The sequence below is a fragment of the Neolamprologus brichardi genome, chromosome 7, assembly GCF_056152115.1.
Source record: "Neolamprologus brichardi isolate AB-2024 chromosome 7, ASM5615211v1, whole genome shotgun sequence".
Taxonomy (NCBI): Eukaryota; Metazoa; Chordata; class Actinopteri; order Cichliformes; family Cichlidae; genus Neolamprologus; species Neolamprologus brichardi.
In genome coordinates, this window is record NC_142110.1 from 13,441,916 (window position 1) to 13,568,744 (window position 126,829).

Below are 126,829 nucleotides of genomic sequence, written 5' to 3' on the forward strand. Positions count from 1 at the left end.
CAAGCAGCGGTGCTGCCGTGGGCGCCTCACCCGTGCCAAAGCGCTCACGGGTGGAGGATAGTCCTCCCCCAGCTGCTATCAGGGCAGGTGATGTTCACACCTGTGCGTCCAAACGCAAATGAATCGCGCATGAGCGAAGCCGCTGCTCCCGCACTGACTGTAACGCAGTCAGTTCTTTTACTGTTATGCTGTTTTGTGGATCACAAGGTTTAAAACTACTTATAAACACACACACACAAAGTAACTCCACCAGAGCGCCAATTTCGGGTCACTTTTGCCGGTCCAGGCCCGGATAAAGGAGCAGGGTTGGAATTGTGACATTAAAAAAACAATAATTGCTAAAAGAAATTTAATTTGTAGTTCTAAATAAACTCTAAATGGATTTAGGACGTTTTTTACTCACTTTATGTCTCGTCCACGATGTTATTTCTCTCTCCAACAACGTAGGTTACAATTATATTAGCATGACAGATTATGCAAATTAGGTGATGACGTCATTTGGTGACTTCTAGCGACTTTTAGGACAGCCAATAGCGATTTTTCTTACTAAGGATTTGGCAACACTGAGAGCAAGGCGTTGTTAGCAAACGGTTAACTTCTGCCGTTTAGTTGCCGAGGTTCGTGTGTCGGCAAATTAAAAGGAAGTAGTCTTTGTATTTAACATGGGTCCAAGAAAAGACTGTCTTTATGTTGAGCTGTAGTTGATAACTGCCGAATTATTTTGTTTTGGCTCATAGACGGCGTTAATTGGAATACAAAGCTTGTTTTGTCGTGGCTAAACTTTGCTAGCTCCAAAGCTAGCCTGATTGAATGTGTTACGTCCACCGGAGAACCCTCTGGACTTGGAGGAAGGAAGGAAGGAAACTGATAAGTAGGATAACTGCGCACCTATGCTTCTGCAAAGCTAGAACGCTTTAGGACTCTTGAGTTAACACCGTGACGCATTTAGAAAAGGTGACTATCTGTAGACTTCGCGTGATATTTGACACTGTTTGGTTAATGAGATATGCTGTTAGTTGGCATAGCTAGCTGCTAGCGCCACGTCTCTGGGCTAGCTGTACAGCAGACGAGAGCTATCCTGTTAGCCACAAACTTCCAAAGAAGTTGTGTAAGTCAGATTTTTCTTTCTGGTTGAGTTGGTCAAGGAGCTGAACGGTGATTAAAGCATTTCACGGTCAGACTCTTTAACTCTGATCTGCTGTACCACCGGGACAACCGGAGAAACTTATGGCATCGGATGTGATTGAGAGTGAAGCGGTGCTGAAGGGTGTAAGTGATATGAATTTGCACAATAGCAGCCCAGATACTGTCACACCCAGGAGGACTCTTGAGGATTTGAGAAACAGACAGACTTCCAGCCCGTCATCATCCGGTGTATCGGGAGAAGGCGATGACGAGGAAACAGACGAATTGCAAAATAGCACAGCTTCTGCTGCAGAAAAGGGCGAAGAGGAGTTTCAAGACAGTCTAACCAAAACAAGCGGTACGCCACAAGAAAGGAAGACTCCAGACAATGTGCAGAAGCAACGAGGAAAAAGCTCTACCCCGGTGAGCGTTCCCCAGCCACGCTCACCAGCTGGAGACACTGGAAGGTGTGTATTTAGACATTTTTGTGTTTTCCTTACATAGAAGCAAACTATGAGAAAATTAGCACAGATATGGTTTAGTCTCTCCCAGAGTCAAACGATAGTTTTGTCGGTGGTTCTAAAGTGGACCTAGGTGTACATGTGACTGTTTGTTTATCTGACTTTGTATTGGTTATAGCGTAGTCTGACGGCCCTGTGTCAGTTGGGATAGGCTCCGGTGGCGTGCCAAAGAGCGTTGTATCATTGGCCTACAGTCTGTGAAATATATCTCAGACATGTCTCTCATGAATGAAGTCATTTTCAGCCAGAAAAGCATCCCTGTCATAGGGTAGAAGCTGAAATCAGTTTTTGGAAGAGTGACTTTTATATGTCCTTTTATTTATTCAGGTTGAAAGTCTCATTAACATTAAAAATTCATTGACATATTAAAAAAGAAACATCAGGAGTCACTTTTTAGCACAACATCAATCCTCTGCAGAAAGATTTGTCAAAGCTATGGATTTCAGAAATGACAAGCCACCTATCCTTAACTATCATTGTCAATAAATATTGCTTACTGGGAGCCAATCACTCTTGTGTCTTCATTCCATTTCTCTTATTAGATATTTGTCAGTAAAGTTTTTTTCATGCAGGAAAAAATAAACAACTTGACATGGCGTGGATACTTAAACTCTAACACATTGTACTTATAGGTGTGTTTTTTATTTATTATTTTGCATTTTTTGCAGTAATCTTGAAAGTTGCTTGTCCAGGAGTTAACTTCCGAAAATGTCATCATTTAACCTCAGAGTTCATCTACGTCTTTGGTAGCACTGGTACTTTGCTCTAAAAATAGTTGTTTTCAACATCTTGCCAGAAACTGTTGGAAACCAGCCATCCCAAAACTAATTCAGGACCATCAGATTTCTTTGCAGATCTTAAGTTCAGAAAAAGCTGTTTCAGTTTAGCCAAACTGGTCAAAGGTTTGCCTAACTTCTGAACTTGTTAAGATGTGAAATTGAAAGTCTTCTCTACAGACATTAGTGCACTCTGCTCTGCACCTCTGAGAGATTTTTAAACTAAGTATTGTGAATTTTAACTTGGAGGGAGCTATAAAGAATGGTAACAGACTTCAACCCTTCACATAACTAAAACAGAAAAACGCAGCAAAAATAAATGTAGATAGAATGATAATCTTACATTTGTTTCATTTATGTTGAAATTATGAATATGAAAAATGACTTCTTAACTGGTAACACATTTACTTTTGCCTTGAGCTTTATTTAAACAAATTAGCATTGCATCTTTAAAGTTTTTCCATAGTTGAACCATCCCCCACTGATATCCATATTAATTCAGTTCTCTATTGTGCTCAGTATAATAATTACACCTTTAAAATTTCTGTCATCTTTTCCTTTTGACTATTTAATGTAGCTAATTTCTTTCTATATGCTTCCATTTGCATTGATTGCAATGGTTCCCTCTCAGGAAACTACTAGCAGTTGGATTTCAGATGTAATGTGAGGATTAGCACCATGTACAAGTAGACAGCTAAACTGACATATTATGAAATGTTGAGTAGTGAATGCCCAGAATGTTTTTGTGCCTGGAAGTACAAATACTGCAGTCTATATGATTAATGCATCAAAGGGAGCTTGGTACAACTTGGATACAGATACCATTGGTCTGCACTGGTGAGCAGTCGGTTTGTAAACTAAGCCCTTAGCACAAGCTTATAAGCTTTTTAAAAAGCTACGGTTCTGATTAAGTTTCACTTGCAAGCTGAAACTGAGATTTTCAAACATCTATTTCATATGATTACTTTTGTCTCATGTTAAGACATTTTATTAATTGAAAACACAGGCAATGAGGATAAGCTTCCTTTTAGGTTGCTTTAATCATTAAAAGCCACAATATTGAATATACAGTCCAAAAACATGCTTTTATCTCCATAATCTTTTTTACCCCACACTTTACAGTTGCTCTACTTTGTTGGCAATGAAAATGTAGCCTGACAGATATAGGATTTTTAGGATCAATACCAATAGTTGGTTATTTTATGAGTTCAATATTTTAGATATTTTTTCCCTTTAATAAATATGAATCCAAAGAGTTCCACAGGGGTCAGTATTGGGACCAAAGCTGTTTATCCTCTATATCAATGATATATGTAAAACATCTGATATATTGCAGTTTATTTTATTTGCAGATGATACAAATATTTTTGTGCTGGAGAGAATTCACAGCAGCTTTTGGAAATTGTCACACAAGAAATGATTAAACTAAAAACATGGTTTGACAGAAACAAGTTATCACTAAATTTGAAAAAAACTACATTTATGTTATTTGGAAATTGTAAAAAAGATGCCGGAGCAAAATTGTTAATAAACAATGTTGAAGTAGAGCAAGTTTCTGAAACAAAATTTCTGGGTGTGATAATAGATAACAAAATCTGCTGGAAACCTCACATAAAGCATATACAAGCTAAACTGTCAAGAAGCATCTCTGTACTGAGTAAAGTTAAACATTTTTTGCCTTCCAAATCACTCCGGGTACTTTACTGTTCACTTATATTGCCATATTTAGAATACTGTGTGGAAATCTGGGGAAATACTTACAAAACTTCACTTCAACCACTATGTAAAACTCAGAAAAAAGCAATCAGGATTATTACTAAAGCAGGATTTAGAGACCACACTAACATCATGTTCTTGAAATTAAAAATACTGAAGTTTATGGATCTTATAAAATATAAAACTGCAAAAATTATGTACAAAGCCAGATACAATATGTTACCAGGAAATGTACAGAGAATGTTTTTTGACAGAGACGGGGACTATGCATTGAGGGGAAAATTAAATCTGAAGACTCTTAAAGCACGGACACAGGTTAAAACCTTTTGTGTTACTATTTATGGGGTAAAACTGTGGAACAGTTTTACTGTGGACCTACAGCAATGTTCAAGCATTAGTCAGTTTATAAAGATGTTTTGAAAACTGATTTTGGAAGAATATGAAACTGATAAAGTTGATCACCCATTGTATATATAACTATGCTAAATTGTATTTAAATTATATCTATCACTGTAGCTATGTTTATACATGTTCTCCTTGTTTATTGTGTGGGGTAAGTGATGATGGGAATTAGGTGAATAGTGGGATTCAATAGAATGTTAAGCATGGGGTAGGGATTAATAAGTATGTAATACTTCTTCCTACTCCATTTCAGACCTAATAATTGTCATTTCATGTAATTGAGACTCTGTTTGATTTATTTATTTATTTATTTTTATTTTTATTTATTTTTTTTATTTTATTTTCTTTGTTTTATCTGAGCACATACGTGTGTGTATGTACACAGAGTAAATGCAAGTATGTGTACTTGTGTATATATTGTTTTTTTTGTATATGTCTGAAATAAAGATACTACTACTACTACTACTACTACTACTACTGAATGCGACACTGCATAGTAGTGATATGTAAAGAAGATTTTAGTTTTGCAATTATAAGTAATATTGGTGGGTGAATCAATACTTGCAGGCTCTGGTGCCTTCATTGTAAGGGTCAAAGATATTTTTCACCTCCTTACAGTTCTTGGGGGTCAAAAATTACTCAAAAATGCCAACCCTTATTTTGGACCTACAGACCTGTAAATGTATATTGATTCTGTAAGTTGGCAGCATTTTGAGTATTAGAGGACTGTTTTATTTTTTGGGTTTGTTGGGTACCTTTTGCATTAGTATAGCTTAAGTAAAATTCCTTGTCAGTTTATTAATTTAAAATCGAATTGATTTGTTTCGAATAAATCCAGTTATTATGGCAGATGTTCTTCCTTCTTTATTCGTACAGTGTATGCTCATGTGCTTTTGTGTAGCCAAGTGTACCTATTATACACTGACTTTTTGAAGATTGTAATTGATGATGTATTAGCCCAAGGACAAAAATTGCCTTACTTTCAGCACATCAGGAGTGCGTCTGCATTTTCCCCTTAATTATTTTAAGACTAAACAAGTCATTGTTTTAAGATGCCCAATTACACGTTTGGATTTCACAGATAATTTCCGCTTGCCCTCCTCCTGATCTTGATACATTTTCAAGTGCAAGACAACAATCGAGCAGTTAGAGATTGTTAACCATAACAGATTGTTCAACCTTTTTCCCCTTTTCATTCCCAGCCTTGAACGTCAAGAGTCAGTTGCCACAACAGAAGCCCGCCTCAGAATGGAAGGAGTTGAACTTAAGGAAGAGTGGCAGGATGAGGACTTTCCACGGTACTGTCTCAATCACACTTATATCATGCTTCATAGCTTTGCATCACATGTTTGGGTTTTTCAAAGTCCCATTAACCATGACTCTGCTGAATGTATCATTATCTTTTGTATGAATCTTAGGCCTCTCCCAGAGGAAGAGGAGCTTGAAGATGAGCTTTTTGCAGAAGCTTCTGAGGCAGGAAACTCTGGTAATGAAAACACAATACTGTTCTTTGCATTGCTACAGTCAAAAACAGAACACTGAAGAACAAAGTTTTTGCATTTTAAAGTGCACATGGCCATATGGAGGTTAAAAGAGATACTGGTTGCTCTTCCATTCATGTGCATTCAGCTGAAACTGAGGCCTGAGCAGTCTGAGTTTTACAAATCAAAAGAGTAATTTCTGACGTGGTCTTTTTGGTACAAAATCCTCTCAGGTAGGGGTGGGCGGTATAAAAGGTATACGGTAGAAACAATATAAAATTGGCCAACGGTAGAGATTTTGACTTTACTGCGATAGCACATGTTGATGGTGTCATCAAGCTGCGCCTGTTTTGGTCGAAAGCATCGCAGCGGCTGCAAACAATATCATTTGCAAATTATGCCAGGCGACGGTAATAGCAAAGAGACTAAGCACTTTTGGAATATGGGGAAAGCCAAAAAACTGCGCTTCCTAGACTTCTGTACCATTGATTTATTTTTGCTGAATTCTCTCGCAGCTGCTCTATTCCCATGTTGTTGCAGTATATTAATGACTAACCTCGTATTGTGAATGGATTATCTCAGTTGTTCTCCTGACTGAAGTTTGGTCCGTTTACAGCATCCCGACATGTGACTGTATATTTCCCTAGTTAGCGGAAAAAGTTAGCGGCCATGCTTCAGCTTCACTGTGCTAATGTTATGCTAACGTAGCTGGGGCGTAGCTGTTTTGCTAGCGATCACGTAGCACATCATTATATACCAGCTAGCTCAACTTCAGTAACCCTACAAAGTCACTGCTGTTTAGTTTTCTGTCTTCATTTATGTTGGAAGTGATAGCAGAGCTGTACGTTTGAATTTTTTCAGAGATCTCTCAGTCAGTCAGTCATGCTATATCATGTTTAGGTGGAAACTAGCGAGCTAACTTCCTGCTAACTTCTAACTCTGTTAAATTTAATAAATTCTGTTTTCATGGATGCCTGGATGTTAAACGTAATTATTACACCTGGTAAAGCAGCAACGCTGATCATTTTATTAAAGGTGAAAGAATTTAGACAGTTTTTAACTCTCAGTAATGCCGCAGTGTTTGTTTGACTTTGGGACCTGAAGCAGACAGAATTTTGGACCCAGATTACTCCGAAAGGCTCCTCACTACGGCAGCCGTAATGCTCCGGCAATCCATCATAGCTTACCAAAGGCGTACTGAACATTTTTGACAGATTTCTGCGCGCCATGTACTACATAAAATCGGTTCAGGGTCAGTAACGACAACCAGAATTCATACATAAGGCACACTGTTGATTTTTGAGAAAATTAAAGGATTTTAAGTGTGCCCAATGGTGTGTAAAAATACCTTATACAGAAGAAAAGAATATATCGCGATATATATTGTTACCGCACATGCTTCAAATTATACCGTGATATTTCTTTGCCAAGCTGCAGTGGAATGATGTTCGCTGAAACCAAAATTTCCATTTTAAAAGACTGTAATGTTGAAAGTGTCACTTGATTTCTATAGCAGTCAAGCTTGACATTAGTGTTGGCTGAACTTCAAAGTATTTAAAAAGTATTTTTTCATAAACAAGCTCTGTGAAGTACCAAAGCACAGTATTAAACTGGCTCTGGAGCTAATTAAATACTTTAGTACTCATTACCCCTGGCATTGTCAGTTCTGCTTTCATTGCTATGGAAATTTGGAAAAGAGATTTCCTTTTTGTCATGAGTATATAAACATTATCATTCATGTCAATTTCAATTTTATTCATATAGCACATTTCATGACATGTAAACTCAATGTCATAAAAGATGAAAACAAAAAAAAAAACTTGACAAAGAAATACAAGGTAACACACACACTATGTGCTGAGCTACAGCCAGGTGGTAGAGCAGGCTAACCTACTAATCAGGTAGTTGGTGGTTCGATCCCCATCTGCATCTGCTGCTCTGTGTGCCAAATATCCAGGATGTTTGGAACCATTAAAATGTCTGCACCTGATGGCCTGAGAGGTCTAATTGGGTTATAGATACTGAGGAAGTCAGAGATCTACTGTTGAGCCAAACCATTGAGGGCTTTATGAACTAATAGAAGCATTTTAAAGTTAATTCTGTACTGAACTGGGGGCACTTCAAAATTTGGGTAATGTGTTCCAATTTACAAGTATGTGTGAAGGTTCTTGCTGCATTCTGAACAAGCTACTGATGATTTGGATAATCTGCCAAATAGAGCATTACAGTAGTTTCATTTCCCCAGTATGTCTACATGGACTAATTTCTCTGAGCCAGTTTCAAAAAATAATTTTTATAGCATATTTTAGTGCATATTTCGAACTATTATTGGATATTTTCCCTTCATAAATTCTTAAATTTGCTCTTCCATTTCTGTCTTTAAATACCAATTTAAAATAGATCTTTTTTGGTATTAGCAGTAGAAAGTTTTTATAATTTATTTCATAAGGAAAACTGGTAAGACTGCACATCAAAAATACTGTCAAAATTAAAAGCCCTGCATTCATTTTTAGTTGAAAATTATCTTTAAAGAGTTTATTATCAGCAAAAGGTTATTCCAAAGCTTTTAGTATTACAGCATATGATGCACACACACATTAAAATAAGTACCAACAAGAATACTGCCTATGCAATAGGTTAAAATGCCTCTTCCTACCAACCCGTGATTCCAATCCCTACTTGAATAAGAGACGCACCAGAGAAGAACTGCTCACCACATGTAATCACTGTGTTATCTCTGACCTGAAAAAGCTTGAACCTTTCAAAAAGCTGTTCTCACAGTAGACCGTATAATCATTATTGATTTGACATCCTACCCTAGGCTACGCAGTGAACAGTGGCAAGAAGACTAAGAAAAAACTTGCAGCTCCAGACATCAGTCTCACTCTTGACCGCAGTGAAGGTTCTCTTCTCTCTGACGAGCTGGATGAAAGCACAGAGCTAGACCTCAGTGACATGGACACGCCCTCGGACAACAGCAATGAATTTGAATGGGAAGGTAGGAATTTTATATAATTAAAAATAATTAAAAATATTGGTCTGGTACTTCTGGTAGTATCCTTTAACCCTCATTGTTTCACTTTGCTTATTTAAAGGCAGATGTTACAGATCATCTTTTAGATGAGGTCTAGTTGGGATGTTATTTTCACAACAAACAGAAGTTCTCCAGTCTTTTTTTTTTTTTTTTAATTTCTGGGTTCTTGCGTCCATGTGCTTTTTTTCTTCCTGTATTTTTTACAGGTTTGCTTAGGCAGCTGACTGCCTGCAGTGTGGTTAAAATATGCTTTGTTGTTTTTTGTTTCCACACTGCTGCCTTCCTCTTTTTCACTTGGAAGAATTGTTTCCATTCTCTGCCTGGAAACAGGCTGCAGGCCAGCAACAGGTTTCTCTGTTCCTTGTGGTAAGATCTTTTGGACAGCTGTCTTTTATTTTTCAAACAAATCAAGATGTTTTTTTTGTTTGTTTTTAATTTTTGTTCTTTTGGTTTGGTTTGTTTTGTTCCTCCCCACCATATTTCATACCCTTTCATTTTTACTTAATATATTTGATTCCTCTCCCCCTTTCTTTCAATTGTTCCTGCTTGAGTAAACAATAGCAGGTTATCACTTAATGGTGAAATTGTTGGCCATTTTGTCCTGTTTGATTATCAGTTATTCAGTGAGTCACAATTTAAAAGCATTCAAATTTCAGAGAATAACTACTGGAACAAGAAAACTTCATTGATCTCTGCACAAAAATTGATTTGCCACAGTTGCTTAACACAGTAATAAAAGAGTAAATGCCTTAAGCATAAAACTTAAATTAAACTTGTATTAAGTTATATTGTTCCAAAATCAGACAAGACATGAGACCAGACAATTAGAATTAAATTAAATTAAAAACATTTTGGTCCTCTTCACAGAAAACACACTCAAGTTTGTTCGTTTGATTTAATCTCACGGTTTCATAAGTTTTGATTTGCTTGTTGCATGCTTGATATCATGTGATCATGTGAGTACTTTCCTTGATGTCTGCATCATGACATTCTGCACATCATGCAGCTATGCTGTAAATCTTACAAACGATCCTCAGATATCCTTGGGCATTTGAGCAAATGCAGCACTCTACAGTAGCAGTGTGTTTTGCTTTTGCTTTCCCACAGGAAATTATGAATTTTCTCCCCAGAAAAAGTGAAGTGGGCATATGGAATTGAGGATGTGAATGTTGGTGTCGATTCAGAAAAAGAACATCCCTCAAGATACACAAGATTAAAGCAAGAAAATTAATGTGCATATGATTTGAAAGTTAAAATACGAATTATCGAGTGATCTCAAAATTGTATCACATTTGACCAAAAAGAATCTGATTTGAATCATGTGCTAAGTTTGCAGCATTCAAGTTGTTAGTTTAACTTGCCTCTTCTCCTTCAGATGATCTTCCTAAGCCAAAACCCACAGAACTACTACAGAAAGGCGTGGAGTCAGTTCACGAGTATTCGGCCTCAGAGGAGAGGGAAGACAGTCGACGCTGGAAGATGCTTCGTATTGGAGACCAGGAACACAGAGTGGACATGAAGGCCATTGAACCTTACAAGAGAGTCATCAGCCATGGAGGCCAGTAACATTGAAGTACCTCTAGTAGCAAGTCTTGAAACTTTACATACAATTTGGCAGCATCTCACTGTACTTATTAGAAGTATTATTTTTAAGGACCTCTCTAAATAAATTATGAGTGATTCCTAATCTTAATTTCATCTGCAGCCAGGACATGAAAACTACATTTACAGAGTCATCGGTGAAATCTGACAACAAAGACACTTAGGTATATCTGCCCCAGCTTGAGGCTTAAAAAGCTTTCATCACAGAGGTTACACTTTTACAAAATGTTGATTCACAAGATTATGGCTTCATTAACGGTTAAATCCAGTGATGACACAATCAAAGCCATAGTCTGGCTCCTCCCACCAGAGCAAAGAACAAATGGCATGCTAATTAATGTCAAAGACACAGTAAACCCCAAAAAATGCTATGATTGGCTCATATTTTATCCGATCGGTTCTTTGGTAGCAGCACTGGATGAATAAACTGTATTACACGTTTGACATGATTAAATCAGCTTGTGTGTATTCGCAGTATGAATTCCTTTTTCTTTTTTTTTTAAATATTAAAAATGACTTTGTGGCGTTTGAATCTCTCATTGCAGGTTACTATGGAGACGGTTTGAATGCCGTAATTGTGTTTGCTGTGTGCTTTATGCCGGAGAGCAATCAGCCAAATTACAGATACATCATGGAGAATTTATTCAAGTGAGTTTTTATTTGAAACTTAGTTCCTTCACACATTTTAGAGAGCTGTGTCTAATGCGATATTCTTGTTTCAGGTACGTCATTGGCACACTGGAGCTTTTGGTTGCTGAGAACTATATGATTGTGTATTTAAACGGGGCGACCTCTCGTAAGAAGATGCCAACTGTTGGCTGGCTTAGAAAGTGCTATCAGCAGATTGATAGGAGGTGAGCGAGTTGCACAACTTGGAAAACTGTTTTTTAAAAGACAGACAATATGAGAACATAGATATTTGGGTCACTTCAGACAAATAAGCATCAGATGGTAACGCCTGTCCTCACTCTTCTGTACAGGCTACGGAAGAACCTGAAATCCTTGATAATCGTACACCCCTCTTGGTTTATTCGCACCCTGCTGGCACTCACCAAACCTTTCATAAGGTAACTGTAATGTAAAAAGGTAATAACAAGTCAAAGACATTCATGGTGTAATCTCTTTATTCTGAATGTTTCTGATTTCTTTTACACAGCTCCAAATTTAGCCAGAAAATCAAGTACGTGTACAGCTTGTCAGACCTTGCTGACCTGGTTCCAATGGAGTATGTGTCCATACCAGATTGTATCAAACAGTAAGTATGGTGTTTGTAGCACTGATGTCTGTGTTGCATTATAGTGGTTTTCCTTGTGGCAAGGGTAGGCCGTAAGTTAGCTGTGTCCCACTGACCTAAATGTGCACACTGCGTCATTATACAGGGATACAGTCTGCCCAAAGCCCATAAGCATTACTATTATTATTATTATCATCATCATATATGCATGATCCCATGTTACATTGGCAAAAACGTTGCCACGTCACTACATATTGCTTCCAGTGTATACACAGCTTAGGTTATTGTTTTGTAAGTATTCTATAAGCTGCTGTTAAATATCGTAGTCTTCATTTCTTTGCTAATATGCATAATTATTGAGCTGCACTACAAATTACTCATACTGTCTTCTTCTTTGAGGCTCTGCACGTGACAAATCTTGTATCGTCACGGCATTTAAAAAGGCAGCACAAATAACTCATCTTGACTCAGTGAAACTCAGTAAAATGTTTTTCTCTTTTGGATGTGTGGTTGCTGTCGGCTGTGTGTTTCTTCTTCTGCCTAACCCGATTTCCCTGCCCCCTTCTTAAGGTTTGACGAGGAAAAAAATAGGAAAAGCCGTAAAAGGTATATGCACTTTCACCCAGGGTCAGCTTCCGCATCTTCTGCATTTCATAAAACTAACAGAGAAATGATGAGTTGGCTTTCAGAAATGCACCAAGACACCTAACTTTCTTTCATTTTCATAGTTGGATGATTTCCAGTTACTGCTTATCCCGAAATCAGCAGCTTTCCTCTTCAACGCCCCACATGTTCATCTGATTTGATTCAGGATTTACCTTCCTAATTAACAGATTGAGAGTCCATTTTTTGGTCTCCAAAAAATAGGTGACTTGGTGATTATTTAACCAGCTAAATAGATTTTCTGAGCCACTTTTGTGAAGATCATCCCCAAAAAACTATTGCATTTACATTTATTACCTCAAAGTAAATCAGCTACCTTAAAATTGTATTCAGCACTTTATAGTTTTGTTTGTTTGTTTTTAAGTCGCAGAGCGTGCTTGCTCACAGCTCATACTTGCTGTCACAAGTCATAACTCTACAAGCTACATGAAGATAAGGTTTCAAGGAAGCTGAATGTGTTGCTGCTTGTTTAGGTAAAAAAAGCCAGGGCATTAAGTTGCACTTACTTGCATTTATCTTGTGAAAAACAGGCTCGTATTTTGAGGAGGTTGGTGTTTGGCAAGTTTGTTCGTATGTACAAATGAATGGGGTCAAGTAAGGAAGTAGCTCGCCTTAGTCACTGTGGTTTTTGGTGGCACTTCAGCCGTGTCCTCACATGGTTTAGTAACTGGCTCTCACTGAACACACGGTTTGTTCATTCTCACAGCTCTTTGCATGACTCACTGCTTACCCGCTGCCCGCTGATTTTTGGTAATTGCCACCTCTTTCAGTTTTAATATTCTGCTTATTGTTGATTCAGTAATGACCACTCAGGAAGAAATGGTATTCAACGAGACAAAGGCTTTTCTGGCAATATTTAATGTATTTTTACTGCTAAAGTAGAAGCCAAAGTAGAAATTTTTCACTTTTCAATGGAAACAGGAAACTTTTAACGATACAGTTGGTACTGATCTTTTTACTGATCAGACATTTTAAGAAGTTGCATGTATACAAATGATATATACATGTGTATATACAATATATACAAATTGGGATTTGTATATATTTTAGCATTTTAATCTTTTGGTTTTATTGGGCAAACTGGTCTAGTGAGTCTGATCATTTTTATACATTCCAGTGTATAGAAATAATCCTGACACCAAAAAATCCCATTTTGATGGTGTTACAGATTTTGTACAGTTTTAATAACCACTAAACTTGTCTGCAGAATCGATCAGGACATGCACGGCAAAACGGAGAGCGCAGCTGCTACTGTCCCGGAGTGACCTGGCTCACGCTTCGAGACGTGGAAAGGAACGGTGAAGAATGTTGAGGACTGCAGCCATTTATGTTTGTTTTCTGGGTGATGGGACTGGAGGCTTCTTTGCATCAAGAAAGTGCCTTTTTGACATGATGCTGCCTGTTACACGTTGGAACTTTTTTTTGTTGTTGTTGTTTTTGTGCTGCATTTCTGTGTCAACCAGTTAGATCTGCAGCACTTTCTCCACATGCTGTCATAAACTTTTTAATCCTTTTTTATTTACTCCTGTATCTCATGTCAAACTAAGCGCATTGGTTTCCCAGTAGCTACTGGTGTATGTACACTATTTGAGGCACTCTTGTTACAAGTGGTTGATGCATGGTCTACTTTATTACATTTAAAATTATATATTTATATTCAAAAGGTGTTAAAGGAAATAAATTAATATATTTTTATGATGGATCTGATTTTAAACTGCGTATTAGGTCACTGACTCACTGAGTGGCATTGGATAGAACACGTTTAATGCCATCTTGTTCACTGTTCACTGCTGATGTTCTCTGTTAAAATCCTGCCTGGGGAAAGGAAATCTTTGTTTTTATTTTATCTTCTTTTTTTTTCGATCTTTTTTTATTTTTTTGGCCCCTCACTTGAATGTACTGTTTTTGCTTGTTGGGGGTGAACACTTGTGAAAGAAACTATCTGAACCAAGGATGTAGGTCTTTATTTTCTCATTTCCTTCAAAGTAAAGCCATGGATCCATTCTGATTGCTTTGTATCTTTTATTATTGTTGTTATTATTAGTTTTAAATCTTTTTTTCTAATGCAAAATTTTCGGGAATAACAAGATAGTTAACAGGAAATGAGAATTTACAAGAACAAAAACAAAAGGCAACGTGCACTCAGCTATTAATTGTCTATATGGGAAAACAAATGTAGCCTAATGCAGTAGTTCTGCAGTAAATGTGCTTTCAGTTAACTACCTAGTAATTGCAAGGACAAAATTAGAGAAACCTCTGTTTAAATGCAATTAAAAAAAAATGCAATACAAAAACAATACACTTTAAAAAAAAAAAAGATTTGAATTTCAAATGATCTGTCGTGAAAGTTTAATAGACATACTTTAAGCAATGTTTTTCACCTTTGCGTGTCTCTTCTGCCATACTTGAGCTCCACTAGATGGCACTGCAATTACAGGTTTCACTGACATGAAACTATTAACAGCTCGACAAGAAGGCTTGAAAGAAGTAACAAAAATGACAAGGAACAGTGACAGCCACGGGATTTTACATTTACATGACTGGCATTTTAGTATAAATTATTGCTGATCTGAAAAAATCTAATTCACCATAGTTGTTGAAAGAGCAAGACATTAGACCCCTTTGCTTTGTTACAACACCTCCCAACATTCTTATCATCTTTTTAATCACTAAAGGCAAAAATGAAACCCCCAAAAACATTTTATGTAAATCTAGCAAACAATAGCACAGTAACAACCACAGGCTTTTAGATGTTACATGACTCACTTTTAGATTAACTTTAGACTAACTCTTTGCTCAGTTGTTAATGCTGCTTGGCTTTATGCGACCACTCCAGCTCTCTGCCTTCCTGGTATCTCCTCAAATCACATTCTGCTTAAACCAATAACAAAAAAAACTTAATATAAATCTTTATAATTTATTTAAATCTCAAAAACGACACATCAATGCTATGATATTTACTTAAATAACTCGAATATCACAAATTACACTTTTAAATCATTGTAAGTATTACTCAATGGTCTCATTTTCCTGAGTGGACAGTGGGTCATGGCCTAAAGCTTTGAAACGCAGCACTGATTCCAGACACCTTATGGCAACATCATCAACCTCTGGATCAAACTTATTTGCAAACAGGTGGTGTTGTTTTAGGAGCCATAGAAGGTCACCCGCTCCATACACACAAACAGCTCTTCTGTAAACACCAGTGCATGGGTAATATGGGGCTCCCTTATTCATATCTCCTGCTAAATACGACCACTTCACTGCACGAGCCAAAGCTAGCATGTCTGACACGTCATACTTCCCATTTTGGGGCATTGACCCAGGCACAGAGGGCATCCTCTGCAGGGTGGCCCACAAGTGCTCATCAGGGCTGTATGTGTCCTTCTCCCACTCCAGAAAATTCTGAACCTCTCTGTCCTTCATCACATGTTCCACAAAAGCTCTTGTGACCACAAAGTAGGCATTTCCCGAGAACATGGGGATGCTGATTGGTGGGTCACTTTTCCTCACATTTGTGTTGATAACACTGTTTGTGATATTGTGGTGATACTGCCAACGACCTTTCTTGTAGCCAGAAGTCACCTCGGACTCCATGCTGTTCCTCCCATTAAGAAGCTTCAGTGCCCTCACCATCTCTCTGTTTGTTTTGATGGGGAAGTCTGTCCCACAGGTGTTAAGCAGGTACCTCCAGTTGATGTGAGTATTTAGCAGATCTTTCATGCAATTCAGATCTGCCTGTACTCTGAACCACGAGGCATATACCACTCTTTCTAATTTACTGGCTACAAACACATTAGGAAAGCATGAAACTATCGCAGCCACAGCTTTCTTGAATGTTGCAGAGGATTTCTGGTCCACGTGTACACAGTAAATGTTCTGAGGAGCATAAACAGCTCGTAGAAGTCGCTCAAACATCTCAATGTTGTCATGGATCACCATGGAGTATGCAATGGGGAAATCTTTCTCTTCCTCACTGAGAGGAGCAGTGATGAAACCTCTTTCTTCAATGTAAACTTGACAGTTCACTGTTGCATTAATGTAGAAGTCCTCAGAAAAAACATTCTTCTTTTTCCTGGATGACAGAAGCCTTTCTAATTCACCTTTCTTACCTTTTACATCACCAGTGATAATAGTCGAACAACCAGACAGATCAGCTGAGAACTGAGGAGGTATTTGCAGATCAGACGATGACTGTTCAAATGTCCAAAGAGCAAAAGAAAGGAACAAAACCATCAAGGTAAGAAAAAGAGCTCTTAACTTACGACCCTTTGTAAAATACATATCCTTGTTTGAAGGGGACTGCCACACAGGTGACTTTGTCTTGCAGGTTACAGTTTGACTAAATGGTGAGAGGCTGCACCGTGGGGAGGTGTGTCAAGCTAAGGCGGAGACAATAAAAACATTACCTGGGAGGTTATGCCTATTACCCCGATTCTTTTGTCCCCATGACAGAACAGAGAAAACCGACTCATAGTGTGTTAAAACATTTATATTTATTTTTATTCAATCGTCTTCCAGAAGAGAGAGTTGCAGGATCTCTAACATTAGAATCATAAACTGTCTCATATATTATTTTGGTACTTTACACGTCACACAGTAGCCTCATATGGCAAAGTTCCTTTTTTCTGTCTCTTATCTATTAATATGGCTGTGCACTAAAACTTCATGTGCAGCTTGCAATAACTTCCCCTTTCTAAGGTCTGTTGCCAGGGCAACCTGTCTGAACTTAGTTTCACTCTGTCTGTTGCTCATACTCTACCAAAAACATGCAGTTTCTTGTCAGCCTGTGACCTAGTCTCAAAGCTGGCTTTCTTTTCTACATAAAAAATCTAATGAGCAGATAGGCATTAAAAAATATCTCTCTATATATTACAGCATCAGTAGTGCTGATGTCACTGATACACCAGTGCAAATTCAAACAGATGATATTTTCAGGATGATAGTTTATAACATGCTGGTGTGTTTCAAGGTGTACTGATTGCATCAATTAGAAAAGATTTTATTTCTATTTACAATAAATCATGCAAGTTTCACTTACAAATTTAATATCAGGTTGAAAAAATATATACATTTACACAAACTTGTAACTTTTCAGACATTACTCACGTGGTCTAAGAAATTGTAATATACTGTACAGATACGGGCACCTCATAGAAGAAATATTCACCTTAAGTCGAAAGAAACCTACCAAAACAAATTAACTCTTCATTCTCTTTTGATCATTAACCATTTTAACTTTGAATACTTGTCCGTTTTGATACTGAAGATCCATGATACATACCTCAGTTAGGGTGAGCTATAGATGCATCTGAGGCAATAACATTTTGATCATAAAATTTAAAAAAAAACTCAAGAAAACAATGGCACAGTAACAACCACAGGCTTTTACACATTACATGACTGATATTTTAGTCGATGTTTCTCAGTAGCTCAGTTATTAATGCTGCATGGATTTTGGACCCTTGCTTCATGTAACTCCATTTCTCTGCCTTCCTGTTTCCTTGTCACCTCACTGTCCATTAAAGGCAATGAAAAAATTCTTAATATAAATCTTTATAATAATTTATTTAAATCTCCAAAACTACATATCAATGCCATGATATTTACTTAAATAACTCGAATATCACAAATTACACTTTTAAATAATTGTAAGTATTACTCAATGGTCACATTTTCCTGAGTGGACAGTGGGTCATGGCCTAAAGCTTTGAAACGCAGCACTGATTCCAGACACCTTATGGCAACATCATCAACCTCTGGATCAAACTTATTTACAAACAGGCGTTGTTGTTTCAGGAGTCATGGGAGGTCACCAGGGCTGGACTGGGACAAAAAAATCCGCCCGCGCATTTTGACTATTGACCGGCCCACCATGGTATTATAGGAAAAGCAATAAAGCCTTTATAATAAACTTAAACCTACACCATCCTCCCTATTCTGGTATTCTAAACAGTACTTAGCAAAAATATAAAACAACCTAATTTATAATTACATTTACCTCACTAATAGGGTTACCAACTCCCAGCAGAAAAAGAAAAGAAAAAAAGACCCACTTCCCCACCCTCTGCCTCATGATGCTTAATTGACAAAACCGATTTTAATTTAATGCACGTATAAAACAAATGCACAGAAATCTATTATTTTTCTCCAGTAATTAAATAGATTCAACATCTTTCTTCAACAGAATTGCAGACTGCACAGATGGTACTTTCCCAAAGGAAAGAATACTATAACTTATAGGGTATATACTCAGTGTTGGGAAGGTTACTTTTCAAATGTATTCCATTACAGAATACAGAATACATGTCTCAAAATATATTCTGTAACGTATTCCGTTACGTTACTCAATGAGAGTAACGTATTCTGAATACTTTGGATTACTTAATATATTATCATGCTGTTTACAACTACATGAATGTACTATTGCTGTGATTTATTACTGTTACTGAAGGTCCGCGGCTCCGAACCGTAGTAAAGGGACCTCTGGCTAATACAGCAGGTTCGTGTCGGGCTCGTAGCCGAAAACTAGCTTTACTTTGTTGTCTGGGTCAACTTTGCTAGCGAGAGACAGAGAGAGGCGTTGAAAGGCTGCTCCAACTGAACTTATTGTTTTTGAAGGAAAACACGAACACAGTGTACAGTCGAGTCTTAATAGCTTACTTACAACTGGGCTTGTCAGGCACTCTTCTTGGCTGCAGTGGTTATTATTATATTTACATGCTTCCAGCTCTCGTTTTTGCTGATGACAGCTCGTATTTTTCCTTTTTCTCCCTCCCTCGCTCACAGACACATAACGTGTATGGCAGTCCATTCTCCCTGCAGCACGGACTACACTGCCTATGATGCGACATTCTTTAGAGCTACACCGGTAGCATTCTGCCTATTAGCTTAGCACAACAACAACAAAAAGGCCTCTCTCACCCAGGAAACACGCAGAGAGAGAGCGTCACCCTGTAACCATGGCAACCGTAACGCTGCCGCCTGGAACAACAGAACGTAGCTGTCAAACAAAACCCAAACAGTCCTGACCCGCCACAATATGAAACAGGGAAGTACCGCCGTGTAATCCATTTATATCAACAAAGTAACTGTATTCTAAATACCACCTTTTTAAACGGTAACTGTAACGGAATACAGTTACTCATATTTTGTATTTTAAATACGTAACGGCGGTACATGTATTCCGTTACTCCCCAACACTGTATATAGGCTACTAGACTCAAGGGCGATTTTAGGATTAGAGCTTTGGGGGTGCTGAGCACCCAGAGAGCTGCCCAGCCAGGCAAGATCAACTTTACACGATGAGACTTCTTCCCTGTCTCTGTCAGTCCTGCATCCTTAAATGTCTCCAGTTGTCCTGAGTTCTCTCTGACTGTCTCTTTAGTGCATTTAAACCCCTGTTCCTCTCCGTCCTCGTTGTCTGTTATCTTCATCTCTGTTATCAGTCATCATAATTTTACCATCTCTGTGCAAGTCTGCAAATTTCTTTATTAAATCATAAGATTCTTAAATTCATCAAGTCTCTCTGTGCCTGGGTCCTCGTCACAAAAAATGACATTGTGGAGGTAAACACAGACGACACGAGAGCTCTCGATTGACACTGCTCGTTTATTACTTATCACCACACAACTCAACTCTTTTCCCTCCAAAACACAGCAACAACACTTCCTGAGAACTGGGTGTGAGTGGAGCCCTCCAGTGGTCCACCACACATGCCCCCCCCGAACACCCAGTAGGGTCATCCCCTAGTCCAGAACCCTCGCTTTAATTAAACGTCCAGAACGGCTGAAGCGGGGAGGTGGAGAGCTGGCGGAGGGGAAGCGAGCCTGAGGGCCAGGCTGGCATGGGCGGTCAGGAAAAACTGAAGACAGCTCGGGCCCCGCCAGGTGGGGGGCGCTCCCAGAGGAAGAAGCAGGATTGTCCGGTCCAGTGGAAGGCGGGCGGCCACGGCGGGGGGCCTGAGCCGGCACCACCTGATCATCCCGAAGCACATGTGCTGGTTTAAGTCTGTCAATAGAAACAGCCTCCTGTCGACCCCCAAAATCCAAAAGGAAATACTTCCGGCCCGGTTGAATAACCCTAAAGGGGCCGTCATACAGTGGACGCAGCGGAGGCCTATGAGCGTCATGCCTGACAAAAACAAACTGTGAGGAGTCCAACGACCTTGGAACAAAGGTGTCGGGCACACAATGGTGCACTGGGCCAGGAAGAGAAAACGAGTCTCTTGGGGGACGGAGAGACAGCACAGATGGAGCGAAGCACGGGGGTGGGCTCTCAGGCAAGAATTCCCCGGGGACCCGGAGGGGCTGACCGAGGACCAGTTCAGCCGGGGAAACCCCAAGGTCTTCTTTAACCGCGCAGCGCAACCCCAGTAAAACCCATGGAAGGCGGTCAACCCAGTTGCCATCTGTGAGAGAAGCACGGAACGCGGCCTTAAGCGACCGGTGGAAACGTTCGCACATCCCGTTGGCCTGCGGGTGGTACGCAGTGGTTCGGTGGACCTTGACCCCCAGGCCGTCAGCCATGGCAGACCAAAGCTCGGAAACGAACTGGGGGCCCCTGTCTGAGGTGATGTCGGCGGGGGGACCGAAACGCGAAACCCACGTTGACAAAAATGCCCTGGCCACTGCTGCTGCTGTAGTGGACACCAGAGGCACTGCCTCAGGCCAGCGGGTTGTGCGGTCCACTACAGTCAAAAGGTGCGTGAAACCTTGTGACTGCGGCAGAGGACCAACCAGATCCACATGCACATGATCAAAACGCCTCCCTGGAACGCGGAAGGATTCGAGGGGCGCCTGTGTGTGCCTATGGATCTTAGCACGTTGGCATGGGATGCACGCGGCTGCCCACTCTTTCACTGATTTACGAAGGCCCGGCCAAACGAACCTAGAGCTGACCAGCTTGACTGAGGCCCGGACGCCTGGATGAGAGAGGGCGTGTACGGAGTCGAAAACGCGACGACGCCACGAAAGGGGGACTACAGGGCGTGGACGGCTGGTGGAAACATCGCAAAGCAGGCTGGGCCCGCCGTTCCACACGGGTCTGTCCTCCAATACAAGGCCCGTTTGCGCAGACCGAAGGGCAAGGACGTCCGGGTCGGCCTGTTGGTCAGCGGCCATAGCCTCGAAGTCTATGCCAACATAAACGGGAGAGACCAGCACACGGGATAGACAGTCAGCCACGCAGTTGGACTTACCAGCCACGTGCTGAATGTCAGTTGTGAACTCGGAAATGGCTGCCAACTGGCGCTGCTGGCGCCCGCTCCACGGATCAGAGACCTTGGACATCGCGAATGTCAAAGGTTTATGATCGACGTATGCGGTGAAGCTCCGACCCTCGAGAAAAAACCGAAAATGCCGTGTCGCGAGGTGCAGGGCCAGCAGCTCCCTGTCAAAAACGCTATATTTGCGCTCACTGTCCCTAAGCGTGCGACTAAAAAAAGCGAGCGGTTGCCAGACACCGGAGACCCGCTGTTCTAACACCGCGCCCACTGCCACGTCCGACGCGTCGGAGGTCAACGCAATCTCCGCCGACGGAAACGGGTGGGCCAGAAGGGCGGCGTTTGCCAGCGCGGTCTTGGCCCCAGAAAATGCCTGGATGCGTTCAGGGAGCCAATCAATCGGGTCCTTAGCTGTTTTACCCTTCAAGGCAGCATAGAGAGGCTGCAGCAGGTGCGCAGCTCTGGGGAGAAAGCGGTTGTAGAAATTGACCATCCCCAAGAACTCCTGCAGCGCTTTAACGGACGCAGGACGCGGAAAAGCCGCAACGGCCCGGACCTTGTCTGGCAACGGAACCACACCGTCAGCGGAAATGCGGTGGCCCAAGAAATCCAGAACCGGCAAGCCGAACTGGCACTTGGAGGGGTTGACGATCAGGCCGTGTGCCGCCAAGCGCTGGAAAACCTGGTGCAGATGGGACGCGTGCTGACTCTCAGAGCAGCTGGCCACCAATATATCGTCAAGGTACACGAAGACGAAGGGCAGCCCGCGCAAAACAGAGTCCATCAACCGCTGAAAAGTCTGGGCGGCACCTTTCAGGCCGAACGGCATGCGCAAAAATTCAAACAGGCCGAAAGGGGTAATAACGGCAGTTTTGGGGACGTCTTCGGCGCGCACGGGAACCTGGTGATACCCCCGCACCAAGTCAATTTTAGAAAAAATCGAGGTGCCGGCGAGGTGGGCGGAAAAATCCTGGATGTGGGGAATGGGGTAGCGGTCGTTCTCCGTGACATTATTCAAACGGCGAAAATCCCCACACGGCCGCCACCGACCGTCTGACTTGGGCACCATGTGTAGCGGAGAAGCCCAGGCACTATTCGAGCGCTGCACTATGCCGAGGCGCTCCATTGCGGCAAACTCTTCCCGAGCGACGGAGAGTTTCGCGGGGTCGAGGCGACGCGCGCGTGCGAACACCGGCGGACCGACCGTCGGGATATAATGTTCAACCCCGTGCTTCGTTGCCGTGTTCGAAAAATTAGGAACAGTCAGTGAAGGGAACTCCAAGAGCAAACGCTGAAAAACATTCCCTGAAGTCACTAAATTAGCCCGATTCAGGGGCTCGATGGCGCGAGTGAAACAGGGCATTGAAGAAAAAGACAGTGCATCGATTAAGCGTCTGTTAGCGACATCGACCAGCAGTCCGTGGGCACAAAGAAAATCGGCGCCCAAAATAGGTACAGAGCTAGCGGCAACAACAAAGTTCCATTGGAAATCCCGACCATGAAAACAAACAGTCACGAACCTTTCCCCGAACGTTGCGATGGGAGAGCCATTAGCCGCAATAAGCTGCGGTCCGCAGCCCGCTGCTAAACTGTCGGCTCCGGACGGGGGAAGGAGGCTCTTCTGGGAGCCGGAGTCGACCAGGAAACGTCTCCCAGAGCGCGAGTCTTCTATGAAGAGCAGTCTTTCTTTGTCGCCAGCGGTCGCGGCCGCTACAGCGCGCTGGCGGGGTCCATGTCCCAGGGTCGGAAAAGCACAAGGCGGCAGGCAGCGGCGCGCTCTGGCGCCAAAACGCTGATGGTAGAAACAGAGGTCCCGTCCGTGGTGTCGCTGTGCCGCGATCTTTGCCGTCAGCGAAGGATCGGAGACGTCGGGGCAGGTCAGTGGGGAAGTGGAAGGCGCCGCCGGCGAAACTGGAACTAGGTCGTGATCGTGGAAAGTGTGGTTAGCCAGGAGAATACGATCTGCGTCCTCAGCCAGGGAGCGATAATCCTTCGTGCCCAGAAGCGGAGAGTTGGCGAGGCCGGCTCTCACGGCCGCCGGCAGCTGTCGGAGGAATATGTGGGCGAAGAGGAATCCCCCGTCGTCCGGTCCGAGAAAGGATAGCATGTGCTCCATCAGTTCGAGAGCCGTACCGCCACCCAGGCCTGAGAGGGAGAGGAGCTTCTCGGCTCGCTCTGCGTCGGAGAGGGCATAGCGCCGAAGAAGCAGCTCCTTAAGGGCGGCGTACTTCCCTCGGGTGGGTGGGTCCCGGAGGAGAGTCAACGCACGACGGGTGGCTAGCGGGTCGAGAGAAGCCACTACATGGTGATATTTCGTGTCGTCAGCCGAGATGCCACGAAGGGCGAACTGAGCCTCCACGTGCACGAACCACGACGGGGGATCGTGAAGCCAAAAGTCCGGCAGCTCGAGCGCCACAGCAAACGTAGCTGCAGCCGGAGGCAGAGGGCTGGCGGCTGCTGATGCATCCAGAGCAGAGTCGGTGCCACCATCGGACTGCAACATGTTCAAGTCAGGGGTCACCAATGTGGAGGTAAACACAGACGACACGAGAGCTCTCGATTGACACTGCTCGTTTATTACTTATCACCACACAACTCAACTCTTTTCCCTCCAAAACACAGCAACAACACTTCCTGAGAACTGGGTGTGAGTGGAGCCCTCCAGTGGTCCACCACAACATCACTGTTTTGTACATTTAAACACAATTTAATCCCCACATTCGTGAAAGAAATGCAAAACACTTTTTTGAAAATGTCTGTAACAAAACCATCAAATCTGATAAAGGTTATTTAAATGCTGCAAAAGAAGAATGGATTGGAATAAAAAAAAATACATATCCTAACCTTAATTACTGGGGGAGAATAATGAATGACGCTCATAGTGAGTAAAAACTAAACTGACTGCATTTTTTGGATACATAAAAAAAACACTCCCAAAACTACGGAAGCGTAGAGCTGCCACCCAGGCAAAAGAAAAATACAAGTGTATCACGTTATAACGTGAAAAGTTTATTGTTCTAACAAGATACTTTTCCTGTTTGTACAATATACTATCATGTTTGTACAATATACTTTTGACGTTTGAACAACATAATATCACGTTATTACAATATACATAATTATCACGTTCGTACAATATATTTATATTGTACGAACGTGATAATTATATTGTACGAACGTGATAATTATATTGTACGAACGTGATAATTATGTATATTGTACGAACGTGATAATTATATTGTACGAACGTGATAATTATGTATATTGTACGAACGTGATATTATGTTGTTCAAACGTGAAAAGTATATTGTACAAACATGATAGTATATTGTACAAACAGGAAAAGTATCTTGTTAGAACAATAAACTTTTCACGTTATAACGTGATACACTTGTATTTTTCTTTTGCCTGGGTGGCAGCTCTACGCTTCCGTACAAAACAGAATAAATTATTACAAATAAATTATTACAAAATATTAATAAAAACTATAAAAAGTGAGGCAACTTTGCCTGTGGTAGAATGTATAAAATGTATGAAAAAACCTTTACTGCAGATACTAATTTTACTAATTTAATAATTCTAATTTTGTGTTGAAAGATTTATGGTTTCATGCTTTCATAGTGGTACTTGGGAGAGCTTGACATTTTATCAGGTGGTACACACTGTAAAAAGTTTGAGAAACACTGATAAGTGTATGTGTGCTTTTGGAAAACATTTAAAGCTGCTGTACAGAATCTTTTGAAACAAGCTTAAAACATTTTTAGAATAGAAATAGAACACTCTGCTTCTCTTTACAGCTCCTCACTCCACCAGGGCTTTTAGGCACTTTCTGATTGTGCGCAAATGCGATGTACGTACTGCGGCAGTCATACAGACAACTGGACAGTCCAAAGGTTGGCCTACCTATTACTGGCTGAGGTTTAAGTAAGAGTTGTGGATTCTGCATAGCAGCTTTAATATAGGGAGAAAACAACTTCCAGATTGTGTGAGTAAAATCAGGTTTTTTCTCTTTGTCAGTTTAACAGTTTCTGTTGTGCCTTTCACTGTTCCCTGTCTGTCTTCTTACCCGGTTCTTCCTGACCTTGTACTTTCTCCTCATGTCCCCCTCTTTCCTCTCTCCCTCTTTGGACTGACAATCATACACAAATAGATTATATACAATTAAATGAAAAATTAAATGAATAGGAAAAAAATACTATTAAGATCACTAGCAAAAAGTCCTCTCTCAGTTTACTTTCAACCAAAAGGCAAATAAACAAACCACATGTATATCTAATAAACGATATAAATATTGAAACACTGATCCAACATTATTGCTGATTCACGGATCATTTGATTTTACACCTTTACCTGAATGTGGCTCCTTTTTTTGAAAAAACTTTCTTATATCCATTGTGAACCTGGCTGTCTCTCTGTACACACAAACACTGATTCAGTAAGGACATCTCCTGGTTTCATTTTCATGTTTCCCTCTCACCACATATACAAACCGATATCATGACCAGCAGCTTTTACAGCTGTGGCTCCACCGAACATCAGCTGATACTAGAAATTAATATTAAATAAATGCTAACAACAGCTGATCAAGCTTAAACGTCCTGCCGTTGTTTAGCGTGACCTCCGCTGGTCTCATCAGGTTTCCCCAATCTTATAAACAGTACATTGCATAATGACTGAAATTAGCACCACTGAAGGAACAATGGGCTGGGAGGCCAGTTCCTTGATTATTAATATGCGATGAGTTTATATGATTCGGGAAAACCTGCAGTCAGAGGGTCAGAGATTTCTGGTCCACATGTACACAGTAAATGTTCTGAGGAGCATAAACAGCTCGTAGAAGCCGCTCAAACATCTCAATCTTGTCATGGATAACCATGGAGTATGTAATTGGGAAATCTTTCTCTTCCTCACTGAGAGGAGCAGTGATGAAACCTCTTTCTTCAATGTAAACTTGACAGTTCACTGTTGCATTAATGTAGAAGTCCTCAGAAAAAACATTCTTCTTTTTCCTGGATGACAGAAGCCTTTCTAATTCACATTGCTTGCCTCCAGTGATAAGAGCCAAATTACCACGCAGATCAGCTGAGAACTGAGGAGGTATTTGCAGATCAGACAATGACTGTTCAGAGCCAAATTTCCAAAGAGCAAAAGAAAGGAACAAAACCATCAAGGTAAGAAAACATACATTCTTAACATACAACGCTTCTTAAAATACATATCCTTGTTTGAAGGGGACTGCCGCACAGGTGACTTTGTCTTCAGTGCAGGTTACACTTCGACTAAATGGTGAGAGGCTGGACTGTTTCATTACATAAGGAAATATGTAAAACTAAGGTATGGAAAACCGAAAAACATTCCTGGAGTATTTTACAGTTTGCAGAATTGTATTCAACTCTACTGATCCCACTGATAACATTACCAGGATGACAGGGTTTAAGGCAGTTGTTTCAAGGCATTCAAACGGTGTAAATTAGAAAAGATTTTCTCTTTCCAACAAACAAGTTTAACTTACAGTATATGACCAATTCACTGTTTCACAAGCACGACTTTAATATCAAGTTGAAAAAAACCCATATACATTTACACAAACGTGTACGGTCTGTACTGTTTCACGTGTCTAAGAATTTCCATTATACAGATACAGGCACTTCATAGAATAAATATTCACCTGAAGTCAAAAGAAACATACCAAAGAAAATTACTGCTGCATTCTCTTTTACACATTAACTATTTTAACTTTGACTACGTGTCCGTCTTGATACTGAGCATCCCGAAACATTCCTCAATTACTCTGAGCTCTAGATGCATCTAAGAATGACTAAAACGGATGTTTCATTACATAAGGAAGTATATAAAACTAAGGTGTGGAAAACCTAAAAAAAATCCGAGACTGTTTTGCCTGTCGCATAGTTGAGCATCAACACTACTAATGCCGCTGATAGAGTCGTGTTAAATGCAATCAGATAACATTACCAAGAAGAGCGAGTATAATACAGTTGTTTGTTTCAGGAGCTTCTACAGGTGTAACTTAGAAAAGACTTTCTACTTACAACAAACAACGCAAACTTCACTTATAATGAATGACACTTTTAAATCATTGTAAGTATTACACAATGGTCACATTTTCCTGAGTGGACAGTGGGTCATGGCCTAAAGCTTTGAAACGCAGCACTGATTCCAGACACCTTATGGCAACATCATCAACCTCTGGATCAAACTTATTTGCAAACAGGTGGTGTTGTTTTAGGAGCCATAGAAGGTCACCCGCTCCATACACACAAACAGCTCTTCTGTAAACACCAGTGCATGGGTAATATGGGGCTCCCTTATTCATATCTCCTGCTAAATACGACCACTTCACTGCCCGAGCCAAAGCTAGCATGTCTGACACGTCATACTTCCCATTTTGGGGCATTGACCCAGGCACAGAGGGCATCCTCTGCAGGGTGGCCCACAAGTGCTCATCAGGGCTGTATGTGTCCTTCTCCCACTCCAGAAACTTCTGAACCTCTCTGTCCTTCATCACATGTTCCACAAAAGCTCTTGTGACCACAAAGTAGGCATTTCCTGAGAACATGGGGATGCTGATTGGTGGGTCACTTTTCCTCACATTTGTGTTGATAACACTGTTTGTGATATTGTGGTGATACTGCCAACGACCTTTCTTGTAGCCAGAAGTCACCTCGGACTCCATGCTGTTCCTCCCATTAAGAAGCTTCAGTGCCCTCACCATCTCTCTGTTTGTTTTGATGGGGAAGTCTGTCCCACAGGTGTTAAGCAGGTACCTCCAGTTGATGTGAGTATTTAGCAGATCTTTCATGCAATTCAGATCTGCCTGTACTCTGAACCACGAGGCATATACCACTCTTTCTAATTTACTGGCTACAAACACATTGGGAAAGCATGAAACTATTGCAGCCACAGCTTTCTTGAATGTTGCAGAGGATTTCTGGTCCACGTGTACACAGTAAATGTTCTGAGGAGCATAAACAGCTCGCAGAAGCCGCTCAAACATCTCAATGTTGTCATGGATCACCATGGAGTATGCAATTGGGAAATCTTTCTCTTCCTCACTGAGAGGAGCAGTGATGAAACCTCTTTCTTCAATGTAAACTTGACAGTTCACTGTTGCATTAATGTAGAAGTCCTCAGAAAAAATATTCTTCTTTTTCCTGGATGACAGAAGCCTTTCTAATTCACCTTTCTTACCTTTCACATCACCAGTGATAATAGTCGAACAACCAGGCAGATCAGCTGAGAACTGAGGAGGTATTTGCAGATCAGACGATGACTGTTCAGAGCCAAATGTCCAAAGAGCAAAAGAAAGGAACAAAACCATCAAGGTAAGAAAAAGAGCTCTTAACATACAACGCTTCTTAAAATACATATCCTTGTTTGAAGGGGACTGCCGCACAGGTGACTTTGTCTTCAGCGCAGGTTACAGTTCGACTAAATGGTGAGAGGCTGGACTGTTTCATTACATAAGGAAATATGTAAAACTAAGGTATGGAAAACCGAAAAACATTCCTGGAGTATTTTACAGTTTGCAGAATTGTATTCAACTCTACTGAGGCCACTGACAGACCAGATAACACTGATAACATTACCAGGATGACAGGGTTTAAGGCAGTTGTTTCAAGGCATTCAAACGGTGTAAATTAGAAAAGATTTTCTCTTTCCAACAAACAAGTTTAACTTACAGTATATGACCAATTCACTGTTTCACAAGCACGACTTTAATATCAAGTTGAAAAAAACCCATATACATTTACACAAACGTGTATGGTCTGTACTGTTTCACGTGTCTAAGAATTTCCATTATACAGATACAGGCACTTCATAGAATAAATATTCACCTGAAGTCAAAAGAAACATACCAAAGAAAATTACTGCTGCATTCTCTTTTACACATTAACTATTTTAACTTTGACTACGTGTCCGTCTTGATACTGAGCATCCCGAAACATTCCACAATTACTCTGAGCTCTAGATGCATCTAAGTATGACTAAAACGGATGTTCTCATCCACATCCTGGTCTGCATCTGTGTCCTGCTCGTGGATGAAGCTGTAACGCCGATAAACGGATCCACCTTTGCTGGTGTACACCACATCTACCTCATCTCCGCTATCTGGCTCGGGCACGCCGTGGGGCATGTTAATGTTCGCACTACCACTCAGTCTCTCATAGCTTCGTTTCCAACAAAGCCTCTTCCTAGCATGGGCTTTAACCAAGATAAATACAGCCAGACCAAAACCAATTGCCAGCAGCAGAGCAATAGGCAAGGCAGCTGAGGTGTGCTTCAGAGTTCTGGAGGACAAACTCATATCGGTTTCCTGGATGTCTCCTGATTTAGGCTGGGGGGCCTCCACACACAGTGCTAGAAAAAACACAAAATTCCTTTAGTAAACTGTCACATCTAAACAGTTTTCTTTCGCTTATGAAAGACAGCATCTCTACCTGAGCGGCTGTCACAAACACAGCAATTGGTGTAATTGCCTCCAGTCTGACAGCATGGAGCACAACGGTTCTCCACAGCATGAAGAGCAGAGTCAGTGTGACAAGTCAGACAGTGGTCAGGTCCGGGGCCATAGCAATGCCTGCATGACTTGTTGCAAGGCTTGCATGTTTCCTACAATCGAACAGTTAGATACAGACATTAGATAAAAGGTTATGCCAGAGGTTATGTTATGCTCTGAAGAGAATGAAAGGCAAATAGCCCAGCCTGTTTCACCACTATCAGTTCTAACCTGACAATTACTCATTGTTAATCCTGTTTTACTACCTCCTGGTTTTGAGAGGATGTCTATGTACTTTCTTTTGTGTACTGTCACAAGCTAGTAGGCATACAGCAAACATCCGTGGTAGCTCGCTTATGAATATATGTGGCAGCCAAACTAAAATATTAATTTGGATCAGTGTTTTTTATTATTTCACTCATTTACGGTGATGTGATCAATTAGTGTCTGTAGGCAGATTCTATGCTATCAATTTAAGCGAGAACACCTGCCATTTGCCTTTAAATACAATGGTTATGATACATAGAGTAGTACAATGACAAGACGATCATTAAATCATAACTAGGGCTGTGCGATATGACCAAAATCTCATATCCCGATATAAGAATTCTATCATCCCGATAACGATATAAATCACAAAAATGTAACATTTTCTGTAAATTCTGTGAATCTCGGGCAGCTCGACTTGCGTGAAGTGTTTCCAGCTGCGCGTCATGTAGCTGGAGTTGAGTGTTTTAAACTGATGCATGAAACTATAAATTTTTAGACATAAATTGTAACGGCCGCCGTTTTCTTTGTGAGTATTTATTACACGGTGTGCGCTGTCACTATCCGTACCGGAAACCCGATCGGTACCCCGCATGCGCGAAAGGTGTCTACTTCCGGTCGAAGCGTTTTACGATAGTTACGGGTCAGAGTATCTGTTAAGATGTTAAGAATAATAAGTATATCTTAAAATGTTTGCAATAATGAAGCATTTCAGTACAATGTAGACAAAAACGAAAAATAAAAAGATAGTTACGGATCGGGACTCCCCGATCCTTACTGCGCATGTGCAAAGTCGGACCGTACAAATCGGGTCTACCCGATCCGTACCGCGCATGTGCAGGGGTTTTCTTCTTCTTCTGTTCGTTTAATGGCAGTTTACTCCCCAGTGTACGAGGATACTGCCACCTGCTGACCGAGCGAATGAACCCTATTGTAAACTGAATTGGCGTCATTACAAACGTGTGTTAAATTTGATTTAGTGATAGTCGAGTGTGTTTATGCTTGTCTGTGTGGAGAGGATTGACTGGAATAGTGATGATGATGTCTGCTATCACTGTCAATTGTCAGTAAACACTTAATCTGGCTGATGAATCTTCACGTGACACATTGCTAAGTCAATATTATTAAGTCTGTAATTAGGCGCCATTCTTCTTATTGTACGGCGCTGTTGTTCAATCAGGAAACGCTCTCTGTTGAGGAGAAAAGCATGAATTTGTTTGTATACGGATTATCCATTGTTTAAATGTCCCGGGCAGTCGAAAAGGAGGCAGAGCTGTTGAGAAATGCTAGGAGCTAACTGGGCGCTAACCGTATCATTCAAATATATTGAATGTCGCAATGTTGGCAAAGAGAGGAAGTGACGTAAGATTTGCGCATGCGGGGTACCGATCGGGTTTCCGGTACGGATCGGGTAGTGACATGCCTGTTCTAACGTTTGAGTCTAAGGTATATTTTTTTAGCACCTGGCGGCTCTTTTTTACTTCTCATCCGTAAATAATCTGCTCTTTCACGTGATTCGGTTTATTTTGAAAAGTCTCAACAGGATCTTGAGCTTTATTGTGAAAGGTTTATGTGGAACATAAACAAGCGGTCACGCGATGGTGTTACCATCGTTGTTACTAACCACAACGCATAAAACAGGCGCTTCTCTGTCTGTAGTCTGGTTATATTAAATATAAGAGAAATAGAGAACTTTAAGAAATTAATATAGCCACTACAGTGACCATCAAAAGGATGAAAAATATTGCCATAAAAAGTTTATTTTGCGACACCACGAAACAAACGATAGCATAAAATGAAACGATCGACGTTTTTATATCGTCATCCGATATATCGAACAGCCCTAATCATAACCCACCTCTTCAGAAAAGTACAGTCCCTCCTTACAGCGTGGATAGCACACTTTGTCCTGTAGCATGCTGCCCCAGTCACAAGTCAAGCAGCCCTGAGGAGAGGCATCTGCAAACACACATACAGGCACTGAGCAGATACCTAATGAGAAAGTGAATCCACGATATTGACAGTTTAGAAATATAAAGTACAGTCAGAAATTATTCAAGCCCCAGTTCAGGGTCAAAGGTGGTGGTGGTTGCAACCCAGTTCATCACACTGTGAGAACAAGCCAGAGTAACTGGAGAGACCCATGCAGACATCCACATATAGAAGGACTCTAGACTGGATTCAATTCCAGGACCCTGCGAGGTAACAGTCTTACCCAGCATACCACCATTTAGTATCCGAAAACCATTTAAAGAATTTTTATCCTTCATCAATCAACAGTCAGTCTACAAAAATAAAAAATAAAGTAACAATTGAGGGTTTTTTCCCCCCCATTTAATACTACTGAATGAAGCTGTGCTGCTAGATACTGTACCCAGATCACTGGAGTGCTGCTATAATGCATATTCTATTTGTCCCATGTCACCACAGGTTCTCTGGAGGTCACCAGGTTCCTAACCACCTTTAGTACCACAATCTTGCTCTCATGATTCCTCAGTTTGGGAATCGTTTGTCTACAGGAAGAGTGCTTGTTGCTCCAAATGTGCTCCCTGTAAGAATATGGATCTGTGCCTCCACACAGTCATGTCTACGAGCACTTGAGGGAGGGCTTTTGAGTTCATTTTGCTTCCCCTTTGATTTTGTTTTCATGTGCCAATCAAGGTACAGAAACATCTCAAAGATGATTAAGAGAAACGAGAGACTCCTGAGTTAAAATGAAAGCAAATGGTCTAAAAAGTTACATCAGTGTTACATTTCAGGAGGAATTTTCTTTTTCTGTTTGCTGAACTGAAATGAAATGAAATGATTAGAACAAAAAGCTGTATATATGTAACACAGTAAAATAAATAAAATGTAAAAAACATGAATACTGAATACTTAAAAATGGGTTTCTGTTGACTCACTAGTTTGACATTTCACCTCTACCTACCTATGCATGTCTGACAACTGATATGACATTTTTTGCAGATGTCGTTAGACTGATAGAAGCGGTGTGGGCAGCGCTCGACACACAGCTTGGTGCCTTTCAGCTCCAGCAGAGGAGGAGGACATGGCCTGCAAGACTCGGGCCCCGGTCCTGTACACAGCTCACAGGACTGGTGACATTTATGACACTGGGAGCCCTCCCTGTAATACCTGAAGAAATGCATTAAAAAAATGGGTTAAAACATTTCCTTCATGTTTGTCAAATATGTAACTGATAAAAAAAAAAAAAGCTTTAAGAAAAAGTTACTTTGCTGCTGAAGAAGGAGAAACCACGTTACACCCTTTCTTCCTAAGAAACTTTGGTTCACTTCCAAAACAAATACTGTATTATCTCTAGTTTGGGGTCACTGAAGCATAAAGGTCTGTTTGCAGAAATTGTTTGTCTACTTAAGGTAAACATTTCACAGATAGTAACAGAGCTTTCTACCCAGTGGGACAATGGGTGACACAGAGCTGAAGGAGCCGCAGATATCCTGGAGAACACGTAAGACAATCTCTTGGTGATGCACTAGTGCAAGAGGAACACACGTGGTCACAAGGCAAACAGAGTCCCAACATCTTTCCATCAGCTTCCTGCCTTGTGGTATACGTGCCATCAGGACACGTATTAACACATGTGCTGTCTGGAAAAAAGCATACAGCAACAGAGTTAGCACCTTAACTTGGTGGCGTACTCACTTCAGAGAAGCAACCAGTCTGTCCAGTAGTTGTACAACTGCATAAATCTGTTTAACCTGAAATTGTCAAATAGTCTTACAAACGCCATTATTATGAAGTCAGCTGTGAGAGCACTAAATGCAAAAGCAAAGTCTATAACTCGGGCCAAAAATTTCATTAGTGATTAAAATGAGAAAAGGCTTTTTCAAGCACCTGTAGAGCTAACAGTCTAAAGATAAATGATTCAGATTTGTTTTGTCTTTGCATGATAAATCAACTTTAAAACAATCAGTTTTGTGCTGATTTTCATTTATACCACAAATCACCTCTGTGTCTGCACATAAACCTGTGGAAAATGCTCACTGTAAAGGTATCTGGGGACAGCACAGGTCTGGCATTCATCGTTGCCTGGCCCCTCACACGAAAGACAGTGTCGGTGGCAACCCTTGCAGGTGAACTGGTCGTTGTGTAGGTAGGTCCCCGGTGGGCAGGCTGTATCACCCGTCACACCACACAGTAACGAGTTTGGATCCAACACGAGTCCTCTCTCGCACTGGGTGCACTCGTTGGCGTCCGGCCCGGTGCAGCTAAGGCAAGTCTGGTGGCACTCTAAATACAACCAAGCAAAGCAGATTGCAACACCTTCATGTCACATTACCACATTTACACAAGAGGGTACAATAATCATGTTTTAGAGGTGAATGGATTTCATTTTAAACAAATAGCTTATTTCATTATCACTCAGTTGTGAGTTTAGTAATGGCTTTTGGCCACTGCATTAACCTCCCTTTGTTACACATTTTCTGTTTTATTTTATTTTTAACACTTATTCAAGCTTTAACATTATTCAAGATAATTAGTATGGAAAAGAAAGTCTAATAGAAAGTGTGAGGAAAAAATTGGATGATCTCGCTTTCAAGGTTTTTTCCTTGTGTACTTGGTGTGGATGTCTAGTGCACGCTTTATAGACTGTTCTGTGTGAGTGCCATTCTAACCACTCCAAGGACCTCAAGCACAGAGAAAACATTTAACTTTCTGAGTCTAGCTAACCTAACTTTCATGTCTGTGGACATTAGCGTGTGTGGAGTCCACAGTGTTCAAACCTCAAGGTACATGTGCATTTTGTTTTTTTATTATACTTTTACAGAGCTTGCACCATAAATTTGTCTGATTCTCTGTGGTGAGCTTTACTATATTACGCTGAGCTGTCTAAGGGAGAGAAACTTTAGCAATCTCCACTGTGCTACGTGGTGTTGTCACCACTGGCCCAACTCTGGCATATTTGGCTCCTAGTGAGTTTATCCTCTTCCCCAAAATGAAAGACAAGTTGAAGGGTCACACTTCTAACGTTGCGGAGGAGATCCAGAACCGATTGCTGATATACAAATTCAAGTGGTGAGAATAGGACCTGTATAGTGAAACAAAATCATCTGAAAGGAATGTGGTGCTGCAAGCTGATTTATTTTACATTATAATCTAATTTATACAGTCGTATAGGTACGACTGTATAAACACTACAGTATAGTACAAATACTATAATACTGCAGGACTAGGAGTAAACTGCTTTTAAAAAGTCTGTGCCAGATTTTTTCCGAAACACTGCCTCCAGCACGTGAAATAAACACTAAAACTAATACAAACTAAACTAAAAGGCAACATTTTCAAACAGTAAAACCAAAACTGAAAATAGCAAACTCACTCTGGAAACTAAATTAAACTCTGAAATCAAAGAATCAAATAAAAATGAATGAGAAAATACAATAATAATAACTCTGGGCTTCTTTTACATCAATTCCCTAAAAACTATGACATGGAAAGGATCAGTTTGATCAATTACCCAGAGTATTATGGCATGATTATTGCAACACATCTACATGTTAATTTATCCAACTACTTATTCAAAGGGATATCCCAACTCTATATTACACAGACAGAAGTCCTGTGAGTCAAAGTACTTTCAGCAACACATTGTGAAAAAACATTAGAGAATATTACTTTTACTATCTTAAAAGTTCTGGTGGTGCCAGTTGTACCCCTCAGGCTCCTAGTAGATGCACCTATGGTATAAATGTGAAAATCCTATGTTGCTTTGTTCTAAAGTTATCACATTCACAAGATTTTCAGAAAACTTGACTTCTGACCTTGAGGTCGAGGTCACCGAGATTTGAAGTTTTCTGAAATTTTTAGTTAATAATTAATTAATTAAATAATAATAATAATAATTACATAATTAATAATTTTATCGGTTTGAAAGTCTTAGGTGGTTTCCTTCTCGAGTTATCACATTCATAAACTTGAGTGTTCATGCCAGCCACCCGCTCCGCAAGGTGACAACCACGCCCCATCAGCCTTTTACGGCTGAGGGATAAAAACAAATAACTTTGCAACACTGCAGAATTCCTGCTACTAGGAAGGTCAAATCCAAAACTCAAACAAAGGGAATATCATTGGATTTAAATGAAATGAAATTTGACAGTTGCATTTCATAGTTGCTACAGTTTTAATTTCTAAAATTTCAATTTCATCAAAATTGAAAAAATATTAAAACGATTTAATGATCAAAAATGTATTTTAATCATTTTGACATCTGAATTTATGGTCTTTAAACTGACGAAGTAGCATCGTGAAAACTAGCAAGAATTCTCGCTGTAGAACGGTGAAGCCGTAACAAGAAAACTCCACATATTTGGTGTTTAAAACCAAACCAAATCTGTGAATCCAGGTGCTCACCTTGACACTCCATAGCTGCAGCCTCATAGTAAGTACCAGCGGGGCAGTCCTTTGAGCATACACCTTTATAGAGCTTGGGGCTGTAGGTTGAGCAGGTCTCACAATCATCCGCTGAAGGCCCTGAACAGCTGCCACACGTAGGGTGGCACTGACCGCAGCGGCCCTCCTCCATGTCCTCATAATAGCCCACAGGACAACTAGCCTTACACTCACCGTTCAGCATCAAGTAGAGGAAACTGCACCCTGGAGGAGTGAAAAATTTGTAACACAAATCTCTCACCTGCATCGAACATTATATCTTTTAAATCTGCTGACTGTGCTAATAACTCACGGAAGCAGGTCCTGTCATCTGAGCAAACGTCACAGTGGGGAGGACATCGTCTGCAGGTACCATCATCTGCAGGATACATTCCCAGCGAACAGTTGAGTCTACACATGCCACTCTCCAGGTAGTAGCCGTCAGCACAGGACAGACACTGGGATTTGATCTCATCACATGTGAGACAGGAGCTATCACAGGCTTCACACGACCCCTCTGCTGTCTCAAAGAAACCTCTAAAGAAAAACAAAACAAAAATAACCCCAATACGGTTGGGAGAAAACAAAAGAGAAGCGAAGCACGAAGAAGATCGTGTCATCATTGCATAGCTCCGTGTTTGTTTCACCGCTTATCAAACTGCTTACTCTGGGCAATTGGACCAGCACCGGCCTTGGTGGAGAAAAAGTTTATCGGTGCCTTTGGAACAGCTGATGCAGTTATCACCGGTGTCCACACAGGCCTCACAGCTGGGAGAGCAGTCCTCACACAGCTGAGTGGCAGAGTTCGCATATGAGCCAGGTGGACACTGCTCTACACAGGAACTGTCCTGATCCAGGAAATATCCTGTGAAGCACAAATACGCACACATGCACACTCGCACAATTGGCATCGAGAATTAACATCGCGATTAAGATAGTTTACTCTGAAAAGCTAAAAGCAGTAAATATTACCTTTAAAACAAGAAGAACAATCCAGTGCCTGTGGGCCAAAACAGGTCTTACAGGAAACATTGCACGTGTGACATTCACCATATTTCCCTGGATGCAAAAAATATACATACAGCACACAGCTTGTTTTAACCATCCCCACCACAAGAGGGAACCATAACAAGGTTTAACTTTAGTGTCTCAGGCACAAATAGACTGTATAAGAAAGGGCTCTGGGCAGAAATAAACAGAAATGATTGATAATCAGGAGCTTTTGGACTATTGCATTCTGTACTCAAAAGCAAACATTTAGAAATGTATTGCTCTAAAACCATTCATGTTCAGCGTTGCCTAAGGATAAAACAGGTACTAGTGTTTTAAAAAGAAAATACACTAAATTGCAAATGCGCAATAACAGCTCTTGGCTCAATCAAAGTGACAGCACTGGTCAGTTCCACAGATATGTGAATGACACCTGGGTTAAAATCGAAACCCAAGAAGTAGAATGTTTTAAATGAAGCTGTTTCCTTACAATAGCAGTCAGTATATAGCTTGGAAAAATACTTGATGGCTGAATGCGAACTGCTCCTGGCGAAGCTGGCTTATCCACACACGTAAGCAAATAATAAAACCAATGATGTGGAAATTAAAACAATCGACTTATTAACCGTGTGCGGCTGATAACAAGAACAATGGAGTATCGTATCCAAGTGCTGGTGACACAGACACAAAAGAGAAGGGGCTAGAGAGGTAGATGCTTGAGGCAGATGACCCCAGAGGTCCTTCAGCAGGGTTCAAGCTTGTGGGCTCAGCAGCAAGTATCAACTTCCTAAAGTGTCCTTGAGCAAGACGATGAATCCCTCCACATTTCTGGGACAGTGTACTGACCTCCAGTGTCACCCAGAGGAGAAAAGCAATCATTTCCACCCGAGATTCAGAGAAATATCGCGTTACGAGTGTTATCTGTGATTCAGCTACGACCTGATATGTCATTCTGTCCTTTTGTTCGTAAATTTGTAAATCTGTAATTTACCTGGATTACAGTGGATCACATAAAACTTCTTTTTTAACCAGCCTAAGTCAGCTTTCATCGTGCTTCCTCTACTTACCATCAAAATACTGTCCCTGTGGGCAGTTAATGTGAGGACACTGTCCATGTACAGGAAAATTCCCACCAGGACAAAGGTCGCAGTCTGTTGCACGAGGTCCGTGGCATGTCTGGCACGAGCTGTGGCAAGACTGACAGCGCCACCCGCTGGAGTCGCTGAAGGTTTGCTGAGGACACTGTTTAATGCATTGTCTCTCTGACACAGAGGCACAGAAAGGGACTAATGTTATTACGACATTATTCCATTACAGCATTTCTTCTATACTGACAATCTTAAAAACATGGATACTATAGCAGACAAAAGCACTTCTCTACATGTTCTCTACTTTTTTTCTGTAGAAATAAGTCAAGAGAAACCCTAAGAAGTTACTTTGATTTGTAAAACACTATTTATTCTTTAAATGGTGCTGATAAACTTATTCTCATAAGTGAGCTGTTCACTGCTGTGTAAATCCTTCTCCTTTGCCTGCCCTTATAGGATCACTCTCTCCAAATTCCATCTGACTGCCCAGGCACAAAACAATGACCTAGATTTTTTTTTTTTTTTTTTTGAAACTGGACCTTGTAGCTAGAGAAGGTGGAGGCCGATTAGTGCAGCAGTCGGCTCGCCAACCTTTCTTTACTATAGTTTTGTTTCCAGGCTTTATTTACAGTCTCCAACCCTTTTCTCCCACGCCTACAGAACACAAAAACACAATCCCTTCTTCTTTGTTTGCATAAATCAGACATTTGCATATCTTATGTTACAGATTTGCTTAAATGAACATGCTTTGCAAGCCAAATTAAGACTCAGAGTGCTTTCATTTGTCTTTGATTAGTCTCAAAAACAAAGCGATTAAAGAATATATTGAATATACTCTTTTAGTATGGTATGGAACATCTGCATCATTTAGTATACTGATAGTAAGGAAAGCATAGATATGTGATTGTTATTTGCTTCTACCGTTTAGGAAGTAACCAGGCTGGCAGGCAAAGCAGTGCGTGTTATTCCTGCAGTCTTCACATGGTGCTGGGCAGGAGAGACAGACACGCCTGACTCTGTCCTCATAGGTGCTCTGAGGACAATGTCTGCGACACTGGTGCCTGAAACTGTAGAGAAAGGTTCATTGAAAATCTTCCATTGGTTTCTTTAACTCGTTTGCACGTGTTAGGAAATAATAATCTCTGGCAATTAGCAAAGTATTTTTCCTCAGTAGAACTTTTAATAGGTCAGTGACTGCATTACTTGAACTCCCTGCCACAGCTATTAAATGAAAGTAGACTCTGTTTTGCAAAGCAAACATGCTGAACAGAACTATTGTGATATCCAAAAAGCCGATGAAAAGCACCATGATCTGATGGCAGCAGAAACACAAGGTATACCGCACACAAGCGGTAATCCCAACATGCATTGTGTCAGTAAGCCGCACACCTGTAGATGAATTGTTGACTTCAGAGGACTCCTCTCCCAACTCATGCAGTTTAGACGAACAACAGTAGGGACAGGAAGCACAATGTAGGCTGGCTTTCTTCAAGCATATTGTGGTTCTACTTTCTTCTTAAGGCGAAAAGATAATTGGTGTTTTATTTGGAGCCCGTAGGTATGGGGTGATTTCTGTCATTAACCTATCCTATCAGTCCTTCGGGGCTTAACTGTCTTATTAAACATGAGACAGCTGCCCCAGAAACGAGCTTTTAAAAAAGTGAAGATTTGATTTGCAAAGATGTCACGCTAAAACATTAAAGAAAGAGGGACTTAAGCCAAGCAGCAAATAAGCTACTAACATATGTGATGCAGCATCTTGTGTAGCCTATTCCACCACCTTCCTACATAAGGGAACCTGACCAGTGACAGCCCAACCTGCCCTTCCTACTGCGTTGCCGTGGATCCGGTGCTAAGATGTGAGGGTTGTTTGAGGAGGAACAGCTGGAGGCGCCATGATGCATCCATCAAGTGGTTCACAATAGCAGCTGGTACAAACCAGGCCCCATTTCTTGCCAGGAAAAACTACTCTGCTTTAAAATCTGCAGGATGTTTAAGAATCCCCCTGTGCAAACACCAGGCTATCCATTCCAGAAGAGCACATTTGCATTTCCAACACAACTTCTGTTTAGGTCTTTTACTCCTGGACTTTGTTAGTAAGGAAGAAAATATACTGCAGGTAGTCTCAGAAAAGAGAAAGCCCTGGGAAATGAAGGATTTAAATTATAGTGAGAATGAATCACAGCAATTTTTGGTTTTGCTGCACTTCTTTGGTTCCTTGGGAAGGAAAGTAAATGCCAATAAATACCAAACATCCATCATGCTGTGATTTCTTTTAAAAGGCGGCGTTTAATGCAAGAGTAACACTGGCCTCACTGATTCATGGTTATGCCAAAGCTGTCGAACTTTAACATTTTTCACTACTACTACCAGCAAAATCTCAAAGGAGGAATTTCTTTTAGTGCTCGAAACTGTCACAATCTGTCGCAGTGTGGCTGTTTTTCCAATTTATAACACCTCCCTGCTGGATTATATTTATTTTATTTTTGTCTGCTACACATGTAGATATATAATAGCTATAACAACATAAAATGCTAAGATGAACAGTCATATTGAATCTCTAAAACCATACTTTTAAAGAAAACTACACACGCAGATGCAGAAAAACAGACTATCCCAATAAACCTGTGTAGCATCCACAAACGCAGGTGCTGGATTTTCTTGCAGCTCTTCCATCTCTACTTGTTTTTCTCTACTCCTTACACATAAGAACACTTTGTTAAGTCTCTTCTGAGCTCAAAACCAAGGCTCAGGTAACAGCGTATGATTCTGAATGGAAGGTAACCCGATTCACACGTTTCCAGGAGGCCTAAACTCGAGGGAGGAGTGCACAATCGGGGGTCTGTTCTGGCTCTATAACCTGTGTTACACACTGCGTCCAATTGATAAGCTGGCGTAGACAGGAATATAGATGCAATTTTCTGTAGAGGCAAGAAAGCTAAGCATATTCTGATAAGTAATTTGTGAAATGGTTGGCCATATAATGCCTCACAGTGCATGTAGATTTACAAGACCCGTTTTTTGTTGTGGTTGGTTTTTTTCCTGCAAAGCAATACCATTGAATGTAAAAAACAATTACAGGGTCATTGTGAGGTTAATTGCTTCTTGGCAGCATATTTAATCTCCATAAAAAAAGAAAAACTGTTTGAAAAATCATAAAGCATAGCATGCAAAAGCATAACTGTTCCATGCCGGATAAACAAATAACTAAGTTGAGTTTTCTCATTTTACTAGTTGCAACATTTCAGTCCTTTTGAACTCAAATTTATAAGATTAACTAATTTTAAAACTTTTAAAAATCAGAAAAGAAATTACAGAAAATAATGATTTCAATTTTTTGTTTTTTTTAACTAATAATTACTAATATTCAAACTAATAGAAAATACCTGTCAAATCCATAAACAATGAAAAGATAATTCCCAATTGACGCCGTTGTCTGTGGATGATTTCAGAGCAGAACAGGAGGAAGACACAGTTATCAAAATATAATAATAAGGTAAGAAAAAAAAACACTCACAGAAAGTAACCTTCAACACAGCTGCTACAGATCTCTGGGTCTTCTGGGAACAGAGGAGAAAAGGTGATTAATTAGCATTCATAGGGAAAAACAAACTGCATTGTGCTCTTTTATCAGCATTTTAATATACATCGCTAAACAGTAATGGTGTGTGGGCCTCATACAGAAAGCATGTTTACCTGTGTAACATGTTTTGCAGCCAATTTCACAGTCAATGCACTCTCCTGTATCAGGGTCCTGCACCTGCCCTGAAACACAGAGGTCCAGAATACTGAATGCCTCTCTGTTGGGCAAAGATATCGCCTCCACAAAAACTCTGTTTTGCACTTACCTATGCCGCACAGTGCTGTTTGGCAGACCCCATTGTGAAGTTTGTAATGTCCTCGACACTTTGCACATATGTTGCCATCTGTGCACAGTTCACAATTGGCTATGCAGGGCAGGCAGGCATAGTGACCCCTGTCAGGATAGAATCCCCGTGGGCAGTGTGTCCGACAGCGACCTTGGTGGAGGAAACGTTCCTGTCCGTCTTCATCTGAGGAGGAAGAAGAGGTCACGGAGGAGCTGTTAGCATACTCTATTTTCCCTTATCATAAAAATGCTGTTTGCCGTATTCTGAGAGTGAAAAACATTCAGATTCTCATAATAAATACAGAGGTAAGCTTTAATCTTTCCTTCATCCGACAGCCAGTCGGATGAAGGAAAGTTAAAAAGACACTGCAACTGTGTAAAAGTAAGTGCCTAATGAAAGATGAGGATTGCTGAGGGAATCTGTGGCAACTGCTGGGAGGTGCTGGATTCAGAGATTTCACATGCATATTTAATAAAAACAGAGAATAGCGGCAGGCGAATGGAAGGCATAAAGATCATTATAAACTGACTGCAGACTGACTGCAGACAGCAACAGTGCCAGATCACTTCTTGACTGATGCTCCAACTAATATAAACACTGGCAATTAGCGGCAGACCAGAGATCAGAGCTGTAAGCAGAGACAGCCTTGTGTTGGCCCTCATGATTAATGCTCTGCCACCTGCCACTAGCCTAGCAAGGCACCTGTGGCACCTGAGGCATCTCTGAGAGCAGCCGAGTTACAGCATTGTCTCATCTGCTCAGCGCCACACAGAAGACGTGTGAGACAGGGAGGAGAGCGGCTGCAAGCTGCTGCTTCTCTTATCCTTCCACTTCCCTCAATCACAGCATGATCAGAAAAATATGGCACATGACAACCAAGCATAGGTCCACCCAGCAACAATGTATAGTAAGAGAATCAGCAGTGTGTGTTCAAGGGAGGGAGAGTGTGAGGGAAGGAGGGACAGAGTTGCAGCTTTTGCAGGTTGAGCCTAGTCAACTGCAACAGCACTACTTCCAGCTCTTTCAGATATTTTCCCCCTGTTCTGATTAACAAAGGCCTCTTTCTGACACGATCACATTACACCGTGAAAACTCGGGTGAAAAACGATCATACATTCAACCCTTCCCTATTTCAGAGGTAGCCAGCAAGTCCTACAGCCAGCCTCTCTGATTGTTTAACAAGAGTAAATGGTAAACCAGAGCTGAATGCACCTCATCGAACAAAAGCCCTTTTTAAAGAGCTGGGTAATCATTAAATAGACTAGTAAAAAAAACAAAAAAACTGGATTTCTGAGTAGTCAACAGGTCTTTGTCATAATCTGGTATAGGTGTGGTAAAATAATAACAAATTATAATAAAATCCTTTAAAAAAACAATTATATGAACAATGGTATGCAAATTTAGTGTTCTCATGTCCTCATTTCATAGGTACTGTGTTGGATCTTTTTACCAATGATGATGAAAACTTAAGTTATTGTCACATAAGATACACGACTTTAAAAAAAATCCGTGGGTATATCAAATGCACAGTAAGCTAGTGTGTGGGGAAAATGTAATGGATATTTAATAAACATCGCCTTTTTCTTCATTTGAGAAAGCCATCAATAACAGCCCTATATTCACTGCGTTATACGTGCTAAGAAAATCCTACTCACAAACTCCACAGGTAGTGCATTCAAACAGCTCGTGTCCGTAGCACTCGGAGCAGGTGGGATGACACAGGACACACTGGTTCTTCAGCATAAACTGGCCACTCGGACAGGGCGACGAGGGCTTACATCCAGTAAATCCAACGCAGAAGACCAGGAGAATGACAAACGCGACGAAGGACCTCATGGCTGTGCCCGAGGACTTTCGGTTGAAAGTGAGAAAGACGGCAAACAGTGAGGACTGTCTCCAAAGACGCAGTGTCCGTGCGGCAGGTAAAGCTGGCGGATCGATATGGGGACTCGGTGTGAGGCACCAGCCCAGAGATAACTTGCTGGACCAGTTCAAGTGAAACACTGGACAATGAGAATGGACCGCGGTGAGCATTTAGTCAACGAGCCAAAGAAAATGAGAAAACACCCAGTCTCTGTGAGTCACGATAGATAGATAGATAAATAATTTCCTCAGCACTGGAATGTAGATCCCAAACCAAACGTCTACCTGTTAGGTACGTCTATTAAAATAACACCATAAAATACTGTTGGAGAATTTGTTTCTTGTAGAAACTCGAGATTTTGCCTGTGTATGACAGAACTTTAAAGAAAAATGAAAAAAAAAAAGATTAAAAAAAATTTCCTAACCTTTTGTCTAACCCATTAGCCCAGAGGTCTACTTCACCACCACCATCGTCACCTAATTTAACATCAGTAATAAACATTATGTAAACTGATCCCCCTTTTTCCATCTTATTTTTTGTTTTAAAGTAATTAAAACATAACATTTAGAAGCCTTGTGAAATGTATGGCAGATTTATATATCCACGGGTGTTCCTAATAAAGTGGTAAATGAGTGCAGCAGTCTTCAGTGTGTTTTTAATCTCAGGAGAATAGCTTTGCAGTCACTGGAGTTTCGTACAGGCTGTGATTACGCTGGCTTTTCATTTCTTTCCTTCTTTTTTTTTTCTTTATTGGTTCATGCACAGCGGCCTCTGGCGGCCAAATGACGGACGCGCATGCGAGGGCGTGTGCAAAAAAGGCTCGTCAGAGGCAGACGTCACGCGGCTACCGGAGGAGGCGTGGCTTGGTTCTGCTGCAGCGGAGAGAAACATGACATGGGGATGAGCGAGAGAGAGGGAGTGAGTGACACAGCCTGATAGGAATAAACGGCTCGTCAGAGGTCTGGACTCCAAACGCTATGATGGGGAGCCATGACTGAAGGCAGAACGGTAAGAGACACGGATGGTTTCATCTTCTTTTACATGTACGTCTATGCTATATTTCGCACACACGGCGCGACACGTAGATTCGTGGCTCATTTGGTAGTGAGCACAAAAGGCTGCCACTGCAGGCAGGTGCACCTGCCTTTATGGGAGTACGTGCCTCGATGCATTCAACTTCAGCTCCTGTGCGAATACCTTTAATTTTCTTTGGACGAAGACAAACGCACCGAGGCCACAGATTTCCTCGACGGTCTGGGATGCTGTAAACATGGACCTCAATGCTTAGTCACAGACCTTTGTGATGTAGCAATATAATATAGGCTTCATCCGAGGCAGCTGGGTATATATTTTGCAGCCTAGCCTTAAATAATTTTTTTTAACTAACATAAAATAAAATAAATATCCTATTAGGTTTATGAGACTGTGAAACCGTGAAGGTTATAATATGTATATTTTCTGAGTATTCCAGACATGGGATATTAATCATTCCAATGTTTTTTTTTTCTTTTTTCTTTTGGAGGGCCAGGTGGCTTTACATGGAGATGGTGGTAAAATGCATAACGGCTGGTTGTTTTATATTAAATCACAGCAATCTCACTTTCAGCTGAAGCCAAACAATAAGTGCAAACACCACTGCCTCTTTCATTCTGGTGCCTGTATGCTTCTCTTATTGTTGGCCTGGTTGACAAAACCTACCAGCTCTGCCTGCCTGTAAAGATAGTGAGGCCACTGATTCATTGCTGTGGTATTTTTAAAACACATTCACGTCCTCTGACAAAGACCTACATAATAACACCTCTTCTATCACTAATTATATTTGAGCTAGTTGCAACGCTGGTGTAATAAACACCACATAAATATGCAAGATTAGATTTCCGATCAAGTCAACTTTGCTGTCTTAACTTTGCCTCCTAGTCAGGTCTTTACTGCCGGGTTTTAAATTGTTTGCTTAGGTTTGTGAGTCGGGCAGCTGACGGCAGGCGGGTGTGATTTGGAGATAGCTTGAATAGTCGAGGGTAGAGCTACAAAGCTTGGGCCCGTGGCTGCAAGACCAGGCCAGGCCAGGCCAATGCCAGCTCCGTGGAGGGCTTCGGTGCAGCAGGGCACTGGGGAGAGGGCACTTGGCACCTGATCAGTTACCACAGTGAATTCTGTTCCTGTCAGTGGCATTTATCTACAGAAAAGCAGAGCAGAGATGACGGCTGTTGTTGAACTCAGTTGGGCTTTCATGTCACCGAGGCAGTGCCGCTTTATCAAACTGCTCTTCGGCTGATACAGAATGACACCTCCTTGCAAACATCGGTGCCAGTTCCACTACCTACTCGAAAACCTCAGCAGAGAAATTCCCTTCACAACGCATCACTGTGGAAAAAAACCCAACAACATTAGATGCTTAATAAATGCAACATTTCAGATATTCAGCATTTTACATTCATGCATATTTTGCATCAGAAACAAGTTCAAATTAAAGTGTTTCTACACTGGTATTAATGTACACAATCAAAAAATATAGATGGGAAGAAGAATCCATCTCCGTGCCTGATGCCCCAACGTTTAGTGCTTTAGAGGAGATGAAATGAGTCAAGTGCCCATGGTAATCATGGCCAATCACTGACTGCGTAGCTCTGAAGTGGGGCCTGTTCTTCAGACGTCTCTACAGGTGGGGAGGCAGTGTTAAGTGGTCTGTCTGCAGGCAGAGGGAGGTCAGCTAGAGGCCAAAGATGCAGGCAGAGGGGCTTCTTTCACACATCAGCATAGCAGGAAGTGGTTAGCTTTCCAGCCACTGCGCTCTGGTCCAGTGTGAGGCCTTTTTTCTTGAGGCCCTAATTCAGCACACTGTTGAATTTGCGTATGAATGAAAATATGACGTGTACCTCCAAATTACAGATCACCTGTCTCATAAAGCTCCAATAAATCCCTACACAAGTATTTCCTTTCATACTGCGGTAAAGGCTTCATTCACAGAAGTGTTGTAATAAGATTATTGTGGAAATCCTTTATTGTAGTTTCTATATTTGTCCACGTTTACTAGAAAGGGCTTGTGTTTTACAGTTTCGAGTTTTTGATGTCTGAATAACTTTAGAGCTACGTATAAGCTTGCAACCAAAATCCAAAGGGGAGCCACGCAACCTTAAGATCCCTTAAAAATTATGCCGTGACGAAGCGCTGACATTTTTGTGTCGTTTTTGTTTAAAGTGATAAGCTGAGACACATGCCAATCAAGCAAACACTCCCACAAAGATGGCCCTCTTTCACCTTTTATGTTGTCGAAATGAATCATTTGTCAGTCGATTAACAGGAACGGCATCCACAAGCCACGTTTAAATGAAAAGCATTTAAATTCAGAGAATTTCCTTTTAATGTCGAATAATGTTTAATACAGTCAGCTTTCCGTGAGTGACTTAAGGTATTTTCCCCATTGTCTTCACTTTTTAATCTGATGTTTAATTTAGAAAATAACCTCTGAAACTCACTCTATTTCCTTTTATTAGCCACTTAAGAAACAACTTCTTGAATCTACCAGGTTTCAACAGATGGTTCGATATGACGTTTGTTCAAACGCAACCTGTAAGAAAGAGGGCTCAGCTGAGACAGGGGGCAACAGGAACTGGATTTTAGGCTGTAGCAAGGAGATGTATGCGTGTGAACACGTTTGTGTCTGCTCCTCCTGCACCTAATTGCATTTGTGTTGCTTGGCTTGTCTGGTGCTGAGTCTGGGAGCAGGGTGCTGCTGGAGACGTCTGCCATTGAAACATTCCCCCCTCAAGGCCTAGTGGGCACAGCCATCCCCTGTCTTGCCTCGAATCAGCAGGGGAGCAGTTTCTAAATCAAACAGAACACTGTTGCACAGGATACCCTTGGTGACTCAATTTAGATTCATGCAGGCCCACAGCGTAGGTCATTTCCATTCATTCCGAGAAATAGGTCAGGCTTCTTTTTCTCCTGCAAATTCCAGCTGTATTTGGTAGAAACTCTGTGTTTCTCCATTTTGTCACATATTAAAAGGCAAACGCACTCACGGGTACGGGTAGAGAGAAGCAGCCGTGCTGTATTTGACTGTAGTCTTCACGTCATTCATTTTCTTAAGTAGAGAAAGAAAACGCTACGCTGTCTATCACTGTCACTGCCCTGTCTTTTCCTCTTTTCTTGTTAAGCCAAAGAATATATCATTGAATGTTTGATGAAACCCATTCGCGGACCAATCAGGAGCCAGTTCAAAAATGTCTGAGAGTAATCGACTGTGTCAGGAATAACTTTAGTTTTTGTTTACTTATGAACGTTTTCGCTGAACATGTTGATGTCCCCCTACATTTATAGTCACATAGCTGCAGATACTATACATTCATAATTTCACAAGAATCTGTGGTGGGAGGTGTGCTTTGATCATTTCCCTGCAGCTGGTTTCCTCCCACCAGCTTTTGGTGCATCTTTTTACATACTCTAGCTGCGTGGTCTTGGCTCCATGTGAGGTCACAGTACGTGTAGGCTGGGGTCACGGAGCATTTTTTTAAAAGATGGTTTAATTGTTTCTCGTACAAAGAAGGAGTAGTGCTTCAATTTGTGCAGTTTATTTGAATTCAATGATACTTTTGAAAATACCGTGCTCGCTTTAGCCAGTTTGACAACACTAACTGCTGTGTTGCGTAAGTTTTAGTGTCTTATGATTGTAATCCTCAAGGTTTCCTGGCAAATTGAACAGCTGGCTCTTGTAACCAGCCATTTGGATGTGGGGGACGTGGCTAGCCTAGCTGTAGGGAGTTGGTAAAAGGCCAAACAACCAAAATAGCAAGATTTAAGGTGAACTTATGATCTCCACTGGTGATTCCCTAATAACTGTGTTCTGAGAAGAGACAAACTTTTAACTGGAAACAGAATTTAAAGGATCTTCTGCGTATGCTTTGGTGGCAGATACAACAGGGCATTCAGAGGTCCTGCTCGCTCTGTGATAATAGGTTGGTATGGGTTCGATAACATGCAGAGAGTTAGGAACACATTAGGAAAATGTGGTGTACAGATTAATGGGAAATATAGGGAAAATCTGAGCCTTTGAACCCAAATAGTTAATCAATTAAAGGGATTTGGTGGCTCTCTTATGTTGTGGGGGCATTTTGCTTGCATGATTTGGGTCCCCTTTTTCTTTAAAGGGAAGAGTCACCGCACTTTTTTTCTATTCGCTTTCATCCTGTGACAAAACATTTCTATCCAGATCATAATTCTGATGGTCACCAAATAATAAGCGAATCTTTAGAAGAATGGTAGATTTCCACAAATGTTATGGATCAGATCAAACAAGGGGTATTTTGAAATTGTTTCCTTGGGCATCCCTCTTCATCTCGTTTGGCTAGTAAACCTAATTGTCTCTTAAACTGCACTCGAGTTTACTTGAGTGATATATATTCATTTAATACCAAGATTATGTTCTGTTACGATTAGTTATTTGAATACTTTTTCAGCATCTTTGCATATTAAAACTTAACTGTCCTGTTAGGGTTCCTTATATTGGACAGAGGCTGTTTAGGAAGGGCTTAGCAAAGGAGAGTATAAAGGTACAAATGCTCCCTAGGGGTTTGTATACCTGACATTTTTTATTTTGAATACTATATTAAGGATAAGGTTATGTGATACTGCCCTCTCCACCTACGTGAGTGTACATGCACAGCCATGCATGCACCCTCCCACACAATCAATCCAAAAGTGATGAAACTCTGTACAATGTTGGTATTGTGTGATGTAGATTTTGATATATAACAGGTGTCAGAATATCTTTTTATCTGTTTCCCTTCTTGTTCGAATGACCATGAAATTTCTTATTTGCCTATGTAGTGTATTGTTTTAATAATAGATTATATTGTTACAAAGACATCTGTCAAACAGGGATTTTTGTAGGTGATTGGGTAGGAGCATCTTCAAAACAGCAGCTCTCCCTATCCAAATGTGCACAAAAAAGGAGAGCCAGTGGTGACAGTGTCAAGGGTGTTAAAGGCTGACTGATCCTTTTAGGGGAGGAGAGGGCTGGGTTTGCACTCCAATTTCACAGAAGAGTTACTGTCTTGCAAATAGCTGAAGACTTAATACTAATGAAAGCTGTCAAAATATACAGAGAACTTCATAAGGGCCTTTGTAAGTGCAGGCTGCTATACGTGCCCATCTTGACCTGTCTGTTGCCAAAATAATCTACAATGGGCCTGAATATCCAAACTATGCCACTGAGCGATGGCAACCGGCGGCTCAGTCTGATGAGTTCTGTGTTGTTTTTTACAGTTACGTCCATAATTTGTCAGACAGAGACACAGTTTTTGCAGTTTTACCTCTGTACACCACCACAGTGGATTTTAAATCAAGTAATCAAGTGGTTTCTCAAAAGGGTTGCATTAACTGTTTAGGAATTAATTCAACATTAATTGTAAAGCATACTGTAATGTAATTTTAATCATAAAGACTGCTTTTAATACTTGAAAGTATTTTGCAGTTAATGACTCCCTGAAGTTTAGAACCCATGAAGAACAATTGCATTCCTCCCTTGATGAGCTCTGCCAGACCTTTCGATGCTGGGGAGCCCAGCTGTCTTGGGGCGAGAGGCAGGGTACATCCTGGACAGGTCGCAGTTTGAATCAATTTCAGATATTAAATCTCCTTTATTTATCATGCAAGAATGAAATTAACAGGCTTCATGTAGCCATGATGCTGCAGACTGTGTATAAAAATCACTTTAATTACTAAACATTTAACAAAATCCTCGTAAAACCTTTTAAATTGATGCCATCATTGGTACCATCACTTCAATCACATATTGGCTTTGCTCCTGTGGTGATGTACAGACGAAAAACTGCAAAGAACTGTCTTTGTCCAAGGAATTATGGACCAAACTACATCATGTGGATATCTGGGTGCAGTGTTACTGTTTACTCTGGGAGTAAATGGCAGAAGGATGCACATTAGGGGGAAAAAGCAAACTGGGAGAAGCAGTATGAAGCTTTAGGTAATGTTCTCCTGGGAAATCTTTCATCCTTGCATTCGTCACATATGGCAACAGTATTCCCTGATAGCAGTGGCCCAAAATAGTTTTTGTTGTGGACTTGGTTTCCAGGTTTCAGTGTAATCATCTGTGGGATGTGTTGGATCTGGTCTGTGAATTCAACATAGACTGCAACATGGATTTGCCTCTAACGTCTCAGTGCCCAGTACAACAGGACATCTTCAGAGGACACGTTCAGTCCATTCATCAAAGGGTAAAAGCAGCACAAGGGCGCCCTGCACTGTATTGTTCTCCCGATTTCTCATGGTACCAAGATGAAATCATGGAAATAATCAGGCTAGCAAGATATTTTGAAGTACTGCATATCCTCTTTCCATAACTGTGTGGTCGTTCTGAAATTCAAAGAGTGAATTGAAGGGACATCATTCGAACCTACTTTATAAATTTTTTGGTCATAGACAAGTAAAGTAACAGTGTAGTTGGATAATCTGCAGGAGATGAAAAGCTTATAAACCCATCGTACAAGAGATCCTCAAGAACTGAGAGTACTCAAAGACTTGCAGGCCTTTGAGCTTATGAGAATAGTGAAAGCAAGCACTAACAGAGGACACTCTCCCTCAGCAGAAACTCAAACAGGAAACACCAGCTGGCTTCACTTATCTCACGTGGCATCAGAAGATTCATCATATTCAGACAACAAGCATTTCTATATATCTAATCTGTGCATATCTTACCCTACGTGCTTGAAACACTCTCTGCAAGACTTTAGTATACCTGACGTAGGTTGCTAAGTACTATTTATATCCACGATATGCAAGTTTTTTGTTTGCCTTTGTTTGGCTTTTTTCTTCAAATCAACAAAAGTCAAGTTCCTGCTTTGGAAGTGCTTCAGTCTGTAGTCGCAGCTGTCTGCTTGTGGCATTCTTTCTAAAAGGAACCAGTTGGGAAAAGAGGTATTGGCCGCTGCAGCAGGAAGGCTGAAGGGACTGACATTTTAAGGGGTGATGATCTTGTTCTGTGCCCCTCAGCAACCAGCTCTTTGTTTGGGTGCACGCTGTACACACAGCTGAGCTGTGTTCAGCTCTGCCAGAACCAGAAATTTAATTTCACTCCACAGTCATGTGAAAAGGAAAGTCTTTATAAGACTCTGTATGACTTTATCAGTCTCTTAATTCTTGTGAAGGAATTTTGGTCCACTCGTCTTTACAACATTGCTTCAGTTCATTGAGGTTTGTGGATGTTCATTTATGCAGAGCTTTGTTGAGGTCCTGCCACAGCCTTTCAGTCAGGTTGAGGTTTGGACTTTTGGACATTGCAACATCTTTATTTTTTTCTTTTTCAGCCATTGTGTTATAGATTTGCTGCTGCAATTGTGATCATTGTCTTGTTGCACAAACTAGTTTTGGCCAATTTTTAGTTTTAGCAATCACGTGACCTCATATTTGACTCTAGAATACTCATCGTAGTCAAATCAATGACTGCTAGATTCCCAGGTCATATAGCAGCAAAATAAACCCAAAACATCACCTGTTGACCACTGTGGTTGACAGTTTATATGAGGTGTTAGCTCTGACGTGCTGATTTTCTGTTTCATTTGGTCTCTTCTGTCAAGCAGATGCTGTTCTTTCTTGTCTAATCTAAGCTGTGCTGGCGTGTTCCTTTTCTTTTCTTTTTTTCTAATTGTACTGCCTTGAACTTTAACATTTAAGATGCCATCTGAGGCCTGTAGAGTTTTAAGATCTACCTCTTGGGGTTTGTTTGCAGTTTCTCTGAGCATTACACAGTCTGACCTTGGGGTGTATTTGCTGGGAACATTGTTGCATTGTGTCAACGCACATCTAAATGCTCCACACTAATAAACTGCCAAAACTTATGCTTTTATAGAGGTGCTCACACTTGCTGATGATCATTTAATCAAGTGCATTTGATTAACAGCACCGGGCTGCTCCTTACCCCGTTGAAGTACACCCCCGAGGGTGTACTTAAATTTTTAACAGGACTCCAAAATGATGTATGAGGTGCGAACTCTTGTTTTTGTCTCTGTAAATAATCCAAAACAAGCATAAAGCAGAAAAGTTGTTTGTAAACTTTAATAAAGCCTGATAATAGGTTGGTTTTTTTGGGGTTTTTTACCTTTTAACTGGTGTTATACGATCAAGGTCCCTCAGGTACTGTAAACAGCACATTATCCATGTTGTGGAATGCATCATTAATCACAATTTACCTCAAATAATAATAATGTGATAATACATTTTAGCGCTAATTGACAAAATCTCTTCACTACATAAATTTGCTGTGGTGGCGGTATGCAGCGCAGTAATGAAATGCAAAGTGACATTATTGCTTCTGGCAGCATCTTTCTCACAGCAGCTAACAGTAATCTGTGCAGAGGTGTGCTTTTTTTGAAGTTTAAAGTATGAGAGAAGAACAAAAGGTAACGGTATGAGTGTACACTGTACGCCACTTCATTATAGACACTGTCAAGAGGTCAAGAAATTTTGCCTTGCATTATACAAAAGCAATTAGGGTTTGATGTAAAACAGAGTGCATCGTTCCACATTGTCAGCTTACCCTCTTCCTCCATATTCTTGTCCATGGAAGTGCTTCTCAGCAGTTGCTTTCTCTGAGTGTGGGGATGCTCTCAAATCCCTGCAAAGACGTGTCATCTGTTGGTTTTTCTGATGGCAGGGTAAGTCCCGCTACTGAATAAAGTATTATGGAGGGGCAAGCAGGGACACAGCACACTCCCAGATGCTGATTGGAGAGGGAGAGACAGACATGGCGGGTGCTCGCAAAAATCAAAATGATTTACCTTGATGAGCTGACACGTGGTCAAGACGTCTGCTGTCCAGTGCACTGATTGAAACACAGCATGCATTCCACAGTCCACCTATTATACTGTCTAGATGATGGGATATAGGCATTTAAACCAAACAGGGACCTTGAAAAATGAAACCAATGTAGAAGTGAGAAAAAAACTGCAGTTCTTTATAAAGCCACTTGAGGCAGTGTCCGTGTTCAGAGATTCAAATGGTTTTGGTCTCTATTGCTAATTTCTCCCTTCATAACATCTGCATCAAATATTAGTATTATTCTTTTTTAACCCACATGTTTGGATTTTGTTAAGGTTTTAAGTTGTGGCCACTTGAATTGACATGCTTTGACATTTGCTTTGACACGGGCCTGATGGTTTTTCAGGCATTGTTGGTTTTTGCAGTGTTTTCTTCTTCTTTTTTTTAAAAAAAAAAAAAAAATCGCATTAACTGTCTAAATAATACGGCCTGCTGCATGGAACAGCACATCGAAGAAGTCATCGGTCCAGTTTTGGTGAGTGGCTGCTTTAGCACGGATTAGCAGGCATCTGTGTTTGCGCATTGGAGTCATACAGTTTATTTATGCAGTTTTCTAACAAATTTGTCCTCATTCGTTGATAGATCTCATCAAAAATACAGTAACTTCTAGCTCCAGGAAATTACGATGACGATGGCCATAAAGCTCACCTGATGCCCATCTTTTATCTACAGTCTGTGATGTGAAGGAGCATGCACACACTCCTGAAGCACGTATGCAGTCACCACAATTGCAAGGTTGTTATTATAGCTGCAATTAAGGAGGGACAGAGATTGAGTCTGGCTAACTGATATAAAGTCTGAATAGCAAGTGGCACTTCCACCACTCTGCACTGAAATTCGCTAATTGAATTTTGTGCTCTCAAGCAAGGACAGTGAAAGTGCTTAGTGTTTAGCTTGGCAAGACATTATAATATCCCATTACATGCATTTCCCATGCTAGGAATGTGTGCATTGTAATTTTGAAGCATGCTAATGGACTGCGTTGATTATTTGGTACCGATGCAAGGTGGAAATGAACTGTTTTCCTGGAGCTGTGCTCATTTGTTTCTCCGACATATAATTACCCCGAGTTAAATGTTTTTCCATTACTGTATTTTGCCAGTCTGTGCATTTATGTATTGGCTTCATCAATAATAGCTGTTGCTGTTGTTGTTTGCTTTTGCTGTTTTCATCTTGTAGTATATTAAAATGTCTGAGCTGTGTCCATTGTTGCAAAAATAACGGGCTTGTTTTTGTGTTTCTCTCAGACCATAACTGAGAGGGTGGCTTGACATTTTGCTGTGCACAGGCATGTGAATAAGTACTGGGTTAGAATGAATGCCATCCTTTATTAGCTGTCTTCTGTGTTTTGGCAGCCCTTTGTGGAAGCACTTGCTCCGTTAGCTTTGAGATTGGTAAACACGCCGAGGGAACACTGAGTGAACATGCCACAGTGTTCCACACAAACAGGAAAACGTGTGCATATTTTGCATTCACACACACTCATGAACTCCAGAGAGGGGGATCATAGGGTGTTTATCTACCAGTGTTGAGCGCAGCAGTTTGGGCCTGTCGGTTCCTGAAACTGCTAACTGCAGCTCAGCTCACACGCTGGTGATGAAGCCACAGTTGGCTTAAGGAAGCCGTTTCTGCGAGCCAGAATATAAGATTTTATTCCCTGCTTGCCTTGAAGAATCCAAAATATTCCATCCACTAGCGGAGGGATTGTACACTTCGAAGGCTGATTTGATTCAATTTGTGTTTAAACAACGAGCCCACATCTTCCATCCAACCGTGATGCATGGGTCTCATGCCACTGTTTTATAAACCAGGCTCAGGTTTTAGGTTTCAGATGTTCTGCTGACACTGAACTAGTATACTGATGGGAAACTATATAGTGAACAGGTTGTTTATGAGCAGAATGCGCTGAGTCAGCCTCTGTGATTGCATCGTTATTTATTTATGAATGTCATTTTCTTTGCAACAGTAACAAATGTTTATCGACCAAAAATCTTTGTTTGAGCCAATCAGTCAGTTTTCTTTAACAAGAAGACACATCGCACAATGAGCAATCAGCAGAAAAGCAAAAATCAGATCAGAAGAAATTGTAAATCAAAGTTGATCATTTATATGTACATTTATAAAGAGAAAAGAAAAGGAAAAACAGTCTCCTCTCATGCTGGCGTTGGGTTGAAGACTGACACCAGATGTTCTGCCATTGGCAAGTTTAGCAGTAGATTGTCACCATGTCACACCAAGTCTTTATAAAAAGGTTTCATCCACCATCATCAGACTAAAAATGTTGAATTCTTTTTGTATTAGGTGGAAACCAATGTTAAGGCGATGAACTTTGTCATAGCTAGCTGAAGGCTGGTGATGTGTGACCTGGTGCCATAAATCAACTTCTAAGAGGAGAATGTATCAGATGTACTGCTACTGGCTTGTCAGTACTGGCCAACAGGGCTGACTACAGTGACCCTGAAACTGGTAGCTGATGGATCGGTGATAGGTCCCTGTCACACATGGCTAAAGGAAGTGAGTATTTCCCAACTGATTCTGGAGTGGTTGCTGGAAATAGCTATGAAACTGTTTGCTAAAGCACCAGTCACGCAAGCTCAGAGAACAGTCAGGGATCCCCCTGGTAACCACTGCTCATTGGGGAAAGCATGGATTCCAATTGCTAAGTGATTCCTAGAGGTTGCTTGGTTGCCCCAGTGACAGCCAGCAACCACTGGCCAACTGGATGGAGAATACACATTTTTCCTACCAACCAGAGCATGTCAGTAGGTTACTGATTGCTCTTTCGGCCTATGAGACTGAGGCCTTAGATAGCTAGCTAATGATAGCTTAGTTGCAAACACCATTGCTTTGACAGTGAAGAATTACTTGTCTTTACCTCAATATTGACACGTCCACATGAAAACTACATGTAAATGTGCTTTTGTAGTTGATGCATGAATATAAGTGCAGGATTGTAGGTAGTGCATAATTAAGATCTCATAAATCTAGCACCTTTACAGGTATCCCTATAGCAAAGCCGAGCCCCTCCTGCAGCCTCCTTTGAGTGCACCCTGGGTTGTTTTCTGTGTCTTTGCCCCCTCACTCTCTCTCTCACTTTCCTTTATGAGCTAGATTGTCTTACGGAAAAAAAGACAAAAGGACCAAAAAATATTCTAGCACTTTTATTTTGGGAAGTTACCACAGCAATATTATAGTGTTTAGCCCAAATTTTGCACTAGTGAGGAGCAACTATGCAGAAGCGCTGCAGAGGTGGGCCGACGGTCGACTAGGACAACGCCTGGCGTGCTCTCGATTCCTCTCTCTGTGAGGTTACAAACTCTTTTGTTTGCACTTTCGGCATCTGCTGTTTCGGGAAAGTTAGCAGATGCCAAATGTGCAAACAAAAGTACCAGTGACGTTAATTCTAATGACTTTAGACCTCAGGATCCTAAGATGGATAACGTTATTAGGGTAAAGCAACAGTGCACAGATAGTAACTCAGTCGGTAAAATAGAGAGTGTTAGGTGCTGACACAAACGTGACGGAGAAGAGGGAAAGAGCAGAGCTGGTGAGAAAGTAGGTGAAAAACATTGCTCAGACACTTTGCTCTCTTAACTTTGGCTGTTTATGGAAAACATGCCTTAATCCTACCTTCTTTCTAATGGTTTGGCCTTAACTCCCTTGATCCGTGTCTTCAGTAAATATTTTCCTGATGAGTTTAATGTCTAGTTTTAAGCTGTACCAACGTGATGGTCATTTTATTAATTAAGATCCCAAGAGTGAGAAGTGGATAAGGTACGGTGGGCTTCAGGACAGGTCTACGTTGTGACTGACAAGTTTCTACTCTGAGAAAATCTGCACTCTTACAGTGTGATCCATCTCTCATTCATCATGTCAAGCATAAAAACTACACATACGCACACACGAATATTTACATGCACACACATGAAGTCCAAATCATACAGAAGACAAGGCATAAGCTTGTGTGGTGCAGACTAGGGCTGCCACGATTAGTTGGGTCGGGTGTATCCTTCGTGGCCCAACCTATCCCAGAATTCATAGCGTGGCTCAGCCAATTCCAGTTTCCAACAATGGCGGCAGCTACTTAGTTTTAATATAACTCTTTCTGGGTCACAAAATAAACTTTTAAGATATTTTAAGGCGAGAATGTAGCTATGTAAACTTTAAATGTTGGCTCAATTTATCAAGACACCACATATTTGCAAAAGTGCTCTGACGTTTTCGGAGATGTCTGTTACCCACCAGCTCGGTAGCTAGTCGGGGGTTCACGGCTCACTAGAGCCGGTGAGAACACTGAACTCCCGGCACATTGTTTTCAAACCTCCCACCGTCTTTCGCTACTCAGGTTAAACATGACATATGAGTCACTTAGATAACTTAAAAATGTTATTGTTTGGCTTTTTTCAGTGTTTTATTTGTTCCTGAGTAAATCGGTTGGGCTGAGATTAAAGTTATAGTTTTTACACCGCTGAATAAACGTCAAGCAGAAAACTGATTAAACAGAAATGTGAAATGATCGAGAATTTACTCCAATGTCCTGTTATATATTAGGGAGCAAGGAGCAGACGGCTGAGTGTATTAAACTCCACCGAGACAATCTACAAATTTAATAACACGTTTAATAAACTATCATCTTGTCTTTATTTTCAGTTAGTTAGTAGTTAGCACATACCTTAAACACTTCAAGCTGTAAGCTAATGATAGTTATATAAGAGCAGATTCATGCTGGTGCAATAAACTGTACGTTTTACGTCCCATGGATGCATGATCTGATTAGTCGACTAATCGCAAAAATAATCGGTGCCTAGTCGACTATCAAAATAATCGTTTGTGGCAGCCCTACCGTAGACCCATGCACGCTCAGACACAACTATGTGACAAGTGTTGATCTGTGTGGAGGTGTGATGTGAAATTATGGCTTTGCAGTTTTAACTAACTTGTGAATCTCAAAAGGATGATATTGATATAATGCATCAATGGGGAAATTTGATCATTTTAATTAAAAAGATTGGAATCTTTTCCCCCTTTTTTGGTTTTCTAGTAGGTGGCAATGAACTGAGAAGGCAAAACTGGTTGTTTCTCATAGCTAGCTGAAGGCTGGTGATGTGTGACATGGCGCCGTGAATCACCTTCTCAGAGGAGAATGTTTCAGATCAGCCCAATCAGATCAAACCAAGCTAGATTTGGAGTATGGAGAGGTAATGAAAGACATGCCAGTCTTCCTGCTGAGCCAGAGTGCCATCAGATAATTTGGATACTGATGTTTATATGTTGTTTTAAAGAGCAAAATTTGTTAAAACATGCACCAAACCTGGACTTTGTGTGCGTGTGTGTGTTTTCTGTCTTCTTCTGAGAGATAAACATAAAATCTTAATATTTAATATTTGAAATTAATGGGAAATTGACAGCTTTGTGCTACAATTCTGCCGAGGGCACAGTATTTTCTGTTGTAATACAAAACTGTGTAGTTCTCTTCAATGTAGTTTCACCTGATGCTAAATTATTTCTTTGGATGTAATAATAAGCAGCTTATAAAAATTACTGACATTCATCTAGTGTCACTGGTAGGTACTGGATTGTGAAATCAGAGCGTTACAAAGGTTTCTTTCTTTTTACCACTTATATACACAATTTTTTCCAGTGACAATGCCATCAATGGACCAAAATAGAGTATTTCTTGCGTAATGTGTATTTTTTTGTTCCCTCCTCTGAATAGTATACCGTATGTGTGTTTGCTCTCCTCTGATTAGAAGCAGTGCTTGGTGGTTGTGGAAAGCATGCTGTAAGGAGGAGGCAATCAAAATCCAAAGTGGAAGCAGACAGGGCATTTTTATGGCCATGTAACCCATGAACATACTGAAAATTAATGAAATCTAACAGTTTGCAAAGCGTGTAACCAATTGGTTGTGTAATCTGACAGCTACATTAAATCACATTTGCAAAAGCTGGAAATCTAAATCAAAACAGGGGCAGGCTTTTGAAAATCCTGTTTGAGAGCATAACTGCACATGCATGCACTGCTGCTGACCTCATATAGGGTTTGCTGCCTGGCTATTTTCCAGTTATGGAGCAGATGCAGTGCAAAGAGTAGAGTGTGAGTGTTTGTACAGTATGTTCACCTCCCACCTACTGTGTATCAGCCTTGCACGTGGGCGATCAGCGCTCACTATGGAGACAATTATCTCAGCTATAACTCATCCTCTCGCTGTAAAATGGCTACATACACATGCACATCATGGAAAGAAAAGAGGCCGGTGGCACATTTTCACATAATGGCGTAATTTATGGAAAATGACATCTTTAATAGATGACAAATAATCTGTGTGGAACAAATTGCGTTGAATTGATTTTTCCTGTCCATTTAACTATTCGCAAAGAGTGAGCTGCACTTTTTCCTTAGGTGTTTTTTTTTTTTTTTTTTAGATTCACTCACAGTTACCTAACTTCACACATTTTAATCACCCAATACGCAGTGTTGAACATATCAACGGAAGTAGTGGGTGGGACCCCGAGTGTGAGTATTAGCTTAGTGTTGAGGTAAAAAAATAAGTTCAAAAATAATGCCGCATTTCTTAAAAGGTTCATTAAAATTCAGTGGCTATAAGGGCCGTTAAGTAAAGGATTCACGCAGGTAGCTTTATTTACTGGTGGTGTATAGTTCGATAAATCATCTTAAATGCCACCCAATAAAAAGCATCTTTGGTATTTCAGTTATAAACATTAGGAACGAATTACTCTCTGTAGGGTGGATCCGTCAACTCGCCTTTTATTTCAATTTAAGTTGTTGTCTATCAAAACTTGTAACTGAGCTAAACTCTATATCTAATTAATTTTGTTTTGTAAATGCAGTTAAAATGCACACTTTGACTCTATTCTGTTATTTGTGTATCTGTCTGCTACTCGAAAGTTAAGGGAGAGTGAACACAAACACTTAAGTTAAAATGAGATAGTGGCGGTTGCAAGACCGCACTTTTTTTTTTTTCACTTCTAGCCTGCAAGTAGAAGTGTTCAGACCACAACATCAAAGTTACAGAACATACAGCTTGCAGCAAGCGAGTTTCTCTCTGAGACAGATATATAGAGTACTGGCATAAAAGGGTACTTATTAGCAGGCGTCGAAAGTTCAGCATGTACTCAACATATATTGGAACTGATGAGCTTCTTTTGGAAACTATGAAAATTATTTTTTTTAACCTCTCAGTAGTTTTAGAAACGAAAGACGTATTCTGGACATGAATTAACAGCTATAATAATACTGTAAAATATTATTGCATATTATTAAAATAAAGCTTTCTAAGGTTACCAGGCTAACCCTAGTTCTCTGAAATTCAAGTGAGATTTTTTTTTTTATCTATGGGAAGCACCTTCTGTGATTGGTCATGCCATACGACGCTTCCCATAGTCAGATGTGAAAGAGAAGAACATCTACTTAGACAAAAATGATTTTTTTTCCTGTCAGTGTCACCAATCCACCAGTGAAAGAATTATAAACAAAGGAAAGCTGGAGCTGAGGCGGCAAAGCATTTCACCATTCATTCCTCGTAAGACTGATGGCCTGTTTGTGGGCTCCTAATACCTAAGTGTTTTTTAGCAACTCCAAATTTTAACACTTACATTTTGAACTATTAATCGTAAATGGCAGATGAACCCCTCTGGAGTGCACTAGATTGGAGAGGTGGTAATTCATTTGGTCAAAAGTGTGCACTTTTATTGAAAGTTAGTCAGGATCCAGCATGAACCTTTGAGAGTGACTGTTAACAAGTCTAATATACACTGTCTGTGAAGGTTCGCAGTCATCCAGGTTATTGGATTTATTTATTTCTTTATTGTTTAAAGAAAACATCTGGACTTCTTTAAGTTGCTTGATGATGCTTCACCTTCTTCAGTTCTAAGGTTAAATGGTAGAGTCCCAGATATAAGCCCTATGGGAGTGTCCCCCCCAAGAGAGAAATAGACCCGCTAACAATCCTCTAACTAATCACACGAGCCAAGGTGTGAAAACGGGTGTAGGTCACAATCACCCAAGGTTTCAGGTGTTCACCTGAAACATTGTGAAACCTAGCCCCACCCTATCATGTGATTTCCTGATGTCAAAAGGCCCAGGATGTGAGTGGGCGTTAAGGCATCTGGGAAGGGATCTCAAAACTTGATTATAGATGGCAGACAGTTGGTGTCATAAGCCACCGCCTCTGTTCAAAGAGGGTCGTTCACAGTGGACATAGATGGCTCCTTTGACTCCTCTTTTCAAACCATATACACTGAGCAAAATAAGTATTGAACACGCCACCAATTTTCTAAGCAAATGTATTTCTAAAGGTGCTACTGGCATGAAGTTCTCAACAGATGTTGGTAACAACCCATCAAATTCACACATGCAAAGAAATCAAACCTGGAGGGCAGCCATAGATGGCCAGTTAAGGTATGTGTAACAATGAGAAATGACAAAGGAAAAATGCATGAATAAAGGGTGATGCAAAAAGGTACAGGAAGTCATGATACCAGCTCAGATCTGTGGTTTGATGGTCTGATTTCTATGCTTGAGTGGAGTCGATGGGTTGTTATCAACATCTGGTGAGAATTTAATGTCAATAGCACATTTAGAAATATATTTACTTAGAAAATTTGTGACATATTCAATACCTGTCTTAAATGCTGTAATTCCATATAACCTGAGGTCAACGTGCCTTTTATTAAAAATTCAAGTTCAAACTAAAAGTGAGGATTGTCTCAGATTTCAAGGTAATGTAGAGTACTCCTGCCAAATTTTGAGTTTGTACAAATAAACAAGATACATGGAGTTTATAAACCTTTCTTCTGTTGATGTGAATAATGCATGACACTGAAGGATATTTTAGTAGCACTTAGCTTTCACACTAACTCCTCAGCACTTCACGGTGCTGTGCTGAAAGGGTGGAGAGAGGCGTTGGTTGGTGTGACCCATTGGAGGATAGCGTAATAGTCACTGCTGTATTTGAACTGGGACTTATTGCTTACTGTCCTCTCACTTCTTGTGTACATATGCTATATTGCCTAATCACACATCTGCAACCCAACACTAAACTGCTAATGTTGGGAGGGTAACATCAGCATGCCTGTGTACCAAGCTGCTTAACTAAACTCCACAGATACAACACACAGGGAAACATCTGTGGTGATTAGAGGTAATTCAGAGGAAAATACTAGAAATTCACTCTTGAAAGGTGAAGCACAAACTACTTGGACAGGCCATGTGTCAGATAATTCCATTAAAAATGCTCCCAAGGGCACCAACACCATCGACAGAGGTCCAGTTCACTGACTTTAATTAGTGCAAGTAAAGCCAGGACGCCTGTCAATCAAAGCAACCACGCCTCTTACTCCAGTATCCAGAAGTATGCGTTACATTGGGCATTTTAATTTGTTTGGTTTGTTTGTTTGGCAGTTGACTCACTTTTAGACTCAGCCTCAAGTTTTTGGCACTCATGTTGGCTTTATCTTTCAGCCCTGGAAGTTGCTGCTAGGCGTTCACACACAGCTCTCTTGGGTGTTGTCTATAAAAGTTCAGGGCACATGCAGTGCATATGAAAAAGAATCAGATGCCACTCAAGCATTGATTAAGTCGCTAGAGATTTGTTTAAGTGAATTAATTTGTAGCCGTTGTTCACCTGTTATTCCAGTCAAACCTTGTTAACTAATTAGTGTTGTGATAGGCGTTAGTAAGTGAGAGTGACAGAAAGTGGATCATTACTCTTAGCAAATGGGTCCCATTTGTAGCTAGACTTAAGGTTCATAAGTGGGCAGCGCATGGCACTTTTAAGGATGCTGGGTCAGCTGTCCGAAGCACAAGCATCACAAGTAAAGTAAATACAAAATTAAATCACATTTTAGTCACAGAGAGGTGGAAAAGCAACTTTATCACAAACCACATTTGTAAAATGAAAATAGCAAGACCCCAAATCAACAAAAGTATGGTCTAGTTGTGGTCTTGGAAAATGAGTAGTGGTCTCTAAACCACTTCACCACTCTTGCAAAATGATTTATGTATTCATTTATTTGCCTTCTCTGGCGTTGGCCACCTGCTTCAAATCCACTCCACCTTGACAAGAGAGAAGTAGCACTCCAGTCATCAGAGACGTGTACAGGTTTGCGTCTTTGTGGAGATGCATTCATTTTGCAGCATGGTAATGAACCTAAAAACCCCTTTGTGAGCAGTACTTGAAAACCAAGAAGTGCTGATTGTCACAGAGTTTGCTCCACAGACTTGCCAACTGAAGCTTTTTTTGGATGCTAATGTTCAGTGGTTTTTTTTGTGTGTTTCAGGATTCTCTTCTTTGCATCCCCAGTGTCTTCCTTTCCTCTGCTGCCTCTGAAGTCATGGATTAGCCCACCGTCTGGTCCTGGCAGTTCTGTGGGTCATCAGATGGCTTCTCAACAACCCTCAGCGAAAATACAGAATGTATGTTTCACCACCTAGAGAGAGAAAGTTGCATCACATCATCAATGTTGTCACATTCAGCTGGTAGATGACAATAATAACATTGGCTGGATATGGCTGTCATAGACACCCACTTTGTCAAAAACACATCAGTGAGCAGCACTTCTGCAGTGGGCATCTTGTTTCCTTGAGTGATGGGCATGGGTACTATAGTTGATTTCACTTCCAGCCTTCTCTGTGTGACGTCCATTCACATGTTTCACAGAGTAAAAACCTCACCATCAAAACTGTAAATAACAGAACAGTTATGCATGTTATATGTCACTACCTTGAGCCAGCTTTCTTTTGATAGGCTGCCTCTTGCATACAGAAGGTTTAAACAAGCAGGTGGGTGGGGCTTCTGTGTTCTTAGCAAGAACTGTGCCTGAGATCATTGTATAAGGAATATTATCTCTCTGACACTGTGGGATTACCTATCCAGTGCTGACCACAGTATTTGAAACTTTGGCCATGTTTAACATGATTATCCACCACTGTAATGCTAAATCTATGGAAGAAAATAAGAAACGGCGTGTAAGATCCACTTTAAAGTGGAAGTAGTGTTTTACTGTTTCATGGCAGTTGATCAAGCTGGAGATAACTTGACCGCTTTGATGTGTACAATGTCACAATAGGGCACATTTTATACACTTATGGTAAGACGTGTACACAGAACGCTTAACAGAAAAGTGTTGGAAGTGATGTGCTTTCTGCTTCTGCAAAAAGGCGAGGGTCTCCTCAGGTCAGAGTCAGACATATATGGTCATCACAAAGTGTACACAAAGCTCTGCATTAACTTTTGTGTAGCTTCGGTTTTTTGTTATGCGAGCACAGATCTCCACAGGTTTGGAGGTTTTCAGGGAAGTACCGTCCAAGTACTACCTCTACTACAAGTCCCATTTTTTACAGTTTATATAACGATATAAATCAAAGTAAAGTAAAGAGAAAAAAAAACCTGTTTAACAACAGCAGCGAAATGATTGTACTTGTATTTACCTTCCAAAACTGCTTACTCCTGAATTTACACTGATCTATATCTGGATATTACAGTTTGAAGGAAACGTTACTGGTCAGTTTTCCAAAGTAGTTCATCCATATTCTACAAAAATGACCCTGAGAGGTACAGAAGTTGCATTTGAGTTTCAGTCCTTTTGCTGCATTTGTCAACTTGCCTTCACATTTTGCAGAAGTGTGAAAAAGCCAACAGAGTTGGTGACTAACAGGAAGCTAGATAGACCTATAGTTATTATGGCCCACATGTTTTTACATCAAGTAGAAAAGCATACATTTGGGTGTTTGACTCATAATTACCTCCCACAGGGAAAATGACCTCAGTAGTGCTGCTCTTATGGGAAAAGATGAGACCCTGGCTTCTAAAGAATCCGCTCTCTCTCATTCCTTCTCCACCGTTCGTCAAAGATTTTTCCTTTGCAAAGCGTTATTGATACCCTGATAGGCAGCCTATTAATCCATATTGAGCCCTTAGAGTGTAATTACGCACACAATTGGTGCCTCTTAAGTCCTCAAAGAAGATAAATATCTCACAGACTGCGTTCAAGTGGGATTCATGGCTGAAATAAAAAGTTTGCCTGTTGGTTATAAAAAAGAAAATGTCCAATTTCAAGTACGTAAAAAGCCAAAATTCTAAACGTTGGCTCATAGCTTTATTATAAATGTTCACAGTCGAACACTGTAAATGTTGCATTTCCTGTTTCTCTCGGTACAATAATCTACATTCAACACAATGCACACTAAGTAGGTCAGCTAAACTAAAGCTTAAGTGCAGCTTTAACTCATTAATAATGCATATGACAAAGACTGAAGTTGTTGGGTCTTGAAGAATGATTTTTCCAAATCTAATGCCAACAATCAAAAAGCACTCAAGTTATATTCTTTTATGTCTCGTGCCTTTAATTTCCATGTGCTGATAATACTGACTGAGGGGACACTTTGAAATAAAACATTTTCTGTAGTGCTCAGCAAACGATGCCACGATATTCCGCTGTCCCTCGTTATGCTTTTTGATTATTTCACTGGTTTTCTTTAACCTCGGAAGTGGGAGTGTCTGCCGGCCCACAAAGCTTATCTGAACCCTGATGGAAAGTCCAGTCCATGTGGCGCACTTGGAGCTAGCGCTTCAGTCCTGCTTGCCTCTCTCATGCGTGGGCAGAGTATCTGGATGGCTCTCACTCCTCTTAAGGTCAAAGTTTCACATCTGAACTGTTCTCCAACCTCTGGTCAGTACACAGAGGCCTGCTGTCGGAGCTCCAGCCTGTAGGTGTTTGTTTCTTCACTGACAATGCTCTGAGCTCAGCTTCCCCGTCACCCACACAGAAGAAAGGGGAATGAAAGCTATGCGTGGACTCATTCATTCCATAGACCGAGGGAGTGAGTTTGCGTGCGCAGTTGTTATTTATGACCTAACAAGGCAATGTTTGTTGATGATTAGAGCTCGGGTGTTATTGCCATGATGTAAAAATCCCATCACACTAAATAACATCACACTGAATCACACAACTACACTAATAGTCAAAGGCATCCTTCCTCTGTCTACATCAATAATATCCGTATATTGATGTGTTCAGATACTGGATCATACCCAAAGACCACAGGTTGACACTCAGTGGCAGGAAGAAGCTCAGTGTTGTTATGTTCATGGGCAGTTGGCCAGATTCTTTGGGCACAAGCAGGTGAGTCCTGGTTGTGGTTTTCATATTGCATCTGTGATGCTGGTTATTATGTTGTGACTGTTAGAAGAGGCTGGGAGGAGTGCTGCGAGTTGAGTGCTCTTCACATTACTATGAACTATGCTCTATAAAGCATTGCACACCAGTACAAGCTGGCTTGGGCTGCTGGCTAGGATTAAAACGAGGCAGCGGGGCAGTCTCTTCTCAAAGGGGTTAGTGAGGAATCCGTTTTTAAAGGTGTGGCCGATGCTGTTGAACAGTGTGTTTAAAACCTGCTTGTGTTTTTCTTTGCCTTTTTTTTTCCATATTCCACCTCAGATGAGAACGTGAAGGCTGGCGTCCACCAAGGCCACCGCTGCACCTTGGGCAGCACACACACATGATCACATGACTCTGGACATGGACGCGGTCCTGTCAGACTTTGTTCGGTCCACCGGGGCAGAACCAGGTCTGGCAAGAGACCTGCTGGAAGGTAAGAGATGACTACGCGCTCTTTTCTTGCGAAATCGAAATATTTATATGTATTGTTTTGATCGGCTGCTCCCAGTTATGCCATGAGCAGAGAAGAGGAAATAAGCGGAACGGAAAATAAAGAAAACAGAAGACGGGCGGAGAGGAGAGGGGCCTGCGTCGGAGAGCAAGCTTGCTGATTTAGAGGCCAGTGTGACAGTTTTACGAGGGCGCTCCCCAGAGAAAGCTTTGTGCCCATTCATTGGAACTCATTGAGGAGCACAGTGTTACTGGCACTTGTATAGCTTGGGTGCAGCTCCAAAAAAAAAAGAAGGACAGCAAAGTGCACACGGCCTCAGAAAGCTGATTTATAGCTGGTTGAATCAGCTTCAGTAGATATATATGTTGCGCGTTTCTACTCTTCGTTCGTCCACAGGAAATTCTGTGATTTCATCTAATTTAGCATAAAGCGAAGCACGCTGAACCATAAGTGCAAACGCATTCTTGTCTGCTTTACAGGAATAAATGCGTGCACCACAGTAATCAGGCATCCATTAGGGTGATGAAATCCTCGTGGAGTGCTGGCAGCACGCGTGTGTCCTGGAATTTTTTTTTTTTTGTCTGGGTGTATATAGTACATCCAGTTTCATCTCTTCGGATGAAGAGTGAGAGTTTTGAGCGTCCGATTCTCTGCTACTGTCAGTGTTTTTTCCTGATTCTGGTTTGGCACTTAACCTCGGTGGACTACACGTGACACTCACAGACACCAAACAAGACAGTGCACTCAGACAAGGCAGACAAGAGCCTGGATGAGCTGTTTCAGTATTGTGCTTTGGTCTGATGTTGTCTTAGCTTTAGAGGCTTGAATCAAACAGCTGCTCTGTGACCCTGCGGTCTGAATCAAGTTGGTGTGAAGAGACAGAGAAACATGACAGAGCACATGTGGTGCTTCCCCCTAGAGGCCTGTTTAAGTACTGAATCTACACTGTTGAATTGGTTTGGGGCCTTTATTGTATTCAGATTGGGATGTACGTTCATACTGCATGAATTTATTTGGGTTTTTGTTTTGTTTTTTTTGCAGACGACAGGCATTATAATTGAAAGCGTTGAAACAGTGCTTTCCAAACCAAAGTTAATAGCAGGCTAATGTGGAAGCTTTTAAAGACTGAGTGGCTGTGCAGCTGGACCAAAAGTTGTATTCCTGTATTTGTGTAGCTCAAGATACCGAGATCTATAGAGCGAAATAAGCTTTGCATTGATTGATGTGAGAGACAGCGATTAGTGGTGTCGGTTCTCATATCCAGACGCTTCGCAATCATCGTGTCTGGAAGTCAGCAAGAGAGGACAACTTCCTGCAGGTCGTTTTTTACAAAGGGATTCCATTAATGGACTCTGACTCACGAACATGCTCCGATTACACGAAGACACACCCGTGGGTTTTGAAATGACTGGTTTGCAGAGAGTTCCTATGGCATTGTTAAAAAATATCACACTGTGGTATAATAAGACTGAGACTTGACTCGTGTCTTTAAAGCCTTGAGGGGATTTCTGTTAGAGAGACAGCACCCAGAGGAGACAACTGTGTCTCTGCATGTGTTGCCAGTATGCGTGTGGGTCTCTTTGTGGGTCCCTCCTTGCACATCAGGATATTGCTGTCATAATGTTAATGGATCTGCTTCCCTTCACTGTCTTTATAACCTCAATATCCAAGTCTGTATTTTACGTGAAGCAGCGTGTTTTCCTCGGGCAAAAGCACTGTGTGACTTTGCTCCATATGGATGTTGTATCGTTATAACTGAAGCTCATTCTTTAAAAATTTCAAGATATGGGAATTTGTTGGAATTTATCTGTGCTAAATGATTTATGTGGCTTATCTGCAGCATACTCAGCAGCTTTTTGCATTCTGTCCCAGGGTTTCCCTTTACTTCCCACAATAGGTAGCATAGGTAGCGTTTTTACCATGAGATAACCCTGTTTACTGTAAGCTGTAGTTAAGAGTGTCTTGTTGTGAATGTTGGCTCTTTTTTTTTCTTTGAGAAAAGCCTTTTTTAAAAAATAAAAAATGTGTGTGTGTGTGTGTCCTCCAGGTAAAAACTGGGACCTCAGTGCTGCTCTAAATGACTACGAGGAGCTCAGACAGGTCCACACTGCCAACCTGCCGCAGGTCTTTAACGAGGGCCGCTATTACAAACAGCCAGAGACGCGTGACACGCCCACCCATGTCAGCAAGATCGACAGACCGTGTGCACAGAAGCAGGAGGACAATGCACAAGGTAGCCAGGCCACCTTGTGACCATCGCCAAGATCCAAAGAAATCTTTTTCTTTCATCTTTCAGTTTGCTTTCCGCTTGTCCCTTCACTTTTCATTTGTCTGTCATTTTCAGAGAAGCGTCTCTCGCGTGGAATCTCCCATGCCAGCTCTGCTATCGTCTCCCTGGCACGGTTGCAGGTGGCTAGTGAGTGTACCAGCGAGCAGTTCCCTCTTGAGATGCCCATTTACACATTCCAGCTACCGGACCTCAGCGTCTACAGCGAAGACTTTAGGAGCTTCATAGAAAGAGATCTGATAGAGCAGTCAACCATGATGGCTTTGGAGCAGGCTGGTGAGTACTGTAGGATGTTATACATTCACTTAAAGTCCTTCTGCTCCTACTGATATGGGATACGTGCTTTTCCCCATATTCTCAGTTTAGTGAGAATAAAATGTTCGTCTAACAAAGCAGTAGCAGTGAGAAAATGCTCTGAAAGTCAGTGAAGCAGACAGAGGTAGAGGGCTAGACTGAAATTAAGACAGAGAGACTGAGCAAATCAGAGTAGCAGCATCATCTGGAAGGGAGATGACAACAGCTAATTCAAAGCATCCGGGACCCCAAAGGATTCATATCCCAGTCGACGCTTTGAACTACGGAGAGAAACTAGTTAGAGAAGTTTCCAATCTTCCTGCAGACTTTTCCACACCAGGACTGCAGAGACTGTAAAACCTCCTAAATTTGATTCTGTTCAAGGTCTGCGAACACTCAGCCAGAGAAATATTGGGTCAATTAACCGTTAACACATAAATAGGACAGAATCAGTCTCTTTATAGTTAAATATTTAGATAAACACAAGATTTATCTGACCTCTTGTGAAAAAGTGAAGGATTTACTGCTGCAAATTTACTCTAAACTTTAGAAATCGCAGACTGTGGGTACCAAAGCTTAGCCACTACTATAAAGTGCATATCTCTGCAATTAGGAAAAGGTACAGTAAAGTACAACCAGTTGTGAATTAGCCTTTCTTCATGGGTGGTTGATTCTCAGCCGTAATATTCCATGTGCAGGGCACATGTATTACTCTTTGATGTAACGTCATAAAAAGCGCTGATAAGTCTAGCTAGTCCAACTTTCTAGACAATTAACGAATATTTATTGTGAGAAATAAAATCAGGAGCTGCAAATCGAGAAAACATCTGCATTCTGAGCCCATCCACACTGAGGGGTAAATCATTCAGACGCTCTTCTGTGTTTAACGTTGTTAAATAAATGATGCAGTCAGATCACCCCGGCTCAGAGCAGTGCGGCTAGCTGCAGTAAAGCATTGTGTGGTGCTCAGGGCTGTGAAACAGTCGTCTCTCCCTCAGGGATGCAAGCACGGCTATGATGAAGTGGAAAGCTGTAGATACTGTAAAAGTTGGGCTGAGGAGGAACTTGTTTTAGGGAGACGTGCTGGTTTTGAAACAAATTGTGCTTGTTGGAAAAACTGTGTGTTTTCTTGCCTCTGTGATGTAATTAATAAGTGTATTTTCTGACATCCTCATGTTGCTCTCGCTGTTGTGCGCAGGTCGTCTGAACTGGTGGTCTACAATGTGCACCAGCTGCAAGAAGCTGCTCCCTCTGGCCACCACAGGGGATGGGAACTGCCTCCTGCATGCTGCCTCGTTGGGTGAGTTATTCACTATTCATAATTTACGCTTGAATCAAAAACCCGGTAATAATGGAGCGCTTCTCTAAGCATCAGCTGTGCGAGCTGGTGTCATGTCTATCTAAAAACCATGTCAGTGCTGCAGAGCAGCTGCTGAATATAAGAAATAGTCTGCGAAAGATGGAACTGGAGAAAGCCAAGGAAGCAAGGAAGGGAAGGAGGAAAGTGACCTATACACTGCAGGAGACTTTCAGCCGTAGGGCTTAAGAGACAACGCCATATTCAGGTATCTGCTGAAAGAGGTGGTTGACTCCTCAGTGTGAGGACTGCTAGCAGCACAGGGTTAGGCGCACTGGAGTTAATGCAATCTACTGTGTCTGTCAGACAACTGAGGCTGTTTGAGGAGTGATGAAGGACATTTTTAATAAAAAGCCATGGTCACCTCTGAATGATTTATCAACATAATCTTGTTTTGTATGTAATGGCCATATTGTTTCATCTCCTCCGTCCTACCATTCAACAACATGTCATGTGTGTGCATTTATCAGGGATGTGGGGCTTCCATGACAGAGACCTGATGCTGAGGAAGTCTCTGTACACCATGATGAAGAGCGGAGCGGAGAGAGACGCTCTGAAGAGGAGATGGAGGTGGCAGCAGACGCAACAGAACAAGGAGGTAGGGAGAGCGCATCCTCTTTCATTAATGACATATTATTAAATCCATATGAGCAAGCAAGCATTAGATGAGCCACAGTTTATAGTCTCTGATTTTGCACTTTTCGATTTTTTTGCTTTGATAAAAAATGATCTTTCCACGATCGCAAGCGTGCATTAGTAGCAGTGCCGCTAATACTGTCAAATCCTCTACATTTCCTCCATTTTCTTGATATTCATGTATTAAAGAGTTTTAAAAGAAAAACGGTGTCACCAAAGATAGCTCAGCCCTAAGAAGTAGTCCAGATGCTCATGTTTTAAAAACGCCCAAGGCGTCCTGGTGGCCCAGTGATCTAAGATGCATCTCATGTAACGCAGCGTCCTGGTTTGCGTCTGGGCACGGAGCATTGTTTCATGTCAGCCACCTGTCTCTAATTACCCGTATCTCCTGACTTTCTCTTTTACCAAACACTCATTAACAGTGGAAATATGACAAAATGTCCACAAATGCAAGCAGCAATGGCAAAAAATGGACTGTCTGGGTGAACAATGTGCATATTAATCAGAATTTCCTTTTCTTTGCTTTTTTTTTTCTGCAGTCGGGGCTGGTGTACACCGAAGAGGAGTGGGAGAAAGAGTGGAACGAACTGCTAAAGTTGGCCTCCAGCGAGCCTCGAACTCACCTCAGCAAAAACGGGAACACCAGTGGAGGGTACGGGCTTACAATCGAGCCCACAAGCACATTCAATTTCCCAGACACATTACCACTGACCAAAATTCAGCAAAAGTTGCTCCTGAATCACTGCATAAAATGAACGGAACGAAACGGAAAGGCAGTAGCGAGCAGTGCCGTTTTAATCCTACATTACAACCCTCCTCCTTTGTTTCCTAACCCTGTGTGGTGAAGCGCTGCACAAAGCCCACAGCTAAAACAAAAGTGACCTTCTCAGTAAAATCAATTTGTCAGGGAAACTCATTGTTTCCACTTGGACAGTTTCTCTTCAGAACCTTCCTCCCTTTAATAACATTGCTGAAGCTAACGCGTGAAACTGCGCCATCTACTGGCTGTCGTCAGTATTAATCATCTGAGCTGTGAACCTCCCCTGAGCTGTGGGTTACTTTTAGCTGCAGAAAGCTGCATAAATAAGCGTAACGCAGGGTTTATCTCAGGCTACAGAGGCAGATTTGAAACGTACTCTGGTTTCCTCCTCCTACGCAGAGAAACTTGTGGTTTTGTCTCTGTTTCCATATTCACTGAAATAAACATACATACCTTCTCATGTAGGTGCTCGCTATAGTGAAGTGAAAACCGCTCTGACGGACAGACAGGCTCATCACGGTGTCTGCTGAAATACATACAGTGCCATTTAAGGAGGCTGCGGTTATCTGTGCTCGTCATCACTAACTTTTGTTTCAGTTGTAAGTGAAATGTAAAAAAAACCCAACAACAACAAAAAAAACCCTCCTTGCAAACTGTTTCTTTGTGAGTGCAACATCTGAAAACAGCACAGTTTTTCTGTGTTATTTCTCATGTTGGTGCAATGCCGTCCAGTGCTGAAAAATTTCTGTTAAAGGAAATCATTTCCTCATTTAATCTGGTGTTTTTAAGCTCTCATTGAGGTTGACTGTGATACGGTAATCAGGTTAGAGATGTTTGATGGTCCTAGTGTGAGATGAGGCCCTAAATAGGATGAGTGGGATCGCATATTAAGAGGCTCTTTATTAGAGTGAATTTGGCAGCGTGGCTGTTTGTGCGGCTGACAACTTAATTGTTGTACATCCTCTGGTTCCCTGGTGGCTGCATGCCTGAGAGCTATGGCTCTCCCTTCCCTTTTATCGTTTTCCTCTCCTGCTCTCTTTTACTGAAACACATGTATGACAGGATGGGCATCGTTGTCCTGTCTGTTAAAGCGAGCCAAATGGGAAATGGATTCAAGCGGATCAGATTAGGCATATGATTGGCATGGACATTTGCTATTTTGGCTGGCCTCAATACAGAAGCAGGAAATTGCTACAGTGTTGCAGTGTGTAATGTAATGTTTTTGGGGTTTTTTCCCTTCAGGGTGGATAACTCAGAGGATCCGGTCTATGAGAGTCTGGAGGAGTTCCATGTGTTTGTGCTGGCCCACGTGCTACGCAGGCCAATTGTAGTGGTGGCTGATACAATGCTCAGAGACTCGGGAGGAGAAGGTAGACTTGAACGCATGTCGACTCGCTCCTCTGTGGTACAGCAGTTCAAGCGATAGAGTGAAACTAAATATGGTTCTCTATCTGAATTCCAGCGTTTGCTCCCATCCCGTTTGGAGGGCTCTATCTGCCCCTCGAGGTGCCCCCGAGCCGCTGTCACTGCTCCCCACTGGTCCTGGCCTACGATCAGGCGCACTTCTCCGCACTGGTGTCCATGGAGCAGAGAGACCAGCAGCGCGAGCAAGGTAAGAAGATGTCCAGCAAAAAACCAAAAACCGCTTCTATACCCTGACAGAAAGAGCCGACGGCATCCTCAGGTGGGAATCTTTAATGCAAAACCTTTTCTTGACCTCCTGTTCATGAAAATTCAAGGTTTTTGCTGACAACATCTGCAGTAGTTTGACAGCCATTGCTTTTAACTTGGTGGGTGGAGGACTGCGAGAGGGAAGGCGAGTGGTCTGCCTGTCCTGCTAGAGGTGAATAATGTATGAGACAGCAGTCTAATTACTCGTGATCCATTATTTAAACAGGCCAGTTGGCAGCAGGAACCAGAAAGTGGCCAACATGCAGGAAAGTGGACAGCACGCTTCTTCTTCTTATTAGGAGCTGACCGAATAATTCAAAGCTCACCTGCAGTCACTGTTGTGAGTTTAATTTGTCAGAGTAGGGGTGTGTGTTTATATGTGCGCCTCTTTCACAGGAATTTGTGACACGGTGCTGTGCAGAGCATATTGATTGTGTTATGTTGTGGTAAGGAAGTGTGGATTGTCCCTTGTGTTGAGCAAGGCTTGTTTTGTTCACTCAGATGCCAGCGTTCCCACTCTGGGTGCGTTACTCGCTCTTGAGGTCAGAGCATTTCTCACACGGACGTCTTTAATTGATAAACAGAGTGGATCTCCCTGACAACCAGTCTTAGTAGTCACGGCACTCTTCTGTATCTGACTCAGTGGGTGGAACTCACGTGTCATTTGCGGGGGCAGCTGGCTGACTCCGTCTCTGTCTCTTTTTCTCACTCGCAAGCGAACAAGCAGTTTCATTCTTCCTCTTTCCTCTTCTCTCTCTCTCTCTCTCTCTCTCTCTCTCTCTCTCTCTCTCTCTCTCTCTCTCTCTCTCTCTCTCTCTCTCTCGTGCTTTTTTGAATATTCAAGGTCCTAATCTGGGTCATCAAACACCAACCTAGTTATTAAGTCCGTCTATGACCACTGCAGGCTAGCAGACAGACATGATTACTAACCTGCCATTCTTGCCCTGCAGTCATTCCCTTTAATGCCCCAGCAGCACATCAAAGCCAGTCCACCCCACAGTCGAGAACTACTGAATACTTACACTAGTGTTTGGGGATTTAGCGGGCTGATGGATTCTCTTCTTGTCCACCAGATGGTGCATATACCCAAAAAACACACAGCAGCCTGATCACAACACCACTGCGTGGCTGTACTTTTTCCTTCTGGTACAGAGTGTACTGCGATAGGATCAGAAAGTGTTTCATCTGCAGTCTTTCTCCAGTATGCCATGTGATAACTCGTACTGCATGGCTCTTATACAATTCTGGACTGCTTTCATTATGAGTGTCAGCATCTGCAAATGTGTTATGCATATTTCCCTTTTATGCACACATTTTTATAACGCGCGTCTGCATTTTAATAGAATTTGTAAATTTCTCAATGCAGTACTGTGCGGCCGTGCTGGTTCATATCTCTGTACGGCTGCCAGACAGAGACAGGCGGTCAGTCTGACTGACAGACCTAATCTTCCACTGCCAACTAGGGCAGAGCCAGACCCAGCCAGCCCCGAAGACCTCATCACATCACCACATATGGGCAGGGTCCCGGGATGCTTGGGGCCCCAGCAAACCAACCCGCTCTTCTGACAGTAAGGCCACTGTGTGGACGTCTCAGGTGGATGCTTACTCTCAATTTCCCCCTTCCACAGCGAAGAGCATCCGAGGGTCTCTTGGCCTTGTGTGTGTTCAGGTGTCAGGGACTGGGTTAGAATAGTGGCTCTTTATTCCGCCCTCTGTGTGGAAGATTATAGTGGAGTCCTTCCTAGTAACCTGACTCTAAATCACCCTGACAGATCATGCTTCTGCTCCTTTTATAGCATGCCTGCATGACTTCTGGGGTTGCACTGATGGCGGATGAAAAAACAACACGTGAGGAGTGACTGAAGCCAGAGGTTATTGCAGTTTTGTTAAGGGTTTTTTTTCCCTTTTTTTTCCCCCCTCAGGAGTCAAGTGGTTTGCTTGGGTGAGAAAGTCAGGTGAACCTAGAGACCTGTGCACATTTCTATGGTTATCAGCTGTGTAATGATGACTAGCTCCTCAGTAGATGCCATTTGCTGTCTTTCATCATTTTGTTTGTGCTTCTGTGGCTAAAAAATCTATGAGAGGAACTGACCCTCTGGAAAACTCTGGAGCTATTTCAAGCTCTGCTCCTAAAACCAAAACACTTCCAGGTTTTCTTTGGCATCACATCATCACACTTCTAACACTCTCTTGAATGAAAAGTAAATAGACAACTTTTATGCAAAGACCACCTACAAAACAGTGTCATTTAACTACACAGCTTCTCTCCAGATTCACATCTATTAAAAAAGGACAGTATACAGTACTGTGAAAAAGTCTTGAGGCACCCCTCATTTCTTTATATTTGCGAAGAAAATGGGAAATACGTAGGTGCAGTGACGTATTGAAATATGTGCAAACATACACGGAAATACAGTATAGCTATAAAGGTGTGACCACCTTTATTCTTCAGCACAGCCTGAACTCTCTTAGGCAAGCTTTCTCGTAAAAAGTAGTCTTCAGGAATTGTTCATTCAAAGCTGGTCTTTGGATGTTTCCTGCTTTTTCTTCTGTTCTGTCTAGATGATCCTACACTGCTTCAATAATGTTGAAGCCGGGGCTCTGGTGAGGTCAGTCCATGACACATTCATTTCCACTGTGTGCTTCTCTATGCATATATGTTTTTACTGCACTGGCAGTAACACCACCAACACCACTGGCTCCAAACCATGACAGAACCTCCATCTGACCTCTGTGCAGATTTTTACATTTTAGATTCGTCACATTGTAAGACCTGTTGCCTGGATTTGTTTCCTGTCTCTTAAGGACTTGACTTTTCAGAAACCGTTCACTGGATTTTTTTTAAGCCTGTCACTTCTTCTTTTTGTCCTCCACTCATCCAGTTTCTGAGAGTTTTTTAAGGACACATTGCATACTATGCCAAAACACATCAAGTTTTCAACTAATAGCTCTTTTGTACTTTGTTGGTGCAAAATTGCTATTTTATGGTACTCATACTGCGTTATCTTTGGTGTTTGGTAAGAAATGGGAACAAATTACAGGCTGCTAGCAACAAAGTGCCTAAAAATACAATTTAAAATAAGTTCTTTGCTAAGTTGTCTGTTATGTGTAGACACAAAAACTGGTTCATCCCTTGTTTGATGCCTTTTTTTATGCTTGAGTGATTCACAGGTCAGCGTTAAGTGGCGTAACAAAGGAAAAAAACATTCCTCTGAAAATGGTCAGTTATAAGGATTTGATTAAAAAAAGAGTAAACAAACAGCTAGTGTCTAACAAAAAATGGAAAGACCTTCAGAAAGCCTGGACAACTATTGCTCAAGACCACTTTTAAAAAACACAAGAAGCTCTGGCTCCTTGAAAGCAAAATGTGAACATGGGTTTTTGACATTGTGCCTACAGTATAAAGTATAACAATATGGGAATGGCCATTAAAATTGTATTTATTCTAGTTTTCTGTGTTGCTTCAGATGTGATTCACTTCTATTATCCACCATGATTTTTTGGGGGGAAAAGGCTCAGACTTGTTTATATGCATGACTGCTGTTTACCCTGGGGAATTGAGCCCTTTAAATCTGCAGCTGTGCAGAGTGACCAGAGTCAGGAATTTCAAATTTGTGCATTTTCCAGACGGTACAAATTGTTCTTGAATCTCAAAACAGAGGGAAACATTGACTCCGTGTTGCTGCTGCCAATCAAACCTTGTAAAAGATGACTTTGTCTAAGTGAGGGGAAAAAGAGAAGTCGGAGAAGCCACATTGACATCTTATTCTGCTGTTTTGTTTGACTAACAAAAAAGAAGGACAAATATGTTTATGACCAATCAAGTGATTTTCATTTGACTTTTAACTTCCAGCAGCTGTTTCCTTACACGTCACGCCCAAGTTTTGTATGTTCGTATCTCCCCGAATCAAACTGCAAACTTAGCAAAGCGAGGCAAGCTATCAGCGATGCTGCTGAGTGCACAGCTTGCATACCATGCAGCGCTGTGATGTCATCCATCCGTAAAGTAGGAATTGGGTCATTCAAGGACAGCAAAACAAAGCTGCCAACAGGGAGAGTAAATACATTATAGCACACTTTAGTCCCCCAGAGCTCAACTGGCAATGTTGAATCTCTAAATCTGGACCAGGCCCAAATGGGAACAACAGCACACACAGCTCTTTGGAATGGCGAGAAAGACGGACAGCTGCATCGTGGGAGCCCGGACGGCACCTCGCAGACCTCCGCTGCCTGCTGTATGACCCGAGTGGGAACTGAGTGGGATCTGGTTCACTGTCCTCTGCCTGGCTGTGTGTGTGTGTTTGCGATTATGACTGAATTTTTCTGGGCAAGACATTCTAGGAAAAAACATCTATGAAGAAAACCACTTTTCCTCTCAGCTTACAGCGCTGCCATGCCAGTGCTCATTACCGCCTGACGGTGCGGCTGCAGGCATAGGTCATGCATTTATTTATGTATTTAAAATTTGTGTTTAATATGTTGTGATTTGCAAGCAGTCAAAGGCAGCGGTGACCTCTAAGGACAAATGTCTGTCATCAGTGCTCTTATTAATATATTTACCCAGCAGGCATTTATTTGTGACTAATGGTGCCAGATATATATGAGTGATCAGGTTAACGCTGGCGTGGGTGTGGCTGGACTAATTGTGTCTCAAGAGCTTCAAGCGTTACGAGGATGCATGTCCCACCAGTATTTTGACACCTGGCATGATTAATCGCGTGCATTTCATTATGCATATGAACTTAAAAAAAGACACGCAAGAGGGCACAGAGTGTGGATTTGACGTGCAGGGACGCAGGAGGGGCAGTTGCTGCTGGTATCTGTGTCTCCGTGAAGCCTGGAGAGCAGAGCAGCCTATTGGCAGTGGAAGAATTGATGAAGCAGGGAGGAGACTGCGTCTTCCATCTGGGTCTGACAGTGAAGGCTGGAATGTCCCCAGCCCGAACAGCCTGCCTCTCTCTGCTGTCATGTGGACAACAACCCCCACACTAGGTAGCCTGAGGAGAGCTGTCATGTGGGCCAGCGAGGTCTAGTTAGTCCTCCTTATGTACCGTTGTTTTAAAAGGCACCCACACACTCAGACCAAAACAAGTACTGTACATGCCTGCACTGTGTACACACTGTAAGCATATTTCCCACAAGAGGAGGCCGGGTAGGTGTCTGTTTTATGTTCTGTGTCCAGTGATTACTGTTGAAAACCTCTTCCTGCTTCTAAGTAGTTGATCATATCAGATAAGCATGAATGGAATTGTTTCAGCACTCCGGCTCTTATCCTCTGCTGCTGTGTCTGATTGCAGTCTATTACTGAACCAAATTTAGCTTATGCAGCTTCAGTCAAATGTAGAACGATCAAGCTCTGAAATTGTTTAGATTGTGTGCAGATAAAACCAGAATGCAATGATTTGAAAATCTCGAAAACTAGAAATAGAACGTAGAAAACAGGCCAAGTGTTTAAACTGAGAAACTGTACTGTTTTAAGACAAAATTTAGCTCATTTTGAATTTGATGGCAGCGACACACTTCCAAAAATCAGCCATGTTTACCACTGTTTAACATCCGGTCTGGCAACTGAGGGGACCAGCTGCTGGACTTCTGGGAGAGGAATGCTGTATGATACAGGATTCTCAATACTCCTGGGTCATCTTTGTCATATTTTTGTTTCATGATGCGTCAGATGTGTTTGCAGTTGGTGAATGGTCTGGACTGCTGGCTGGCCAGTTCAGCGCTGGGATTCATGCTGCTGTAACAGATGCAGTAGGCATTTTTAAAGGCCTTCGCTGAAATTGATGTCATCTGGATTGGAGCGTATGTTCTAAAAGCTGTAAATACCTTTCAGCACTGATGGTGCCTTAAATGTGCAAGCTGGCAGTTCCATAGACACTAATGCAACCTTATACAATCAAACCTGAGGGCTCGCTTTAGTCCAGAGGATCTTGCATGTGTTTGTCTTTAACCTCCATTTGTGGAGACAAAGATTTCTGGAAGTGTTCCTGAACCCATATAGTGATTTCCATGTCTGTTTTTAATGCAGTGGTAACTGAGAGTCCAAAGATCACAAGCATCCAGTGATGATTATTTTTAATATATTGTGTAGTGTAGATAATGAGATATTTGTAGTCTTTACAATTTCACATTGACGAACATTATTCTAAAATTATTCCACAATTTGTCGACACGTCTTTTTCCCCCAGATTGTGAAGCTCTGCTCATCTTTACTTCTGAGAAACTCTGGCTGTTTAAGATGCTCTTTTTATACTAAATCATGCTGCTGACCTGTTGCTAATTAACCTAATTATGTGCAAAAAGTTCCTCCAGCTGTTTCTTCTTAGTACCACTTGGCTCTCCACCCTTGCGTTGTCCCTGTTCCTGCTGTTTTGAGACGTGTTGCTGCCATCAAATTTAAAAAGTTCTTAAAATAGTGCATTTTCTCAGTTTAAACATTTGATATGTTTTCTTTGTTCTATTATGAATACAATATGGGTTTCTGAGATTCTTTTCCAGAGTGGTTGGTCCTATTTTAGTCGTTTTGGGCTGTTATTCATTTTGGTAATGTTAACACTACGCCACGTAAATGTAAGTGAAAGAATGGGAGAGCATTGAACAAAGCTAGTAAGAGCAGTCTGACCAGAGTTTGTTCAGTGTTGCAGACACGTAAGCACATCTGTATTTCAGCGTGTAAGCTGGGATTGCACGTTCAGTCATGATTTTGGAAGCAGTAATTGATAAAACAGTCTCACCATAATGTCTATTTGGTCACTGTTTTTAGAACTTTCAGTTGTATTATATGATAAAAACACTTTGGGGCTCCAGACCAGTTTCAACCCTAGTTATAATAAAGAAATTCTTTCCTTTCATTTTCTTCGTGGAAAAGATAAAAGTCTGTTTAGACTAGACTAAACACGCCAGTCTGCATTACATCATAAACAATCAAGTTTGACTGAGGCCCTTCTGTGTTTGAATGAGTCATGTTGAATGACAGTCACAGGTCATGGTCACTTCTCTGCCTGAAAAATAAATGACGGCGTGAATACACCTCCAGTATACTTTACCCCACACTGACAGGCATCTGGGATCATTAACGTGGTATTATTCTAGTGTGTCATTACGGTGCCGCTTGCTTTCGCTCTGACAGTGCGATGGCCTTGAGAGAAGTCGTAGCATGCTATTTTGTCTCCAGTGGTAAAGCTGGACCAAGCTAATGTTCTGATAATCTCATGTCTTCCAGCTGTTATCCCTCTGACCGACTCGGAGCACAAGCTGCTGGCACTCCATTTTGCCGTGGACCCCGGCAGGGATTGGGAGTGGGGGAGGGACGACAATGATAATGCCAAGCTAGCCAAGTAAGTCCTGTACAGTATATCACTCGGCGATCCTTATCGACAAGGCGCACGGCGTCACAAGGCGTGAGAGGGTAAAACCTGCAGGTCAGGTCAGGTCCTGCCTGTTCACCTGCAAGATGCTATGTGGAGGATTTAATTCAGATGCTTTAAAAGAATGAGAGCACTGGAAGAGCAAATTGTGAGGCTCCCGTAGGTAGAGCCTCACTGAAACAGCGAAAGCCTGAGCTGAAGAAAGAGTTTATGCAAGAAGTTTCTGTTTCACATTCCTGTCAGTCAGGGTGTCATTTTATCCTCCCAACAAGCTGTAGTGTGAACAAAGCAGAAAAGACTTTATATTGCCCTCAATACGTTGTGGGCGTTGTTTGCGCCGTGGTTCCACTTCTGCATTTGAACAATGAAACACGTTCGTGCAAGATGGCTCAAAGAGTTTGTCAGTATTTTCTACAAATGCTATAGCACACCCACATGTGCCACAAAATTTTGGTGAACATATGTCACAAATGTCACACACGTGTTGTAACCGCTGCTTGTTGTTAATTCATGTGTTTTTTTTCCCCTCCCTCTCCAGTCTCATCTTGTCTCTGGAGGCCAAACTAAACCTGCTGCACAACTACATGAATGTAACATGGATCCGAATTCCATCTGAAACAAGGGTAACCTTTTCTTCTTCTTCACACAAGTGTGTCTTGTTTGTCATGGTTAATTTAGTGCTATGCAGGGACTCTTCTATTCCAGATGTTCTGGAAGCCCCAGAGTCCAATCAGTCGGCTTTATTTACTCTCAGAAAGCAATAATCTTAGACATTTATGTGTTTACTGGCTATAAAAAAAATAGAAAACAGGCAGTTATACATGTTTGATTTTTTCTTCTTTTTTGTTTGGAATTCATTGGGAATACATGAAAAGGAAAGTTTACCTCAAAATTAAAAATGCATATTTGGTCTGTAGTGCTGTTTATCCTTCCACGATTTGCTTAATTTTTGGAAAATCATCCGTAGATAAGTCTTTCTTCTGTTTAATAGAATGGAAGTAGAAGGCGCTTGCTTCGTGGTGCAAATGGTCATGGTAAAATAGAAGTGAAAAAATTCAGCAGCAGTGTTTCTTATCAGAAAACATGACCCAGATACATCAGGTCTAGTCTGGTAGAAGAAAAGGTAGTTACTACATGAAGGTGCTCACTATGAGCTACAAGGTCGGTCAAGCGACGCTGATATTTTTTTGCATGTTTTGAGCACCACAAGGCGAGTGCAGTCTAGGTGTCGTTCTGTTAGGCAAAAACTGGTCAACCCCACAATAATTCAGATGGACTCACTGAAAATATGTAGGTAAAGTTTTGCGGCAAGCTTTCCCCTTAAATCTTCATGGTGCTAATCCACAGGTGAAATTTGAACAACTGTTCAGTCGTGTGTGTTTGCGTGTCTTTGTGCAGGCTCCCCTTGCTCAGCCAGAGTCTCCCACAGCCTCCGCAGGTGAGGATGTCCAGTCTCTGGCCGAGTCCATGGACTCTGACCGCGAGTCTGTCGGCAGCAACTCTAACGTCAACACTGGCAAGCCAAGCAAGGAGAAGGATAAAGATAAGCAGCGAAAAGACAAAGACAAGAGCCGGGCCGACTCTGTAGCCAACAAACTAGGTAGCTTCAGCAAAACCCTTGGAATCAAGCTGAAGAAGAACATGGGAGGTCTGGGTGGCCTTGTTCATGGCAAAATGAACAAATCTAACTCTGGCTCAGGTCGCAGTGGGGAGAACGGAGGGGAAAAGGCAAAGAAAAAGGAGTCTAAGTCAACCAAGGGAAGCAAGGAGGACTCGGGCCAGTCTGCAAGCTCCACTTCTTCTGAGAAGGCCACTAGTCCTTCCCCTACGGACAGAGACAGACCCTCCAGCTCCTCGCCCACTGAGAGACAGGACAGTGCAGGTAAAGGCTCAGGGGACAAGACCCTGGAAAACTGGAAATACAGCACTGATGTCAAGCTCAGCCTCAACATCCTACGGGCTGCCATGCAGGGGGAGCGTAAGTTCATTTTTGCAGGACTCCTGCTCACCAGCCATCGACACCAGTTCCACGAAGAGATGATCAGCTACTACTTGACAAACGCCCAGGAGCGCTTCAGCCAGGAGCAGGACCAGAAAAGGAAGGAGGCCGAAAAGAAGCCCGCTGTCACCAATGAGGTAGCTGTCAAGAAGCCTGAGCATGAGAGTGTCTTCCAGAGGGAGAGATCAGACAGCTCACCTCCGGAGAGCTGCTCTCCCATCCTGCCTCACCACACACACCCCTATAACAACTCCCAGCCCCCGCTGGGTCTCAAGATGCAGGGCAGGAACAGTCCCACTCCCGCGGCGCCTCTTGCCTCTGTCCCGGCCCCTCCTCTCACCCCACCTCCAGCCTTGCACCATGTCTCGCACCCGGCCCCAACCCCTGCGCCTTACTCCTCCCCCAGTATTGGTGCTAAGAGACCTGGGCCTGTTCCTGTGTCTGCCCACTACAGCCATACACCTCCCATCCAGAGGCACAGCGTGATCCACTTACAAGATGTCAACATGCAATCCTCCATCTTCCAAGATGACCCCTACAAGCCTGTGGTGGGCACTCTAAAGACATGCGCCACCTACCCCCAGCAGAACCGCACACTTTCATCCCAGAGTTACAGCCCTGCTCGCCTGTCAGGGGTCCGCACTGTTAACACCATAGATTCGCTGTCCTACAATATGCCTGGCGAACACAAGTCCCACACCTACACCAATGGATTCGATGCGGGAGACATTCAGGACTGCCTTGAGTTTGCCGATGAGGACAACTCATCTCACACCTGGCTCAACCAAGATAAAACCAAAGGGCGGAGCTCTGGAAGCCCTTTGTACTGCTTTCAGCAGCGCCGCTGCAAGAGGGAGAACTGCTCCTTCTACGGTAGGCCAGAGACAGACAACTACTGCTCCTACTGCTACAGAGAGGAGGTGAAACGCAGGGAGAGGGAGAGCAAAATGCAGAGGCCTGTATAGCCATCACCGCTACTTCAGCTTGTCAACAAGTCTGCAGGAGACCTGAGGGAACAACACCATCTGCACTCTGCATTTAGAATAACATGATGGCAAACATTATCCTGTTTTGTTGAAGAATGCTTGTGTATTCCCGTCGCCCTTCCCTTGTTAGTAAAGGTTATTACTTTATGATGGGGGAAGCAGAACTTGAAACAGTGAGCAGCTTTGGCCAGATATCGTAGTTTTGTTTGACTTCTGTCTCATTCAATTTAGTCTTTTACTTGTTTTAGAGTAAAAGTCATCTCTGTGATGTAACTTTCTGTATGTGGAAAGGAAATTTCTTTATTTTTCAAAGTGCAGAACATTTGCATCTCGTCAGGAAGGAACATTTTATCTATTTTAATCAGTTTGAATGCAATACCTCTGCTCGGTTCTTCAAAATCTCTGTGGAAAAAAAAATTTGTAGTTGTTTTGCAATCAATATAAATCTAATGAGGGAATAATATTAGAATTTCAAGCAATAAATTGGTGATTCTTTTGCTACACCCTCTCTCAATTTTGTCTATGCACCAATAATATAGTTACTGTAGGTTAACTGTGTCTTGTACATTGTAAAAGATCGTCAGTGTGCTTTTGTAAACCAATTTGAACTACAGGAATTGAAATGTGTAAGCATTCTAGATTGTAATGTCGGATTAGGATGAAATGTAAAACTCTCATATGTGAAGTGTACCTTTGTTCTAGCCAAGTTGCAAAGGTTTGCCGTTTCGGAATTGGACTCAAACTATTGTGTAAGACATTGTTTCACATTTTTGCCCGTAGTCAACCTCCTAAAAGTCCACAAGCACTGCCAAACTGGCTTCTTAAAAGAAAAAAAAGTACAGTTCAGATTTTCAAAATGTTTCTTTTTTTGTGCCAAACACTGAACAATGTGCATAGGATGATTTGCTTCTCAAATATGCAGTGCTTATGGTGTGTTTCTCTGAGTTGCTGTTGACTGCGCTACTTGGTAAATGTGTTAGATGAGAAGAACTGCGGGTAGTGAGAGCAGGTCGATGTGTGTTTGTCTGAAGTGTTTTTACATGTCCGTTGCCCCCGACACACACACACACACAACACAACACAATGTGCAATCATGCTACTAGCACTATGTGGTGACATGCAGTATAGATGTGTCACCGGTCCAGTGTGCGATTGTTCTTCTTCCATATCTAGAGGCCGTTAAAAAGAAGCACCTGCTGCTATGAGCACCACAAGCCTTTGTGATCATCAGTGCTTTAACCAATCAGAGGGGCTTTTCCAAAAAAAAAAAAACCCAACAAAAAAAGAAACCCCAGGCCTCCAAGTGCTTTCTGCTCATTTGACATGACTACTGTAAAGACGCAGTGTTTGTGTTGCTGTTTGTTCTGGTGATGCTTGGATAATGTACCATGCTGTCCTTAACTTAGTGTGTCCTGGCCAAGGATGTCCACTGCTCTCTCAGTTTGCTTCTGTCTCTCTCCTGTACACACTGCAGTGTTGCTCCTCTTTGTTTCTATGTGACGACTAGTTCATGGACTCTCCACCATGTTTAGGACTGTAAGATATGATTTTGTATTTCTTTAAGAGTTTTACACTACTTTAAATTATTGATTTGCACATTAGGTACGAATGTAAATATGAGAAAAAGAATAGTTTATTGTTACAAATGTTGTGTGTCTGTGTTATTTTTGTTTAGCATCCAAAAAGTGATCGGGAGAAATCTGGACGGATAAATTACATTTTGAGACCTAAGAATATTTTTATTCACTGCTGCGTTCAAGTTTGGAGTCATGTATGAGAATCTGCTCTACATGCAGTTAATGCTTGCTTTGTTTTTACCTTTTGGTCCTCTTTCTAGAGGCATAAAAGCAGGGGATGTTTGGTTTGGTTCCCTTTTATCATTTAAACTGTTCCAGATTTATCCTGCCATAATCACTGCTTAGAATTACCAAAACATCCCTAAACTGGTAGATGAACATATTAGTGCTACAATCCTAAGAAAACCTATGATTCACTTTTAGCAGCAATAATTTCTGTGTGATTTTATCAGTCTATCACATCACTGTGGAAGAATTCTTTTCCAAATCTTCATTTCAAGGTTTGCTTCGAGGTTTGCATTTGTCAGGTTGAGTTTTTTCTTCAGCCATCCTGTTGCAGATTTACTGCTGTGCTTTGGGATCTTGCAAGTATTATGCTGGGGCATGCAACATCCTGTTGCACAATCCAGTTCTAGCCGCACTTTGGCTGTCAGACAGAAGGCCTTACATTAAACTCTTGAATACTTTGGTACATAGAGGAGTTTGTGGTCAACTTAGTGACTGCCCGAGTCCTGTGACTGCAAAAACGAGTTCAAACCATCACCCATCCTCCACCGTGCTTGACAGATGATGTGAGGTTTTCGTGCCAATACGCTGTCTTTGCCAAACATCTCTGCTTTGGTCTCCTCTCTAAAGCGTAACTTTCCAGAAGGTATTTTTAAAGCTCTTTAGCAACTACTCAATACAAGTCATACTTGTTCAGTCTTTTTCTGATTATACTGTTTAACGTGCTAATGAAGGCCTGTAGAGTCAGAGGTGTTTTTTTGTTGTTTCTCTGAGCATTGCGCTCTCTGAATTTCTCGGGACATCCACTCCCAGGACGCCATGCAACTGTCTTGAATGTTTTCTACTTGTGAATACTCTTTCTCAGTGAAAAATGATGGACTTCAGCTAGTTTGCTCTTATAACCTTTCCCAGACCGATGGGCAGAAACGAATGCTTCTTTGAGATCGTTGTTCTTTCTTCCTCTCCATTGCGTTAACTCGCACCTAAATGCTCCCGACCAACAAACTGCCAAACCTTTAGCGCTTATAGAGGTGCTCACACTTACTGATGCTTAGTTAATCAAATACATTTGTTTAGCAGCACATGACTTCTACTTTTACCCTCTGAATTCCTATGGAAGCAGCAAGGATGCACTTAGTCTTTCAAAAGCCTTTTTTCACATAAGAATTGCACTTGACCGACTGAAGATACGATATATCAGTTTTCCAAATAAAGGTGAGTTAAACAGTTTCTCAATTACAGATTAACTGATGAGAGAGAGAGATATAGGACACAAAGTATCCTACACTGAACAGTTCAGTTCACTTTTGTCAGAGCTGACCAGTGATATTATATGTGGGTTTTATGTCTCAATATTAGATATAATTTAGATAATACTTTAAAGTAACTGCGCAGAATTTGTATCTGAAGGTTTCACCTTGGCAAGTGGGGAGACTTGATTTCTACAAGAACAAGAGTAAAATATTATTATTAAATATATTGTAGCTCAAGATGAGAACCAAAGGAATTTGATCAGGTTCATCTTTAATAAGCTACTCATAGTTTATAAATGTAGAACACTGACCTATTAAATAAGTATGCTAGTTGCCTTATCGGCACTAAAATTCAAATTTGTCAACATCCACTTCACCAATAAAGTCTTTACCTGACATGAGAATGTGCCCTTTAACTTTATGAACTTTATGATGACAAATAAACACTGGCAAAAACATTTTAAAAGAATTCTCATAACATTTGTCCTGAAATATCCTTACTGTTGGTTGATAATGTGGGTCAGACTCCTCGGTCTTTTCTGACATTTTCCACAATACAACTCGGCAGTCTCGCCTATTTTTAAACAAAGGCATCTTTTTTTCCATAAACAGGTCGTGAATCATGAGTCAGCGTTTTTTGAATGAGTCAATCCAAACACAACGAGGGGAAAATTCCCACCGAAATCAGGGTTATGGAGTTGGGATTCTTGAGTGAACTCTAAAATAGGTCAGCATTTGAGGCTCGGAGCTGTAATCCCCCCCCGGAGACACGCCTGCACTGGCAAGAGGATTGACACCCAGCAACTGAAGAGGATGGCACAAAACAGCGAAAAAATCTCCAAGCGCATTCTTGAGAAGTGCCCCCCCCCCCCCCCCCCGCCTTCAGTGATTAAATCCAATGAGGGCTTTCTGCACGTGAGCCATAAGTCATATATCAAGATTAGCAACATCAAACACCACACACACAAAATGACTCAAAGGATATTCAAAGAGATTTACTTGTCATCACAGCAATGTAGGGATGAAGTTAATTACAGCTCAATTTAATCTTTACATGCACGGAGCAGGAGGTGCTTGTGAGAATAGTGAAGTAAGAAAGATTTCATTCCAGTGCATTAAGAAGCTGTTACCAATTAACAAGAGCTCATTTCACACAGAGAGCCAGTGTTTGAGTTCAGTTTCTTCCACTGCTGTCCAACGCTTGTGTCAGAAAAACCTCAAAGCAACACGTATGACCTTAGAGCTGTACTCTTAGTCTTTAAAATTAAACCATAATGCAACCGCGAGACAGCAGAGAAACAAATGCCTGTCAGAGTGACTTGAAGTGCAAACAAATCAGTGCCTGCAGTTTCTCACAGACTTATGAAAGACACTAAAAATGTTAAATATAAAACCCTTGTTTTCCTATAATGAGGCAAAACCGGGCTTTTACAATGTGCACAGTCTGTACAGTAGCAGCAGGCTGGAGTTGGTGGTGAGGGTGGGCAGCAGTCCTCTAATGTGTGGGATGAACTGCACACTTCTGAGTGTATAGTCTCGTGACTGAGTCGATGATGAAGTGGGATGGATTTACCTCTCCAGCTTTTGCTCTGTGGTTTTTGACTGTGGCTGCTAATAATGTGAAATGAATATGAATATGAAAGGACTTTTTCAGGTCTTTAAGATGAATTACATCTCCACGTGATGCCCAGTGTTAGTCACACAATGACACACAGGGGCCTCTGTCATCACAGCAGTTATACCCCAAGCTCTTGAATTATGAGCAAGTACTGAATAAGACAGAGGGCATTGTCTTCTTTCTTGGATAAAATCTTCTCAGAATGTCCTTGGAGAGACCCCCCTGTTGGTTTTCAAAAGTGACAAAGAGCTCTATCAGGCATACAGCAGGATTTTGGCAGGCCTGCTTTTTCTCTCGAAACTGCACAGCCTCCATGTTGTCAGATTCACTCAGCTCATTTCTAACTGCGATTCATGCTAAAAAAAACACCCCGACGCATCGGTTTCTTTCCTCAGTATAATTAGAGCCCATTACAGACCTTAAAGGAACACAATAGTCCATAAATATTGATTTTTGTTGGGTAAGCAGTTGTCTCATTATGATGGTGAAATGAAAATGTGGGACAAATATGCATATCCATGGGCGTGCAATTTGAGTGTTTAAATCCTCTCTGCACACTTCTCTTCAAGTTTGGAAGCACCTCGCAGTATTTTCAGGTCTGTTTCAAAGAGGGGCTGCTGCCTTTGATGTCTCTGCTGCAGTGAGTTGTATGCCCCACACAGCACCACCCCCTCCCCAAAGCTAAGCCTTGTTCTCAGCCAGTGCCAGCCTCCAATATCTGAGCTCATCCCACCCGCTCTCCGCAAGAACTAGCGCCAGCCCTGCCATGCACTGCACTTGAGAGTGGGTGGCATCACATGGCCCTTCAGGCTGCCTTCTGGGGTTTGGCATGTAGGAAGACACACACACACACACACATGGCTACTATGTGATTAGGCCCGCTGCTGCTGTTGCTGCTGACTGCATCTCTTCCTCTTTTTTTTCTGTGGAGTAATTTTATAGATTCTCAAAGTCAGTGATGCCCACACACCTCAGTGGAGCATAGACCCTTTTCCAGCCTGCAGTGCCTCCCACGCCGTAGACTTTGAGTGTTTCTAAGCGCCAATCAGCGCTGGGTAGCACCACCAAAACCGCCCCCTCATCCTTGTGTTCCTTCTCTCTCACACACTGTCCTGCACTTTCACTGAGCAACCGCGGTGAAAATAACTCGCGGATGGCACAAAAGCAAAGTTTGCTCAGCAAGCAGGATTTCATCTGTAAACCTGATGCTCTACAGCAGATAATCCAAAGAAAAGGTGCGACTAAAATGATAAATCAGTCAAAGCGAAACCAACTCCTCCACCCCCACATCCTGTCTGCAAGGTAACAGCAGCAGATATGTGCTCCTGCTACTCATTTAGCTGTCTATACTTTGCCCTGCATCTGTAGCAAAATAACACACTAAGAAGTAGACAACGTTTCATCTTGAGAGCAAACACGTGATTGAGCGACACGGAATACGTGCCTTACCCAAGCCGTCACCTGAGATGTTCTTGTAACACAGAGATATGTGTGAATTAACTCAGTTACTAGTTGCCATTGCGTCTTCAACTCTTGCATTAGCAGGACTTTTGCAACAATGTGGAAAGATGCAGGATTTGTGTAGGAGCTCAGTTTTCCTTGACAGTAGTTCCCTGCCTTTATTCAATGCTTAAAACAATCCAAAGAAGAAAAAAAGGGAGAGAGTTTAATATAAACACATGATGTTGAACTATGCAGAAGGCCTTCATGTTGCCAGACAAACAGGCTTTGAAAAAAAAAGCAACATGCCGGCTGTGATGCCCCATCACTGCGCGGTGGTGCCAGGGGTGGCAGCTTGTCTGCTTGCGTAGCGTGGTGTGCTGGTAGCTCCAACCTGCTCGGAGACGGGAGGAGTACAGCATGAGCAGGGAGAACACCATGCTCCTCATCAAGAATTTTAATGCCTGCGTTCTTCCTCTTCCTTCCTGTCTCACTCAGCACGATTCAGTATGAGCAGGAAAGGCCACGCCTGTGATCTCTGCTGATGTTGTTTGGCAAACTTAGCTTAAGAGTGGGATAAAGAGATATTGGCAGGGTTTTTGCAGAACAGTAAAATGCAGAAGGTTGGAGGCAGTCTGCTTTCTCTGTGTCATGTGGTGTTTAAAATACACCAGGAAGATTGTCCATTCTTGTAAGTGCACTGTGTGAATGCGTGTGTGCAGGAAACTTCACACGGTTCACAATCTATTTGGTCTGAAACACAATAAGGAAGGAAGGAGTCCCCAGCTTTCGATGCCCCACCCACTGTTGATACCCCAGCAGTTACAGTAAATATTTGCATGGGTGAAATGAGGGAACAAGGTGTACTTCCTGTTATAAGAATAATACTGAAGCGCATGACAGGCTGGTGAGAAAAAAAAAGCTTTGTACAGTTCTGTGCCGTTAGCAGTACTTTACAATTTTAAATAAGGGATTTTGCCAATATGAAAATGAGGAATGTGTTTCTGGAAAAGAAAAAGACATTCTCCCTTCAGTAAATAAAACTGAGTTCAACTTATAAGCAGTGAAGCGCTCACTTCAGCTTGTGGCTAATCTTGGATAATAGTTGCTTATCTAGTTCTCTGATATATCTATACCTAGACTAGGAATGACAAGCATATAATTTAATGCATTATTAGCTGGAGGGGTGCATTATATTACCTTTACACAATGCTAGACTTCCTAGTATAGCATTGTGCAGGCCTGCAGGTCTAGTCCTGTCAGCCTGCAGGTGTGAAAAACAAAGAAAATACCGAGGTGCCAAAAACTGCACTTTCTGAAATGGCCACTTGAGTCTGGCACCAAAACCAAGTCAATCACCAAGTAAGAAGACCTGAGCTCATTTGAAGCCACTAAACCAAACCTTTTGATTGTGTCTGTGGTGTTAATGTAATTACCTGACTGATAAAAAAAAGTTAATTGCCCTAACAATGTTCCATCCATTTCTTCCCCCTATCCAATTCAGGGTTCTGAGGAGATTTAAAGCCTTTCCCTGCTGTCTAATGTTTGTTTTATGGGACTGCATTTGGGTAGGCATTTGCCTACACAGAGTCTACGCAAAGTGGTATGCAACCAACACAAATGCACTTGTGTGGAGTCCTCCAAGGTACCAACAGCCTGTTGAACAAGCTGGATGACGCTATGCGTAGGTTGAACGCTGGTTGGTTGAATGAAATGGAAAACGCACGAAGAAAAGCTCAAAGACATTTTAAAAAATGTGGCATGAAAAACAAATTTAAGCTCTTTTCATATTATCACTTTGCTCTTTTCTGTAGCTAACCACAACTAACAACAGCCCAAGCAGTAGTGGCCCACAAGCTAACTGTTTGTGACGCTGCACCCTGGAGTGCTGTGCGATACTGCAAATTTTGGTATCAATCCGATACCTAATAAATAATGGTCCAGAATTTTTTATATTTGTAAATTTTAAATTACGATTTTTTTTATCCCCCCCCCCCCCCAAAAAAAAGATGGACTACATACTGAACCAAGAAAAACAAAGAATTGAAACGATCACGCTAGTAGCTACTAGCTACTAGCTGTCATTTCGTTTTGCCAGCAACATGTTACTACTTAGCATTCCACACTCGTGTCTAAATATGGTTATACTTCTTTCTCCAAAACATCCAAGACACTAGTTGCTAAAAAGCTACCACCATAAGGTGGCTATGCCCATCTTTTATATACGATCAGTGTTTCCTGCCTTTATGCTAAGCTAACTGTTTGCAGGGAGTAGCTTCATAGAGACCTGACAGTGCTGTCGTCTTTTGGGGCACTAACAGTAGACTATTTCATGAAATTTTAAGCTATTCCTTTAATTAATATCTCTACTAGTAAAAATGTTACACAATCGCTTGTTTTAATATCCTACTATTATGGTCACCATGACTGCAGTTCAATAAAAAGTCACACAGTGAAAGTATGCCGAAACAAATTATGGCTGCTTATTTTATGAATTTATTTCCAAATGTAAACTTCACTATTTCATGCATACAAGTTATGACAACATACATTATTCAACAATCTGTTAATTTTCATATTTGCATAGGACATGGTCACAATATATTGTCTAACATGTAAAAAATAATGCCATAAAAAGGTACAGCAGAGCAGCTAAGACCAGCACATTAGATGTGTGTAGAATCCCAGTAAATGTACAACTGTAATACTCGAATGTAGTGATTTTGGTTTGCTGTGAGAGAAAAAAAAGTGACACCTGAAGGTTAGAATGAGGTCATTGAAGAATGTACTGGCCATAGCTGAGTCGAGAGTTATTTACAATATAGATTATACTGGTGCTTAGAGGGGAAGCAGCACCATGGATTCACTACAACAGGCAACTGATGGTGAGGGGCAGAGAGGGACACGCAGAGGTATCAAGAGAGCAACGTTACACTGAGGAGGTACACTGAGGACAAACAGGTACAGGAAACAGAACCAAAAGGCTGGTGAGAGGCTCCCTCTTTGTATTCAAGGTGAGGTCACTGACAGCACTGTGAGCTGTATAACCTAGAACAGATTAATCTTTTAAGGGCAGAAATATCAGCTTAGCTTAGACCACCAACAAATATGGTCTGCAATTTTTCATAACATACCACTCTTTTTTTTGTCACTCACAAATTCTGAATTATCTTTTACTTTTATGAATAAATTGGATTTGATTCATCAAGTTATTTTTACGCTGTAAAAAAACAAACAAAAACAAAATAAAGTCGCTTACTTGAGCGAAAGGAGGTCCATATCGAGCACAACATCCACTGATCGACAATTACAGCACGTAAAACTGAACCCAGAAGTACAAATGGTGTTGGATTCACAATTACTGCAACATTCATCTTTTCCTTCAAAGCCTTTGGTAACAACAATCAAGAACCACTTTATACTTTTATGGCTGCTTCTTGAAAAGAAAAGAAAAAAAAAAAAAGCCTAAGACAGACTTTATTCATCCTTAACTTTTAAACATTTCCAAGCACAAAGAGCCCAAAAAGAAGAAAGAAGGGGTTAGATTTGGGACAACAGGAAACGTACCTTGTGCACAACTCACAATGTGTAAAACCTCACAGTTGAGACAGACTTCTAGTCATAACCGAAGAAAAAAAAATGCATTGGGTTGATGCAAGCAGCACATTTATAGTAAATGCAATGCGTCAATCCTTTGGAATGGTTGGGCGTCTGTCTTCATTAAGACTGATTTTGTCAAAGAAAATACCTGCATTAAGCCATTATACACTGCTTGAGTACTGAACAGCAAGAAAAGGGGGGAAAAAATGTAAATAAGAACCAAACAAAAACAAAGCTAAACACTCAAAATGTTTACATAAAGCGGAAAAGAAATATTTAACTTAGAACACCTACATATCAAATACGCAGCGTTGCTTTATTAAATCCTGTACATTACATAACGACATGTCACACTTTATAAAACTGTACATGTTTGTTTAATGTCTGATAGTAGCTATTTTGTTTTTTTGTTTGTTTTTCTTTTTTACCCTTAACATTTGTATCCTCTTTATGAAGTTATCGTTATAGTTTTGGCACACAATTGCATCGCGTCATGCTCGAGATCAGTGACGAAGAGTTCTGTGAGATATACTGATGTCTTTAACATGAACTCCTTAAATAAAATTGTTAGTTGTTCACACACTAGGCAACACTTAATTCACTTTTTTTATATATGTTACAATCAAGAGGAAAATGTTAACTGGTAAACAGTTAGTATCTTGTTGCGGCTGCAAGTCCTTCTGCTCTCACGGGTGTTGAAATCTCGATTCTTACTGGGATAACAATCATAAAGCTGGATTAAGAAATGCTGAAATAAGGTTTCCTAGTAATTACAGATGACATTACCCCCATTACATGAGCAAAAGTTGAAAATGAGATTGAGAAAGGATGTTTGAAGATTTTTGTAACAGAAAAATCAGCTTTTAAATCTCTTGAAATATTACCTTTTTTTGCATCTACAAGGATGTATGTGCAGGACTTGGCATTATCGAATGATTATAGAAAATGTAGCCCAGTGTTTTGGTTATTTATTTTTTTGTTTGTTTCTTTATTTATTTATTTTTTTACAAAAAAAGTCTCTCCGTCTTTACTTTTTCATTCAAGTAGGAACAAATGAAACCAACAAATATTTGTGCTACTCGTCAAGAAAATGCAAGCTACATGATGGATGTTTTGAAAAGATATTAAAGTACAACAAAAGTATTTCAAGAGGTATGAGTTTTGATAAATATACAACCTTAAATATTTCATGAGACAAAAAAAAAAAAAAGCAAAACAAAAGTAAGACTACATTGCTAACTCACAATGCGGTGGTCTCTATTCTTATGGAAAGCTCTAAAAAAAATAATAAAGAAAAATAGCCACTCGAAATCTGAAACCAACTTACACAGAGGTCACTAAGTTTCTTTACTTATAATCACCCCAAACAAACCTAAAACTTTCATTTTCTTTCTTCCTTCTCCTTTTTTTGGACGACAGGCTAAATGCAATAACCTGCATCCTGACATCAACAAAGTATTAGTTGTTCCTGATTAAAGGGATGAACCCCATGAATGGAGCTAAAATTGAGATTTCCGCATCAACGGTGCTTTGAACTGCTCTGCGAAAACCGCCAAATTCAAAAGCTGAAATGACCTGAAGACAATGCAAAATCTCGGAAAAACGAAAAGGAAAAAAAAAACGAAAAGCACGGACTATACATCTTTCTACAGAGAGGTTAATAATTATTTGACAACAAACACAAGTACAGTAAAAAATGGACATGTACAAAACTGTGTTCAATGGCCTTTTCTTTTGAATTATTCAAGTACATTTGGTACAGTGAGAAGAAAAAGTTTTGAGAAACTGCCTGTGGACGCCTTTATGTCACCGGTGCTGTCTGGATGGATTGATATACTGGGATGATTACACTGTCACAGTCGCTTTAATTCATATGGTAGGAGCTCTGTTTGCCTTACACAGTCCACTGACACTAAGGGGTCAAAGGTGTTTAAAGGGACATTTCACTCCAGAGTGCTCGATAGCGGGACTGTAGGTTTATGACGACATAATAGGCAACTCGGCCTGTGCCGAGGCATTCCTGTGTTTCCAGTGTGGTCGGACACTGACCAGCAGTGAACACTAAGCACCCAGGACCACCAGAGGAGGCTGGCAGACTTTATCTGTGCGGTAACTGATGTTACAACAAAATCCACAAACTGTGTCATATCTGCTTGGCAGATGTCAACCCTGAGGAAAATGTGCAGATTATGGATTAAGAGCTGATTACTGAAACCTACTTGAGGGTGAGCAACTGAGAAAATATTTGCTTTTTGCAAGAGAAATTTACTCTGCAAACCAGGTCAAACCTAAAACTTAAAAGAAAATGGACACAAAAAAGCCGTTCAACAGCAATTTCAAGAATTAGTTTGTGAAAATCAGCATTTTTTTTCTCCTTCTTTTCTGTGTAAAATCCTATCGCTTCTTCTGTCACTCAGAGCTGCTGATCAGTGGCATTCAAAGTGTCATCTTGCAGTCTGGAAACCCATTGAAACATCTGGCAGAGAAATTATGCTGCACGTGGCGTCGCGAGAGAAAACTACTGCATTCGATCGAAATAATGGCTGTTTTCTTTCTCGAGAATGTGACAGAGCTGATTCATCACAACTTTAAAGAGCGATGGCTGCTGTGAGGAACGAGGGGGACAAGGTCTGCCATTCATGGACTTCCACCTGCCAGACTGCCTCAAAGGGAAAAAAAAAAGAAAAAAGAAAGAAAGATCCACGCTTTCAAGGCAAAGTTAACATGCATATAGTGTCAAGCACGGGACTGCGGGGCAAGACGATGAAGCTAGCGCATGCGATTCGTGATGACAGCGGCCTGGAAGGGTCTGACGGGACAGAGCTAAAAGGCTGACCATATTTCCAACTGTAGTGCTGAAGCATTAAAGGAAAATGTAGGCATAACACAGACTGGCGGCGCAGCAGCAGCAGTTTTGATAGCCGTGCCTGTTTCCGTGGAAGGTTTACTGTGCCTTTCGCCTGACCTATTGAGGCATGTCTGTCTAGAAACACAAGTCAGCTTTCTCACGGGACATCTGAGCTTCACAGGCAGGACGACGTGAGGCTGGTGAGCACTGGACTTTTGCTGATATGTTCGTTTTGGTTCAGATGTTTTGACACCAAGTTTTTAAAAAGCCCCCCCATCGTTGTGAGAAAGAAGTTTGAAAGCAGCTGTTTGAGACCTCCGATTTATGAATTTTGGAGCTGTTACGTCCTCCTTGGAATTGTGAAATCTGACTCCTCAGCAGCAGGGGTTTCTGTCTGTGCTCGGGATGGAGCTGGATGCATCCCACCCACACTGCTTGAACTGTTGTTCATAGACTTTTTAGTCTTATCCTATAGTTTGGATCAGCCCACTAATTACAGCCATTTTTGGCTGGCTGTTTCTACAGTTGGTGGGAGGAGGGGAGTTGGGGAAGGAGAAGGAAATGGGGGTTGTCTGCGACTGGGTGTCTCCTCTTTTGTGCTGTTCAGCTCATGATAAACCTCTCCTTTTTTTAAATTTTTTTTAAATTTTTTTATCAGGGCCTGCCCTCTCTTGCCTGTTTACAGCAGATAGCTGCTTTCTTCCTTCTGTACTCAATGTTGCAATGTCACAGCAGAGCCCAGCTCAGGCCTGCCTAACACGGTGGCCTACATTTGACCCACAAGTCGGGCAACCTTACGCAATTTAGCAGACTCGGAGCTTTTACCGGTTTTTGACAGGACAGGTAGAGCCAGATGAGTAAGGATTCCCTGGAGAATGGCATGCAAGCACCGCTCCTGCAGGCTGTGAATTGCTTCTTTTGGGTGCAGCTGTTTCCTCCAGGGAAGCCACAAAAGGCAGAGCCAGGAGGAGGGAAGTGAGCCGGCATCTGGCTCTACCTGCAATACTGCCAACCAGCAGCTCGAGGCCTCAGTGAAAGGTGGCTTACAGGACTGAATAAAAAGCTTTCATTCATTCTTGTCTTTGGTACTTTTTCCGATGTGCTTGAGAGACGGCTAAACCTTGTTTCAACTTAAGTCCCTTTGTGTCCGTTTTGAGTGAAATGTAGGCCGATGAGGCGGCTTTTTCTTTTTTCTTTTTCTCTCTCTTCCTTTTCAAGCATGAACAGCTGCTTTGAAACTTGACTGTCTCTGTGGTTGGAACGTTTCTCTAACTTCATAAATACAAAGAAAACTCTTAACCCAATCCTTCTACAGTGCAGATTCACACAGTTTACACTGCACACAACCATTTCATGCAGTACACATTTAACCCAGTGTAATGTCAATAGATATCAACATTGCAAAAAAAGAAACAGATTTGGGTTTTGTTTTCTGTGGCGGGGCCTTTCTGATTGTTCCATTATTACACAGCAATCACATTAAATATGAAACCCCTCCCCAAACAAATGTTTGTGTATGCGTTACACATGACAGCGGGGCTAGTTTTTCCAAATATGAGAGCCAAAAAAAGAAGAAAAAAAAGAAAACAAAGAGTGCAAATTGTGTTGAGTGTAAGGCTGCTATATATGAACTGTATGTTTCTCTTCACCGTGTTCATTCTTTCAAGCTAACAAGGCCATCCCTGAGCAGGGCGTAAAATTCAACCCCTGTTGAATTTCAGAATAAAGTGATGAGTATATTGTGCAGTCAATGTGAGTACTGTTAAGTACTGTGGTCTTACAGAAATCACAACTGTCTTCAATCCTGAGGTGTGTGTGTGTGTGTGTGTACCCCTTCTCCTAACCCTTTCAAAAAATCAAAAATAAATTGAATAAAATCAAAGCGAAAATAAACAAACAAACAAAACAAAAATGTTTCGAAGATCTGTCAGGGTGTCTGTTTTTTTTTCTTCGTCTAGACCTTGTTTAGCTGACCGCGACCGTACATTTAACAAGTAGCCGTGATCAGAAGCCAAAAAAACACACAGACTGAATGCAGATATTGCCATCTGGGAAAGGCATTATCTTCTTTTAGGATCACGCAAGTAATTGCACTACAATAAGCAGTTATGTACATTATGGTACACCACAGCAAGCGCAGAAATAGCAAAGGGGAGGGTGGGGAAGGGGGGTAGCTGACAACTGTGCAACAAAAGTGTTATGATGAAAACACGGGCCTCACAGTCTCGAGGCAGAAAAGTGCGACCGGGTTTCAGTTTAAGGCGAGTTGGCTGGGCTGAGGGTGGGGCTGGAGGCATCTGAGCGGCTGTAGTCGCTGAGGGAGCTGGGACGTGTGGCGCTGCCGCCGTGGGGTCTTTTCAGCATTCCTGGCTGGAAATCCGAGTGTCGCCGGGCGTGCTTCATCAGGTGGTCGCTGCGCATGAAGCGCTTTTCGCAAAGGGGGCAACCGAACTTCTTCTCCCCCGTGTGGGTGCGGTAGTGGCGGGCCAGCTCATCAGAGCGGGCGAACTTCTTAATGCAGTCGGGCCAGGTGCATGGGAAAGGCCGTTCTCCTGCAAAAACAGAGGCAGAGCGTCAGACGAACCATATCCACATTTGTGCTTTATTTCAAGACAATTTCAGTTGATCATTTTTCCAGTTTTCATGCAAGCACCAGCCACTAGGGCTTAGAAAATGAAACCAACGATACTTTAAAAACCACCAAATAATCACAAGACAGTCAAAAATACCCAACCTCAGAGATGAAATGATCATTTTTAATGCACCTTTTTGGATTTTATTAAGGCTTAAAGCTAGATCTGTAGCTGCTTTGACAGTAGTGTTGATACGGGCAGGAGTAGCACACAGCAGCCTGCTAGCTCTCATCTATGCTAATTTCAGACATGAACTGGACCGGTGTTCTGACAAACCATCCTACTTTGGCAAAACGTCCTACCGTAAGTAGTTTATGCACATTTCTGCTGTCACATAGTAATTCCAGCACAAAGTTAAGTAGGTATGACGGTTTGCCACTTAACTTTGCCCATCAGAGTATGCTTGTAGCTCATATTCATAAAGCCAGGACGGTTTGCCACTTCATTTTACCCGTTAAAGTATGCTTGTAGGTAACATTCACAAAGGTAGCATGGTTTGGCACTTAATTTTGCCCGTCAGAGTATGCTTCTAGCTCATATTCACAAAGGTAGGATGGTTCGCCACTGAATTTTAGCTGTTAAAGTATGCTTCTAGCTGAGATTAACAAAGGTAGGACGATTTGCTACTAAATTTTAGCTGTTAAAGTATACTTGTAGGTCACATTCACAAAGGTAGGATGGTTTGGTAGGTAGGATGGATTCCTAGAACACCGGCTGACCTTGATTGCAGTTTTAGTGCCTTTTGCAGGAATAGGCTGACGTATAATATGGCTTGCTTTTCTAAGAATTTTAGGTGAGTGAAATGACAGGATGTTTTTACGTGCTGCATTTATATACTCTATATATGCAGTATGTTGATCAAGCTTGCTAAGAAATTATCGCTCCAGGAAAATCAAGATGGCGATGGTCATAAACCTAGTGTTTGGGCCATAAATCGAGAAACCAGAAACCAGTGAGTGACTTCGAGGTGGTTGCATTCATCCTTTAGAACGAGTCCATGGTTTTATGCCCATACGCATCACCCTGCCAGCAGCCTAGTTGCTGTTTTACATGATTGCATGTTTTCAAACCCATTTGTGGTTTCCAGCGTCTTTAAAATTCAACACAAACTTTGCAACTCGGGCCAAAGCATAACTTGATGGGATCACTGCGTTATGATAGAGTTGCTATTTCGAGCACATTTCAAGTCTCCGCATGCTGATTTTACCACTGTAGTGAAATAAACAGGAGCCAGCGGTTGCTGTAAAGGTCGACACAAAAGAATCGAAATGAAAATACTTTTAAAAACTAATGGGCGAACAGTGGGTCGGGCTTTTACAGGATATGTGATTTGTGGTAAATGAGGCGAAACGTGCCAAAGCTGCTCCAGTGCTTACGTTGTTAGCCTTTTAAATACAGTTTAATGTTAATGCAACGGGGCTTTTCACATTTACCAGAGGCTTTGGTGAGTCTCACTCAAATCAAATGAAACTAACTGATGATGAAGTGTGCATATTTCGGCACTCTGGTGACACAAATGGTGCTCGCCACATAATAAACAGCTCACCACAGTGCTAGTACTGACTCATCCTGGGACAACAGTCATAAGGTTATTCCATAATATATTAAAAGCCACAGAGATAACTTCAAACTGTTAAGAAACAGACAAACAAAAAAAAAGAGGTTTGAGCGATAAGACCTGGATGTAAATCACCTACAAATTGGAAGAGTACTGGAGGAGCAGCCACAGTTTAATTATCTAAGCTCCAGATGCTAATCACGCTCACAATGGTTACCCAGCCCATTTTCTAGCATGCAACTATCTGTGACTCGGCACATGGGAAATTACAACCTTCCCCCTCCTCCAACAGCCAATAAAAGTGGGCTCTGACAGAAATATACTCAAGGCCATATGGTACAGTATACTGCAATATATCCTGCATTTTCCTACCATACTAATATGGAAACAGTATGCAGTGAACCTAAATGCGGCATCCTGCATCTACTGGTCAATACTATATTCCATTTAGCCCCATTTTACTGAGCTCCTGCCCAACAATAGTGAAATCCAGCAGTCTAATTTTACCAGCTTGGCTTCACAGAGCGAAAGGAAACCGCAGGATGTGTTCTTCTAATGGTTAGGCTCTTTCTAGTGAATAAGAATAATCAATCATAATGTGCACGCCCGTGGCAGGGATTTGCAGTATGAAAGGGAAAAGATGGAAGGAGATGCGTGGATGTTTATAGGTGGCACATCAGAACACGGCTGCCAAATGATTTCTTTGTTCTGTGGTTTCCCTCTGGGCCACAATGGAAAGAGTGCTGTTAAGCATCAAACACTCAAATGCTACCTGATGCCAGAGAGTCTCAACAACAAGAACTCGGTGCACAAGTCTCAGTCCCTTCCCCCCACCTCCCCATACACTGCATGGTTACAAAACACGCCGACAGACAGCGCAAGTCTAGACAGTCCGGTCTGTGTTCCTGCCTCTGACGCCTCACCTCAGCTCCAGACAAACTCAGTCAGCCCTGCCCACTATAGTTCCTGCAGGCTCACACAAGGCTCAGTATATTTAACCACTGTAACTGACATGTATACATTTGCATACGCGCACCAAAACACAGCCCTGTCCCCTTTTCATAGCAGCTATTTATAGTTTTTAGCAAAGCTAACAAAGACACACATCCGTTCACGCGTGATGCAGCGTTACAACGTATAAAGAACGACGTGACTGTGTTTGTTTGAGCTCCTGGAGAAAAAGTAAGCAGTGAGGCGCTCATCTGGTTGACGTGGCTCCTAATGGAGTGATTTCATTCACTGCTTTATTACTAAAAGAAGAGACCAGCGCTGCCACCTGGCACTGCAAAAATTAGTTATTGGCCTAAAAGCACAGCTAAGTTTTGCAGGCTGCTTAAAGCTAAATAAGCAGTGTAACGGATCTGGCAACATTAATATTTAACCAGACACAAGAGAGCCAGACTGAGATATCCAGTCTATCTGCCCTGATACAGTAATGCGTAGTGGAAGCATCAGGTATCCAGCAGCAACTCTCTGAGATGGGTCAAATTATTTGCAGCTCCGTGACTTCTTGGAAAGGGCAGAAAGAAAGACACGGTGCCCATTTTCACCTCTCGCTGAGCAGCTTTGAGTTTTAAAGCCAACAATATGAATATTAATATAAAAGAAAAAAACCTGCCAGCCTTGAAATATCAACTCCCATAAAGGAAAAGCATGCAACTTCCCAATCAAGTGTTGTTTCGTAACACCGGGATTGGGATTTCCATGAAGCTGGTAAACATATTCTGCTAACATTGAGATGGTTTAGGGAACAAAACGCTTTCATAATGAGTGGAAATAATGAAAGAGCCTATCAGCCTGTGTGGTATGAGGGTGTCGCTTTTCAGAATTTTTCAATAGACTGCAGCTATTACTCAGCATTTCTGTAGAAAGGAGAATGCGGTAAGCTACTCCGCTTACCCAGCTTTTCTTCCTATCTGCTTCCAGTGTTGTCACAGCACAGCACCATAGTGACTGTGACGCCAGGACCCACCCATTGGTTATCCCATCTCTGGCATCACGCCATGCCAAGGGTGTGGTTTGTCTTTCTCCGAATGTGTAGAGGGCGAGCAGAGCGGGGGGTGGGTGGGTAATGAGGGAAGCTTTTCCCTAACGAACACAGTGACCCAGTTACCCATAAAATGAGTTACATCATACATCATGCACGCAAACTGTACCTCTACTAAGCACAAGTGTCCCCCCTCCAAGCCAATGAGATTATGTCACAGGTACTCTTGTTGTATAACTGTTCTCTGCGAGTCCACTGGGTCAGTGAATAAACAGCTCATCTCTGCTCCTCTCCCTCCATCTTCCTCTCATTCATATCTGAGAAGTTGGGCTCCTTGGTTTCAAGAGAAATGTTTAAGAGAAATGGAATCTGACTTCCCGGTGTAAGGGATGCTGCCTGCAAAAGAAAAGATCAAATCTCTTCTTGACGCGCACTGCAGTGGAGAAACTGAGCTCAGTCGCCGACCGAGAGCAGATAACATTCCTGGTGTGTCCTCAGGCATGGTCCAAACTCACACGGCAAACTTCATTTGAACTTGCTATAAGAGAACTCGACTAAATACCTGTGCAGGGTGAGAGGAGGGGCAAAAATACATCAGAGATCACCTTGAAGTTAACTGTGCCTGCACAGCGAGAACCAGAGCAGGAAATATCTTTCTCAGGGAGCTTACAAGAAAAACAAGGTGCACCTTACACCTACACAGAGGCAAACAATTCACAAAGAGAAAGTATGGAGCCTTGCTGTAGATCACGGCTCATTACAGTTGGAGCCACCTCACTTCAAGGCTGGTTTTGGTGGCACAGCCAGCTTGGCAACATGAAATGGGACACCACTAACTCCAATGGTAGGGCGCAGCACAATCCTATAATTTGGATCCATGTTTACAACAGACTATGACCTGAAAACAACCAGAAGCCATCTTTGCTGCCAGCAGACAGCCATTGATGGGGATTCTGGGTAGTACTAAAATGACTGCTGGGGCCCTCATCAACATAAACCACTGGAGCAGACAGGGTTAACCCAAGTGTGCCCAGCCTCTCCCTCCACACACACCATCATGTGCCAAGGTGATATAAACACTAACATCTGTGACACAGAACAATAAATATACATTAAGCCTTCTGCAGTTCCTCCTTTCTTTTGTTCGCGAAGCGGTATATGGAGGCAACGCTTTAGCAAAAATAACAACAAAAGCTTACAAATTTCTGTGGTCTGCACACTTGAGATCAAACCAACTGTTTCTGTGAATGTTAGTCTATGAACAATTACAGCCGTACCCCGAGTGAGAGAACAGACAAATTACCAGAAAATCAAAACATGTTTTCTCAGACGACTCCATTCAGAGTTTGCTGCAGACGAGAATAAGTCACCAGGAGCAACAAAGGACCTCTGGGTGTGTCAGGTGCTTGTGACGAGAATCAGCTTAAGCTTTTCAGGAGAAGCTCAAAAACAAGAGTATTTAACGTATTATCATCTTTTGTCGTCATTGAGAGGGACCTTGCTCGCGGTTGAATAGCGTGCCTATCCTTGTGGGGCCTATAGCTGTCAGGCTGTGAACAATAGCAGCAGACTCTCTTCCAGCAGGAGAAGCACTCCTGTAATGCATTTCAATCAGACAGGCTGCAAGTACTAACCGTAACTCACTCCACTCGGTCCACACCGCGCCGGGCTACCGACGTTCACACGGAGACATGTAGCAGGGGTCGAGTGCAAGCATCTGATTCCTGCATACACTTTGCTATACATTACTTCATCCTCTTAACTGTTTAAGAGAAAAGCGGGGAGGGGTTGCCTGCATTCAGCAGCTCAACAGATTTGCCTCAATTAGCTGGAATGGGCACTCTCTTTCAGCCTTGAGTGCGTGCTAAAACAACCTGCCGCTTTGATATGTTGCAGGCAACCTACTTATCTTTAAAGAAAGAAAAAAACAACAACAACGGTTAAACTGACGACATGCAAACAGCTGCTGCCATTAAAGGGTGTTTATAGTTGGTTCACAGAAGCAGGTGGGAGCATAGACGCGGTACAGTGCCAGCTTATTCTGCTGATAGAGTCTCACACTATAGCTCATTTGACTTAACCACCATCAAACAAAGGGCTACAACCCTGCTAGATCCTGAGAGGCCCCACCACACTGAAATAAGAGGACAGACAGATAATACCAACTGTCCCAGTATGATGCCTGATGCTCTTATGGTGAGCGGGACAGAAGTATTTTCATGTCTTACAGTGACTGATGAGGCCATCCTTCTCAAAAGACTCCATGAAATACTCCTCGTTTTGCACCCAGGGACCACACCCCATGATGATATGGTCTGCCACAAGTCTGATTTATCATGCAGAGAAAGGAGACACACCTTATGTACTGTAGCGAGAAGCACAGCCAGAAACAAAACACTTCCTCTGACGTTAGCTCACAGCCATTCCTCTCTTATTCAAGCTGCGATTAATATAACGCAGCAGACGCAGCCAGAGTCTAACTCTCATACAGAACACTGCAAGTGTCAGGCTGACAGGAGCAGGTTCTGCCGCTGAGGTCGCAGCCCTTCAGACGTTAATCAGATTAGATGCAGATGCAGCTGAATAAATGACCTACATCAATGGAGGGCATTGACAGTGAATATCCTGGTAACTGACCCCACCCCCACCATGCCGCACTGTATATTCTGTCTTTGCATTACAGATCCCTCCCTCACATGCGAGATGCGGTGGAGGTGGGGAAAAAAATGAAGAATGCACAGTGTTCCACAGGTCTGTATCCCTCTCTTCCTGCCGCTGGTAATCAACACCACACCACAAAACGTGGCCGGGCTCGGCCTCGCAACACAGCAGGCTTCAGCACCTATTTTGCTTTTCAGGCTGGAAAAGGGCGGGAGGGGCTGCTGGGGGAAACAGACAGAGCAGCTTTTATAGAGCTACTCTAGAGCTAACTAAAGAATACACAAGCCCTGTGGGCCACTGAAAGCAGCACAGCTCAGGGTACTGCCTGACAGCGACCTTTCAGTATTATGATTGTCCTCTATGCATGCCTGGGTGCTTAATCACAGTGAAATCAGGTTTATATGTCAACACCAAGGAAGTATCCTACTATCAGCTTTACATGTGCATATACAGGATAGCATATGGACAGCACGTGCGCCAGCGCATGCCTTGGAAATGTCTTCCATGGAGCAGAAACACTGCACCAGCAGAATAACAGAGAAGATGGTGGCTCCACTTTGGTTTTATTTACACCCTAGTAGACAGGATTCCTTATTTCTACTCGACACATACCGTCCTACGTGTGACCTTTATAAGGCAACAACATGTTGTGCAGGAGAGATGCCATTCTGAAATCTTACGACAGAAAAAACAAACACTTGAATGTTTGCATCTGTAAATTCCTGTCAGCTTGACATTGCTAGCATGCTAATCATTAGAGAACAAGGTGTACACTATTACAGCAGTACTATATTGTCATGGTTTCGAATACTGGCATTGAACATTTGCTACTTACTATGAAAAATAAAGGAGTAAAGCTGACCAAACACTGGAGAAACGATACTTTCAACCTGTTTATGGTGCTAAATGAAAAGAGGACCCTTGAAACAAAGAGTAGCTAACATGTACAAATCTCCCAAATCGAATCTAATAGCAAACAGTTAAGTTGCGACAGTAAATTCAAAAACAAAGATTTAAACCTGCTGCTAACACGACAGGAAAAGCCACAGGTTTTTTTTTAGGTTTTACCATGAGGGAATCATAACATCAAGGCAATCCATCCCATAGCTTCAATTTGAACCTGAAGTAGCTTGTTACACCACATTCCTCGTACAACATTTGGATGGGGACAAATGGAAACTTGTCTCAAGACTGAAGCATGAGCTTCTTATTACATGTCAGAATTAGAGCTCAAATGGGAGCAATGGTGGAAATCCTGCCATGTGGCAGGTAGACAGACAGACCTGCCCCAGTAGAGCTTTTACCGATTTCTGTGCCAAGGTTAAGGCCCAAGCAAGAGCAGGAAAACCCCATCTCCACCCTGCTACCTCATCAATGCCACCAGCCACACAGGAACATTGTGCACTCTGTGCAAAAGTGCAGCCAAATATAAAACCACTGGCAGTGAAGTTGTATATATAATCAGAGAGTCCTGTTGCTTTTTCCATGCGGAACTTGGGATAATTTTACATTTAAAAAGCGTAATTAACCACAGTTATTTGACTGAAAATAGACAGCATGCATGAATAACTGGGTCTACCAGGTGCTCCCGCTAATTTTTAGGGCACGCTTTGCAGCCATCTCGCAGTATTAGAGATACTCCAGCAGAACACAAAAGAGGTTCAGACAAAACATCAACCCAAGTGTAAAATATGGCATTAGACTCTTTGTCTTTGAGGAATATTGACGCTGTTCCTCCCTGTGATTCCAATAGATTCTGAATAGGTCTTCTACACTGACAAGATGGCCTTTTGTACGACCCAGCTGTGGAGGACACGGAAAGTCTGAGCTGTTATTGCTGAAGAATAGTCAAGGCCCATCTCTCCTTTGATGGTAGTCTGGGTGAGATGACCACAACAGAGTAATGAGGCTTCAGAAAGAACATCATGTACTCTCTATGGAAGCAAGACACACTATTAGAGACACTATTTAGAAAATAGAGCATCACTCTTAAAAAAAGGTGCTAAAAAGCCAGAAAGAACATGAAAATAAGAGGAAAAGGAACGCAAGAAATAATTTGAATGAATTCAAATGTTACACCGTAAATAGTATATGTATATATGTACATCGGTGTTACATGACTTCATTTTCCATATTGCAGGGCTAATGCATGTTTCACAGAAAAGGCCCACCTCCTGCACCACGAGATCAGACAAAAAGCTGTCTGGTCACCTTTGACCCTTAAACTGCTGCGCATTCCTCACCATACAACTCAGTGCAGCATAATGAGCAATTTAAATTCAGTGTGTACCTAGATGTCTGCTGCATTAGACAGTGAGTCTCAAAAGAAACCTACAATGAACCCTTCATAATCTCCGCTGAGAGGATCAAGAACATCTTTGCTCTCCCTGAGTGGCAAATTTTTCTACTGCCAGCAGTAACCACATAATCTACTGACAAACCATTACACAAAGACAGTAAATGAAAGCCCAAACATCACACTGAGTAACACGGGCCTTGTTGTGGACAGTTTTCATTAATGAAACCAATCACAGTTATTTCAGGGATGCTCAGTATACTGTTTATGAGTGTAACTGGAGTGGCCGCGAAAGGCTCGTCTAAAGAGTCCTAAAAACTTACAGGTTGGAGGAAAAACAGGCTCCATAGCTAATGTAGCTTGTTTAAGACACAAAAACACATTACATTTACAGTACACTAAACTCTAATTAAATTTACTATAAACTGTATAAGTAAGCGCATGTAAATGACATTCATAAAATAACACATAAAACATGTAAATATATGATAAAAAATGATGGTGACTCATGGGGAAGATTTGTTTTGACCTATTTATGGAATTGTGCTGAAGACACTGCTTTACAACAACAACCTACAGGTTTCATCTTCTCTTAAGATGCTAACGAATAAGACTCATAAGATATGCAAAAGCTGGGATGATGAGGCTTTGGGCGTTACAGGAGTCAAGTAAGGACGTCTTGTCCCCGGTTCTTTGTTTGGTGTCTATTACAGTGTTTTCCTCCTCAATTAGATAGTGGTGTTTGGCAGGAACTGACTGGGCTGGGATCCATTCTCTCTTGACTCTGCTAGTAGGGGCTGAAGGGAAGCACGCTGCCAGATTTTGGCTCTGTGAAAGCACTGCAAGATTGGCTGAGGCATCCCGGCTGAACTCAAATGACCCACATTCTGGGCCTATCCAATCAGACGGGCAGAAACAGTCATTATTTTCACAATTTATGGGACATAAACCAATCGTGAAGCCAGACGCCGAAGTGTATCCAAACAGAAAGGCAGGCGAAAAAAGGAAATGCTTAATAGGCACAGAGACAAGGGCAGAGTTAATACGGAGCAATGAAACTGCACTAAGCTCACATGGTTTGGGCTCAGGAGAAGCACCGCTGAATGCTGAAGGCTGGCTCTTTGAGAGTCCTGCTGGAAGTTTGGCTGAGAAAAAAGGCAGCTTAACTGAGATGACTCACGCTCTCTAACTATCTGGTAAAATAAGCAGAAATCATCCCAATTATAAGAAATTATAGACTGCAAACCAATCACAAAGGGGATTGGGGAGTGAATCCCAAAAGAAAGGAAATGGCTAATAGGCAAAAGGACAAGGACAGGGCTGAGTGACAGCAATAGAACTGCATCAGTAGAGAGACCTTTCATTTCCTTTAGGATGCAACTGAAGAAAAAGCTAGAGCCCTTTTTTATGCATGCACCAAATCTGTGTCTCACTCTCTGAACTTCCCTTGACAAACACTGATTGCATACTGCTACTACGACAGTTGCCACCACCTGCAGCTGATAAATAAAAACTATTATTTTCAATAACAATTTTAGAAAACTTGATTGCAACATGACAACAGCAAATGATTTTATAAATCTTCACAACCTGTGCCTAATTTTAGCCTGATTTTCAGATGGACAGTTCTTCCCACACCCTGTAAATCTAGTGATGGGGGGGGGGTAATCTATTCCACATAGTTTCAATCCTCTGGTTTAATTTCTTTCTCTATTCATAACAATTCTTAAGATGAGTCAAGTTCACACAATAAATTTGTATGCGATTCCTGTGATAAAGGTTTTGTTTTGTTTCTGGTCTGTCAGCTCGATATGTGTGTAGAAGATGATGAACTGCAGTATACAGAGCAGGACGGGAAAAGCAAAGGCTCCTCAGTCGAGGCTCAGCTAGCTGAGTCTGTTGCTGGCCAGATCAGCTGGCAGTCTGTCTAGCGGGGGTGTGGCACATCACAACAAAGGGCTTTGGGCAGACAGGCTACTGCACAGCTCTTATCAACCCCCCAATTTGAGTCGATCTACATCCTTCACTATCTCAGTAGCCTATTCTGCGGAATGCAAAGCGCAGATGTGGAGGTATCCTTTGGGAAGGTCACAGGTAGCAAACTGCCGATCCGGAGCGCATTTGCAAGGGTTTCTCTCAGCGGTGTGACGGCGCACTTGCTGGACTGCAAACTTTCAGCATGCCCACATTTATTTATTGCACACTTGGCTTATTCTCTAATGGGGACATTAGGCTGTATTTTGTAGGGTTTCGACTCTCGTGTTGCCGTGGTACAACCCAAAGTTTATTTTAATTAAAGCGAACAGAAGAACGCCCGAAATCTGATCTGTGTAATTTTGTTCTGCATTTGCGCTGCAGTTTGAACACAGTGTTCCATGCGGTGGGGTTTGTTTGTGAGTATGTGTGTGCTCCCGCGCACGCGCGTGTGCGTGAGTAAGGTGGGGGGTTAAAGGAAAGCCGTCACAAAGCTCTGAGACATGAGTGGGAGTGGCACTGTTTTGTAACCCCCGCAACCGAAATTAAAAGGACATTTCATAAAGTTCGCACAACTGCATTATGAAACTATACAGGCCACTGCTAAACTGAATGTGCTCATAGTATCCGTTCAGGGTGGATCCGTGGGTGAATATTTATGAGTCACTGACTCGAAACACAGCAATCATCTCCTCTGTACACATAGCGCTATGAATGTACGAGAATCCACACTTTTGGTATCTCAGTGTTTTAAATCATCCCATCCGTTCTCAGATACATAAGGGAAACCCACGTTCACAGCAACAAACATCCAATGCACCCAATGAAACTGACCTGTGTGTGTCCTTAGGTGGGCTTTGAGGTGGGATGATTTGCCATAAACTTTTTCACAACCTGAATAGTGGCATTTGTGCTTTTTCTGAGGCGGCTCTTGCTCAGTTCGTCCCCGCGGCTTTTTGCCTCTTTGTTTGAGAGAAGGATCGGAGATGGTGGAAGGTGTGGCAGATTTTCCATCATCTCTAAGGTTCGGCATGCTCTCATCTTTTATTTTTGCCTGCTCGGCAACACTGTTGGGAGTCTGCTGGTTAAAATCCGCCAGAATCCGCGCCACCACAAAAAGAGAGGAGTTATCCTTCACCAAAGGCTCCTTAATTTCCTCCCCGTTCTTGGAGGAGGATGGGATTTCTGGTTTAATCTCCCTATTCCCTTTAGGAGCATGAACAATTGCACGACTGGACATTGAAACAAGGCACTCTGCTGCAAAGTGATCCATTTTGTCTTTGAAAGAGCCCCCTCTGCTTCTTAATGACATTCACAAAAATCAAATAAAAATGATCCCGTGAGAGGGGAAGAAAAAGTACTTGTTCCGTGGTTCCCTTTGTGTAGTGGTGGTGGTGGTGGTGGAGAGGAGGAGGTCGTTCTCATCAGAGAGAACTGACTTTATGATCTTACCCGGCTTTCCAATATCATCAACATCCTGTGCAAGAAACGCCTAGGACAGAAATGCAGACAACCTCCCCTTAGAGAGAGCGAGCGAGCGAGCGAGAAAACAACAGAAACCCAAAGTCTTTGTTTAGCGCAACGACGCTGGTAAGAACAAGAAGTCTAGAAACTTGGATGCGTTAACTCCCATCGCGGCTTCAAACAGTCTCCAGCATAGTGCGTGTCTCCCGAGCGCCTGTTCCTGCTCGGTGTATCCATGCTGGGGGCGTGTCGACCGGCGACGATCGGGCAGCATCGTCAGAGTAGCCGCTCATTCATTGGGCGCTGTCTGTCCCCAAATGCACCAAACTTGAAAGTTTCACCACAGGTTGCCTCCACGCATTTCACATGATGTATATCTCGCAGGCTGCAAAGTTAACAGATCTTAAAACATACAACAGAATCGTGCGGAGTGGCGCACAAAAGCTTCCACGCGCTTTGGAGTTTTGTCCACCGATGATATCGGCAAAGAGGTGTCTTTAGATCCGAGAGGCATTCTGCAGCAAATATAGCCTGGATATACAGCTAGAGTGATAATATACTCGGCTATAAGAGGAATACGTCCAACATGTGGTATGCGGCCCACAGACGTGGGCGTGTCCACAGCGCCACCAACACCACTGGTCTGGAGCAGCGTTACAGTGCCCAGCACCATTGGAAGAGAGCATAGAAGTACAGGTTTAATGGACTTTCACTTTATTTAAGGTGTTGTTGTTCTACTTTCTGCTTATGATCTACTATAGTTTAAAGGTTAAACTATAAATCCCTTTTTACACTTTGAAAAACAATTATACAAAACACAAAATGACTGTTTTAAACTCTTGCATGTCATCATTTTCTGTGTAATTAACCTGTAATAGGACACAGGGCTGCACATGAGTGTTTTTGGAACACCGAGTACCCTATCTTGTTTTTAGTTCCCTCCTGTACCCCCCACCCCCCATTAAAAAAGTTCCCCTGCTGCTCACAGAGCCCTTATATCCACAGAAGATGACACCCAGAAACCCTGAGTGTAAAAAAGAAGAAGAAGAGTTCCAGCTGCTGGAACAACCTACCTGCCAGGAATTCCTGAGATAAACTAGTATTAAAGGTCTTTTTTCCTGTTGCCTGGGTTCTCTGTGAAGTTTATTCACAAATAAAATCTATTCATGGCACTTGTTTTGGGATATTGTGTATATTTTTGGGGACATTGCTGTACAGATTGATTTGATTTGCAGTACATCAGGATCAGTCATCCTGTATGCAGAAGGACTGATACTTGTTGCAATATTTGTCAAAAATCTACTGAATACTGTTGGTTTGCAAGTAAATTTTTAAAATTTAATTTATTGTTTGTTTGTTTTTTTAACATTTCCCCTTCTCCAAACTGGACTTGAAATTAGTTGTTGAGCACCCAGAGTCCAAACCCCCAATATAATTCCCTCTCAGTGATGTAAGACGGAAAAGACCTACTTATTAGCTAATTCATTTTTAACTGATTTTCTGCAAAGGCACAAATACAAGCAGCTTTATTTGATGAGAACTAACTGTTGAAATACAGCATTTGAGCAATTTCCCCTTTATGCTCTGAATGCGCAATTTTTGTCATGAAGAAAACTGATGAGGTGACTATTTGAAAATGGGATTGCACCGATTTCCTCCGTTACACATTATCTGAACACAAAAACGAGGAAAACAATCAACTAAAAGCACAAAAGTCATGTGAACAAAGTCTGAAATAGAAGCAACAAGATTAAACAAGATTTTTTAATATTATTTAGTCCCCTTCTTATTACTATCTCTAGTGGGCCTCTGGCCAGCAGCACAGTGCATCAGCAGAGAGTTCAGCAAATAAATTACTGGTTTAACCAGCTGATGTTAGACAGAGAAAATAAGTTGTTTTCAAAACTGCTTTTTAAACTTTCATTCAAAGACAGAAGAGTGGCATAACAACACTAGCAGTAAGTTGTTTAAATCCTGCTCGACCCTGCTGATAACGTCTGTCCTATTCTCCTCTCAGTCTTGCAGGTTCGATAACAAAAGTTTCTTCAGACTTGACTTGTTGACTCAAAAATGACTTTCAGCAGTTGACAGTCTTTATGATTATAATCTATTTTATAGTGCAGTATTTTTTTTTTAATGAACAGCTTGTGTTTTTTGTTGTTGTTGTTGTTTTGTTTTTATTTTGGAAGATGGTGGTTTCTCTCAGCAAACTAGCAATTTACCTCAAAACCTTCCTCTGAGCAACTCTCAGTCTCTGCCAACTGTAATCCAGCCAGCTCCCACAGCCACTGTCTTCTTTGGTTTATTCTCCAGTAAGAGACAAGTGACACCATTATGGTGGAAAAAAAGGAGTCAAGATACAAAGTTTTTGTCAGTGTTGGACATTTTAATGGCGTTAGCTTTACAGCTGGATCAATCTGATCATTTTTCCAGACACCTGGAAATAAATCCATAAACAGTTATCAAATCCAGGCATGCTGGAAACTATCATGTCACTAGCTACAAAGTCCTGGCAGAAAACAAACCAGCTAATGCTATTGATTATAAGCACAAGGACACACTTGAATGTCCCTGTTAACCTCATGTGGACTCACATGAACTCCAGTGTTTCATCAAAAAAAGTTTCAAGGATTTGTTTAGCTCAGATTTTGAATGTACCAGAATATGTGTCGGATATTATGTGGCATGCTTTAAGAGCAACAGACAAAGGACACAAAACTTCTTTTTCTTTTTAAGAAAAGGAGTAAAGTTGCACTCCACCAGTACAGGATTAGACCTGCTTTCCTGCAGCAGCTGATGCTCTCCTGTGAGAATGAATGCACACTTTCAGCATTGTGCACAAAAGCCCACACTAGAAAGTTCCCAGTGTTCACGGCAATGTGGCATTCAGAAGGCCATCTGGCTGTATTATTTTACATATTCTTTCACCACAAAAACGTGGTGTTCTTGTGTTTCATGTGGTGCTTTGGCGATCTTTTCTAATGAGAGCGCAGCAAAAGGGGATAGTTCCTCTTTCACAGGGTTATTTCCCAGAGCTGCGTAGAAGCTGCAAGTGTTTATCAACTCCCATTTGGGTGTCAAGTGCTCGAAAGCCAAGAGAGACAGCGAGGAAATCAGCTGCAGCTCAAACAACTGAACCCCTCCAAAGGTGACAAGCAGCTGTGGAAGTGATCATATCTTTCACAATCTCACTCAGAGGGGAACAGTGGAGTATCTCTGTCTGTGGCTGCTGCAATGTGATGATTCAAGAGACCTTTTGTACGTTCCCAAATCCCAGCACCAACCCCCAGTGCACTGTGTCCAAACAGCACACTGTCTGGCACTGAGATAATGTTCTCAGGCAGGAACAGCAATTTGATTGGCCTCTTCACTTTTGTTTGCAATGGGAGATATCCTCTTCGAGCAGAGTGCAGCCTGAACACTGTAACATTCTGGCTCGGCTGTCATGTCAAGGCAAGACCCCGCCCTCTGAAGACTTTGAAAAACTTACAAAAGTATCAAATTCCACGTGGTTCTTAAACTGGGGGGCTGGTTAAAATAGTCACTCTTATGTTGCTTATCATTAAAATGCTGGCTACTCATAAACCTCAGTCATTTATTAACTAAGACCTTTTGCCTTTCTTCCTTTAATCCAGCTGTGAGTTTCGAAGGGCAGTCCAACTGCTTGGTAAACGTCCCTGAAATGGAAAGAGACTCTTATCAGAACAGAAGAAGCAGTAAAACACTTAAGGCTGTTATAGTTCCGAGATATCGCCAAACCAGTATTTCTGGTAATGTCAAGTTTTTTTATTGACTCCTAAGAAAAAAAAATCAAGATTTCAATTGTGGTTTCGGAAAAACGAGAGACTAAGTCACGATATATAATTCATACAGTATATATTTTATAAAAAATATTGGTTTGAATGGATGAATAAAGACTGATACAGAGCTGAAGGTGCTATAGTGTGGACACTGCACTATAATATATCCCTCTTCTTGTTGTTCTCCAAGCCCTTTGTGACAGACAAGCAGCCCCGTGACTAATGATGACAGAAACAGGCTGGGTTTTACCTGTGTGGAAAAAAATGAGGATTAGTCATACAGACGACACACAGGTGTTAAACAGTAAAGATGTAAGTGTAACACGTGCGAGTCAGCAGGGCGTACACCCACCACGTGAACCTCTCTGTAACAGCCAACCACTTGCGCTTGTGTTTCGACAGGGCACAAGTGAAATGTTGATCTTTGTTCCCTTTGCTGAGGAGAGGAAAGAACACCCGATTATGTAAAGCACGTATGCGTACAGTAATAAAACCAGGTCCAATGAGTCAGCCAGGCGTCGATGAGATGGGTAAACAAGTCCAAACTACATGCTATCATAACAAAGTGCAGCCTTCCTGCTGTCTAGCAGGATATACAAGTTACAGAGTTATTGGGTCCTTATCAACACTTTACTGTCATAACATTACCATTAGGAACACAAGTGCAAACATCAGCTTGAGCAAAGGCTACCGGGAACAACAAATGGTAAATAACCACTTGGCACACGAACAAATATAAGATCACATCCCTCCTCCTTAGGTATTCAAAAATCTTGATGTTTTCTGAGAACAGGGTGTCCTTTTTTTAAGGCAACTTGTAGCATCTCTCACAGACAAGATACAGAATACACTCTCTTGGGCAACATCCAAAAAAGTGTACTTTGGTGATTAATTTATTCCAGGGTGTTGAACTTTAAGTCTGACAAGTTAAGCCACATTTCTAAATTAAAGGCTCACCAGTAACACAGAGATGATTTCTTAACTTCATTGCCAAATGTTAGCCAATACAATGAACACCTCTCCTGTGTCCAAACTAGATATTTGCTTTAGGAAGCTCCTGATTAGCTTAGCTTAGCATAAACCCTGCGGTATTGTGCGAAGGAGTCAGGAGTGGCAGAGAAGCATGTGAGGGGGGTGCAGGACATGTGTGAAGACAGTGAGACAGTGGTAAACTGTGTGATAGGATTCGAGGTAAGTTTACGTCAATGATTGGCTCTGAGCCCATTCTTGTTCGAATTGGTGATGAACAGGCTGACAGACGAGGTCAAGCAGGACTATGATGTACGCAGACGATACATGTGATATGTAGTGAGGGCAGGGAACAGGTGGAAGATTGTCTGGAGAGGTGGAGGTATGCTCTGACAGAAGAGGAATGATGGTTTACAAGGTAGCAGTGAGACATTTGGTATGGTTTGGTGAGAGGGGTACTGACAAAAAGACAGAAGGCCAAGCTGAAGATGTTAAAGTGAATGAACAATATTAACAGGATAAGGCAATGCTGAGATGGTTTGGACATGTGGAGAGGGGATAGTGGATACATTGGGCAAAAGGGTGTTGAATATGGAGCTGCCAGGTAGGAGACAAAGATGAAGACCACAGAGAAGATTCATGAATGTAGTGAAGAAGGACATAGCAGAGAGTTGGTGTGACAGATAGGGGTTAGATGGAGGCAGATTATCCACTGTGGTGATCCCTACAGGGAGAAGCCAAAAGAAGAAGAAGAAGAAGAAGAAGCAGTATAAATCCTGGACACTGGCTCTATCCAAAGATATGTGCCCACAAATGACCCTATTTAAGCTCTTTTTCCCTTACAGTTGAATTCATAGTCATCACGCAAAGCTAAGCCAACTCCTAGCAAGAGCATAGTTTAATTGTCATAATAAGAGGCAAAGGCTCTATATATTACTACCAGTAACTGCAAATTATTCATACAAAAGAAACTGTAATGTGCAGTTTACACATGTGCGCAAAACGCCCCGTGCAAACACCTGTTCATGTGGAGAAATCTTATCTAAAGACAGGGCTTTGTGCATATAAACAACAAACAAATTAACTCATAAAAGCTGCCCATGACAGCTTTCATAGATAGCGTCATTCAGGTGCTGCTTTTCAACAACAACAAGACCAGAACAGTGCTCAACTCCCTTCCTAGCACTTTGCAGAAAGGGGGCTGAGGCTGAGAAGAGGTCACTGTGCGAGCTCTCAGAAGGGTGGGAGGTGTTGTTTAGATGGGAGTCCCATTTGGTTGTCATCCTCCCTCTGTCTTTTTGCCTCCAGGCCGTCAATGTTCAGCCACACAAGAGGCAACCTTCTTTACCACTATGTTAATCCTGCTCTCCTCCCCCGCCTCGGTGCCGCCTCCCCGGCACTCTACTACAAAGAACAGAGAGCTGTCCAGCATCACTGGCAGAACATGATAATTTTTTCTGTTGCGTAATTTGAAAGCTCTGACGTGAGAGTGACGACTGCCTTGCATGCAAACTTGAGTTCATAATCACAAGCTGATTTGTACGTCACTCGCTTGACCCTAGGCCCATGCTTAGCCATGAGTGTGCACTGCCATCATTGTTCCTTTGGCATGGTGGCTTTGTCTGCTCAACACAATACAGCTCAAAAGAGCAATGTGAAGCGGACACAGTTTTGTTTTTGCACCCATTTGCTGGTCAGTGCTGGTGCTATTCAAAATGCATTGATTGGTGTGACGGCTGGAGAGGGATGTGCCTCGCGGGCACCGGTGAGGGGACAACACTCTGAAATGCACTATTCATCTGGGCGGTGAGTCTGCAGGGGGCCTGCATTAGCTCACTGCGCTGATGCTTTTGAGATGACCGTCTCTTTTGGTGGGACATTCAGCAGAGGCACTTAAATGGCATGCAGTCCATTATTAATGGTCAGTGTTTGAGTGTGTGCAAGATGTACAGGTCATTGCAGTACAGTCATTTTCTACTGACACCGATCGAGATTAAAATTAGAGGGGAAAAAATAAATAAATGACTGTAGAAGCAAATCAAGCATGCTTCCAAGCTGGTGCACTGCATAGTATTAAGTTAAACTCAAACCAAAAAACTTGCTGTTTCTTATGATGGTGAAAAAGGGTTCACTGTTGGTATGAATTACAGGAGCTTCAGTGACAGAGTTCTCAGTCTGACAACTTTTCACTTTGAAAAAATAGCTACAAGTTACATTTAAATCTGTCGCAACTGTCATCAGCAGTGCAGCTTTGATGACTGTGATGCTGCATTGGTGCATGCAAGGCGAGGCTAAAGAGTAGCTCTTCCTCAGGGGAGTGAGGCTGTCTATGCAGGATGTGAAAAGACTCGTCTGCAAGAACAATGCACCCATAATTATATAGGGATATTACAGTAATGGCCAGTGGGCTGGTACTTACAGTGCTTTTCTGCTCTAAGTGAGTACTAAGCACTTTTTATTACAAGCCACAATCAGGCAAACTTTTTTGTTTGAATCTGCATTCTGTTTGTTGAATTATTATTATTTATTTATTTAAAAACTTTTTTTTTATTTTAATGTGTACTTTTAATTCTTTTTATTGGCTATTCTGGAACTTCATGTTCTTATTTGTTTTAGTGTTTTTGTGTACAGCCCTTGACTGAGGGGTTTAACATCTGACCCACGGACACTTCAAACATATGTACTGGAGGACGTGAGGGTCAAACCACCAACCTTACAATCAGCAAGTGACGTGACCGTGTTGTGTACATCCAGAGATGAGGGCAGGCCTAAATACTTTATGCCAGCAATAAGGGTTACATGGTTCACTGAGAGGGGAGGATCACTGCAGTACAGTTACTTTGATCACTGGTATCCAGTGAAAGAACATTTATATCCTGATGGAGTATTCACTTCCAGCATGGCACTCTCCCCATCCACAGGGTTTAAGGGGTCACTGATTGGGTTGATTAGCATGATAAACAGTATACTGTGGTGTTCGTAGCCATATGATCGTAACACAGTTGGACACCTGTGGGAGATTTTGGACTGAAGTGAAAGACAGCACTCTCTACCACATGGTAAATGAGGGAATATCCAGTATTGTTTCAGACAATGAGAGAAACAGTGCCACGCTGCACTGGAGCTCTTTTCATGGCTTGTGGTAGCCTAATAAAGGTCATGATGTTTTTCTTCTGTCACTTCTTTTTATATGGACTGTAAGCTGAAATAAAACATTAGAATTAAATTACCATTTGGAAAAAAATCTCAGAATATAATGACAGATCTCACTATCATTTCCCAGAGCTTATGTCTTTGAACTTGTTTTATCTACTCAACGGTTACAAAAATCAAAGATCAATAAAAAAAAACCTATGTGGAAAACAGAACTGAAAGTAGTATAGAAACTTACAAAATACGCTTACGGCAATAAATGTTATACAGTTGGAAAGCCTGTTTATGTCCGCTTAAATATTGCCATATTTGTGAGGAATCCAGAAACGCCTTTGTGGGTTGAGCAGCAGAGTTGAGAAACTTGACAAATTTTCTCTGCCAATGTAAAGCTGCTAATTCTGCTATTGACTCTTGTTTGGTGTTGTTTATTGGATTGGGGGATTTAAGTCTGAAGAAACAAGACGTGCTGGTAATTGAACAGTTTATTCATTTAACAAACAGAGGCCTCAGTAGCACGAGGAAAACCAATACACAGCCACAAGAGCCTGGCACATCCTCCTCATGCTGGTCACCAGTTTGGTTACACACTGCTGTGGGATGTCTTCAACCAAGATTAACCTAGCCACCATGGTTGTGTTGGTCACTCTGGCACAAAGAGCACTTCCGAGCTGATCCAACAAGGTTTCAGTGGGGTTGAGATCAGGACTGCAGGCACGCCATTCCATCCTCTCAACACCCAAATTCTGGAGGTAGTCACTGATGAACCTGATGAAGTGCTGACACGGTAAGAAAACTCTTCCTGTTGTGTTTCGGACATCAGCCTCATATTAAAATTTGGTCTTTTTGACTTTCTATTTGACTGCTTATCTCTAAATAATTCATTTTTAAAAGCCAATAAATAAATAAATGAATAAAATAAAAAATGTATTCTTATAATAATGATAAACAACCAGTTGCTGGTGCAAGCCGCCCCCCGACTTGTGCACTACATTACAATAATCCATCTTGCCTGTAACTAATGCAGGTTTCCATTTTAATTGCAATACCAAACTTTTGTTTGCAGTCGTGCGCCGTTATGATGCTTTGCGGGCCTGTAATCTGGACGGAATGCGCACATAAGCCTCCCTTTTATATTCCATTTGGCGCAGAGAAAGTTCAAAGCTAAAATAAAAGACACAGCGAGGCAGAATTTCAAAACATACGACTTCCAAAGAGGCACTGTTACATCACATGACTGTTTCCACCACTTCGACCAGAGTGCGCTCAGAAGTCAGCGGGTTCACAAGTGGGCGAGGCTCAACACGGACTGAAGTGCACAACCCCGGCACGGAGCGTGAACCAGCTTGACCGCGGGCATGCGCCCGGTGCGAGGGACAAAGAAAAGGAAAGAGGGGAACTTCGGCGTGTCCCCCTTTAAAACTCTCAGACGATCGCTCTGTCGCACTCCTCACAACCACACCGTCAACACGTTGTTTATCCTCGAATGACCCCGATGCCGAAGCGAGAACATCCCGTTCCCGAGATATTAATAGTTCCCCTTGCGTCACCAAACTGTGGCCGACCGCTTTGCTTGACACGCAACTGAACCACAAATTATGCCAGCACCACACTCTCCTCCAAAGCAAACATGGTTATAAAACAGGTAGTCATCGTTCTCCAGCAGCTGTCTGCGGGTGTTACAGCCGAGGTGATTACCATTTTTAAGTGTTACACACGTGGCTATTAAGGTGATGATAGACGAGTCTGGAAGACAACTCTGCACATTATAGAGAGTTTTGGTGACAAAGCGGCTGGGTTTATGGCATTCTGAGTGGGTATTTCACCAAACAAATATCGCGAGAAAAAAAGAAGAAGAAAAGATTCAGCTGCTGAACACAAGTGCAATTTTCCAGATCGTGCCAGTGTTGACGAGCTGAAAGCCATAGCCTACAATGCACAATAAGCCATATGTTAACTCACTCCCCTTCCCCCAATCCTGAAGCCAAGTGAGGCTGTAGCTACAGAGCCTGGCCCGCATCGCTCCAGTGGGAGGCAGGGAGGGTGGGAGGAGAGTTTCTGTTGCTATGTTCACTGGGAGTCTCCTGTCTGGAGGATCTAGCTCAGGCTGATTTTTTTTTTTTTTTTTTTGTGGGGGGGGGGGGGGGCTGACATGGCAAGTTGTATGTAGGTCAGCAACAGTAAAACAGCATCGGCAGCTCAAAGGCACACTGGAAGTACTGTCTTTGGGAAAAAATGGGGATTTTTACTCATTGCTGGTAAAAGAAAAAGAAACGTGACAGGCGAGTGCCTTCTTCCAGTCATTTTTTTTCCTCCTGTATTCAGTCCATACTGAGACTGCATAGTGCCTCCACACCTGCATCCACAACCTCTGCAGCTGAGGCTTTCAGCTCAGGTTGATGCCAAATAAAATGTTCCCCCAGAAACGGAAATAACGCTGATGCATGAAGCAGTAGAGGGACAAGCTATGCAAAAAGGCATAGAAAATAGTACGAGACTCTTATTCCCATCTTCTGTAGCTTGGCGCTGGATCGTATGTCCCCGTAAGTTTATTCAAACAACCCAACTTTGACAGTTTGTCATGCATAATGAGTTGATGCTTAAGCCTGACTATGGAAAGCAGGAGAAACTCATCATCTGCTGTTTTCAAAGTTAAAAATAAACAATGCTTGATAAAAAAAAAAATCAAGTGTCAAGAGCTTGGGAAATCATACATTCCTTATTAGTGAGTTTAGCTCATTCATGCCAGATCATGAAGGTACGTGCTTTGCTGCACTGGGTGTCTGTATTCTTTCAGATCCAGTGTGATTAAAACGGCTTGTTTGCCATAAGTGAAATAATTTAGTTTTTCCAAGACAGCGAAATTATAGAGATTAAGAGGCTTGCGTGAAACGTACTGGATGGGCGTCAGCAGAACTTGCGCTTGCATTCAAAACCAGGAATAACTTTGGGGTCCAACTAAAATTCCTTTGGCTTTGAATGGTGACTAGATGCACAACATATGCGTGGTGAGGTTGAAGAGGTTAATGAACACCACAAGGACATGACTTCATGCCATTTAGTCATCAGCGGTTTCATTTGATTAACTGCACTTCACTTTCCTGAATTTCATACGAGGATCATCAGGCAGCGTCCAACAAATCTGCAGAGGCCTTCTTGAAAACATGTCTCCGAAATGAGAAGCTCTGCCGGCTAGTCCTGACACGACTGAATGAGCGTTTAGGCTCTCACTTCAGGTCTTTAAAGATTTGTCTGCTCCCACAACCCCGACTGATTACCTTAGTGCTATTTGCTTAGCCTCCCACCACCATCTGTGTTTCAGATCATCCAAGGCAGCTCTAATTACAGTCATAGGCTAGGGCCCATAGATAATGACAATGCTGCTATGATCAGCAGGATTAGACAGGTGCTTGTCGACTTGCTTTGACTTGGACTTTTTATGGTCTGTAATGCAACCTGAACAGTCAGCGAGCAGGGGAGAATTTCTCCCACTCTTTGTCTTCTAACAGATAACAATGGAGATTATTTTAACAAACAAGTGTCACATTTATAGAGCTGCGTGTTGTCATTTATGGCATGAATAAAGTAATGTAATTCTATTTAGTAAACGTAATGGCCTGTCATGTGGTCTTCCAAGAGACTCATAGTAGAGTCTGGTCAAGATGATGGATTAATCTTTTAATGCTCGAGGATTTATATATCTAGGATTTTTATCCAAGAACAATACTCATCTATTTATGTGCAACGAAGTGTTCTAACTTCTCTGATATGCAAAGAGGTGAAGTCACTGACTCCTCTTACAGATGGATGAAACTGTCTGATAAGCCGCAGGCACCTGAATCATAAGATTGATGGTGATAATTTGTCTAAAAATCACAGTTCTCAAAGCGTGGTTCATGGGTCATTAGCAGTCATTGGTAACATTTAGTGTGGCCTGCAAGTGCAACAACTCCAGAGTGGAAATGACAAAGACACTGCACTTCTTTAACGGTTTTAAAAAACAAACAAACAGTCAAAACTCACCATTCTCTGAATGGACACTAACTAAATGTGTTCCTGACTCTGATCAGTCACCAAAACATTAAGACCCCATAGCCTAAAACAGTATCCCAAACTTATTTTTGCCTAACACTTCTGTAAATAACTTATGTTGGGATTTCGACAAGATGAACTTTCACCCTTAGCTCCTCATTTAGTGGCAGAATCTACATTTTAAATCACGACTTTAAAACACTAAAATCTAAATGCCAGGAAACCCGTAATGTGAACATTTATCTCTTCCATTTTCTGACAGTTTTATTCCTTTTTGCATCACACTTGAAGGTAGAAATTATCAATCAAGCCCAAAAAACCAAAAGTAAGGCCCTCAAGCCAGAAAAATAAATGTTTATTGCATAAGAGGTGGTTACATATGCAGATTTCAACTTTTAAATTACTATTCAAGCATTGCCTGAAACCGCATTAATGTGTGGTTATGTTGATTAGCTACTGTTGGTTTGGAGCCATGACAGATAAGCTTTATTTACTGCTGTTTATTCTGATTTTTAAAATCATTTTTCATCGCTCTAATCAACATCCATAAGTGTCCCTTACATAAATGGTCTCACTGTTCTAGATCTTAATGTTTAGTCCATTGAGATTGGAAAAACATAGTCAGAGCTCATGGTTTCCTCATGCCAAACAATAGTGTTTATGCATGATCCAACAATAGAAGCATTTCTGCGGATTACAGAAAGTTGCACTGGCGTTAACAGCAGCCTGTGGCTCAGATGGAGCACTGTAAACAGTGACCGTGCTCGGCGTGTGATGTTCAGCAATGCTCGCAGCAGCTGTTTGGTTGACAAGGTAATCAAACAAAAAAGGCAGCGAGCTTTGATTTTGCTTGTTTTTGTGCGATTCTGAAACTCATCTACGTCTATTAAGCTGTGGTCGTGGTCTGACGCAAAGACAGCTGCCTCATGTGGCTTCAGTTCCTGGTGCAAAAGTGCTGATCAGCAGTTGTGCTCTTTTTTTTGTCTGTCTGGCTGTCTGTTCCCATTTTGCATCCCTAGAATGTTATTGTAGATCTTCTTTGATCCCAACCATGTCAGTCATTCAAAAGGTCAGGGGAAATGTGAGAAAATACAAGGTTTCTTTTTTTTTTTAGCGTGAATCCCACATCTGGTTGTTTGGATGTTGGCCGATGAGCTGGTTCTGGAAGTTTATGCAGCTGAGCCCAGGACGCAAAACACCCGCTCTTTCAGTGAGAAAGAGCTGTTTCGATGCACCCTGGGAAAGCGCAGATATGCAGTCACGTCGCAAACATGGAGGTTTATGAAACACCTCTGATCAAAGGAAGGAGCCACTTCAGTTTGACAGATTGTGAAATAAAGTCAGTGGTTGGAGTAACTTCCTGCAGGTTAAGAGAGCTGCTGTTTTACAGCCCCGCTGCTGCATATGGATTCCTTGTTAACCTCTGTGTGGGCCCCAGGTCAACCATGGAAATTCTTTATACCAGTGTGATCTCAGACTAGCACAATAGAGATATGCACATTAGCTATAGATTAGAGCTGAAGACAGTTTTGCTCTAGCAAAGTGCCCTTAGCTACATGTGCACAGCAGCAGATGACTGGGCGTTTTTCTAGTGAAGCTGTTAGCCACAAGCAGACCTATAAGTGTGCCACGCCTCCTCCCCGACTACTTCCCTAAAATACATTTTATGCTGACAACAGAGAACAGAGGGGCCAAATACCACAGGGTTGGATGATTAGATTTAATTTTATTGTAATTCCACATATTAGTACAAAATGCACTTGAGACTTTAACCAGATTATGAGTTTTTTTACGACGACCGAGAGCACATCTGCGCTTCTTCAGATTAGCGGGGAGTGTAACTACAAGCAGGAATTAGTGGAAAGAGTAGTAACGGTATTAACTGCTGCTAATACACCGCACCAAGTGAGGCAGAATAGAACAAGGAAAATATCAATTCAGCTTTGCAAGAATTGTTCATTTCCTACCAAAAAGTATTTTTAAGAAATAACAAACCAATGTCAACATCTTTTAAACTTTCTTTTTTATTTTACTGGAGCGGAGCTCAAGGTGCTTCTCATGTACAAGCAAAGCACACAGGGAACATGTCCTAACATGACCTGCTGGTACAAAACCACTTAAGACCATTTCCTGGCCTGAATTTCGGCCAGAGAAACAAAA

The 126,829-nt window shown here is 41.8% G+C and overlaps 6 protein-coding genes across 10 annotated transcripts; 2 read left to right on the forward strand and 4 right to left on the reverse strand.

The window, feature by feature from the left end:
• Positions 1–572: 572 nt before the first annotated feature.
• Positions 573–14,562, forward strand: bnip2 (BCL2 interacting protein 2). Of its 3 annotated transcripts, XM_006789311.3 has the most exons (11): positions 573–1,592; positions 5,743–5,838; positions 5,959–6,026; positions 8,843–9,019; positions 10,431–10,613; positions 11,203–11,305; positions 11,380–11,511; positions 11,638–11,724; positions 11,814–11,912; positions 12,462–12,497; positions 13,762–14,562. In XM_006789311.3, the coding sequence occupies exons 1-11, from the start codon at positions 1,228–1,230 to the stop codon at positions 13,817–13,819; spliced, it is 1,404 nt and encodes a 467-aa protein (XP_006789374.2). In that variant the 5' UTR covers positions 573–1,227; the 3' UTR covers positions 13,820–14,562. The 3 variants fall into 3 exon arrangements, with proteins under 3 accessions (XP_006789374.2, XP_006789375.2, XP_006789373.2); XM_006789312.3 differs by lacking the exon at positions 12,462–12,497; XM_006789310.3 differs by lacking the exon at positions 13,762–14,562 and having other exon boundaries at positions 12,462–13,755.
• A 547-nt stretch (positions 14,563–15,109) lies between these two features.
• LOC148101980 (beta-1,3-galactosyl-O-glycosyl-glycoprotein beta-1,6-N-acetylglucosaminyltransferase 3-like) lies at positions 15,110–16,846 on the reverse strand. Its single transcript, XM_087843129.1, has one exon. It carries the CDS (start codon positions 16,836–16,838, stop codon positions 15,564–15,566), a length of 1,275 nt encoding a protein of 424 aa, XP_087699255.1. The 5' UTR covers positions 16,839–16,846; the 3' UTR covers positions 15,110–15,563.
• Positions 16,847–27,820: 10,974 nt separating this feature from the next.
• LOC148101981 (beta-1,3-galactosyl-O-glycosyl-glycoprotein beta-1,6-N-acetylglucosaminyltransferase 3-like) lies at positions 27,821–29,164 on the reverse strand. Its single transcript, XM_087844358.1, has one exon. It carries the CDS (start codon positions 29,162–29,164, stop codon positions 27,884–27,886), a length of 1,281 nt encoding a protein of 426 aa, XP_087700484.1. The 3' UTR covers positions 27,821–27,883.
• Positions 29,165–29,512: 348 nt separating this feature from the next.
• LOC102789494 (uncharacterized) lies at positions 29,513–44,933 on the reverse strand. 2 transcript variants are annotated; one of them, XM_087843130.1, is made up of 16 exons: positions 44,555–44,933; positions 42,879–43,082; positions 42,727–42,795; positions 42,548–42,590; positions 39,952–40,097; positions 39,010–39,204; positions 37,925–38,011; positions 37,619–37,817; positions 37,266–37,489; positions 36,935–37,177; positions 34,568–34,813; positions 33,975–34,170; positions 33,492–33,697; positions 32,421–32,521; positions 30,237–30,408; positions 29,513–30,156 (listed from the first exon to the last, which is right to left on the reverse strand). In XM_087843130.1, exons 1-16 carry the CDS (start codon positions 44,931–44,933, stop codon positions 29,774–29,776), a joined length of 3,093 nt encoding a protein of 1,030 aa, XP_087699256.1. In that variant the 3' UTR covers positions 29,513–29,773. The 2 variants fall into 2 exon arrangements, with proteins under 2 accessions (XP_087699256.1, XP_087699257.1); XM_087843131.1 differs by having other exon boundaries at positions 42,548–42,587; positions 44,555–44,834.
• Positions 44,934–45,626: 693 nt separating this feature from the next.
• On the forward strand, positions 45,627–88,869 carry otud7a (OTU deubiquitinase 7A). 2 transcript variants are annotated; one of them, XM_006789308.3, is made up of 13 exons: positions 45,627–45,771; positions 64,894–65,029; positions 68,053–68,206; positions 70,272–70,457; positions 70,569–70,787; positions 72,004–72,105; positions 72,633–72,760; positions 73,338–73,450; positions 74,801–74,928; positions 75,021–75,170; positions 82,455–82,569; positions 83,138–83,222; positions 83,998–88,869. In XM_006789308.3, exons 3-13 carry the CDS (start codon positions 68,122–68,124, stop codon positions 85,561–85,563), a joined length of 2,877 nt encoding a protein of 958 aa, XP_006789371.1. In that variant the 5' UTR covers positions 45,627–45,771; positions 64,894–65,029; positions 68,053–68,121; the 3' UTR covers positions 85,564–88,869. The 2 variants fall into 2 exon arrangements, with proteins under 2 accessions (XP_006789371.1, XP_006789372.1); XM_006789309.3 differs by having other exon boundaries at positions 64,917–65,029.
• Positions 88,870–94,170: 5,301 nt separating this feature from the next.
• On the reverse strand, positions 94,171–113,294 carry klf13 (Kruppel like factor 13). The gene is made up of 2 exons (XM_006789307.3): positions 112,089–113,294; positions 94,171–100,697 (listed from the first exon to the last, which is right to left on the reverse strand). Exons 1-2 carry the CDS (start codon positions 112,564–112,566, stop codon positions 100,402–100,404), a joined length of 774 nt encoding a protein of 257 aa, XP_006789370.1. The 5' UTR covers positions 112,567–113,294; the 3' UTR covers positions 94,171–100,401.
• Positions 113,295–126,829: the final 13,535 nt, after the last annotated feature.

What these genes read in the sequence shown, in the direction of transcription:
- otud7a (XM_006789308.3), top strand. Translation starts at nt 68,122, where the DNA reads ATGACTCTGGACATGGACGCGGTCCTGTCAGACTTTGTTCGGTCCACC. An exon ending in GATGGCTTTGGAGCAGGCTG is followed by an intron (nt 70,788 to 72,003) that starts GTGAGTACTGTA and finishes TGTTGTGCGCAG; the next exon opens with GTCGTCTGAACTGGTGGTCT. An exon ending in GATAATGCCAAGCTAGCCAA is followed by an intron (nt 82,570 to 83,137) that starts GTAAGTCCTGTA and finishes CTCCCTCTCCAG; the next exon opens with TCTCATCTTGTCTCTGGAGG.
- klf13 (XM_006789307.3), bottom strand. Translation starts at nt 112,566, where the DNA reads ATGTCATTAAGAAGCAGAGGGGGCTCTTTCAAAGACAAAATGGATCAC. An exon ending in CCACCTAAGGACACACACAG is followed by an intron (nt 100,698 to 112,088) that starts GTCAGTTTCATT and finishes CTGTTTTTGCAG; the next exon opens with GAGAACGGCCTTTCCCATGC.
- LOC148101980 (XM_087843129.1), bottom strand. Translation starts at nt 16,838, where the DNA reads ATGTATTTTACAAAGGGTCGTAAGTTAAGAGCTCTTTTTCTTACCTTG.
- bnip2 (XM_006789310.3), top strand. Translation starts at nt 1,228, where the DNA reads ATGGCATCGGATGTGATTGAGAGTGAAGCGGTGCTGAAGGGTGTAAGT. An exon ending in CAGGATGAGGACTTTCCACG is followed by an intron (nt 5,839 to 5,958) that starts GTACTGTCTCAA and finishes TATGAATCTTAG; the next exon opens with GCCTCTCCCAGAGGAAGAGG. An exon ending in CAATGAATTTGAATGGGAAG is followed by an intron (nt 9,020 to 10,430) that starts GTAGGAATTTTA and finishes CTTCTCCTTCAG; the next exon opens with ATGATCTTCCTAAGCCAAAA.
- LOC102789494 (XM_087843130.1), bottom strand. Translation starts at nt 44,933, where the DNA reads ATGCTCACCGCGGTCCATTCTCATTGTCCAGTGTTTCACTTGAACTGG. An exon ending in AACAGCACTGTGCGGCATAG is followed by an intron (nt 42,796 to 42,878) that starts GTAAGTGCAAAA and finishes TCTGTGTTTCAG; the next exon opens with GGCAGGTGCAGGACCCTGAT. An exon ending in ACAGGGACAGTATTTTGATG is followed by an intron (nt 38,012 to 39,009) that starts GTAAGTAGAGGA and finishes TTTTGCATCCAG; the next exon opens with GGAAATATGGTGAATGTCAC.
- LOC148101981 (XM_087844358.1), bottom strand. Translation starts at nt 29,164, where the DNA reads ATGTATTTTAAGAAGCGTTGTATGTTAAGAGCTCTTTTTCTTACCTTG.